Source organism: Hevea brasiliensis, chromosome 5 (genome assembly GCF_030052815.1).
Source record: "Hevea brasiliensis isolate MT/VB/25A 57/8 chromosome 5, ASM3005281v1, whole genome shotgun sequence".
In the NCBI taxonomy this organism is placed as follows: Eukaryota; Viridiplantae; Streptophyta; class Magnoliopsida; order Malpighiales; family Euphorbiaceae; genus Hevea; species Hevea brasiliensis.
Window position 1 is genome coordinate 13,501,855 of NC_079497.1, and position 137,805 is coordinate 13,639,659.

Sequence of the window (137,805 nt, forward strand, 5' to 3'; positions counted from 1 at the left end):
TTTAGTCAAGAAAAAAAATTAAATTATTTTTAAGGAAGATGAATTTTTTTTAAAGAAAAAATTATTTTTTAAATTTTATTAATTTTATTAAAAATATATATTATTAATTTAATATTATAATTAAATAATAAAAAAATATTTTAATGAAAAATATTTTTTAAAAATATATAAATATTTTTATATATAAATTATTTTTTATGAAATAAATTATCAAATTTTAACGTAAAATGAAGAAAATCACTATTGTGAAGAGACTCTTCAACGTACTTAGAGCAGTAATAAAAAGTTTAAAGTAACAATTATAAGAGTCATGATTGTGAGAAAATGAAATATCAATATGATAAATGAAATTATTTCAGCGGATGGTTTCATTTGAATAGTTATTCAAAGATGAATTATTTAGAACTCTTGAAATACATGCTTTTTTTTATAAAAAAATATTATGCATTGCATAATATATTTAATATTATAATTTTTAATATAATTTTAATTTTTTAATTAATTTTAAGATATAAAATTTTTAAATTTTTATCATAAAATAAAATTTACAAAAATTGAAGAAACATTAAAAAGTAGATTTATGAAAAAGTGTGCGTCCTTAACCAATTAAATAAAAATAATTGAATAATTATAAAAAATAGATAACAATATTATTAATAATAAAGATACTCATAATAAAATAAAAATTAGAATTAAATACTCAATATAAAAAGTAATTACTACTATAATTATAAAGTATAATAATCTTTATTTGATAAGTGTCAATGACACCAAGAAAAAATTATGTCCCCATGATAACACCATACAAAAATCTACCTCCTTCATATATATATATATATAGATTTTAATTTTTTAATTGTTTTTAAGATATATAATTCTTAAATTTCTATAATTAAATGAAATGTAAATAAATTTAAAAAAATTAAAAAGGAATTTTACAAAAATTTACAATTAAATAAATATAAAAATTAAGATAAAAATGACAATAATAAAGATATTTAACAAGAAAATGAAATGAGAATTAAATACTTAATATAAAATATCATAACTACTACAATTATAAAGCATATCAATCTCTGTATGGTAATTGTCGCGTGACAAAATAAAGAAAATTATTCCACATAGCAATGCCATAGAAAAATTTATTTATTTTGCATATATAGATAGGTGAGTCTCATTCTTCCATAAGGAGAAACTTAAATTTTGTATCAAAGAGAACAACATTTTTTTAATACTCCAAATATATGGTATATGTCACAACTCGACTATATGGGTCGGACCAACACTAGGACTTGGGCATGCATCAAGTCCCCCGAGGCTGGTAGTAAGTTTTACTATTCCCAAACCCATAATCAGGCCCAAATTCAAAGTGCAAAATACAAATAAAATATTATAAATCAATTTGGACCAACTCAACCCAATAACCATCAGAAATCACAACTAGGGGAGCCCAACTCAATACTGATATCAGCATGCATAAACCATTTAATTTTTAATACTTAATATAATAAATATATACATTGGTATCACAACGGAGTTCTAATAATAGAATAAATAGATAAATAAATAAATAAATAACCACAATAAAAACTACTAACTGAAAAAAAAAATACCATAACTTGCAGAAAAAAATACAAGTCACACTCGAAAATAATCTTACTCATCTTGCAATATGAAAAAAACAAATGAGCGTTCAACTCAGAAAGTTTAGATATTGATTATAGATGTAATTTTTATAACTACCTAAAATTAATCCAATTCTACCATTAAATACACATCTATCACATATAACAAATAATTTATCAAATAATCACATGAGAAAATAATTTGGAGCCACGCACACATTGTGTGTATTACATCAATTGTGACGCCCATTACCCGTCTACAGTGTAGCTGAGCGAGGTGTGCCACATTCGGTGCTTGAGTACCCTATATTGTCTTGTCATGTTCATTGTTAATTTTGAATATCATTTACTTATGTTATCCATGTGTTAATTTTTTTTTTCACAATTTATTTCTGTGGAGACCCAGCCAGAGCCTCCTCTGTTTTATCAACATCTGACAGGTTTCACCATTCACTTGTTAATGTAATTAATATTCATTTGCATCATGTCATTCACAATTGTTCAAGTAATTCCAAGAAAATAATATATTTCATTCATACATAAAAAGTCATACACAATAATTTATAATTTTATTTACAATCCAAAATATAATTATATTCTGTTTATGTACAATGAACCAAAAATATAAAATCTAATACATGGGCCCTACCAACTAATACAGACTGCGGAGGTAACTCTGGACTATGGCAGATCTGGTCAAAACTACGTCAGAATACTACTGTGGCGACTGCTGCTGCTATGGTTGTGACTGGTCTCCAGTACCTACGCGATGGAAAACCAACGCGCTAAGCAAATTACTTACTGGTGCATAAATTCAAAATAAAGATAACTAAATAATGAAAAATAATAATTCTATATAAAATTTCATAAAATGTAGGTCATTTATAAATTTACTGCACTTTGGGAATAATTAGAATTATCGGGATCTTTTCTGTTCATTTCTCTTATCTTCAGTCTAAATTAATTTATAACAGTGCCATCTTCAGTCTTAATTAATTTATAACAGCGTCCAAGTAACCTATAACAGACTATAAAGGCTAGATACACGGGAGTATACTGGTTAGACATCCATATGTCTATCCTGTATACAACTGTCATGTCAGGCACAAGGCCAGCGGGCAGGCATTAAAGCCAGAAATGAAATTAGGCACAATGGCCAACGAGCAGGCATAAAGTCTGTAGAACAATCATATCAGACATATTTTGTCAATCAATGATTATTCATGCGGGCAGTTCTGCTATCTGTAGTCCCTAATTGGTATACCAATCGATCCAAGCTATATACATAAGCCTAGGTATACTTTCGGCAATTAAGCATTATTAATTACTTATTAGAAATTTTCATATCAATTTGTAGTGGAAAGTAGGTCCCACATACCTCTTTCATGTAATTTAGTGTTTGACAACTTATTAGGGTTAAGTCCCTACCATACAATAAATTGTTTCATGAGCCTTTCTTTTGGTTCAGTTTTAGTATCTTAACTTTATCTTTCAATTTGATCAATATTTGGCCACTGTTTGGCCACACTTCCTTCATGGAAGTTGTTCCTCTATGTCTTGTCTTTGTTTTCCCTTTTGAATCATTTCATTTGGAGTTTTATAACTCAAGTTATGGCCAAATAACCACAACTAGTTCATTTCTCCATTCTAGTTCCATAACTAGGCAGATTTTGGAGTAACATTTTACCTAATTAATTGGACATATTGCAGCTACTTTTAGGCCTAGTGTTCTTCATAGAAGTTGTTACCCTATGTATTATGGTCGCTCAAAATTTTTAATTATAATTTTTCAAGTTTTTTAGAATTAATTATAGTTAATTAACTGGCCTGGACCCATGTACCCTATGCCAACAGGATTCCAGTTCAAGTCAGTGGCTTTGACTCCAATTTTAGGGTCCTTAAACTCACAATTTGAGGAAAGTTTCTAAACCAAAGTTGGATCCCTATTTCTTAGGTTTCCAGAACAGTATGGCTCATCCCAGTTGAAGTTTCCTAGTGGGAGATATGCTCTAAACACTCTTCTGGGGTCAAGTGGTCACTTAGGCAATTTCCAGAATTTACATGTTGACTTGACCTAGTCAATTGACCTAGTTCTCTTGGTTTCTGGGTTTTGGTCGAAACACCAATATTGTAGATTTATGTTTTATGAAAAATTTTCCAATGATTTCATTGCATTTGGATTTTTGTAAACCAAGTTATGGCCTTTAGCCAAAACTAGTCGAGTAGGCCTATGTCCAGCAAATTTTGGCCAGTTTGGTTCTAGATAGTTTTGTGACCTAACTTGTACTAGCAAATTAGTTAGGTTATAGGCATTTCTAGGATATGTGTTCTTCATGAGAGTTGTGCTCCTATGTTTTATCTTTCCAATGGTATAAAAAATCAGGTCATTCTGACCTTTCTAGAGGAAGTTATGGCCAAATAAATTCAATTGGTCATTTTTCTAGGTTTAGGGTATGAACAATTGGATTCAAATAGGATTTAGGTCAATTTATGGATAGAATTTGGGTATAGTTTCTTCATGAAAAATTGAGCATTTTGGCACTAGTTTCATCTCCAATTAGACTCATACTAATTGGAGCAACACAAATCAACTTATAGGTCAAAAACAACACTAGTCTCAAGGAGTCCCACAACCTGCATGAAGAGTACACTCCCAATTCAATTTCCTCCAGTCTCCCAAACTACACATGGCATTCGTAGCACTTTTAATAAACAATAATCAATCCCAACAAGGTCAATTTCAAGCAATATCACAAAAATCCCAATAATTAGGTCAAAATCCTAACTCAAAGTTTCAATCTCAAACATACTCAATGCACTTCAATTTCTAATACATTTAACTTCATCACTCAACATTACTAACTCAATTTATATCAATTAAAGTCATCAAAGTCCCCATTCTCATTAAGGCTGCCAAAATTCACTTCTTTATAAACTTATTAATTTCTTTTGTTTCCTTGCAATTTCTACTCATCTCAATACCAATTCAATGTTTAATAAAAGAAAGGGAGAGGAATTAGGCACTAACCTTTAATGGATACTTCTTCAAGTTACCAAAACTTCAATTCCTTCCCTTCTTGTTACTACTACTAACTTCTCCAAGGTGTGGAGATGATTTTTAATGAAGGGATTTATGGAAAATATGGTGAGAAATGGGAGGGAATCAAGCTCAAAAGCTTGAAAATGGAAGGGAGTTCTTTGGCTATGGTCGACGGCAAGGAGGGAGAAGATGAAGGAAAAATGCTATTAATTAATTGAAGTTTGTCATCTTATGTTATATATATCCTATTATTAATGTATTAAATTTTTATGATGTAATATTTACATCATGCTTAGGTTAGCATAAGGTGAGCATGAAATCATGCTTACATCATAATTCATTTCCTTTTTCGTTTCTTTTCTTTTCCCATTCCTATACATAATTTCACAATTTATTTAATTTTATGTGTTTTAATCTCTCTTATTTTAATTGACATTTAGGTCAAAACTCCACTCTGAGGGTGAAATGACCAAAATGCCATTTGTTATCCTTGTCGGGTTATTTTTATCTGTACCGATTAACAAATTTTCTTAAATTTTTTGTGACATTTTTAATGTCATTTATACCTCAGTAAGCCTTCAATTGAGTCCCAAAAATTATTTTCTAGGGTTCCTCGCGAGTCTGGGGGTTAACAACTGTCTTCACAGTCGCTTCTCGGTAGGGTCACCCATCACCGGAGTCTCAGCTCCTTTAACCTATTGCTTTTCATTTCTTATATTTTTCTTTAATTTTTCTTAGCCTTTATTCCATCATTTTATGTCTCCTCACCCTAGTTTAACTGTAGTTCCAGATATTCTGGTTGTCTGAACAAACATTAGTCCTCGGAACAGTAGAATACATAGACTACCTAAAGTGAGGGCGTTACATCAATACATACATATGGTAGTCGATCCCTTATACAGGTTTCTTAGTCTAAATCCTGTTAGTGAGCTCAACTCAAGTCGATCTTTTGCTTAAATCTATGTGCGGGGTCAACGAGATCAACTCAAAGTCGTGCCTCACTCCAACTTTCCATAGAATACTAACTCAATCCGTGGCTACCCATCAAATCCATATATATATATATATATATAACACAACTCCAAATTATACTAAGGGTAGTAAACACAAATAATGCAATAATAAGAATACTTCTAATTTATTTAACTAAGTATGTAATTATATTTATAAAATGCATGAGTATGCCAAAATATAAATAATATTAAAATTACAAAACAATAATCAATATCTAACTTATGGACTGTTTGACTCGACTGCAGTTGGTCCGACTAAAAGGAGAAGATGGCAGACTCGATCACCTACATAGATACACTAACCTCTATCAAAATATAGATAGAATTAACCAATTAATTTAATTTAGAGAAGCAAGAATAAAATCTAAGGTCTTATCAAAATTTCGATAGAGTTTTCTCTATAATTGAACCTAATTTCATGCAAGAAAACTTAGCAAAAAGTAATACACAGGGCCTCAGGCTCACAACAACAATATCACATGCTCATCCGGGGCTTACAAGAACCTAATCTAAGTCCAATTATTCAAACTCCAGCTCGAGTCTCTAACTCCTCTACAATCCAAATAATTATTTGTAACACTTCAAAAATTATAAAAATATTCTTGGAGGTCATATACCTCATTCTTGTATTAATTAAATTTAGTTTACTTAATTTTACTCAATCAAAAATATTTTACAGATTTAACCAGCTAGCTTAAAAAACTACACATATTGAGTTAGGGACTACCTTTGCAAATTTTACTACCTAAAAAGCGTCTGGAATGTTTGAAATGACTGTAAATGTGAGCACCTTCTAGGATAGCCCGTCAAGTGCTCGGACTGGCTCAAAAACTCTGTCTCGAGTGTCGGTGAGCTGTTGCCAATACGATCACACTTAAATGAAGTCAATAAATTGTTAATAATTATCATATAATTATTTTTAATTTACAAGAATCGAAAAGGTTCAGAAACTCACAGAGCAATCTGAACCGTCTGATGATCGCCTTTTTCAAATAATGTCCGATTGAAGCAAGGTTAGTCCATCTTGAAGGTTTCGCTGCGCTGCATTCAATAGTAGTCCCTGATCGTCGATCTGATGGTCAGATCATCCAGGATCTAACTAGAAAGCTTTGAATCTATCCTTTTTCTCTCTCCCTGGTTCTCACAATTTTGGCCACCAAACTCGCTACCACCGGTCAAAAAATGAAGCTAGGTGCATGGGGAGTCGAGGCGCTGCTTGGATCGTCGGCATTGGTCACAGGAATGGTTGGAAATTGACTTGGAAGTCGTGCACGAAATCTCTCTCTCCTCTCCTCTTTCCTTCTTGCCAACCAGCCATTTCTTGCCCATTTCTTGCCGCTGGTTTCGCTAATAGGTTGTTCACCAATGTCACTTGGAAATTGGGAAGGTGGTCAAAGGTCTAGCTAGCGGTGGTTGCTCCTTGCCTGAGGAAAAAGAACTCCTTGCCTGAGGGAAAAGAGAGAGAGAGAAAGGGTAGGCACTTGATCAATTTTTAGTTTTATTTTTATTAATTACATTAAATTCTCTAAACTTTTTAACTTATTTACCTAGGTCTTTTTTCCTTTTCAATTAGGTCCAAAATTACTCTTATTATATTCAAATTAAATAAGACTTTGATAATATTAATAATAATAATAATACAATAAAAAAATTTAATTATTTTTACATGTATTATAATTTAATCTTAAACCACTCTCATTGTATTTAATAATAATAATAATAATAATAATAATAATAATAATAATAATAATACGTATAAAATAATATTATTTTAAAAAATATGATTATGAAGAATATTAATTTAACACAATAAATAAAATAATAATAAAATAATAATTTAATAAAAAAAACAGGTTGTTACAGTATAATTTGTCCTACTCAATACTGTTATTTGCTTTTTATTGATGAAATAACATATAGTTTAAATTATTATTAATAAATTTTAATCTAGTAATATAATAATAATTGAAATTTTAATTGAATTCTAAGTCTTCTTCTTTTTTACTAAATATTTTTTAATTCTTGATGATAGAAACATGATTATATTATTTCACCATAATAAAAAGATAAAATTTTTATAATGTATTAAAAAATTATTTTAGACCGTTTTCAAAAATAACAACTTTAATGTTTGAATAATTCCTTAGAAAAGGTCTTTTAGTAATGATAATGACTAGTTTTAACAAGTGGAGCTTTCCCAAAGTGGAAAGATTCTTGTTTTTAGTATTTACAATTACTGATTAATTTAATGTAAGCATCCAAACTATATTAAAAAAAATTATTATTCTGTAGTGGTAGGGTTGGATATTAATTATTTAATTAAATATTATAAATATAAAAATAATTAAATATAGATTTAATAAGAAGAGTTTAAAAAAGAAAGGGAATGGTTCGTGAGAGGATAGGACAAATAACACGCACATCAAGGGAAGGACAGCAGGGACGCCCTCGTGGGGGTCCCCTACCAAGAAACTCCAGGTGTTGATTCCACGATTGCCTGCTGGATGCTTCACGGTTTCTGTGAATGCACGCGCTGCCCCTATTATTCCATTGTGCAGGCCCCCGCTTTGGGTCAGGAGGGAAAAAGGAAATAAAATTATAATTTAATTCATTAGCTTTGTCATTTATTATACTTAGTCCTTTAATTTTAAAAAATTAATTATTTAATTTTTAAATTTTACATTATATTACCTTAGTCTTTAAATTTTGAGAAATAAACTTTTTGAGTTATTTTAATTTTAATATATAAAATAATTTAATCCATATAATTTAATATTTACAGTAACAATTTCACTCATTAAAAAAATATTAAAATATTCTATATATTATATTATAAGGACTAAAATATGATATAATTCAAAATTTAAGAACTAAATGATTAATTTCTCAAAATTTTTTACTAAAGTATAATACAATATAAAATTTATAGATTAAATAATTAATTTTTTAAAATTAAGACAATAAAATATAATATAGAACAAAATTTATGGATTAAATTATAAATTTGCTTAAAAAATAATAATCATTATCCTATATAGAAAATTTTGAACAAGTCAAATTTAATTATACAATTAATTTAACATATATATCGTTTTTTTTTCATTGAAAAAAACTTATTTTCAGGTCTTTGCATTTTTTTTAGTTTTTACAATTATTCACTTCCAAATTATTGTTTTAATTAAGTTTCTAAATTATTATTTTTGAATACATTAAAAAAAATTTTAATAACTTGATTAAAAATTATTAAATTAACCAATGGCATAAATTTATTAATACAAATTCATTTTTAAGGTCCTCAGTGAATTATTGTTTTAAGTTTAACCTTTAAACTTTAAATTTTTAGTACATAAATTAACAGACTTAAATATAATAATAATAATAATAAATTCATTGATTGGTTTAATTTAAATAATATAAAATAATTAAATTTCTATAGTAAACATTAATATATTTTCAAAAAAAATAAAAAATAAACAGAAAGAAAAAAACTTATATATATATATATGAACTTAAAAAAAAAAAAAAAAAGAACAATGATGAGTTAAACCACAAACCCATTTTATTCATTGTATGTTTTATTAAAATTTATTTTGGTCCACCAAATATTTGCTAAAACTATTAAAAAAAAGTATTATTATGATTATAAAATATGCTTAAATTTTTTTTAGATAAAACTTATTTTCAGGTCTTTCAATTTTTTAAGTTATTACAATTATTCCCTTCAAAAAATATTATTTTCCATTAGGTTTCTCATAAATTTTAATTTTTGAATACATTAAAAAAATTTTAATTATTAGGTTAAAATTTATTAAATTAACTAATGGCTTAACTTTATTAATAAAAATTCATTTTTAAGGTCATCAGTAAATTGTTATTTTTAGTTTAACCCTTAAACTTTAAATTTTTATTACATAAAATCCTTTTTTTTAACAGACTTAAATGTAATAATGATAAATTCATCGATGGTCTTAATTTAAATAATATAAAAATAATTAAATTTTTATAATAAATATTAACATATTTTCACAAAAATAAAAAAAAATAAATAAAAAAAAACTTTAGGTTATATATATATATATATATATATATATATATATATATATATATATATATATATATATATATATATATTTAGTCATGGCCTGATTCTATAATTAGTATCAAATTCAAAGCCGTTCAAATCTCTGATAGGCATTGAGGAATTGTTAGCTATAGTAGAAATAACTCAGCGAGTCAATTTTCTTTTGAGTCATAATATTTAGATTGTCGCGTTATAAAGAGTTAGAATTGTATGTATATTAAAGAAAATGCACGTAATTTTATTAATTATTATGCATTTAGATAAAAAAAATTAAAAAAGTTCATGTCTTAATTTTTTTTTTTACAAAGAATAAATGAAATGGATAATCAAATTGGACATACATGTTGACCTTATGGATTGGGATGTTCTTAATATATATTTTTTTTTCTTTAAATGATTGGTAAAAAGTAACATCTATGATTTTGCCTGCTAGTCATGGAAATGGTACATGATTCCTATTCCATTTTGTTATTTTCACTGATGAAAAAGCAGGAAGTTAAAAGCAAAGTCTTTGGAATACGATTCTTTAAAAACGAGGGGAAATCTAATTGTCTAATTTGTACAAGATATTCGTATTCGGGACTTTTTCAAGTCAATGATTTTTATATTTGAAATTATGCATATTTCATTTTCCCCAATTTTATGGATAGTAAATTTTGATTTGGCCATCATTCAATTTAAAAAATGATTTATAATTTTTTTTAATTAGTATAAAATTTAAATGATAAATAAAATGTAAATTTTAATTTTGAGTTATTTTAATTGGAAATTAAATTAATAAAATTAATGTTAAAATTAGTATTTTAATTAAAATAATAGACAATTACATTTATAAATCAATTTCAAATATTTTTAATATAAGAAATTAAAATAATTCGACTTCAATAACAAGAATTGATGTCCGGCGAGAATTTAACGAGGTTGCTCGCCACTTGGCACTTCATGCTCAATTGGATGGTTAAAGATTATCCGATCCTGTTAGATTCTGTTCCTCTTGCTATTAATACTTAAATTTTTGTTTTTAAGGACTTGGAAGATTCTTCTTTATCAACAAAAATGCGTTATATATATGAAAGGAGAGTTTGACTTTTTAATAAGTTATTTTTATTATTATATTAATAATTTTTTATCATTTAATTTATATTTAAAATTAATATATATTATAATTTATATAATTAATTAATAAAATATAATTATTTTTATTGTAATATTGATTATTATTTAATTATTATTATATAAAATAAAAATAATTTAATTTAATATTATAATTTAATTAATTTAATTTAAATAGTTATAATTATTTTAGTGGTTTTGATTCTCAAAATTTATTTTATTTTATGTTGATTTCTAATTTTCTATAATTTTAGTATTTGTTGAATCTAAGAGAAAAATAGTAATTTCTGCCAGAATTATATTTAAGGGTAGGATCAACATATCTACAATTAATATTCTATTGTCAATAATATTATTATTTTCTAACACAATTTACATTTAATTATAATCTGCTAATTAATTTGTGACCTATTTAATAAAAAAATACCTTATTTAATTCTTTGCATATGTAAATTAATAAAAATTTATTTTCTTTACGCTTTATTTTTTCCTTAAATTATTTAAATTATATTTAAGATATCACTCTAGAATCACTCTATTTGGTTTTATAAAATTATTTCATTTGTCTAATACTCATACTCTTAAAATTAATACATATTTGTACCTTATATAATTAATTAATAAAACAATATAATTGTTTTTGTTATAATATTAATTGTCATTGCCACCGAGCAGGCTGGCTTAGTAATAAGTCTTGGGAATTGAAGGTCCGATCCTTGTTCGACTTCTCGCATTGGCATTGATGACTTAATATTGTCTCTGCTTACAACGAATGAGTGAATCAACCACGGAGAGTCTGCTCTTGCGACTCTTTAAGGACTCACTATAACTCAGTGGTAGGTATCCCTATGAGGGGGGTTGATTAGGGGCTAAATGAAATCATTTAACTGCAAACCCTCGCCTAGGGAGCAATGACTGTCATACTCGGAGAGCTATTTTTTATGATAAAAAAATATTAATTGTCATTCAATTATCATAATTATTATTCTATTTTCACCTTAAAGAGATGTGCTATAAAAATAGACCACTTTATGAAACTTTTTATTTGGATGAGAATCAAGAAAATTTAAAGTTATAAATATTGATAGATAATATATATATATATATATATATATATATATATATATATATGACACTGGGTGCATTTCCCCAAGGGTACTCTAAAGTTCCACCACCAAATTGTAGTACATAATCATCTTAAAAAATCTTGGTTAGAGTAGGCATATGCCAAACGTGGATACACTCATTTGAAATAAAAAATAATTTAGCTTAATATTATAATTATAGCTAAAACTTAAAAAAAAAAGTAACTATATATTTCCAATTAAATTTGAATATTTTCACGTTTATTTGTCGATTGATTAATATCATGATGCTTTTACATATATTTTGAATTTTTTTATTTGATTGTTTTTTAAGTGATGATATATTTAAATTATATATGTTAACTAATTTATTTGTTCTTAGAAAATAGACTTAAAAAGTGATGAAAATTTGAAAATTAAAATTAGATTAAAAATAAAATATTAAAGTTATAAATTTTAATAATTAAATTATATAAATAAATATTAAAAATAATTATAATAAAATATAATAATAAAATTTTAATTAAATATATAAAAAATTAATTTCCATTGAATTAATGTATAGCACAAACACTTACCTAGTATAACTTATGTAACACCCTCATGTTAAGTAGTTCCGTACATTATATTGTTTCGGTGACTAATATCTGTTCGGACAGTTAGAGTGTCTAGAACCATACATAAATCACATAGAAAAGTCATAAATAAAATTAACAAAGATCAAATGAGGTTGGAAGAAAATAAAAGAAATGAAGCATAAATAGGTTAAATGAGCTTAAAGTCCCGACGATAGTTGATCGATCCGGGAAGCGACTATAAGTTTAGTTGCTACCCTAGATTCGTGTGGGACCCTATAGAATCCTTAATCAAGGATTAAATAGAAATTATTGGAAATTTGAAAATTAAAAAAATGAAAAGAGAAGAAGTATAATTAAGTAAATCATAACCTAAGGATTCTTTCTTCTTCTTCTTGTATGGCCGACACTTCCTCTCTCTCCTTGCCCTCCATGAAAGCTCTACATCAAGCTTTTGATCTTTGATTTCCTCTCATAATTTCCATACATAAACCATAGAAAATCTTAAATTAACCCTAGATTGGAAGATTGCAAGCAAGAGAGAGAATTAATCTTAAAGAAATTAGAAGATTGGAACATCTCCATAAGAGGTAAGTGATCTTACAAGCTGAAATGATTATGTATTCCTTGAATTAAGTTGAATTAGATAGAAATTATATGAGAAATGATGAAAATCATGTTGGAAAGGGGGGAGTATGAATTTCGGTTGGACTAAGGGGTTAGAGTTTTGATGATTTGATGCAATTAAATGTGATTTCTAAGGTTGAATAATGATATATACATGAAATATGTAGTTGAATTTGATTGGAATTGTTGGAATTGGAAGATATGGAATTAGGGTTTTTGAGAATTAGGTTTTTTGTTATATGCTATTCAATTGATGTTTATAATGGTAAATTATGGTCATTTGAAGTGCCTTGAGTGTGAATTGATATTGTTTTGGTGAGGGAAGTGATGAATTGGATAGGGTGCATTAGGCCTGAAATCTGGACACTTGAGTCCAATGTGTTTAGAAACTTATAAATTGACCTACACAACTCCAATTGGTGTAAAACCAATTGAAAATGAAACCTAAGACATAATGCTCCAACTTTCATGAAGAGAGTTTGCCCAGAAAATGATCATAGGATACCTCAAATTAGGCTTGAATCTGGGTTACCAATTCTAGACCTGGAGAAAATAACCATATTAAAAATACGTATTCAATTAAGCATAGCTCACTCTAGGAAACTCCAAATTAGGTGATTCTTGAACCCATGGAATCCTGACACATAGGAGAACAGTTCTTACGAGGACTATGAAACCAAATTATGACTCTAACTTAATCAAATTGCTAGACAAACTTAATCCAGTAAATCTGCCCTGATTCTGGACTGAACCTAGGGGTGGCAATTCGGGTTGATGGGTCGTGTTCGTGTCATGTCAACACGCGACACGAATACGATTAAGGTCAACATAAACATGACACGATTAATAAATCGTATAAAAAATTTAAACACGAACACGACCCTTTTATTATATGGGTTACACGACACGACACGATTAATATTAAATTGTATTAGGTGTATTCAACACGACACGACCCATTTAACACGAAATAACTCATTTAACATCATTTCACACGACTTAATCCATTTAACCCGCCACATAAGTGGGTTCATGGATCATAGTGGGTCAAATGAGTTAGTGAATCATGGGTCAACACCTGACATGAATATTCAATCGTGTCATAAACGTGTCAAGTCGAGTTAGTGGGTTAACCCGTGACATGACACGATTATAACCGTTTCATAAATGGGTCGACACGAATTCGACATGAACACGAATAAGTCTAACCCAAATCCTATATTTTTGTGTCGTGTTCGCGTCGTGTTCGCGAGTCATGTCCAAAATTGCCACCCCTAACTGAACCTGGAAAATGTGAGAAATTAGGCATTCGACCAGTTTTGGCAAAATGACCATAACTGGAGCTATATAAATGCAAATTAGGTGATTCCAAAGCCAAAATACTCATAAGACATAGAACTACAAATGTCATGTTTGCACCTAAACCCATTTCTTAGGGCAAAGTAGAAGAATTGTTAGGATAAATCAGGAATGCCAAATCTGAAATTCCTGCACCTTAGTTAAATTACCCTGTGACCTTTGAATGGTTATTAGGCTATAACTTTCTCTACAAAACTCCAATTTAGATGATCAAAAATGATTTGGAAATCTAAGACAAAGGCCTAAATTATTTTTTTAAGGACTTAGTCCAAATTTTGAGCTTAAGATACCCGGAAATAGAATGCAAGTTTAAGGTACAAATCTGGAAAATCTAGAATTTTAGGATATGACACCAAGAATAGTGCTTAGTAATTTGGCCATTACTTGAGATCCAGAACTCCAAATTAAGTGATTCAAAAGGAAAAATAAAATTAAAACATAGAGGAACAATTTTCATTTAGATCATGTTCCCAAATTATGACTGAAACTATGTTAGAATTGGATTTTAAGGTCAGGTCTTGAATCTGCCCTGAACCCAGAAATCATTAAATTACATGGTAACTTAGGAAATTATTTGATTAGCTATTATTAAAGTTTAGAATGAGTATTAAGACTTTACAATTATGTAATTTCAGTGGAAATGAGCCTTCTAAGGAAGGGAATGACTAAACTAAGAAAAGAGAATTCAAGGAAGGTTTGTGCACAACTAAACTTTCCTTTTTGTTTTAACATTGTAAATGTATTAAATGAATTTTTTTATTATTCAAGTATGCTTTTCCTTATGCATTTAATAATTACTTACCTTGTTTTGAGGATTTTAAATTGTGAAATGAAATTATATTATGGAAAGGCGGATGTTGGCTATCAATTTTATTGTAGCAAGGAGGTGAGCCGAGTTTTGAATGTTTTTAGAAGTGTTTGAGTATTTGAGGTGTTGCCAACCCTATAAGGGGAATTTAATGAATGAAATGTGATTATTTGATTTACAATGTAATTCTTTGAATGGAAATTATTTGAATTTGTTTTGAAACAATAGTTGGCATGGCAATTTGATTTGTGTCCCTCATTATTTGAGGTGAATTTGATATTGTGTTCCTCCCTCTCTGGCTTGCTAGTTGAGGTTGAGTTCGAATGAGTACTTATATTGCTAGCTAACCACCTTCCTCATTAATTACGATTAGTGAGGTTGTAGATTGCTTTGTCGTGGTGTACATTACGGTATTGATTAGAAATTTTGTATCATGACCCTAACTATGTGATTGTTGGCAACATAATTGAGTTGTGAATGCTTTGATAAAATGTGATTGAAATAAATGATTTATATGATTGAAAATTGTAACATTGGTTTTAGGACTTATGAAAAATTTAGATATTTCAAAATCTTTGTTATACATTGACAAAGCATGTTTTATATTGAAATAAAAATAATAGTTGTGCACCACTGAGTTCAACGCTCAGCGATAGCTGTTTATGCTGTCACAGGTAAAGGAAAGGATAAAGCTGTAGAGTAAGAGGCAGCGAAGCGGTGTTTGGATTTGATTTCGGGTATATATTAGGTATACTTTTTTGTAATAATATTTTGGTTGTAACTATAGAGATTTGTAAATTGGAAATTAAATATTTCTTTTGGATTGTAATAAGATAATACTATTTCTTTATCTTTTGGATTTGTGAATGAAAGGAAGCAAAATTTTGAATGATGATTGATTGCATTATGTTATATAATTTGTCACATGTGATTTTAACAGGTTTAATAAAGTTGATTTATTGAAATTACAGTCGCCACCATGTAGATTTTTCGCAGAAATTTTCCTTTCTTTTTTTAAATACTTAAATTATTCCTTAACTAAAAATGTATTTGATTCGTTTAAAATCCCTTGTAGTATATTTAATAATTTATTGGTAGGTGAAGTTCGATATTTTATTAGGTATATTACGGGATCATATTATACCTTATATAGGGGTAAGGTGTGACAACTTATGAGCAATTGAATTAGTAGTTTAATTTTGGATTGCTTATCATTTAGCGGGGTAAATAGTTCAATTAGACAAAAGTTTGAATAAGCTCAATTTTATTTTCCCAGTGAATAATGATTGGACTTAATTTTTAAAATTTTTAAATAAATGAATTAAGTTCTAACTTATTAATATTCAACTAGTAAGGATTGTGAATTAACTCATTATTTTATAATTTCGTGAGTGAATTTATTGAATAATATCGTCAACTATTTCATTTAATAGAATTATAAGTGGACTCGTTGAATAAATTTATTAAATGACTCATTAAGCATGCTAGTGATCTAATTAGTTTATAATTTCATGATCTAACTCGCTAGCTTATAGCTCATTAGGTTGAAATTCTACTTATTTGCATTAATTATTATATTTTATAATATTAGACAATTATTAAATTTATTTATGATTATTTTATGAAATAATATATTAATATTATTTAAAATTATGACATAATTATTTCATAAGAAAAATAATAATAAAATTAATTAAAATATAACAATTTCTATATTTTATGATACTAATAAAGTCATATTTGTAATTTAAATTTAAATTTTTTTATTATTTTTATTAAAAACTAATTTTTATAAAGTTAAAATGGGGATCTTATTTTTAATATATGATGCATACATTTTGCATAGTCATTTAGGTCTAATTTCATAGCCATTTTATTCTATTATTAGTTATTTTTAGCTAATCTCATTAGTAAATTAGTTAGTTTTTCATAATTATCGATTTTGGATTAATTTGTAATTTTTACTTTGTTTTGTAGGAAAAATGGTGTTTTTGAAGGACTGAAGAGAAATTTTGCCATTGAGGAGTGACTTCTACAGCCAAAGATGTCAAAAACAAGTTTTCAAGCTGAAATATGCATTGACCAAATTGTGCATAACTTGCTGCATAAGCTATGCAGATCTGCATAAGGAGAAAAATCACTGTTCTAATATCTGCCGAAATGTGCATAAGGAAACTGCATAGCTTATGCACATTCACGCCTCCCTTATGCACTCTCACAGAATTGTGCATAACCTATGCACCAAGTCATGCAGTTTCGCATAAGTGAACCAGAACCAGCCGAAAACTGCATAAGGGACTGCATAACTTATGCAGTCCACTTATGCAGTCCCATAAAGAGTTCATTAATGAGCTGGCAGAAGATTCCCTCAGATAATTTCTCCTAGAATACACCACTTTAGGGCTCCATGTCAGAAAAATGCTATAAATAGTCTCACTTCCCATTTTTAGAGGGGGGGAGACAAGGAGCAGAAAAGGAAAGGAAGAGGAGAGGCAGAATTTGAAGAGACACTTTCACCTTCTACACCATTTTCAACCAAGATTTGCAGATTTCTTTCTTTCCTTATATTTTTCTACATTTCTAGTGTTTAATTTCTTATTTCTTAGCTTAGATTAAAGCTTTATTTCCTTATAAACTCATAATATCTTGTAAGCATTATGCATAGTGAGTAGTTTACTTTTGATTCTGGAGTAAGGGTTGTAATATTTGAGATATTTTGTGGATTTTGATTGGGTAATCCTTATTTTGTGGTCTTAATGAGTTTTATTCATTTCTTGTGTGCTTAATGACATGCTTAGTGTAGGATCCCATTAAGTGATGTTCTTAATCCATGGTTGAAGCACCGAAAGGAGAATGCCTTGTGATAGATAATCAAGAAATTGGACTTAATTAACTTAGACCTAGAAATAGGCTAAGGATTAAGAGGATTCACAGATTAATTAAAGAACTTAATGGGTCTTAATTAACTCTAAGTCCATGAAAGTAGGATTAGATTGATTAAGGCACTCTTTGTCTCACTCGAAAGGGAATTCAAAGGATTTAAGAATTAATCTCCTTAAAACCCATTAGTCTCACAAGATTGGATAACCAATTTAAAATCCCAAAATAGCTCGGATATGAAATCCCGAACTCCGGAATCGCCTTTTTACCATTGTTAATTTCTAATCGAATTTAATTACTTGCCATTTTGAATATTGCCATATTTGAACTTGCTTATTTCAATTTGATGCAATTTTAGTTTAATTAATACATTGTTGAATAGAATATTAATTTTGCACATATAGATTTCACATTCTCAATACCCATTAATTCATTACTTTAATTTCAAAAATATTTCAATTTACTCAACTTTTTATATAAAAAATTCAATCATTAACACAACTCCTCGTGGGAACGATATCTTTACTGTATTACTTGTACGACCCGTGCACTTGCGGTTGGGCCACATCAAGTTTTTGGCGCCGTTGCCGGGGAGTTGTTTGTTTAAGATTGAATTCTTGATTATTTTAGTTGTTTATAGTTTTATTTTTGTTATCTTTTCATTTTGTGTTTGTTTGTTCTTTTTCAGGTACTTTTAATCTTTTATGAGAAGAGCTAGAAGCACAAGTGATACATCCTTATGGTTCAATCCTGAAATTGAGAAATTTTGTAAGGCCAACAAGAAAGAAACCAGAAAAAGGAAAGAAGCTTTGAGAGAAATCGAAATTGAAGCAAACATGGCTGATGAAAGAATTAGAATTGGTGTTGGTAATGCTGGAAATGATCGAAATAATGAAAATGCAGCCCAAGGTGAAGAGGTTGTAAATGCTAATCTGCCTAGGGGAAGTATGATGGATCATGCTTTTCCTCGTTTTGATGACTTGAGAGAGAGCATAGCAAGACCAAGGATTGATGCAAATAGTTACAAGATGGATTTTGGAGTTCTTCAAATGATTCAAAATTCTCAATTTGGAGGTCATCCTTCAGAAAATCCTCATACACATCTGAAGAAGTTTGCTATGATCTGTGACATGCAAAAACAACCTGGAGTGTCTGATGATGCAGTAAGATTGAAGCTATTCCCGTTCTCTTTGAAAGATAGAGCATTGGATTGGCTTGATTCTTTACCTCACAACTCCATTACAAATTGGGAGCAACTCACTGATGCATTTCTTGCACAATATTTTCCACCTGGAAAAACTCAAGAACTGAGGAATCAAATGACAGCTTTCAGACCAAGAGAAGATGAAACTCTCTATGAGTCATGGATGAGATGGAAGGAATTAGAGAGACAATGCCCACATCATGCCATTCCGAAATGGATGATAAACCAGAATTTTTACACAAATGTCACTCCTGCAATTAGAGGGATTATTGATGCTCAAACAGGAGGAGAATTTATTATGAAGCATGAAGATGAAGCTTATGAGCTATTGGAGAAAATTGCAAAGAATACTCATCTTTGGAGTAGTCCAAGAGGACCAGCTCCAACTCAAAAAAGGCAAGCTGCTGGAATGTATGATCTTGATCCATTCAACATGATTAATGCAAAGTTTGATGCACTTACTAATGTTTTGGCTAAGAAGATGGAAGACTTGAGTATGTTGGTTAGTTCAACATCATCATCTGGAAGTTCACAACAAGTGGCTTATGCAGAGGAAACTACCAGCTGTGGAGTAGATTATGGAGAACAAGCAGTATATGTTGGTAATTATGGAAACAAACATATGGGGAATTCTTATTCTCAAACTTATAATCCAAATTGGAGGAATCATCCCAACTTTTCATGGGGAAATCAGCAAAGTCAAGTTCCAAATTAGAATTTTCAACCACAACAGCAACAAGGAGTTCCATATCAGCAAAATAGGCAACCATTGCCTAATTTTCAGCAGAAAAAAATGAATCCTCCACCAAAAGCAGAAGAACAAAATTCCACCATCAAGCTTTATTGCAGATTCTTGCTAACCAAAATAAGCATGATGAGGAGATGAGAGAGATGAAAACAAGGCTGGAGCAGATGCGGACACATATGAGAATCTTTGGAAAATCAGATTGCACAACAAGCATCTTCCTCATGTGCCAAGTCTTTTGGAAAGCTTCCAAGTCAACCAGAAAACCCAAGAGAGCAGTGTCAAGCTATTACTTTAAGAAGTGGGAAAGTTATAAATGATGAGAAGAGTGAAAACAGTGAGAAGAGAGAAAATGAGAAAGAAACTGATGAGAGTGAAAAACAAGAGAGTGCAGAAAAATGTAAAGAGAAAATTGAAGAGAGGGAAGAGAAGTATATACCTCCTGAGCCCTACAAGCCACAACTTCCCTTTCCACAAAGATTTCAAAAAGCCAAGCTTGATAAGCAATTTGGGAAGTTCTTAGAGGTTTTGAAGAAACTTTACATAAATGTGTCGTTTGTTGATGCTTTTTCACAAATGCCCTCTTATGCAAAATTCTTGAAAGAAATTCTCTCAAACAAGAGGAAACTTGAAGACCATGAGACTGTAGCCTTGACAGAAGAATGTAGTGCTATCCTTCAAAGGAAACTTCCCCCAAAGCTCAAGGATTCAGGGAGTTTTTCAATTCCATGCCACATTGGGGAATCATGTTCTACAAAAGCTTTATGTGATCTAGGGGCTAGTGTTAGCCTTATGCCCCTCTCCATTTATGAAAAGCTCAATATGGGAGATCTTAAACCAACCCACATTTCTCTTCAGTTAGCTGACAGATTAATTAAGTATCCTGAAGGGATTTTGGAGAATGTGCCTTTGAAGGTTGGAAAGTTCTATATACCTGTTGACTTTGTCATCTTGGACATGGAGGAAGATTCTAATATCCCAATCATCTTGGGAAGACCCTTTCTAGCTACAGCAGGAGCATTGATTGATGTTAAGGGAGAAAAGCTGACTCTTAGGGTTGGTGAAGAGCAATTGGTTTTCAATATTAATAACATTATGAAGAAGCATAATTCTGAAGCTGATACTTGCTTGAGAGTTGATATTATTGACGAGCTGGTTGAAGAACATTTCAGAAAGAAATATCCAGAAGATCCACTTGAAAATTGCTTGGTTCATGGAGGAGGCATAGACTATGACAACCCTCATGTGGCTGCATATGCTCAACACTTAGAGGGTAGTCCACCATTCATTTCTGCTCCAGTTTTTCAACTCACATAAAAGGAAATAGCAGAATCTAAGCAACCATCATTCAAGGAAGAAGATGCACCTAAGGTAGAACTTAAGCAACTTCCTTCTCAGCTCAGGTATGAATTTCTCGGCACTAATAACACTTATCCAGTAATTGTAAATGCAAACTTGAGTACCTTAGAGGCTGATAAGTTGTTAAGAGTGTTGAGACAATTTAGGAAAGTCTTAGGATACACCATAGATGACATTAAGGGAATAAGCCCACACTTTTGCATGCATAGAATCATTTTGGAAGAAAATTGTAAGCCATCTATTGAACATCAGAGGAGGTTGAACCCAAATATGAAAGAAGTTGTTAAAAAGGAAATTTTGAAGTTGCTTGATGCAGGGATCATATACCCTATCTCAGACAGTACTTGGGTGAGCCCAGTACATGTTGTTCCAAAAAAGGGTGGAATGACAGTGGTCAAAAATGAAAATAATGAATTAATTCCCACTAGAACGGTGACTAGTTGGCGAATGTGCATAGATTATAGAAAATTAAATGTTGCCACTAGAAAAGATCATTTTCCACTTCCCTTCATTGATCAAATGTTGGAAAGACTAGCTAGGCATTCTTACTTTTGCTATTTAGATGGATATTCAGGTTTTTTTCAAATCCCTATCCATCCAAATGATCAAGAGAAAACCACTTTACTTGTCCATATGGAACCTTTGCTTATAGGAGGATGCCATTTGGGTTGTGTAATGCACCAGCCACTTTTCAAAGGTGCATGATGGCAATCTTCTCAGATTTCATTGAAGACATAATGGAGGTTTTTATGGACGATTTTTCTGTTTATAGATCTTCATTTGACATATGCTTGGCTAACCTTTCTAAAGTTTTGCAGCGATGTGCAGATACTGACCTTGTGTTAAACTGGGAAAAGTGTCATTTCATGGTTCAGGAAGGGATAGTGCTTGGACATTTGGTGTCTAACAGAGGAATAGAGGTTGATAAAGCGAAGGTTGAAGTAATAGAGAAGATGGCTCCTCCTACCAATGTCAAGGGAATTCGAAGTTTCCTAGGACATGCCGAGTTCTACAAACGCTTTATCAAGGATTTTTCTAAAATAGCCAAACCTTTGTCTAATTTGTTAAGTAATGACACACCATTTGTATTTGACCAAGAGTGTTTGGATGCCTTTTGCAGATTGAAACAAGCTCTTATCACTGCACCAATCATGCAACCACCTGATTGGAGCCTACCTTTTGAAATTATGTGTGATGCTAGCAACTATGCAATTGGGGTTGTTCTTGGTCAAAGAAAGGACAAAAAGGCTTATGCTATTTATTATGCTAGTAGAACACTGGATGAGGCTCAAACAAATTATGTAACAACTGAAAAGGAATTTTTAGCAATTGTCTTTGCATTAGAAAAGTTCAGACCTTACATTATTGACTCAAAGGTGGTTATATTTTCAGATCATGCAGCCATCAGGTATTTGCTCCGTAAAAAGGAGGTTAAACCTAGGCTCATTAGGTGGATTCTGATGCTACAAGAGTTTGATTTGGAGATTAGAGATAAGAAGGGAGCTGAAAATGTAGTTGCTGATAATCTTAGTAGGTTGAAATTGGATGATGAAGAATTGGATGAAATCCCTATTGATGAGTTTTTCTTGGATGAACAACTTTTCTCTCTTATTGCTAAACTACCTTGGTATGCAGACTTTGTGAATTATCTATCTTGTGGAGTTTTACCTCTAGGTATGACATGGCAACAAAAGAAAAAGTTTTTGCATGAGGTGAAATTTTATAGATGGGATGATCCTTTACTCTTTAGGAGATGCTGTGATGGTTTAATAAGGAGATGTATTCCTGATGAAGAGACAGAGTATTATGCATCATTGCCATGCTTCTGATTATGGAGGACATTTTGGAATCTCTAAAACAGCTAGTAAAATTTTGCAAGCTGGTTTCTTTTGGCCAAATCTTTTTAAGAATGTGAGGAAATTTGTGTTGGAATGTGATAAATGTCAAAGGAGTGGAAATTTGTCAAAAAGAGATCAAATGCCCCTAAATAATATTCTTGAAGTGGAATTATTTGATGTTTGGGGAATAGATTTTATGGGGCCATTTCCTCCTTCATTTGGTAATAGATACATCCTAGTTGGAGTTGACTATGTGTCAAAGTGGGTGGAAGCTATTGCAACTCCAACTAATGATGCTAGAGTGGTAGTGAAATTCTTGAAGAAATTTGTCTTGAGCAGATTTGGAGCTCCTAAGGCTGTAATTAGTGATGGGGGTTCCCATTTTTGTAATAAGCAATTTGAGAGCTTAATGAGGAAGTATGGTGTAATGCACAAGATAGCTACCCCATACCACTCTCAAACTTCAGGACAAGTTGAAATCTCTAACAGAGAGCTCAAGCATATTTTGGAGAAAACAGTGAACAATTCTCGGAAAGATTGGTCTATCAAACTAGATGATGCTTTATGGGCATATAGGACTGCCTACAAAACCCCTATAGGAACTACTCCCTTTAGGTTGGTGTATGGTAAGTCTTGTCATTTACCTGTGGAGCTAGAACATAGAGCATATTGGGCCATTCAAACCTTGAATTTTGATCTTAAGCAAGCTGGTAAGAAAAGGTTATTACAACTTAATGAGCTTGAGGAATTGAGGATGGATGCTTATGAAAGTGCCCGTATTTACAAAGAAAGAACTAAAGTTTGGCATGATAAGCATCTTAGGAAAAAGGAATTCAAAGAAGGTGATTTAGTTTTGTTGTTCAACTCAAGATTAAAATTGTTCCCTGGAAAACTTAAGTCAAGGTGGACTGGTCCATATAGAGTTTCTAAGGTTTTCCCTTATGGAGCAATTGAAATTTGGAGTGAAAAATCTGGGAATTTTAAGGTCAATGGGCATAGATTGAAACATTACATAACTGGAGACCCAATAAAGGGAGCAAGCTGTTACAAGCTCTCCAATCCCTCACCTCTTTTCAGTGAAATTCATGAAGAGTCCAGCTAAGGACTATAAATTAGCCCTCTTGGGAGGCATCCCAAGTCCTTTTATTTTGCTTTTGCTGATTTACCTTTATTTTCATTGCTTTAGTTTTTATCTTAAATCTCCCCAAATTCAATTTTTGACATTGTTGAATCTTGTCCCTTGTAGATGTATTTCAATGAAGAAAGGCTGGTGAACTGTTGGGGAAGTGATTCTTAACTTGAAAATTTTGTCCTTCAAACTCTCCCAAAAACTGATAGGTTTTTGCTGCATAACCTGTGCAGGAGCTACAATCTGGTTTATGCAGAGGAAAAATGAAATCTGCAGCAAAAAGGGTATCTGCAGCAAATGGCTTGTGTTTTAGGTGAGGTTGGGTGTGTAACTTTTAAGTATATGTGCTTTTAATGTTAATATGGTGGTAAGTTGGTCATCTTTGTAGTTTTGAGATTATTTGGGTTGTGGAATTCAAGGTGGACAATATTGCATTCTCTTGGCATAACTTGGAGAGTTCATTTCATCATTTGTGGATAGATGCAACTTTATGCAGATTTTATTGAGTTTTAATGTGCTAAATTTTGCTGAATTTGAGTCAAAATGGCATGGGTCACAAATGCTTTTTAATGCAGGATTCATCTTCTACAAGCTTGTGTGATGCATTTTTGATGAACTTTGTATATATTGATGTGTTTTTGGTGAAAATTTCTCATGTTTTATGCTTCATAGAATTACATTTCTTCATTTTAGGGTATTTTTCACACTTGCAAATCATGTTCCATTGCAATCTTAATCTTGTTGAATTGTGCATAAGCAACCGCATAGCTTATGCAATCCTGCATAACCACAATTCTTGCCATTTTCATCCCTGTTGCAAAGTGCATGAGAAGAGTGCATAGCTTATGCAACTCTGCATAGCCTAATTTTTGTCAAATTTCATATCTTTAGAAACTTGCATAAGCAGAGTGCATGACCTATGCACATTTGCATAACTTCAAATTCCTCATTTTCTCTCTCTGCCGAGGGGTGCATAAGTAGAGTGCATGACTTATGCACTTCTGCTTGACCAAAAACTCTGAATCTCCAAACTTGCCGAGGGGTGCATAAGCAGAGTGCATGACTTATGCACTTCTGCATGACCAGAAACTCCAAAACTCAAAACCTGTCGAGGGGTGCATAAGCAGAGTGCATAACTTATGCACTACTGCATGAGCTATTTCTCTAAAGTTCAAAACCCACCGAGAGGTGCATAAGGAGAGTGCATGACCTATGCACTTCTGCATAACCACTTTCCACAAAAATCAGAACCCACCAAAACATGCATAAGCAGAGTGCATAGCTTATGCACACCTGCATGACCACCACCCCAAAAAATTCCAAAAGTTGCCGAGACATGCATAAGAAGAGTGCATAGCTTATGCACTTCTGCATAACCTCACATTCTGAAAATCAAAACCCACCGAGGAGTGCATAAGCAGAGTGCATAGCTTATGCACTTCTGCATGACCACTCTCCCTGAAGGTCAAAACTTGCCGAAAAGTGCATAAGGACAGTGCATGACTTATGCACTTGTGCATGAGCTATTTCTTTGAAGTCCAAAACAAGCCGAGACATGCATAAGTAGGGTGCATAAGTTATGCACACTCACTTTTCACTTATGCAGTCTTACACAACCCAATCCAAAACTCCCGTCAGCACCCATTTCTCCCGCCTCCCGTATTTTCTGTTCCCGACCGTCCATTCCCCTCCATTTCTCCCGACATTTTCCTCCTTCCCTTATTCTCCACACCTATTTTCGCCGCCTAAACCCTAATCTCTTCGTGCATATTTTCTTTTCCTCTCATCTCCTCCATCTTCTCCATCGGCAATGGAGTCGCCTCCCCATTCCCGTCCAGCTTCTCCTCTCGAGGTCTCGCCATTGTCAACGATACCTCCCAATCCCGATTCCCCTCCACAAGCGACACCCCCACCACCTCCCACAACCACCTATAAGCGGAAAATCCGGTCAAAATCTGTGTGACCCATGTCCTCTGCCCCTCCTCTATCCAAACGCAAAGAACCACCCACCCCATTTTCAGAACCACCACCCAAAAACCCCAAAACCTCGACCTCCACACAAGCCAAATCACCCTCTTCCAGCAAAAAGCAAATGTCAGCAGTCTCATTGGTTTCAAAACTCCCTTGGTCTCTTCCGGATGCAGTTTAAAAGGCAACCTTTAAGAGACTTAAGGAAAGAAAGGTGCAACCCACTAGGTATATTTCTATGGACTCTCTCCAGTCACTTGGTTTATTTGACAATGTGGTTGCTTACCTTGATGGTATGGGTTGGATGGAATTTGTGCACAAGCAAGAAATTGTTTACCCAGCCTTAGTATTGGAATTTATTTCCTCATTCTCTGCCAACCTGAAATTGCATGATGTAGATTTTAAGCCAACTATGAAATTTAGATGTTTGGGGCAAAATAGAGAGTTATCATTGGATCAATTTCATAGCATTCTTGGTTTTGCAATGGATGGGCTATTTAGAGTGCCATATACTGGGGTGGAAGTAGCAAATAAGGGTATTTGGAATGCTGCCCAATTTTGGAGAATTATCACAAACCAACCTCAGACTTTCTCTGCTGGAAGATCAAAAACCTCTCAAATACTTGACCCTGCACTTAGGTTCATTCATAGACTGATTGCTAGCACTATTTTGGGCAGAGGGACTAGTTCTGGTGCTGTGGGGAAATCTGAATTATTCATGTTATGGTGTGCTTTCCACAAGGTCAAAGTCTCTCCTGGTTATTTCTTTTGTGAGCATGTGTTGCATATTGCCACCAAATCCATAGGTGACATTGTCTTGGGTGGGCTCATAACTGTCATAGCCAAATATTTTGGTTTTAACCCTGAAGAGCACCCAATACCAGCACTTGTGGACACCTTATATTTTGATGCTGCACACCTATCTAAAACAGGGTTCAGTTTGCCACATTCTGACATTGCACAACCTGCAGCAGAAACTGAGCCCATTGCACAACCAGAAGCCCAACCTTTCCCATCAGTCCCACAGCACTCTACTGAACCTACCCCACCCCCTCAGTCTGCACAGGAGACCCCAATAACTTCTGCTCAGCCCACACCTCCTACAGCTGAACCTTCCTCATCCACAGCCCCTCCTGCATTCAACACTAAAGCCTTATTCACCTACCTTGATAGGCTTAGTGATGATATATACTTTGTGGATAGGAAGCTTGACACTGGTCTTGATACTCTCAAGGATCGTCATGATCACCTATTTGACCTTGTCATGGAAACCAGGGACAAGCAGAAAGAATTGAAGGAGATGGTGAAGCAACTCATGATCTTTCTGGGAATGCCACCTCCACCTCCTCCAGCACCATCATTTCGACAGCAACCAGCAGCTACCAGCCCCTTAGCAACATCCTTGGACAAGGGCAAAACAATAGAACTAGATTAGTTTTTGTTTTACTTTTGTTCCAACTTGTAGGACTTTTCCTTTGTAAATATGTTCAAACATTTATAGTTTGTTTTGAATTATGTTTGTTTGCTTTGAATTAGTTTGTTTTAAATTCTGTTTTTCTTGAAGTTTCATTGGATAGCTATTACATTAGTTTTCTTTGATTTTCATTGCACTTATTGCCCTTTTGTACATATTTGCCCATACTCTGTATATATTTCAATGCTTCTACTGCTGGTTGTACATTTCCCCTTGCTAATCATCATGCAGCAGCTTTTGTATACACTGCACAGGCTATGAATTTCCTCATGCAAATATTTTGCATAGCCTGTGCAACCCTTTCTGCTACTTATGCAGAACTGCACAGGTTGTATTCCCCTTATGCAAATGTCCTGCATAGCCTATGCAACCCATATTGCCACTCATGCAGAACCGCACGGCTTATGCACCCTACTTATGCACTTGATCTGGACAGCATTTTACTCTGCATAACCTATGCAGCTTCTTATGCATCCCTTTATATCTTGAATTCTCCTCTGCCCCATACCAGGTAACTCTTTCTTTTTGCTCTTAATTTTTACAATTCCTGGTCAATATTATTTGCTTTGAGTTTTGGTTATCTACTACTTGAGACATTGAGGACAATGTCCAATTTTGAGTTTGGGGGTGCATATTTTGATTTTTGGCTTTATTTTTCACATTTTGAGTATAGGAGCATCTCATCCCATTCCATTTACATATATTGTAAATATTTTACATATACATCCATACATACACACACATTACACATTTACATACACATTATACATCACATTGCACACAAATACACAAATAGACTTCCTCCATTTAGTTAATACATTACTCATTTTAGGAATCATGCACCATGCATTAAAATCTTTTGCCAAATCCCTTGAGTATTGAAAATGTGCCTATGAGAGTGATTTGACTCACCTTTTAGTTGGGGTTTGTGGATTGAAAGTTTCCTAAGAGGTGCAAGGTTTTGAAGTGTCTATCCCTTGCCTATATCTTCTTAGCCAAAAAGCCACCCAACTAGTCCTTTGGAGATTGGAATGCTTAGAGGGAGTTATTGGATATAAGGTAGTCAAATGATGTCTCACCAATCCTAGAACAAATTTTCTAAACCTTTCAAGGCGAAATACCAGCTTGCACTTGAAAAGAGAGATGATTAGGCATTCTTTGATTTAAACCTTCTTATTTTAAACCTTTGGCCCTTTTTCCTAATTAAATTTGACCATTGCAAACCCCTTTGAGCCTTTTTATTCCTGATTTTCCTTGAAACCCTTGTTGCTACCTAGCCAATGAACCAAATACTCCAACCCTTTTCATGAGAATAATTATTCATAATATTAGGTACATAAAAAAATAAAAAAAAGAGAAAAAAAATATACAATAAAAGGGAGAAGAAATGCTTGTCATCTTGTAAAAGTGCTAGTATATGTGCTTTTCATTATTGTCATTCAAATTGAAAGAAATCCACCCAAAGTATTAAAAGAAATGAGTTTGGGGGTGGTAAATTTTAGGGACAAGCATCAAAAGAAAATGCAAAATACAAGTTTAAAGTATCAAAATGTCCCTCCATTTTATATGTTTTGTAAAATATGCTAGCACTTGACAATCCTCATTGTATATTTCTCTCTCCTATATTAAAAAAAAAAAAAATATATATATATATATATATATATATATATATATATATATATATATATATATATATATATATAAAATAAAGTGTACCTTATGTTTCAAAATTGAAAATATTCTCATGCTTTGAAGCCTTTTTACCCTTTTTTTTTCTTCTTAGCCTCATTTTGAACCCCATGGCCTCATTACATCCCTAAAAAGACCTTTGATCTCTTGATAGTATTTGCTACATTAGTCGAGATAGGAGTAGGGAATTTGCCTATGGGATTGGAAAATTATCCATTCATTCATTAAATTCCATCATTCTATATAGAGACACTTTGGTTATCGATGGTCCTAGAATTCCTTTTGAGCATGACTCTCTCTTTTGATTGGTTGGTTTGGGGATTTTGAATGATAATTGACTTGATGGCTAAGCGGTGAAAGCTTGGATAAGCATTAAATTCTTTGCATTTTGAAGGATGGGTATATGGATTGCTGGTATGGCTAAAGGGGTGTTAAGTTACTTTAATAGGTGATTTTCATAGCTCTTTGGATAAGGCACCCCTAAAAAATTTTTTTTTTTGCATCACATTCTAAAGTTTGCTTGAGGACAAGCAAAAGCTTGAGTTTGGGGGTATTTGATGCATACATTTTGCATAGTCATTTAGGTCTAATTTCATAGCCATTTTATTCTATTATTAGTTATTTTTAGCTAATCTCATTAGTAAATTAGTTAGTTTTTCATAATTGTCGATTTTGGATTAATTTGTAATTTTTACTTTGTTTTGTAGGAAAAATGGTGTTTTTGAAGGACTGAAGAGAAATTTTGCCATTGAGGAGTGACTTCTACAGCCAAAGATGTCAAAAACAAGTTTTCAAGCTGAAATATGCATTGACCAAATTGTGCATAACTTGCCGCATAAGCTATGCAGATCTGCATAAGGAGAAAAATCACTGTTCTAATATCTGCCGAAATGTGCATAAGGAGACTGCATAGCTTATGCACATTCACGTCTCCCTTATGCACTCTCACGGAATTGTGCATAACCTATGCACCAAGTCATGCAGTTTCGCATAAGTGAACCAGAACCAGCCGAAAACTGCATAAGGGACTGCATAACTTATGCAGTCCACTTATGCAGTCCCATAAAGAGTTCATTAATGAGCTGGCAGAAGATTCCCTCAGATAATTCCTCCTAGAACACACCATTTTAGGGCTCCATGTCAGAAAAATGCTATAAATAGTCTCACTTCCCATTTTTAGAAGGGGGGGAGACAAGGAGCAGAAAAGGAAAGGAAGAGGAGAGGCAGAATTTGAAGAGACACTTTCACCTTCTACACCATTTTCAACCAAGATTTGCAGATTTCTTTCTTTCCTTATATTTTTCTACATTTCTAGTGTTTAATTTCTTATTTCTTAGCTTAGATTAAAGCTTTATTTCCTTATAAACTCATAATATCTTGTAAGCATTATGGATAGTGAGTAGTTTACTTTTGATTCTGGAGTAAGGGTTGTAATATTTGAGATATTTTGTGGATTTTGATTGGTAATCCTTATTTTGTGGTCTTAATGAGTTTTATTCATTTCTTGTGTGCTTAATGACATACTTAGTGTAGGATCCCATTAAGTGATGTTCTTAATCCATGGTTGAAGCACCGAAAGGAGAAGGCCTTGTGATAGATAATCAAGAAATTGGACTTAATTAACTTAGACCTAAAAATAGGCTAAGGATTAAGAGGATTCACAGATTAATTATAGAACTTAATGAGTTTTAATTAACTCTAAGTCCACGAAAGTAGGATTAGATTGATTAAGGCACTCTTTGTCTCACTCGAAAAGAAATTCAAAGGATTTAAGAATTAATCTCCTTAAAACCCATTAGTCTCACAAGATTGGATAACCAATTTAAAATCCCAAAATAGCTCGGATATGAAATCCCGAACTCCGGAATCGCCTTTTTACCATTGTTAATTTCTAATCGAATTTAATTATTTGTCATTTTGAATATTGCCATATTTGAACTTGCTTATTTCAATTTGATGCAATTTTAGTTTAATTAATACATTGTTGAATAGAATATTAATTTTGCACATATAGATTTCACATTCTCAATACCCATTAATTCATTACTTTAATTTCAAAAATATTTCAATTTACTCAACTTTTTATATCAAAAATTCAATCATTAACACAACTCCTCGTGGGAACGATATCTTTACTGTATTACTTGTACGACCCGTGCACTTGCGGTTGGGCCACATCAATATATATATATATATATATATATATATATATATATATATATATATATATATATATATATATATATATATATATATATATATATATATTAAATCACATTAAAAACTATCTAATTAAGTACTAGGCAGAAGATATATAATATATTTACAGTTAAAAATTATATATATATAATTAATTTCATTATAATTCATTATAATTATAACTTAGTGGTAGGTACCCCTATGAGGGGGGTTAATTAGGGGCTAAATGAAATCATTTAACTGCAAACCCTCGCCTAGGGGGCAATGACTATCATACTCGGAGAGCTCATTTTTTATGATAAAAAAAATATTAATTGTCATTCAATTATCATAATTATTGTTCTATTTTCACCTTAAAGAGACGTGCTATAAAAATAGACCACTTTATGAAACTTTTTATTTGGATTGGAATCAAGAAAATTCAAAGTTAGAAATATTGATAGATAAAAAAAATATATATATAACACTGGGTGCATTTCCCCAAGGGTGCCCTAAAGTTCCACTACCGAATTGTAGTACAGAATCATCTTAAAAAATCTTGGTTAGAGCAAGCATATGCCAAACATGAACACACTCATCTGCAATAAAAATAATTTAGCTTAATATTATAATTATAGCTAAAACTTAAAAAAAAGTAACTATATATTTCCAATTAAATTTGAATATTTTCACGTTTATTTATCGATTGATTAATATCATGATGCTTTTACATATATTTTTAATTTTTTTATTTGATTATTTTTTAAGTGATGATATATTTAAATTATATATGTTAACTAATTTATTTTTTCTTAGAAAATAGATTAAAAAAGTGATGAAAAATTGAAAATTAAAATTAGATTAAAAATAAAATATTAAAGTTATAAATTTTAATAATTAAATTTTATAAATAAATATTAAAAATAATTATAATAAAATATAATAATAAAATTTTAATTAAATATATAAAACATTAATTTCCATTGAATTAATGTATAGCACAAACACTTACCTAGTATAACTTATGTAACACCCTCATGTTAAGTAATTCTGTACATTCTACTGTTTCGGTGACTAATGTCTGTTCGGACAGTTAGAGTGTCTGGAACCATACATAAATCACATAGAAAAGTCATAAATAAAATTAATAAAGATCAAATGAGGTTGGAAGAAAATAAAAGAAATGGAGCATAAATAGGTTAAATGAGCCTAAAGTCCCGGCGATAGTTGATCGATCAGGGAAGCGACTATAAGTTCAGTTGCTACCTTAGATTCGTGTGGGACCCTATGGAATCCTTAATTAAGGATTAAATTAGAAATTATTGGAAATTTGAAAATCAAAGAAATGAAAAGAGAAGAAGTATAATCAAGTGAATCATAGCCTAAGGATTCATCGGGTATTATGGAAACAAATAGACTATAACCCGATGAGGGGCATTTTGATCAATTCACTTCAAAAGTTAACTTTTCACCTAAATATCCATTAAAATGAGTAATATTAAAGTATTGAAATGGGAATTAAATTAAAGGATATGTGTATTAAAATTAATTTAGGACATGGAAGGAATTAAGAAAATTGTATTAAAAATAATAATAATTTAAATTATTTAAATTTTGGGGATAATTATCTATATACGAGACAAAAATCAATTAAACATAAAACAAATTCTTTCTTCTTCTTCTTGTATGACCGACACTTCCTCTCTCTCCTTGCCCTCCATGAAAGCTCTACATCAAGCTTTTGATCTTTGATTTCCTCTCATAATTTCCATACATAAACCATAGAAAATCTTAAATTAACCCTAGATTGGAAGATTGCAAGCAAGAGAGAGAATTAATCTTGAAGAAATTAGAAGATTGGAACATCTCCATAAGAGGTAAGTGATCTTACAAGCTCAAATGATTATGTATTCCTTGAATTAAGTTGAATTAGGTAGAAATTATATGAGAAATGATGAAAATCATGTTGGAAAGGGGGGAGTATGAATTTTTGTTGGACTAAGGGGTTAGAGTTTTGATGATTTGATGCAATTAAATGTGATTTCTAAGGTTGAATAATGATATATACATGAAATATGTAGTTGAATTTGATTGGAATTGTTGGAATTGGAAGATATGGAATTAGGGTTTTTGTGGTATGCTATTCAATTGATATTTATAATGGTAAATTATGGTAATTTGAAGTGCCTTGAGTGTGAATTGATATTGTTTTGGTGAGGGAAGTGATGAATTGGATAGGGTGCATTAGGCTTGAAATCTAGACACTTGAGTCCAGTGTGTCTAGAAACTTATAAATTGAGCTACACAACTCCAATTGGTGTGAAACCAATTGGAAATGAAACCTAAGACATAATGCTCTAACTTTCATGAAGAGAGTTTACCCAGAAAATGACCATAGGATAGCTCAAATCAGGCTTGAATCTGAGTTACCAAATCTAGACTCGGAGAAAATGATCATATGAACAGTACTTATTCAATTAGGCATAGCTCACTCTAGGAAACTCCAAATTAGGTGATTCTTAAACCTATGGAATCCTAAGACATAGGAGAACAGTTCTTATGAGGACTATGAAACCAAATTATGACCCTAACTTGATCAAATTGCTAGATAAAATTAGTCCAGTAAATCTGCCTTGATTCTAGACTGAACCTAGGAGTGGCAATTCAGGTTGATGGGTCGTGTTCGTGTCGTGTCAACACGCAACACGAACACGATTAAGGTCAATATGAACATGACACGATTAATAAATCATGTCAAAAATTTAAACACGAACACTACCCTTTTATTATAGGAGTTACACGGCACGACACAATTATTATTAAATTGTATTAGGTGTATTCAACACGACATGACCCATTTAACATGAAATAACTCATTTGACATGGTTTCACATGACTTAACCTATTTAACACGCTACATAAGTGGGTTCATGGGTCATAGTGGGTCAAATGAGTTAGTGAATCATGGGTCAACAAGTGACACGAATATTAAATCGTATCATAAACGTGTCAAGTCGAGTTAGTGGGTTAACCCGTGACATGATACGATTATAACCGTTTCATAAATGGGTCGACACGAATTCGATATGAACACGAATAAGTCTAACTAAACCCTATATTTCGTGTCGTGTTCGTGTCGTGTTCGCGGGTCGTGTCCAAAATTGCCACCCCTAACTCAACCTGGAAAATGTGAGAAATTATGCATCCGACCAGTTTTGGCAAAATGACCATAACTGGAGCTATATAAATGAAAATTAGGTGATTCCAGAGCCAAAATACTCATAAGACATAGAACTACAAATGTCATGTTTGGACCTAAACCCAGTTCTTAGGACAATGTAGAGGAATTGTTAAGATAAATCAAGAATGCCAAATCTGAAATTCCTGCACCTTAGCCAAATTGCCCTGTGACCTTTGAATGGTTATCAGGCCATAACTTCCTCTACAAAACTCCAATTTAGATGATTAAAAATGATTTGGAAACCTAAGACAAAGGCCTAAAACATTTTTTTAAGGACCTAGTCCAAATTTTGAGCTTAAGATACCCGGATATAGAATGCAAGTTTAAGGTACAAATCTGGAAAATCTAGAATTTTAGGATATGACACCTGGAATAGTGTTTAGTAATTTGGCCATCACTTGAGATCTAGAACTCCAAATTGAGTGATTTAAAAAGAAAAATAAAATTAAGACATAGAGGAACAGTTTTCATTAAGATCATCTTCTCAAATTATGACTGAAACTATGCTAGAATTGGATTTTAAGGTCAGGTCTTGAATTGCCCTGTACCCATAAATCATTAAATTGCATGGTAACTTAGGAAATTATTTGATTAGCTATTAGTAAAGTTTAGAATAAGTATTAAGATTTTACAATTATGTAATTTCAGTGGAAAATGAGCCTTCTAAGTAAAGGAAGGACTAAACCAAAAAAAGAGAATTCAAAGAAGATTTATGCACAACTAAACTTTTCTTTTTGTTTTAACATTGTAAATGTATTAAATGAATTTTGTATTATTCAATTATGCTTTTCCTTATGCATTTAAGAATTACTTACCTTGTTTTGAGGATTTTAAATTGTGAAATGAAATTATATTATGGAAAGGCAGATGTTGGCTATCAATTTTATTGTAGCAATGGGGTGAGCCGAATTTTGAATGTTTTTAGAAGTGTTTGAGTACTTGAGGTGTTGCCAACCCTATAAGGGGAATTTAATGAATGAAATGTGATTATTTGATTTACAATGTGATTCTTTGAATGGAAATTATTTGAATTTGTTTTGAAACCACAGTTGGCATGGCAATTTGATTTGTGTCCCTCATTATTTGAGGTGAATTTGATATTTTGTTCCTCCCTCTCTGGCTTGCTAGTTGAGGTTGAGTTCATATGAGTACTTATATTGCTAGCTAGCCACCTCCTTCATTAATTACGATTAATGAGGTTGTAGATTGTTTTGTCGTGGTGTACAACACGATATTGATTGGAAATTTTGTGTCATGGCCCTAACTGTGTGATTGTTGGCAACATAATTGAGTTGTGAATGCTTTGATAAAATGTGATTAAAATAAATGATTTATATGATTGAAAATTATAACATTGGTTTTAGGACTTATGAAAAATTTAGATATTTCAAAATCTTTGTTATACATTGACAAAGCATGTTTTATATTGAAATAAAAATAATAGCTGTGCACCACTGAGTTCAACGCTCAGCGATAACTATTTATGCTGTCGCAGGTAAAGGAAAGGATAAAGCTGTAGAGTAAGAGGCAGCGAAGCGGTGTTTGGATTTGACTTCGGGTATATATTATGTATACCCTTTTGTAATTTCATTTTGGATGTATTTATAGCTATATGTATGTATGTAAGACAATGAGCAGTTTGTACATAAACTTTGTAATAATATTTTTGTTGTAACTATAGAGATTTGTAAATTTGTAATTAAATATTTCTTTTCGATTGTAATAAGATAATACTATTTCTTTATCTTTTGGATTTGTGAATGAAAGGAAGCAAAATTTTGAATGATGATTGATTACATTATGTTATATAATTTGTCACAGGTGATTTTAACAGGTTTAATAAAGTTGATTTGTTGAAATTACAGTCGCTACCATGTAGATTTTTTGCAAAAAATTTCTTTTTTTTTTAAATACTTTAATTATTCCTTAACTAAAAATGTATTTGATTTGTTTAAAATCCCTTATAGTATATTTAATAATTTATTGATAGATGAAATTCAGTATTTCATTAGGTATATTACGATATCATATTATACCTTGCATAGGGGTAAGGTGTGACAACTTATGAGCAATTGAATTAGTAGTTCAATTTTGGATTGCTTATCATTTAGCGGGGTAAATAGTTCAATTAGACAAAAGTTTGAATAAGCTCAATTTTATTTTCCCAGTGAATAATGATTGGACTTAATTTTTAAATTTTTTAAATAAATGAATTAAGTTCTAACTTATTAATATTCAACTAGTAAGGATTGCGAATTAACTCATTATTTTATAATTTTGTGAGTGAATTTATTGAATAATATCGTCAACTATTTCATTTAATAGAATTATAAGTGGACTCCTCGAATAAATTTATTAAATGACTCATTAAGCATGCTAGTGGTCTAATTAGTTTATAATTTCATGATCTAACTCGCTAGCTTATAGCTCATTAGGTTGAAATTCTACTTATTTACATTAATTATTATATTTTCTAATATTAGAAAATTATTAAATTTATTTATGATTATTTTATGAAATAATATATTAATATTATTTAAAATTATGACATAATTATTTCATAAGAAAAATAATAATAAAATTAATTAAAATATAACAATTTCTATATTTTATGATACTAATAAAGTCATATTTGTAATTTAAATTTAATTTTTTTTATTATTTTTATTAAAAACTAATTTTTACATTATAAATAAAGTTAAAATGGGGATCTTATTTTTAATATATATATATATATATATATATATATATATATATATATATATATTTAAATCACATTAAAAACTATCTAATTAAGTACTAGGCAGAAGATATATAATATATTTACAGTTAAAACTTATATATATATAATTAATTTCATTATAATTTATTAACTATGTAAAAAGATATTATATAAGGCACTAGGTATGTATATATATAAGAGCCAAATTATATATATATATATATATATATATATATATATATATATATATATATATATATATATATATATATATATATATTAAGTGATTTTAAAAAAATTATATACCATAATATTTAATAAAATAAATGAAAGTTATCAAATCAATCGCATAAAAAGCTAAAAGAAAAAAAAATAATTCATATAACATAATTTAAAATAATAATTTTAATAAAATCTATACTTTAATTTTGAAAATTTTAAATTAAATCAAAAAATTGTAAAAAGAAGTTGTCGATTTTTTTTTTTTTTATAAAAAGGAAGACTCTTTAGATATGATGATCATAATCTCTTTAGATATAATGATCATAATCTCTTTAAACTCAACCTAAAATCATCAATTAATATTTTTAATTTAATTCAATATTATAAGAAAAGACTTATCACTAAATCTGAAATGAAACGTAATGAGATAAATAATTAGAAATTAAACATATAACTTCTTCTTCTGATATAAATGTTACCTTCAAGTATTAATATTAATAAGTATTCTTGTTAAAAACTAAAATTAATTTTAAATAAAAATTTATTAAAGGTTTTTTTAGCCTACGTAGGTGGGTCCATTATGGGTTTTTTAATATTTAAAAATTTTGACCTAATTTTTTTTATAATAAATAAGTTTATAACGAATTAAGTTTAACTCATACTCAAGTTTAATATATTGTAAATTTGACTTTGATTTATTTTTATTATAAATGATTTTTATAATAAATTAAATTTAATTCAAACTCAAATTTAACATACTGCTATTATGACATTGATAATAATTACCCATTTAAGAATTTTTTAATTAAAAAAAATTAGGTATTCAAAATGTTAATTACTATCTCTTGTTTTTATTTATTAAACCAATCTCAGTCCATATAGCCTAATTACTATGGGCCTAAATGTCGTTGTCTTCCCTTTTCGGCTCATTAAGATTTCTAATGAAGAGGTTATCCATGACAATCACAAAGTGAGATTTTTTTTATTTAAATTTATTTCATTACAAATTTAAAAGATATTTATTTAAATTTATAAAAGGGTGAAACCGGTTTACAAACTCTAAAAATAAGCCGACTTATTTATTTAAAATAATTTTGAACTTATAAATTCAGATTATAAATTAAAAAAAAATTGAGGAGACTCAACTTTTTATATTAGTACTGATAAATTAGTTTAAATAAATATTTTATTATATTATTTTTATTTAATTTTTTAAATTTTATTATAAATTTCATTTAATATTATCTTTAGTCATTTTAATAATAATAAATATACTTATAAATTATTTTTTATAAATAAATTAATTACGTGTCAATTACTTATAATCATTTTAATTGGATATATAATTACTTAAAATTTTAAATATTTATAAATTTAAATTAACTTATATAAATTGATTTTCTTGGAAAGTTAAGTTAAACACCTTCTTGCAAATTTTATATATTTAATTTCGAATTTATGGTGGTTTGAATATGAATAAGAAAAATAATAAAAAAAAATGCAATAGAGCAAAGCTTGTTAATTTCATTGCTCTGCTGCTAAAGACCTCAAATTTAAAATTTTAATGTATAAAATTCAAGGGAAAAGAGAAAAAAGAATTGCACTTGTGTTTAAATAAGAAAAGAAAATGCTCTTCCAATTTTATTTATACTTGCTTGAGCAAAAATTTTCAATTTACTCAAGAAACAAATAGGATCTTTATAACTCTCATTCATTTCTTCGTTTTTCTTTTACTTTCTTCCGCACAACATACACTCTTCGTCTAAGTATGGAATCTTGGGTTAATTTTTAACATTTTGGAAGATCGCTTGGAGGTGGTAATAGTGACTCGTCAGGGCCTTTTCCATTGTCCACCAAGAACGCCATCTTCAGTCCCCATGTCGTGTGCACTTCCAGATGGCAATGCATGAACCAGACTCCTAAAAAAAGGAAAAATTAGGTATGGGTTAGAGTTAATTTACCAAGTTTTTGGATTTTAATTTTGAAAACAGTGTCATAGAAGGAAATGTACCTGGATTATCAGCTCGGAATCTGATGGCAGTCCATCCACCAGTTGGTACTCCAACTGTGTTCCTTTCTGGAGGATCAACGAGATTGAAATTCTGAGGATCTGTCTTTGGATTGTAATTTCCTAATCCTCTGCCAACTACAAAGAAGTTGAATCCATGCAAGTGGACGGGATGGTTCTCAGGTGCTATGGTTCCAGTGTCTTGCATAACGAGTTGAACAGTGGAATTGTACTTCAACCTGTAAACCTTAGTTCCATTAGTGGTCTGCAAATTTGCTGGTCCGCTTCCAGTGTAGTTGAAAACATGTCGCGGGTTAGCAGGGAAATCGGTGGTAAAAACGCCACTAATGTTAAAGAAATGAGCTTGAAGCAGAGCGGTAGTTGGCATAACAAACGTGACATTGTTGATGCTAGCGACAACCCTACTGCCATTGCCTGCCTTGCAAGTAGGACATGGGTTGACGCCAAGCCCAACGGTAAAGAAAAGGCTGTGATCAATCTTTGATGGGACATTGGCAGGGTATTTTTGAGAATTCAGGCTGCGTAGAGAATTGATAAATTTGTTGGCGACTGCAGTGGCGTTCTGGGGGGTTGGTTTGGTGAGGGTTGTGGCGGAGCTACCAAGCGTGCCAGAGTAGTGAAGAGTAGCGGTTGCAGTCCTGTTGTCAACTGCAATTGGGGCGTCCATGAAAGGGGAGGCTGCAACTAAGTACTGCCCGGTGTTCTTGTTGGCGGTGACAAGGACATTAGTAGTCTGGCCTGGGGCAATTAAGACTGTGTCGGTCTTGAATGGTTTTACGTAGGTGGCATCAACTTCCACAACTGTGAGTTGGTGTCCTGCAATCTTGAAGAAGAGCTCTTCATTGAGTGCAGCATTGATCAAGCGTAGCATGTAGGTCTTACCACTATCCACTGCTAATTTGAAGCGGCCTGCGAGAATTTGTATACACATTAGACAATTTTACTTGGTGTAGTTTAATTTGATGGCTATTAGCGTTAATACTACAACTAAATACCCTGTGAGGGACAATTTGAGACAGCCCCAGGTTGTCCATTAATAGTGTGAGCATCAGAGACATTTGGTGCTAATCCAGATTTTAGAGCTTCATTGATCACTGCTTCAGTATCTGATTTCCACCATTCAGCTGAAATTCACATCAACAAATTTTGTGAATTACTACTCAATTTTCCGGTGACAGGAAGAGAGTAAGTTTTTAATTTTTAGTTTTTAGTTCACCTAACACAACCACCACTTCCTTGTGGGGAGTAGGAAATGGGTAAGGAACACCCCGCTTAGGCAAGATAACAAAGCCACCATGAACAGTGGACCTGAGCCAGAGAATATGTGCATGCCATAGAAGTGTGCCTCTTTGTCCGGTGATAGTGAAATTGTAGACGTAGTTCTGCCCTGGCTGAATGGGGCATTGGGTAATGTATGCTGGCCCATCAGCCCACCCAGTTCTCAGTTGCCTTACACCATGCCTGCCAATTATAACAAAAATTAGAACAAAACACAAAATATAAGATAAACCTCGCAGTCTGTCTTTGAAATAACTCTGTTTTGTATATATCTTCTCTTACCAGTGGATGGAAACATTATATTTGACCTTGTTCACCACCCTTACAAGAACTGTATCACCTTCCCTTGCATAGAGAGTGGGCCCTGGGAACCTGCCGTTCACTGTAACAATCGGTTTGCTGGAGCATAGTCTGGTGGTATTTTTCATCACCACCTGCGTACGTTACCCATATGATTAGCTACATATCAAAAAACAATTAAGCTTATGGTTTTAGAATTTAAGAATAGTTCAATTACAAGGCTAGCTATAAATTATGCACGTACGTCACTTTTACACTCTAGTATATATGCCTGTGATTTCAGATTGTACCCTTTATGTCCTTTTAATCTTTTTCGTCTTCTTTTTCTTTTAATATTGTTGGTGTAGCTTTCTTAGTTGTAAGTTGGCAAGACTTTTAACTTTCTTTATCGAAATGATTTCTTTGAGTTTAGTTGCTTGCATGATAATATAGATTGTTGTACGAAACAAGTACTCGACCACATGTATGAATATTATTCGAATCATATAACTTTAATTTTGCTTATACCATGCAAAACATGTAGCTATTTTCAAGTGAAACCGTAAAAGAAAATGCATTTTAAAGGAAATATCCTAGGGATAATCTGCAGCTAGCATCATTTTAAAGGAAATATCCTGGGGATAATCTCTAGCTAGCATGCAGTTGCAGGCACATATGTAGCATTTATATTTTATACACTTACATCAAACTTGTAACGACGAACCCTGCACTCGACCAAAGCTGGGAGAAGAAAGCACACCACAAGAAGCAGAAAACGAAACTGAGACTCCATTAGTCCTTTGTTTCCTTTTCCTTTCAATCGGCGTCTTGTTATTTGACTTACTTCTTGCTTTCAGGCCTGTTGCCTTCATCTACGGCCGGTTAGCTCAAGTTTATAAAGGGCAAATGGGGTGATAGGCGAATTGCTACCATGTCGTTTTTCTTATGTTAGGTGGGTGAGTGGATTCTTGAAAAACAAGATTTTAAGGCCTGATCTCAGTGGATTTCTTACATGTTACATAAAGTCTTATTCCTTATGGACCAATGTAGATTTAGAAGTAAAATTATCAAGCCCTGCATTTCCATTTGCAACTAATTACAAACTTAATAAGGAATTTGGTTGGTTGGATGGGGTTTGTGGTGGTGCGGAAAGCTTAAATTTGGTACCCACTTTATTGGTATTAATATTGGAAACATTACCCTGTGCTATTATAATTCTGCTTGTTGAAACAATCCCATAATTAGTCGGAAAATATATATACATATGCAAGTATAATTTTAAAAATAGAAAAGAAAAACCTAATATAAACTGCCATGTCATTTATCCATGATTGAAAGAACTATTGAGATAATATACAACTCATTAGTTAATTATAATCACCACTTGAGCGAAGTAGATTTGCTGTAGTCATTGGCTTAATTTAACTTGAAGTAACAAATTGAGCAGAAAATTAAAGTACTGAGGATGTGCAGCTTCAAAAGTTAACTATAAAATATTCAGTTCTTAGATATGATGTTTCTGAGTGAGTTGTAAGCTTAGCATTCACTGGCTTGATCGAATAGAAGTCCGAGGATGAGTCTTACCACTAGCTACAGCTGCAAACCCATCAAATGCAAGTCTTAACTCTGGCAAGTACTAGTAGCTGCAGCCGTGTATAATATACGTGAAACCACATTTACGTTCTTATTATTATAAGTTAAAATTGTTTTATCCATAAATTTTAGTCATCTCTACCAATATGAGGTTAAATTAACCAACAGTCTTAAGTGACTTTGAAGTCCCTTGATATAAGGTGAATTGTGAGTACTTTAATTTGCATGAATGTGACAATTTTTTTTTTAATTTTTTGAATAAATTTATTTTCATATTCATTAGAAAAATGTAAAGCTTTAAAAATAATTCCTATACACTTCTTCACTAGACTAGCTCAAACATAATCACAATGGGTTAGATATTTTTGAATATTTAATTCGATCAAATTCTATTAAAATGGATTTAAATAGTATATAATAGAGTTTGAATAATATGAAATAATACTCAATTCATATTCGAGTTAAATTCATGTATTTAAATTTATTTATGTAAATAAATAGTTAAATATCAAATACATAATATAATATAATTTATAAATTTTATATTTTATATTTTTAAATAAATAAAATTTAAATTTTTTAAGATTGTTAAATTTTTAAACTATAAACTATTAGTAAAAGTATAAATCATTAAATAAATTTAAATAATATTCAAATAATAATAATAAAATTTAAAATTAATTTTAATTAAATTCAAAATAAATTAAAAATATTAATCAAATTTAAATCCAATTAAAATGATTTTCATAAATAGATTGAGCATTGTCTTTTCATGCGTAGTCTCCATCGTTTGGAGCAGTGGGGAGAGCCTCTCCCGGAGAGGTGTGAAACACCAACATACTACTAATGTATTTGCTTCAAAGAAAGGGTGTGAATGGGTCCATTATTCTACCTTGTTTTTATTTATTTTTTGGTAGGTCATCACTATTAGAACCGCATTAGGTAATTTAGGCCTGTAGACTTACTTTGTTTTGCAAAAAATAATTTTTATATAAGAAATATTTTTTATTAAACATAACTTTTTTAAAAAAATATTTTTTATTTTTTTATTATAATATTAAATTAATGATATGTATTTTATATTATGTATGTGTAAATTTTTTTATATTTTAATAAGATTATTAAAATTTTAAAAATAAAAATATTTTTTTTTATTTTTTTATTAAAAAAGTATTTTCTGTTAACTTATTTTTTTAAATGTTTTAAATGGTAAAAAATACAAATAATATGTTAATAAAATAATGAAGCATTTAAGTTTGTTTTTTTAAATGTGAATATTATTTGTTTATATTTCCCTTGTTTGCTTCTTTAGTTGGCTTTGCAAGAATGTCAAATTCAGGCATCATAAAGTCTATGTTCTTATATTTTTATTAAAATATATATTTTTATTAAAATATATATTTTAATTGAAATGGGTCCTGGCAAGCACTTGTTAACAGCTTTTTAAGATTTTTTAATATTAAAATTTTAAATCAATATTTACAAAAAAAAATAATTAAATTTTTTATTTTTTATTTTTTTTAAATTAAAAAATAAATATTTTTATTTCAAAAATTAAAATTAATTAAAAAAATCAATTAAATTAAATTTTTATAAAATTTTAATTTTTAAACAAAGAGAATATAAAATTGAGGGCCCAAAATTTCAATGGTTAAACCCCATATTTTAAAGGAAGAAGTGAATATCAACTAATTAATTATGCATCAATTTTGCAATCATGTTCCATTAAGAAAATTGCAATCTTGTTTTCAATATCATACTTATTAACAAATCAGTTTATCAATTTGTTGACTCAATTTATTCAATTTGATGCTTTAAATAATTACTTTATTTTTAGTTTATACTTTTAATTATTAAATAAAATTTTATTTCATTTATTTATGCTGATTATTAATAAAATAGTACTTATTTCATTAAAAATAAAGTGACACACCATTAAAAAAAACTCTAAATTATGAGTTTTAATTCAGTGGAATTAGAGCCGTTTTCAGAATTGTAAAATTTTGAATTTGAGACCCAATTGAAACCATTTTAAGTGGAATTTTGGAGTGAGGCTTATGGGTTCCCATGAGTTGCATACAGAATGGAATGCTTACAAACCAAGAGAATTAATGGTTGAGAAATGGCTTTCATGTAATGCATCAGACAGTAACCCAAGAGGACATTATAGTTTGTTTGAAAGCAAAGATTAAACAAACGGTGGGTAAGTAACAACTCACATCTCCATACATGATCTATTCATTTTTATCCATTTAATTGTTTTAATTGACTACTCATCAACCTCATTTTATCCTCTTTATACTCCTAATTATCTGTCTCCACACACTTCTAAATCAGATAATTTTTCACCTTTAAAGATAAAGATTGATTAGCAAATCATCCCTAACTAATTCTAAAATCAATCTAAATCACCTTATATACTTCTCCATATAACTGAAACTAAAATCACCTCATCAAAATCTTCCTCAGAGCTAAGTTTATAATGGGTTAGCTTTCAATTTTCAATTAAAGTCAACCAGCAGATAAAAGAAAATGAAGTTATGGGGAAAGATTTTTAGAATGATGTGAAGGTTTGAGGTTGATGTCATTCATATGTAATTACTGTACAATTAATTTGTATATGTTTTCCATTGAAAATGATAAGCAGTAATTATCAAGTCTAAATTAATGCTATTAAAGAATCTAATATCATCTTAATTAGTGTAATCATAAACTAGTGAGAATAACATATTGTTTTTTATTCAATCTGATGCTTGCATTCTCAAATAGAAAGGACATCAAGAAGTTAGAAGAGGAAATTAAAAAAAAAAAAAAAAAAAAAAAGGAAAACTTGTAGTTTTGTGCCTTTGTCAAATCAGGATAACTTTGTAATAAAAATAACCATGCAGTTTTTTACCGTTAGTATATTTAATTTAAAATAAATTTTAATTATAAATATCAGTCCTACTTAAAATAAAATTTAAAAAAATAATAAAAGAAAAGTGGGTTGGGCTCAGGTGTTGGAGCTTCCATAAACTAATAATGATGGCAATTTTTCTTGGGTTTATTATCCTCAGTCAAGCTCTCTCCCCTCCTATTTTCTCACCGTCATTGCTACTAATCTTACCTTGCTAATGGTTGCCTATTGTCGTTTAAAGGGCTGAGAAGTCACCGACTCTAGTGAGAGAAGGGTTGCCAAGTCTAATTTATTAAACAACCATAACAACTCAGAAGTTATACCATTAGAAAATCAGAAAAGATGAAAATATATTTTTTTTATTTTATATAAATATAAAAATATTTATTTTATGAATTTAAAATATAAATGTGTGAGTTTTATTATATATATTATTTTAAATTTATAATGAATTAAGAATTTTTTTTTATAAATTTTTTTTGTTTTTATAAATTCTAATTATTATATTTTATTATTCAATGGATAAATGCATATATATATATATATATATATATATATATATATATATATATATATATATATATATATTATTTAGTGCAAACGATATCACAATAATTTACATAATTATTTTGCATAACCTATATAATAACGTTTAAAAGTTTTATAATTTCTCTTACATATCAATTCACCTTTTTAATATATATATATATATATATATATAGAGAGAGAGAGAGAGAGAGAGAGAGAGAGAGAGAGAGAGAGAGAGAGAGAGCTTTGTCTTCAAACGGAAACAAACGGGGGTTGAGTTAAACTTTGTTAGGCTATTCTAAAAGTACATATTGAGACTAAATAATCTATATTTTATTGATTATAAAAACTTTTATTTGATGACATTTATTACAGTAATTAGTTGAAGATTATAAATTTACAATTTAAAAATATAATCGAAAATTCAAATAACATGATAAAGATTGTCGATAATATCTTTTCAATTTATTGAAGATAATTTTTTTCTTTTTTCAACTCTTTATTTATAGCAGATGAAGCATCTCTTACAATTTCAATTACGTTCTGTGGAACATACACTTAAAATTTTCAATTTTGTTTCATTGCACTCAACTTGCAGTTGTTTCTCCCTAATGAAAGAGTTCAAGGTTTGCCAAGAAGGCAAAGAAACCTTGAGACTGATAGAAATCTAAGAAGGATATAGGCATAATTTTATAATAATCTTTTTGCTTTTTAAATCCTTTTTTTTTCTTAATTATAAAAAATAAAGTTCTACGGATATGAAGGTCATAGCCTCTTTAGACCCAAGACCCGGATTCATCGATTGATGTCTTCAATTTAACCTAACCCCATAGGAAAGGATCTACTATTGAACCCGAGATGACACATAGTGAGACGATCCATTGGACAACCTGCTACTTCCTCCCATGGCACTTCTAAGTAAAAAAATAATATTTAGTCATTATACTAGTGTGAGGAGTCAAACTGGGAAGAAATAAGGTTATCTTACTAGGGACTACCTTGCTCAGTTGTCCTTGTTGCTAACCATATAGTATACTAGCAAGAGGTCTCCATGTATATAGGCATGATATTATTTGCTTATGCATATGATAAACCTTCACAAGGGAAATATGCACAGCATAGTTGACAAGTGCATTCATATACGTCTTATTTATTAGGATTTGGAGTTTTAAAGTCAAATCATAAATGAAATATTTTTTTAAACTCTTTATAATTTTTTCCTTTTAATTTTCAATGTGAATAATATTATTAATTATACTAAAAAACTAAATTTACAACCACATTGAAAAATAACTTCTAATATTTTACCATAAATGAACAATTAAAAAATAGTTAAAAATAGTGAAAAATAAAATAATCATAAAATAAGCCTTTAATATAATCTTCTTCTAAACAAATTAACTCTAATTTTTGTATATAGGGGTGTGTGGCTTCTATTTTGGTTCCGGTTTAGTTTCAGGTATGTAACACCCTAAATTTTTAAATTTATTATTTTGTGAGTAATATTAATATTTTTATTTTTATTTTTATTTAAATTTTAGGAAATTATTTGAAATGTTTCGGATTTTCGAAATCGGGTTTGATTTCTCGAAAATATAAAACTTTGATATTTTTAAAAATTAATTTAAAGACCACGTGACAAAACTAAAAGTATATTTGGAGTCTACGAATTTTTCTGAGTTTTCTAGAATTTTTTCGAAATTTTTGGGCCTCGTTTTCGGTCCCAAGGCAGAATAAAAATTCAAAATTTTATATCTTGAATCGGACAGGCCGAATCGAACCGGACCAGATCGGACCGATCAAATCAAACCGACGCTTTTCTTTTTCTTCTTCCTTCTCCCTCGCGTGCCTGACCTCTTCTCCTTCTCCTCCCGATTTCTCTCTCCTCCCTCACCCCCAGGCCGCGCCACCACCTCCCCACCTCGCCGGCGCACCGCCCCGACGCCTCCCCATCGCCAGCCGGCCTTCCAATAGGCAGGAAACGACGTGCGAAGACCACTCGATGCGCGCTCACCGTTTCGGCTTTCTGGCCAAAATCCGGCCGATCCAGCCACCAATTGGGCCGGGTTTGTCCAATTTTTGTCTAGGAAATTTTAGCCCATTTTGATTTTTGGGCTAGATTTCTCGCAAACCGTGAACCCCCACGAGAAAACCGAGAGTACCAGAGCGCTCCACTCGTCGAGAGCTTCGCGATAATATAAATTTCAAAATTTTTTAACACCGTTTTTCGATGGGTCCCACAGAACTTCGCAGTATTTTTCTGAGTATTAAATGAGCTTAGAAAATTCTGTAAAAATTTTATACTAACCCTCGTGTTGTGGGCTTTGTGTAGATACCTTCAATTCGCGAAAATTCGACAGTTGTCCGGGTCTGTGAATTTCCGGCTAGACAAACCGACTACCGAAAAAGTCTTGGAATTGGATCAGGATTTTGGCTACCCCACTATTGTTAGACACCTCGAGCGCGTTCCCGAGATCGGAATTGGCATAGGTGAACCCGAACCTTACTTTTTCGTAATTTTCTAGTGCTTAAATGGGATTAAAAATCCATAAATATTCGTGGTAGCTCAAAAAATTATGTTTCTTTTTGCATTAGCCTAGTAATATTGCTCAGGACTGCGGGACAAAGTTTTAGAATTTTTAGAGTTTATTTGGGTAGTTTTTGCAAAAGAGTCAATTATAAAGACTAAATTATAATTTTACATATTGTGATTGATGACTATTTGGATGGGCCTAGGAGGGGCTGTGTGATATGATTGAGTTGTGAGTGTATGGTTGGTGGATATAGAAGTGTGTTTTAACCCATTTGCAGGTTGGGTAGGTTCTAGGTATAGGGGAGACTCTGCCGAATTTTCGACACGACTTAGGACGTCTTTGGTCTTTTTCTTAGTTTGTATTGAGTCAAATTTATTAAATGATTGTAATAAAATTGTCAGGTGAGCTGGGACAGCCTTCTTCCTCTGCCCAGCCTCCACAGTGACTGCTGTCAAGTTTGTGAATAAAATAGTAATTTTAATTGTAATTTCGATATTATTATATGTTCAAGTATGCTCATGCATCACTTATATGTATATATCTATGTAGTTAAACTCTAGGCACGTTTTATGTTGCATTCACAACTGTTAAAGTGCCATAGATGTTGTTGTGGTAATTTGGAGCAGTGTGCGTGCGTGGGCGTGCGTGTGATGTGGTGTTGGCTATGGATAGGACGGATAGACACGGCTTGAGATCTTCACTGGGACCCGGTCCTTCGGGGTAGACACGGCTTGAGTTCTTCGCTGGGACCCCGATTTGGTTTATTAAGTGGAAGTCCGAGCTGAGTTCTTCGCTGGCATAGATTAGAATAAGAGAGCTGTATAGGGGATCAGCTCCCATATATGTATTGTTTGACATTATCGGGTGTGTGAGTGCTCCAAATTACCTTTTTGCTGTTATGATATGAAAATATTGCTGATGTTCTATTTTACTCTACAGGGTGCATTAGCTTTAGATTGTTATAGAGATTATGGTTAAAATTGATATTTTACTCTCTGAGTTGAACGTTCACTCTTGTTTAATATTTTTCCAGGCTATAGGACGATTATTATTGTGGTTAACCTGCTTTTCTCCCTCGCAGGTCGTCTATTCATGTTTGTGTAATTCTGTTAACTTCTAGAATTTTCACATGTATTAGAAATATTTATTTGATTTGGGTCTGTAATATAAATTGTCATGTTGGACTTATAAACTAATTATATACATGTTTGTTGGACTGGATGAGGGAGCTGAGCTCCCATTTATTTTTATGACATTTGAGTATGTGGAGGGTGAGCTGAGCTCCCCAATTGATTATATATTGTGTTTATAGGTCGGGTGAGTCAAAAACTCCCCGTTGAAAGGTCCACTTTATGGCCGGACTCTGTCCGGTTGAATTCTTGAAATTGGGCCCAAATGGGCCTTAGAGTTGGGTTGAGGAATAGTTAGGCTTACTACAGGCCTCGGGGGCTTTAGGCTGGCCCAGGTCCTAGTTTCGGTCTGGCCCATAGGTTGGGTCGTGACATATGTGGTATCAGAGCTCAGGCTCCAGATTCATAGGGAATAATTGTCTAAAGTGTTGGGAACAATCTACTAGGAGTCACATGCGAAAAATAGGGTCCACATTCGTCTTGCATTGTCATCTTTGCTTCTAGTTTCTGCTTCATATAATTATGTATAAATATGAGTCTATAGAGCTGTGTAACATGCTGTTTTGAATTTTGTGGGCTAATGCTGCTGAATTTCAGGAAAATGCGTAGAAGCAGGAGAGCTGCCACTGCACCAGAACCAGATGTGCCTGACGAGGCATCGGCACAGGATGAGGCACCTGCCCTGAGGAGGCGGGGTAGTAGGCCTAGAGCTGCTCAAGTAGAGGAGCAGCTACCACCAGTTCAGGAACAGTCTTTTATGGCGCGGGGTCCCATGGACCCAATGGCAGCTACTCTAGCTGGGTTACAGAGAACCATCGATATGATGGCACAGTATATGGTCCACCCTCCATAGCAGTAGCAGTCCCCCGCACCAAGAGGGGAACCTTACAAACAGATAATCAATTTCAAGAAGTTGGTGCCTGGTACTTATGATGCGTCAGACGATGCATATCGGTTTTTGAATTCCTGCAGACAGGCAGGAACAGAGTTGCAGTTGATTGATAGAAGACTTATAGAGTGTATGCAATATGTCATGGGGCCTATGCCTAGACAATGGATGAATGATTACATATTACCTCGGGTGGAAGGTTTGTTATGGACCAAGTTTGTGGAACTGTTTATCAACCGGTTTGTACCAGAAAGTTTCAGAGATCAAAAGAAGTGGGCCTTTGAGGCTTAAGGCAGAATGGCAGGTTTGTAGATGAATATGCTATAGAATTTCTGAAACTGAGCAGGTATGCCCCTACAGCAGTAGCTACAGAAACTATGAAGGTGAAGAGGTTCCTAAAAGGGCTTGACAGGAGGTATGCAAACCTGGCCATGATGTCTGATCAGTCTTTTGATGTGGTGGTTGATCGAGCTAGACAGATTGAGATTAGCTATGCTGTGGATGACAGCGGAAGGGAAAAGAAAAATAGAGCAGAGGGTTCTTCAGGTGTTCCCCACATGGGTGCTCCGGATAGCGGAGGCCAGAGTAATTACAGAGGAAGAAGTAGGAACAAGAAGAGTGGTTTTAGACACAAATCTCGAGGATTCAGACCAGGGTATGGATCCAGCAGTGGTCATAGTTTGGGATACAACAGTTCTAGGTCTGGTTCAGGATCCTCCTTGGCACTTTGTGCACATTATGGAAGAGGACATTCAGGACCTTTTCTGATGGGTTTAGGAGTATGTTTCAAGTGTGGCCAACCATGTCACTTTGCTAGGAAATGCCCCGTGTTCAGCGAGCCACAGATGGGGTCACAGGGTTCTGTTGCAAATGTTCCTCGTTAGATGTATCCTGGTGCTTCCAGCATGGCAGACAGTCAGTTCAGTGGCCAATAGGGCCGAGGACAAGGGGGATGTGGATTTGGAAGCAGATCAGGAGGTAGAAGTCAATATCAGGGTTCTGCCACTCAGGGTAGGGGTCAAGCTCGGGTTTTCACCCTGACTCACCAGGATGCTCAGGCTTCCAATGCAGTTGTGGCAGGTATTCTTCTAGTCTGTTCCTATAAGGCTCGTGTTTTAACAGATCCGGGTGCTACGCACTCATTTGTCTCCCCAGTGTTTGCCATGAGATTGGGTAGGAACCCTACAACTTTAGAATGCCGTTTGTCTGTAGCTACCCCACTTAGTGACAACATAGATGTAGACATAGTTTTTCTAGGTAGCCCAGTAGTAGTGGATGGAAAGATCCTCCCAGCAGACTTAATTCCTCTACCAATAATAGATTTCGATGTAATTTTGGGGATGGATTGGCTGGCAACTCATTATGCTACTTTAGACTGCAGGAACAAAAAGGTGTATTTCCACATACCTGGTGTGGAAGAGCTTAGCTTTAATGGTGACAGGAGCGTGGCTCCATATAATTTGGTGTCAGCAATTAGTGCTAAAAAAATGTTGAGCCGTAGATGTCAAGGGTATTTGGCATTGGTAAGAGATACATCTGTAGAAGGTGTCAACATGGAAAATGTTCCTGTTGTCAGAGAATTCATGGATGTCTTCCCTGAGGAGCTTCCAGGGTTGCCACCAGGAAGGGAAATAGAGTTCTGCATTGATGTTGTGCCAGGTACAAACCCTATATCAATGTCGCCTTACGGGATGGCACCAGCAGAATTGAAAGTGTTAAAGGAGCAACTACAGCAGCTTTTGGACAAGGGTTTCATACGTCCGAGCACTTCACCCTGGGGTGCTCCTGTTCTATTTGTGAGAAAGAAAGATGGGTCCTTGAGGTTGTGTATTGACTATAGACAACTGAACAAGGTGACTGTGAAGAACAAGTATCCACTTCCTCGGATCGATGATCTGTTTGATCAGCTCCAAGGGGCTAGATTTTTTTCCAAGATAGACCTGTGATCAGGCTACCATCAGTTGAGAATTAGGAATGAGGATGTGTCCAAAACAGTATTTAGGACAAGATATGGTCATTATGAGTTCTTGGTGCTGTCTTTTGGACTCACTAATGCACCAGCAGCCTTCATGGAATTAATGAACAGGGTGTTTAGGCTATTCCTGGACTATTTTGTCATCGTATTCATAGATGACATTTTGGTATACTCTCGGACCGAGGAAGAACACGTGCGGCATTTGAGGATGGTGTTGTAGACTTTGAGGGAGCACCAACTATATGCCAAATTTTCAAAATGTGAATTTTGGCTAGAAAGCATCTCATTCTTGGGACATGTGGTTTCTAGTGACGGCATTCAAGTTGATCCCAAAAAAACTGAAGCTGTAACTGATTGGCTTAGGCCTATAACAGTCACTGAGGTGCGAAGTTTTCTGGGTTTAGCTGGCTATTATAGGCATTTTGTGCAAGATTTTTCCAGGATAGTGGCTCCCCTAACTAAGTTAACTCGAAAGAATGTTCCATTCATTTGGACAGATGACTGTGAGGAGAGTTTCTAGAAGCTTAAGGAGTGTCTAACCACCGCCCCGGTGTTGACACTACCAATGAGTAGTGAAGGATATACCGTGTGCTGTGATGCCTCCAGAGTTGGCTTAGGGTGTATTTTGATGTAGAATAGAAAAGTAGTGGCTTATGCTTCAAGGCAGCTGAAGAGGCATGAACAGAATTATCCCACCCATGATTTGAAAATGGCAACTATAGTCTTTGCACTAAAAATCTGGAGACCCTACCTGTATGGTGAAGTGTGCGAGATATACACTGACCACAAGAGTTTGAAGTACATCTTCCAACAGAGGGATTTAAACTTGAGACAGAGGAGATGGATGGAGCTTTTGAAGGACTATGATTGCACCATCCAGTACCACCCTAGGAAGGCCAATGTAGTAGCAGATGCTTTGAGCAGAAAATCTTCTGGCAGTTTGGCGCATATATCAGTGGAGAAGAAACCGTTGATTTAGGAAGTACATGAGTTGATGGATGAAGGTCTAATCCTAAATCTTTCAGATGAGGGTTATTGTTGGCTCATTTTTCAGTGAGACCAGACCTACGAGATAGAGTTAGAGTTTCCTAGCACAGAGACCTACAATTGATGAATATCATAGAAAGAGTACAGCAGGGTGAAGGTGGTGAGTTTGGATTTGCCAATGATAGCGCCCTAGTGCAAGGTTCTAGGATATGTGTGCCCAATGTGGACAATCTCAGAAATGAAATCATGCAAGAGGCACACTATACACTGTATAATGTCCACCGAGGCTCCACCAAGATGTACCATAATGTGAAAGATAATTATTGGTGAAATGGCATGAAGAGAGACATAGCAGACTTTGTGTTTAAGTGTCTGACTTGTCAGAAGGTGAAATTTGAACACCAGAGGCCGTCAGGGAAACTGCAAGAGCTCCGTATCCCAGAATGGAAGTGGAAAATGATTACTATGGATTTTGTGATTGGGTTGCCTCATACCACGTGAGGATATGATTCGATATAGGTAATTGTAGACGTCTGACTAAATCAGCTCATTTCTTGCCTATGAAGACTACATATTCTGTGGCACAGTATGCTTGACTCTATATTCGAGAAATCATCAGATTGCATGGAGTTTCTGCTTCCATAATATCTGACAGAGGGCCCCAGTTTACTTCTTAGTTTTGGAGGAAGTTACAGGAGGCACTTGGCACACAGTTGAACTTTAGTACCTCTTTCCACCCTCAAACAGACGGACAGTCTGAAAGGACAATCCAAACACTGGAAGACATGCTTCGTATGAGTGTTTTGGATTTTGGAGGTCAATGGGATGATCAGCTACCTTTGGTACAGTTTGCCTACAACAACAGTTATCACTCCAGCATAGGGATGGCACCCTATGAGGCATTATATGGAAGAAAGTGTAGGTCTCCTCTGTGTTGGACTGAAATGGGAGAAGCAAAGGTGCAAGATGTAGACCTAGTGCAGTACACTTCGGAGATAGTTCCTTTAATTAGGAAACGATTGAAAACAGCTTTCAGTAGGCAGAAGAGTTATTCAGACCCCAAACAGAGGGATGTGGAGTTTGCAGTAGGCGACTACGTATTCCTGAAGGTTTCTCCGATGAAGGGAGTCATGAGATTTGAAAAGAAAGGCAAGTTGGCACCTCGGTATATTGGACCTTTTGAGGTTATTGATAGAGTTAGAGTAGTTGCCTACCGGTTGGAGCTACCACCCAACCTCTCTTATGTTCATCCTATATTTCACATCTCCATGCTCAAGAAATACATACCTAATCCTTCTCATGTGCTACAGCCGGATGTAGTAGAGTTGAAAGAAAACCTGACGTTTGAGGAGCAACCTGTAGCCATAGTGGACTACCAAGTGAGGCAGCTAAGATCAAAACAGATCCCTATGGTTAAGGTTTTGTGGAGGAGCCAGTCAGTGGAAGAGTGCACTTGGGAGTCAAAGCGGGACATGCGTAGCAAGTACCCTTATCTATTCAATGTATAATTCAGTACCTTATTCTGCCTTGTGTAAAAATTTGAGGATGAATTTTCTGTAAGGGGGTAAGAATGTAACACTCCAAATTTTTAAATTTATTATTTTGTGAGTAATATTAATATTTTTATTTTTATTTAAATTTTAGGAAATTATTTGAAATTTTTCAGATTTTCGAAATCGGGTTTGATTTCTCGAAAATATAAAAATTTGATGATTTTTAAAAATTAATTTAAAGACCACGTGGCAAAACTAAAAATATATTTGGAGTCTACGAATTTTTTTTAGTTTTCTAGAATTTTTTCAGAATTTTTGGGCCTTGTTTTCGATCCCAAGGCAGAGTAAAAATTCAAAATTTTGTATCTTGAATAGGACCGACCGAATCGAACCGGACCGAATCGGACCGATCGAATCGGACGGGCCCTTTTCTTTTTCTTCTTCCTTCTCCCTCGCACCCCAGACCTCTTCTCCTTCCCCTCCCGATTTCTCTCTCCTCCCTCACCACAAGGCCGCACCGCCGCCTCCCCAGCTTCCCCACCTCGCTGGCGCACCACCCCAACTCCTCCCCACCGCCGGCCGGCCTTCCAAGCGGCCGGAAACGACACACGAAGACCACCCGATGCGCGCGCACCATTTCGGCTTCCCGGCCAAAATCTGGCCGATCTGGCCACCAATTGGGCTGGGTCTTGTGTCAAACACCATCTACACCTCGAGAGCTTTCCATAGACACCAAGAACACTAAAATTCATTGAGCGGTTTGTCCAATTTTTGTCCGGGAAGTTTTAACCCATTTTGACTTTTGGGCTAGATTTCTCGCAAACCGTGAAGTCCACGAGAAAACCGAGAGTACTAGAGCGCTCCACTCATCGAGAGCTTCGCAGCAATATAAATTTCAAAATTTTATGACACCATTTTTTAGTGGATCCCACGAAACTTCGCAGTATTTTTTCGAGTATTAAATGAGCTTAGAAAATTTCGTAAAAATTTTATACTAACCCCCGTATTGTGAGCTTCGTGTAGGTACCTTCAGTTAGCGGAATTTCGACAGTTATTCAGGTCTGTGAATTTCTGACCAAACAGACAGGCTACTGAAAAAGTCTTGGAATTGGATCTAGATTTTGGCTACCCCACCGTTGTCAGATGCCCCGAGCGCGTTCCCGAGATCGGAATCGGCATAGGTAAATCCAAATCTTGCTTTTTCGTAATTTTCTAGTGCTTAAATGGGATTAAAAATCCATAAAATATTCGTGATAGCTCAGAAAATTATGATTCTTTTTGCATTAGCCTAGTAATATTGCTAAGGATCGCGGGGCAAAATTTTAGAATTTTTAGAGTTTATTTGGGCAGTTTTTGTAAAAGGATCAATTATAAGGACTAAACTGTAATTTTACATATTGTGATTGATGACTATTTGGATGGGCCCAGGAGGGGCTGTGTGATATGATTGAGTTGTGGGTGTATGGTTGGTGGATATAGAAGTGTGTTTTAAACCCATTTGCAAGTTGGGTAGGTCCTAGGTATAGGGGAGACTCTGCCGGATTTTTGGCACGACTTAGGACGTCTTTGGTCTTTTTCTTAGTTTGTATTGAGTCAAATTTATTAAATAATTATAATAAAATGTCAGGTAAGCTGGGACAGCCTTCTTCCTCCGCCCAGCCACCACAGTGACTACTGCCAAGTCTGTGAGTAAAATATTAATTTTAATTATAATTTCGATATTATTATATGTTCAAGCATGCCCATGTATTACTTATATGTATATATCTATGTAGTTAAACTCTAGGCAAGTTTTATGTTGCATTCACAACTGTTAAAGTGCTATGGATGTTGTTGTGGTAATTTGGAGTAGTGTGCGTGCGTGGGTGTGCGTGTGATGTGGTGTTGGCTATGGATAGGACGGGTAGACACGGCTTGAGATCTTCACTGGAACCCGGTCCTTTGGGGTAGACACTGCTTGAGTTCTTCGCTGGGACCCCAATTTGGTTTATTAAGTGGAAGTCCGAGCTGAGTTCTTCGCTGGCACAGGTTGGAATAAGAGAGCTATATAGGGGATCAGCTCCCATATATGTATTGTTTGACATTATCGGGTATGTGAGTGCTCCAAATTATCTTTTTGCTGTTATGATGTGAAAATATTGCTAATGTTACATTCACTCTACAGGGTGCATTAGCTTTAGATAGTTATAGAGATTATGGTTAAAATTGATATTTTACTCTCTGAGTCGAACGCTCACTTCTGTTCAATATTTTTCCAGGCTACAGGAGGATTATTATTGTAGTTAACCTGCTTTTCTCCCTCGCAGGTCATCTATTCATGTTTGTGTAATTCTGTTAACTTCTAGAATTTCCGCATGTGTTAGAAATATTTATTTGATTTGGGTCAGTAATATAAATTGTCATGTTGGACCTGTAAACTAATTATATCTATGTTTGTTGGACTGGATGAGGGAGCTGAGCTCCCATTTATTTTTATGACATTTTAGTATGTGGAGGGTGAGCTAAGCTCCCCAATTGATTATATATTGTGTTTATAGGTCGGGTGAGTCAAAAACTTCCCGTTGAATGGTCCACTTTATGGCCGGACTCTATCCAGTTGAATTCTTGAAATTGGGCTCAAATGGGCCTTAGAGTTGGGTTGAGGAATAGTTAGGCTTACTACGGGCCTCGGGGGCTTTAGGCTGGCCCAGGTCCTAGTACCGGTCCGACTCATAAGTTAGGTCGTGACAAGGTAAAAACTAGAACTAGAACCAAATTTTGATTCTTTTATTTTTTTGAACCGGAATCATAACTGAATTTCAGTTCAGTTCCCCTTCAATTCTAAGTATTTTCAGTTTCTGTTCGATTCTAATTTCGATTCTGATTTTAGTTTTGTTTTCGATCTAATTCTTGATTCATACACTCAAAATTATAACACCATTGTATTCCTTTTGAAAAAATAAAAATAATTATATATTTCTAACATCAAAATATCAATAAAAGTAATAATACTAATATTAAAATAACAATATTAATATCAAAATAAAATATCAATAAATTAACAATTCTCATATAAAAATGCAAAATAATGCCAAATATCTATAATGAGCCACAATATATTTTCATATTCCCAATTATTAAAAAAAAAAAAAAACAAATCACTTCACAACAAATTTTGCAGATTTTGATTAAAACTTTTTAAAATTAAAAATAAATAGCTAATATAATTTTAAGTCATTTCATAACTTGTCATTTAATAACTATATTCTACCATCTTATACATATTTTTCAATTACATAATTTTTAACTTATAAGTATACTATATGACTAAAAAGTGAATTTATCATGTAATAAATGACTACAAAGTGATTTAATGTATTTATGATTAAAAGAAATAAAGTTAATATTAAGTTGCATATATACATTTATAATTAAGGACAAATTAGGTTGTATATATAATTAAGAACAAATTGGGTTATATATATATATATATATATATAATCTTAATTGCATATAAAAATATATAATTTTGTTTAAATTGTATAATATATTTAAAAAATCATAAAAAAAATATAATTTCAATTCTTTAATTTAGTTCTGGTTTCAATTCATACAGTAATGATTTTTTTTTTCAAATTTGATTTAATTTAGTATAATTTTTTAATTCGGTTCAAGACTCAAGTACCCTATATAACCTTAATTATAACCAATGTCCTGTTCAAATGGCTCTTGCAAATGGATCTCCAAGGAATATATCTTTCTTTTTAATTATTTTTATACAATATTTCTACTAAAATTTAAATTTGAAATTTCATAATTTTAAAAATATTTCAATACCATTAAATTAAAATTTAATAACTTTTTTTTATTATTTTTCTTTTCCAAATAAGGATATATATCACATTGGACGATTAATTATGTATTTTAAAGATTTTTTTAATCCCAATTCTAATAATACATTACGAATTTGAAAATTCACCTGACCACTTGAGCATCCTTCAAACTCCAATACCCAATTAATTTATTTTATTTCCTTCTTTTATTATTAGTTGTAGATAGTATCACATTCGTAAATAAATTTTTATATTGCATTAAATTCAAATTTTTTAATTTCATTAAATATAGATTATCTATTTCAAAATTAAAAAATTTAAAACAAACTCAATGTATTTATACAGAAGAAAAATACAAATCATATGATGATTTGACTTCAAAATTTGAACTAATAAGAGTCCTAGAATATTTTTAGGTATTTGCCTTGAAGACAAAATGAGTGGATTGACCGACCCTACCAAAAGTGAACATATGGGGTTTCATTATTATAAATTTTTTCCCAATGCAATCATATTGATGAAATGGTGATCTAAGCAAACTCTAAAGACAATTAGCCCCTTCTCTTTCTCATTTGGTCAGAGATTGCATCTCTTCTGTGTCAACCCATCCACACACACAAATATATATTACTGGAATATTTGTAGTCCCATTTCATGGTTTAAGTAACAATGATTGGTTGCTTTGAGATTTAATAAAAAATTATAAAAAATAAATAATGATGCCTCATGTTCTTCAAACCTCACATTACACACTCAAACACAAACTTCTGCAATTTGAAAATAAAAGACAAGAAGCCCAAAAACTAAGGTACTTAAAACACAGAATTCACTCAAATGTTGGAATATCAAGGTAACTTGTACTGTTACACTGAACAAGGCTGGTTCCCTCTTGACTACTTCAAAGGGATTAAGTTCAGAAAATGAGACCATAATCAACTTCTACTTCTGGTACATTATACAAGGACTATGAATCATATAAAGTGACTCAGGCACTCACTGGATCATTCACATCAGTCTCTGGAACTTCAGAGAGAATTTGCATGCTCTACTCAAAACAAGAAACTATAAAGAGAGCTTATCAAAAAATGAAAAAAAAAAAAAAAAAAAGGCGTTTATATAGAGGGACATAGACGGGCGTGTGAGGGGGGCGCCCAACTTCGATTGCCATTACAGCGACAATGATGGGATGAGCCTTGAATTCCTCGCGTTTGAATTCTGGAGTGGGTGCAAGAGCAGCTGGAGAACTTGCGGCGAGCTTCCATGGGTCAATCTGGACCGATGCTCTGCGTCTATTCAATGTTGCTAGACGATTTGTTTGTGAATTTCAATTCAATTTTGGTTTTTGTGGATTTGTTAAATTAGTTTTTAAATTTTGTCCATTTAATTATTAATTATGTCATTGTGATTCTGGGGAAAGAGAGGTGTGGATTGTCATTTTCAATGGAAAGGAGGAGGGAGAGATGGTTCACAGAGAAGGAGAGGCTATTTTTATCATTTTCTATCTACTAAAGGCAAATTAAATGAAAATTGGGTAGAATAACTTCGTTATTAACAGATTCAAGGATTAACTTATTTTTAAAATTAAAATTATAGGATTAAATTGTAATTTTCAATAAATTTAAAAAATTTAACTTATAATTTACACCTAAAAGAAAATTTGTATTAGCAAAGAGCTCACCTTTTGAAAAGGACCACAGTAAGTTCTCGCAACGGATAATGTCCACCAAATGAAATGTCCAAAATAGCCACTGGTCCAAGAGAGATGATCGCCCTCAAAGCCATTAACGTCCCCTCTCTTTCACTCTCCTGTGGACAGAAGAAGATTATCACCCTCAAAGCCATTAATGCCTCCTTCCTGCCTCCAAAGCAAGCCCTTTTCCTGACTGGGAGATCAACCAACCTAAAGGATTCAACCTTCTGCCTTTGCAAGTCCGATGATCCTGATTCTAAGGCCTCCCCATCTGAAGGTGATACTCATAAGCAAGAGCTACTCGCCAGAATAGCTATGCTTGAAGCTCAAAAAGTTCGTGTCACTGATTATTTTGATGAGAGATCTGCTTATCTAACTCATTTGCCGAAGAAGCCAATGCTGAATTCGATAGAATTGGAGAAGATGCTCTCAAAGGACTCGACGAAGCTGGTGCCAGGGTCTGTTGAATTCCTTTATTGTCTATGACAATCATACAATGCATAGAGAAGCAATTCTCTTGATAATCCACTCATTATTCATTCTTTTTTATTAGCAGATAATGGAGAATATGGAAAGCCATGCAAGCTTTTGAAGAATCTGCAGAATTAAACAGAATAGAAATAGAGGAAAACGAAAATAAGTTAGCAGATATTGAAGGTCAAATGGTTAAAGACTGGAATGAAGGAATGTTCTTTAAGAACCTAGGCCAAAAAGCACCTATTGATAAAGCCAAAGCTACGGTGGAAACAGAGAGGATTAAAGATCTTACTAAAGCAAAAACTGGGTCCAATGCCAAAAAGAACATATACCTTGCTCTAATGGCAGTGCCGGTCATGGCTATTGCTGATTCTTTCATTTACTCTTCCCCTGATTGGTGGAAAGTTGCAGTTCTTGGAGCAATTTTAGTGGGTTGATCACTTGGTTCAGCTACAAGCAGAAATTGTCATCAGAGATGGAAAGTACCAAGAAAACAGACAAGGAAAAGAAATGAAGATCTTTCCCTCTCTAGTTAATGAAATTATGCTATTACATAACCCTCATTGAATATAGCATGATACAATAGCCCCAAGTGAAACTTGCAACTTGGGTTTGATACATCAAGCTATTTTCTTTTGCATCATCCACTTTGATCTTGGCGATATTACTGCATCACCAAGAACCATATAACTGAGTTATCGTGCTTGATGCTTTAGGAACCATTCCCTGCCACTGTACTCATGGAAACAAAAAAGCTGTAGCCATTATGTCAGCGTGGCTAGTTTTAGACATTTAGCAACATCGCATCATTTCTAGAATGCTTCTGTTTCATTGCTTGCATTGTTGATATTCATATCAAAGATGCAGGTCAGTTGCTGTATTTCATACAACCAAAATAAACTGGACGGTTTAAAATGATGAAAATATACTTCCGGATTTTCAGAGCCAAACTTTGCATTTTTAAACGAAGAATCTATTGGTTTGTATGGAATAAAACAATAACCAATCTAATTTGGGAGGTTTATACATGTAATTGGTTGCATACTAATTCACTGGTTTTCTATGAAGTATTCAAAAAAAGAAAAAATAAAAAGTACACTTAGGCACCCTATGGTTTACGCGTTTTATTAAAAGGAACTTGAGGTTTTCTTTTTTACGCATAAGGGCCTATGGTTTAACACCGTTAGCACTTAAAGGACAAAGTAACTAACGGTGTTAGATTTTTTACTGATGTGGCAGGTATGCCCTGACATGGCAACGATGTGGCAAAACATGGCACTGACGTGACATGCCATCAACGCCACATCAATGACAAGTCAATGCCACGTCAGCAATTTTATTTTATTATTATTATTATTATTATTATTATTATTTATTTATTTATTTTGGGACATAAGTGAAAACTGTTAAAAGCATATGTCCCTTAAGTGTCAAGAGATAAAAGCACATGTCCCTTAAGTGCCAAAAAAAAGGAAAACTTGAGCCTTGAATGTTAAAAGTTTGAAAGTATATGATACTTAAATATATTTTACCTTTGATTTACAAATAAGTATTTAAATTTTGACAAATAAGTCCATAAGTATTATAATTATTATAATCCATTTGCTCTTTTCTCTCCCTCTCACTCTGTTTCTCTTTGTCCATGTATTTCGCCATTTCTCTTACTATTTAGGTCTCTCTCCCTCTATCCATCTCTCTTACTAAAAGGTCTCTCTCCCTCTTTTTCTATTTGGGTCTCTCACCATCCCTATCTCCCTCCCTCCATTTTTGTCTCCCTCTATCTATCTTTTTCACCCTTTCTCTCTTCCTATTTTGGTTTCTCTCCATCTCCGTCTTCCTTACTCCATCTCCGTCTTCCTTACTCCATCTCTAAAAGGGAGAGAAGGGAAAGATAGAGGCAAAGGGATTAGAAATAATTATAATATTTAAAGACTGATTTGTAAATCAAAGCGTAAAATACACTCAAGTATCATATAATTTTAAACTTTTAACATTCAGGGCCCGAGCTTTCCTTTTTTTTGGTACTTAAATGATATGTGGTTTTAGCTTTTGATACTTAAGAGACATGTGCCTTTAAGCTTTTGCACTTATGTCCCAAAATAAATAACAATAATAAAATTATTGACGTACCGCTGACGTGGCATTGATAGCATGCCATGTCAGTGCCACATTTTGCCACATCATCGCTATATCTGCGCATATTCAGCACATCAGTAAAAATCTAATACCGGTAGTCACTTTGTCCCTTAAGTGCTAACAAAGTGACTAACGGTATTAAACCATAGGCCCTTATGTACAAAAAAGAAAACCTCAAGCCCCTTTTAATAAAATGCGTAAACCACAAGGTACTTAAGTGTACTTTTCCCAAAAAAATATATCTATATTCCAAACATGCACCTACTTTTCTGCATCTCAGACAAAGTTTTGGAATAAGATTTTGGTGCTCTGCATACTCACCGGTCACCATCTGCCAAAGTAAGTTCAAGGTGGTATACAAGGTGTGAACATCTGCAAATATTGCCACAACATTAGAAAATAATGTTTGCAGTTAGAGGGTTCCTTCAAAAAAAAAAAAGTATAGCAGCAAATAACCTTCTGGAAAACTCACTCAAAATTAGTTTGAAAGAATTGCATGTTTTTTTATCACCCATCACACTTCCATCAGGACTAGTTTCAGCATAAAGTTGCACAATCCTAAATACCCAACAGAAACCAAAAAGTGCACCATAAGAAATTAGCTTCTTTTCTCAAACTAATCTTTAGAAGCGAAAAAAGATTCAGCAAAGAATATACTTACTTCGAAGATAAATGAAACCCTAAAATATCTGGATTTAGGAGGTCCCAAAATTAACTACGGCTCTAACAAGGATGTCCCATGTAACAGCAGTTGGAAGTATTCCTCGATTCAAAGCATCATTCAAAAACCCAACGGCATCTGATATTCTACTGCAAGAACAAAGTCCCTTAATGGTAATATTATAGGAGATAATATCTGGCTGTAGCCCATCTTCCAAAATGCTATCCCAAATCTCTGATGCTTTCTCACAGTTCCTGACTTTATAAAGCCCCTCCATGAGGGTATTGTGCGTCACAAGATTGGGAACACAGTTTAATAATTTCATATCTGAATAAAGCTGCATAGCCTCTTCAATTTTGCCAACGGAGCAAAGCCCATGCATCAAAATGTTGTGCATAGTTACATCAGGCTTAAAACCTCTGTCAAGAGCCTGGTGCCACAAGCTGATGGCCTTTTCAATCTTCCTTCCTTGACAAAGGCCATTCATCAGCAAGCTATATGTGATCATGTCTGGCTTCCATTCTTTCTCTAGCATCTCCTCAACAAAAAAATATGCCTCACTGAATCTTTCTGCTTTGCATAAACCATTTATAAGCGTGTTATAGGAGACAATAGTAGGAGAAAAACCCTTACACTCAATTGCCCTAAAAAAGAATATTGCCTCCTGAAGTTTGGAAGCTTGAATAAGCCCATTAATCAAGGGATTACAAACATGAGGATCCAGCTTATAGGCATATTTATCCATCTGAATGACTATGTTGGTTGCTTCCTCTATTCTCCCTTCTTTGCACAACCCATCAACCATTGAAGAATATGCAAAAGCATCCAGCTCAGCTCGTCCATCTTCAGCCTCCTTTAATATCTTTAAAGCCTTATTCAAACGTCCATTCTTGCAGAGACCATGAATTACAATACCATAAGCCGTGGAATTGGACCCACAACCCTTCTTACGCAAGAGTTCCCAAACAGAAATTGCTTCTTCTACCTTTCCATTCTCAAACAACCCTTTGATGAAAATGTTATAACTAACAACATTCCGACAATTCTCTTTTCCCATTACCACCCACAACTCAAAACCCTCCTTAATCTTCCCTGCTCGACAAAATCCATTAAGCATTGCATTATAAGTAACAACATCAACCACCACACCACTTTCAATCATCTCTCTATAAACTTTCAAAGCTCCATCAATATTCCCTGCTTCACATAAACCATGTATCAAACTGCTATATGTAAACACATCATTTTCACGCTCATTCTTCTTCATCCTATCCCATATCTGCAAACTCTCATCAAACCTCCCACACTTGCACAACCCATTAATCATGATATTATAAGTAACCACATTTGGAAAAACCGAAGACCCCTTCACTAACCTCTGCCAAATATCCATAGCATTATCATAATCCCCTTTCTTCAGAAAACCATCAATCATTATATTGTAACACGTCACATCAGGAATCACACCTCCTGTGAACATTTCATCAAACACCTCCAATGCCCCTGATAGATCGCCCCCTTTCACCATCCCATTGATAACGGTGCCATAACTATATACATCGGGCGTTAAATCCTTATTCCACATACAATCCAACAACCCTCTTGCCTTTTTAAATTGCTTAGTCTTACACGATATCTTGAGCAAAATATTATAAGTCTGCAAATTTGGCGATACACCAATAGTTGTAAAGTAAGCAAAAAAAGACTCAGCCCTCTCCCACTGATTGATCTCAATAAAAGCATTAAGCAAAGAATTATACGATTTTATGCCAGGCTTGCAACCAAAAATCTCCTCCATTCGTTGAAACGTATCTAAAGCTTCGTTTACCATTTTGCTCTTTGCATATGCTTTGATCACTGTTAAAGCAACATCTTCTGTGCATTGGCATTTCTGGGTTTCAATGAGTTCGACGATCCGAGATACATGGACAACAAGTCTTGAATCGGCGAGTCGACGAAGAATGTGGTGGAATACATGAGGAGAGTGGGTGTAACCCGGTTGGCGTGTAGCCGAGTCGAACAGGGACAGTGCGGATAGAGTATTCTTCTCGGCTTTGAGTAGCTTGAGAAGTCGCTTCGGAAAGAGGGAACTGGGGAGCTCGGCCATGGCAGCGGCAGGAAAGGAAATTTTCAGCATTTCTGTGTCATATTTTTTCAAGGCATACTGCCCTCACTCTGTCGGAGCACTTTTTTGGTGGTTATAATTAACGGCGATGGTTGGATTCTGGACCCATCCACTTGAGCCCATAAATTAACTGGACTCTGTACTGACCTGAATGGGCCCACACCAGGCCCGAATCTTTTTGGTTTGATTTTCTTATATTTTGAATTATCTATAATTTATAATATATAAGTGGGACGGATGGAGAATAATGGGATTCTAAAAAAAATATGATTACAATAAATAATTAAATTTAATTAATTATTAAAAAATTAATATATTTTTTAAATAAAAAAAATAAGAAATTATTAATTTTAAAATTTTTGTTGCATACAATTTTAAATGCACTATATTTTTATAAATATTATATATCAATTTTTTATTTTAATATTATAAATTAAAAAATATAATTTTTAACGTTACTATCTTTAAGTGGGTTATTAAAAGACGCATATTTTTTTAAATAAAAAATTATCCGAATAGGCAAGTGGCATGAGTTATCTTAAATATAATTAAAAGTTTAAAACTATTATTAAGGGTTTGTTTGGTTTAACCGTTAGATATAAAGGTGTATATTATTTTGTTATAATCGAATAATCGAACTAAATAGAATAAATTTGATTATTTTGATAAGAGTAAATTTGATTCGGTTCGATTCAATTTTCGATTAGTAATAATAAAATTTTTTATTTTCAGCTATCGGTTCGGTTACCTTTGATTTGGTAACTGAACTAACTGAAATAACCGAACTTCAATTAATTAACATATTAATTATAAATTTATTAATATTATATTATTTATAATTATTATTATTTTTATTTTATAATAATATTTAACTTATAATTATTATCTTATTAATATTAAATTATATTTATTATTTTTTATAAATAAAAAAGAATATAAATATATTTTTATTAATATTTTATTAAATAATTAATATATATATATATATAAAATATCTTTGGTTTTGGTTAATTTCGATTTTCTCTCAATTTCGATTTGGTTTGATTAATATTTTTAGAGTTGGTTAATAATTCGGTTAGTTAAAAATTTAGTTCGATTTGGTTCGGTTAACCGAATACTCACTCTCAATTAGATATAACTGATAACTAATAGCCAATAGTTGATTGCAGTTAATTTATATTAAATGTTTAGTAAATTATATATAATAATTGTTATTGATATGTAAAATAACTGATAAAGGGATAAATAAATATATAATTATTATTATATTATATTATATTATATTATTTATTTTATTATTGAAATAGATAAATAAAAAATTTTAAAAATGTAATTTAATAATTTAAGAAAAAAAATATGTTAAAAAAAGGAAATTAGAGTGATAAATTAAAAATAAAAAGAACATATTCTAATAATATTAAATAAATGATTTCAACTTTTACTATATATATATATATATATAGTAAAAGTTGAAATCATTTATTTAATATTATTAGAATATGTTCTTTTTATTTTTAATTTATCACTCTAATTTCCTTTTTTTAACATATTATATATATATATATATATATATATATATATATATATATATATATATATATATATATATATATATGAGTTATTTAGAGAGCGTGATTGTCAACATTTTCATTGGTGTACATTCAGTAGAAATTGAACCTAGAATTCACCGATTTTTTTTTATGAGAGACGAAAAAGAGATAATTTATGTTTATAGATATTTTTATCAAAATAACAAAAAAAAGTATTTCAATTTATGAATAATTAATATTGTAGATTTGAAAATTAATAAAAAAAATTAATTGAATTGAATTATTGTAAATTTTTAGTGCCAAATAGAAGGATAAAACTCAAATTAAATTTTTGGTGGCAATGAATTTGATGCTTCAAATATGTCGTCGCAGTGACTAATACTATTGTATTATTATTTTGCTTCGGTGCCAATTAATCTCCCGAAGTAAATTTGGGACTTTAAGAGAAAGAAAAAAAAAATCTCCTTTTGTTTTATTAATTAAAATTTCAAAATACAATTTTATTAGTTGTTTTTATATTATGATAAAATGATATTATAAATCAATTACTGTGTATCTAATTAAATATAAATCATTCATAATTAGATTAAGAAATTTAAATTCTAATCAATAAATTACAGAGTAATTTTTCTAAAAAAAATTAAATTATGAATACATAAAATAAGTGCAAATAACATAATGTGCAATGCATGTTATGAAAAATATTTATAATAATTTAATATTATAATAATAAAGGATTAAATTTAATCAGTTATGTAATTTAGTACTAAAATAATAAAAATAAATTTAATCTGCTATTATTAATTTATTCACAATATTACAAATTCTAATGCGATAAAAATACAACTAAGTAAAAAAAGTATAAAAGAAAATATGTTAACAAAAACAATCTTTTTCCAATATAATTTTTTTTATTTGATAAATAATATAAATATAAAAAAATTCATAATTTTATAAATAATTTTAATATTAAAAATTAAGATTCAATAATTAAATTTTGTTAAAAATATCCCAAGCGAGATATTAGAGCTTTTGGGTGTCTAGTGAAGAGAGTTGTGGTATACGGGTGGCTATACAGTGATTGGAGCATTGGAGTTGGCTAGACATTTGATTCCGATGACTTTATATTATTATTATTTTAGAAAAATTAGACATTTGGTAAGGAGACATCGAAATGTCTAAAAATAATTCATGTACCTTATGGTTATGAAAATTTTGAGAAAATGAAATGAAAAGTTGTAGTTCAATGAAATTTTTCAGGCAGTAAATCCCACACTCAAGTTATGGAAATCGAAGAAATATCATACTTTAGCCATAGGAAGAAGAACTAAGAGAAAAGAAAAGAGGCATAATATTTCACAACTAGGCAGCGGTTGTCAGCGTGCACCTTGCCTTTGAAATGAAAGAGGCGATCACTCGACTTGTTGAATGAGTAAGAGGTGCACAGGCAGGGTGTGGAATGCTCTTTTTCCGCTTTTAACCACCAATTAGCTTTTGAGAATTCATAAGAGAGACGAATAGTCTACATTTTGAGTTTGTTTAAAGGAGACTCTTTCATCGTTTAAAGGAGCCTCCCTTTCATGGGGAGAAAAATCCATTTTTCTGCTGGGAGAAATTCCAAAAGCGAAGCCCATTGTTCCATTTGGTCCAAATCTCACTAAGCAGGCACAATATGGGCTGGAGATAAAAAAAAAAAAAAAAAAAAAGATTGAGTTGCAATTACGGCATTGACATTCCAAGGAAATTTTGTCCACGCTAGGAGTAGCATCATGCCCAACAAACAATAACATATGAACAAAAATTTTTTCCACATTATTGTAAGATTTATTTACAGAAGTATCCTGCTGCTTCCAAAGAGAAAAAAAATTAAGGAAGCAACAGAATTACATAGGTCATTGTTTTGAAGGTTGGTATTTACAAGGTATTTCTTTGCACATTGCTTGTTAAGAAAACGAGCAAGTCAATCCTTACTGAGGTTATTCTTTACCATCTCCACGACTCTCTGTGATAAATTCTCAGCAAACGTTTCTAACAGAGGTTCCAATCCTGAAACTTCAACCTTACTTCTCCTGCATGAAGATCTGTTTCTACATCGCACCATTTGTGCAACTGCATCAAGTTTTTCCACGATTGACGGAAGTAGCTTGCCTGCCTCATCATATAACTTAGCTCCAGCTCCATCTGAAATATCTTCTTGACTGATCAGACTTCCTAATTCTGTGAATAGATTTAAAACATTCTCAGCAGCAGCATCCAAGTTGAGCAATGCTTCCCTGCACGCAGTTTTTCTTCGCTGCAAACTACTTGCTTCAGGTATATCTTCCCTTTGATGGATGGCTTCTTTGACTTTTACAGAACCTTCTGCAGGGGAAAATTCTGTTGATTCGCCTTGTGATAGTGTGTGACTTGAGATCTGTGTAGAGTTCTTCACCTCCTGCATGGAGCATTCATATCCAAAACATTTTAGCATAGTGATCTTTACCTATGATTATCTTTTTGTTATAAATAAGATATGACTTGTGAAAACTCCTCTAATATTATTATTCACTCGCTTTCCATAAATTTAAGTGCTTGATCATGGCATTTCATCATGGTTTGCATAAAAATCTAATGGTGCAGATCCTTTAATTGAAATACATACACACACACACATATAGATATAGAAAATAAGGTTTTATATTATGAATTTCATTCAAAATCCCATGCATAATTAACAGTTGAATAAGACCTTTTACCGTTTACCTTCTATTTTTTAATCTTTAAAGGCTTTCAGTAAATTTAAGCAGAACAAAGAACATGAATCATTACAAATTTGTGCAACATTGAAAGACAAACCTGTTTACAAGAATTCATCTCTTGCACTTCTTCCGGATTCTGGATCACTGGATTCTCTAAGGTGGTATGTAATTTAGTTTCTACCCCATATTTTAAGGTTATACCACCTTCATTGGCTGGTGTGTCAAACAATCTCTTGCAATCTCCATGATAGTCCCGCCTCACAACATATCGTGCAGAATACCTTCTTCTCACTGATGATGTACTTCTCTCCACCTGCATGCAATATACTAGAAATCATTGTCATATTTGATAAAGCCTCATATCACAATTAGTTCTGTTAATGAAATAAGGTTGCGTTTGGATGGCTGAATTTCAAATTTAACATTTAAAATTCATCATTTGAAATTTTACTATTTCATTAGGCGTGAGGATTTGAAATCAAAAATTCTTTGCATTTGAAATTTTACTCCCAAACCCTTGAAGTGTGGAAAGGTTTGGAGATATGGAAGTGGCATGGTTAACTAAATTATTTAATAAGATTCTAAATTCAAAGAAAATGCTTGATAAATGGAGGAGGAATATTTTAGTACCTATTTTTAAAAATAAGAGACACATACAGAGTTGCTCGAACTATAGGAGAATTAAACTCATGAGTCATACTATGAAATTGTGGGAGAGAGGAGCATCGACTAGGTCATGATACTTCTATCTCTCTCAATCAATTTGGCTTCATGCCCGGTCGTTCAACTATAGAAATGATCTTTCTCATTAGAAGCTTGATGGAGAAATATAGAGATGTGAAGAAAGATCTACACATGATTTTTATTGATAGTGTTCTAAGATATGTCTTATGGAGTGTGTTAGAACAAAAGAGAGTATCTATTAGATACATACAAGTGTTGAAAGATATGTATCAAGGAGCAACTACTATTGTGCGCACAGTGGGAAGGGGCACAAGAGATTTTTTGATCTCAATTGGATTACACCAAGGATTAGCTATAAGCCCTTACCTTTTTATATTAGTTTTAGATGAATTGACGAAACATATACAAGAGAGTATTTCTTGGTGCATGATGTTTGCGGATGATATTGTTCTGATAGATGAGACACGAGAATGAGTCAATAGAAAGCTAGAGCTTTGGAGAAGTACTCTAGAGTCAAAGGGCTTTAAGTTAAGTAGAATGAATACAGAATGCATGCATTGCAAGTTCAGTGAAGGCCAAACTAGTGATAGGGAAGGAATTAGTTTGGATGGAGTGGTACTGTCCCAAAATAATCACTTTAAATATCTTGGCTCAGTCCTTCAAGTAGATGGGGGATGTGAGGAGGATGTTAGTCATAGAATTAAAGCCGGATGGTTGAAGTGGAGACGTGCCACGGGAGTTTTATGTGATCGCAAGATTTCCAATAAGTTGAAAGGAAAATTTTACTGTACAGCCATACGATCGGCTATGTTATATGGTAGTGAGTGTTGGACACTGAAGGAGTCGTATACGTCTAAGATAAGAGTTGCAGAGATGAGAATGTTAAGGTGGATGATTGGCCATACTAAACTAGATAAAGTCCGTAATGAGAATATTAGAGAAAAGGCAGGAGTGGTGCCAATTGAGGATAAGTTGAGAGAAGGGAGATTGAGGTGATTTGGTCATGTGAAGCGTAGACATACGGAGGGTCCAGTTAGACAAGTAGAGCACATTAGGTTAGAGGATGGAAAGAAAAAGAGGGCTAGACTTAAATTGAGTTGAAGGAGAGTAGTACAACATGACCTAGAAGTATTACAAATTTCTGAGAATTTAGCCCAAAATCGTTTAGAATGGAAAAAGCGAATCCATATAGCCGACCCCAAATTTTTTGGATAAAGGCTTAGTTGAGTTGAGTTGAGTTGAAATTTTACTATTTAAAATCTATCATTTTTTTTTTAAATAAAATGATATAGATTACTTTGGGATCATATTTTTGGTACTCCAAGAGAATGAGTGAATTTGCAACCGAAACCGAACTGATCAAATTCAAGATCTAGAACTTATCAATAATTCATGGCTTTGAATTAGATTGTAACCGTAATATTTTTTGTCCAAACTCAGGCCTTCTCTCCCAAGCCTAGCCATGAGTCAAGTTGGACTCAAAATTAGATGGGGATCAGCCCAGCCAAACCCAACCAATCAATTGCATGTGTTTTTAAATTTTTCCTCACTTTCAAAATTCCACAACAAAATGTAATTTATTTGATTCATTTTTTCTATGCAAACTGAAAATTGAAACTAGAATCGGGTTGAATCAAAAACTATGTTGAGTGCCAACAGGAATTGGAATAAAAAATAGAAACAGAACCAGGTTGAAACACAACAAAAATTGAAAATAAAATCGGAATCAAAACCAAATTGATGGGAACTGTGTTGAACCGAAACTGAAAACTGAAACTAGAGCTGATTTGAATTGAAACCAAAACTGGATTGAACTAGAATAAAAAAAATTTTTAAAAAAAAGAAGCTAAAACCAAAACTAGAACCAAGATTGAAATAAGTTTAACCGAAACCAGTAAAAACCAGTCTAGTCCTGGTTCCAGCATATCTCTAACCCGAAATTCAACCTGTGGCCAAGGCTATTTGAAGTGCCTCCTTTGCTGCTGTAGCATCCTCAAATGACATCCTTTAGCTTGTCATTTGAAACTCATCTTTCTTAAACTTTAAATCTATATGTGAACTTTAGCCAAATCCAAATCTATTTATTTTAATCCACCAAACATTTAATTTGCATTTTAAATTCCAAATCTAAATTCCTTGGCCCCAAATACACCTATCCAAACAGACCTTAATATTATTTTAGTTATGTATTATATTTTTGTATGCTATTCAGCTCTATTTAAATGGTATATTCTATGGTTGCTTGGTTTAAACAAAGTAAATATTACTTTGTTATGGAAAATAAGGTGATTTAATGAAATTTTACAATTCATCTCATTAATTTTTTGTAAAACGATACTTTTTCCATAAAGTTGTCAATTACGAAAAACTTTATTAACTTAACAAGAAAAAAATAAAATTTCTTCAAAATATTAAATTATCATATTTTTCACAATATCTTAAATTTTAATTAAAATAATATATGTTAAATGTGAAATGCTAAATAAATATATCTTATTTAATTTTATTTATAATATTTTTTAACATTATTAAAAAATATTATATATGTTCTTTAATGTGAAGAAATTTTTTTTGTTAAGTTAATAAATTGTTTGTAATTGACTATTTTACGAAAAAAAAAAAGCATCATTTTACAAAAATTAAATGAGATTAATCGTAAAATTTTATTAAATCACCTTATTTTCCATAATAAAGTAATATTTACTTTATCTTAAACCAATAACAATAGAATACACCTATTTAAATATTTCCTACCAATTTTTTCATTTTTCCCACTTTGATTCTTCAAAAATCTGGTAGAAAAACTATTGGATAAATTACTTTTACGTCCACATATTGTGCCACAATTAACATTTGAGTCCCAATATTTTGAAAAATGGATGAAAACTTCCCAAAATTTTGATTATGTCACATATTTTCATTCCTCTATTCGTTTTTCTCAATTTTTGCTATAATGAAAAGAGTAAATACCTTAATACCCCATGATAAATTATTATTTGATCTCCGAACTTTACCATTATGAACATTGTCGTCTCTGAATTTTTATCATTATTAACACTTTAATCTCTCATTGACCACTTTTTAGTCCCTTGACTAACGACTAAATAGATAGAGGGACGAAAGTGCATGACGGAACCAAAACTTAGAGATGTTTTTAACTATTGTTCAAAATATAGGGACTTAAATGTTAAATATGACATAACACAGGGATAGAAAAGTAATTTAACCAAAATTATTCATTCTGCACCATGGCTATACCAATTTTCATTTCTTGCCTTCAAAAATATGGTCTTGAAACCTTTTTCTTTTCATGTAGGGAAAAAAAATTCTTATCATTTATTCTGCCCCAAGAAACTCCTCCCCCAACCCTCTCATGAATCCAGCCCCCAAAATGAGTCAAACTTTCGTCATAAAGGATACTAACCTTGCAACTTGCTGATAAACTGCAAAAATGCTGCCTGAAAAGATCATTGTCTTCAGGTTTCATATGGTAGTAATCATCTTCCATAGCCTTTTGCATTTGGCTTCCAAATTTACGCAAACTCAGCTGGTCCACCATGTGACCAGAAACTGGCTTATAACATGTACTTGTCTTATGCCCAGGAGGGCTTTGTGCTGCAGGAAACCACATAACCATGATAAGAAAAGAATTTCACTAAATGACATAATCTTTATTAATACACATCTTTTAATTGCAATAAGCCATGAACTATTCAGCCTCAAATAGATGCTAGGCAGTGCATTCTGAGTATTGTCATGACTTGCGTATTAGGTGGCACATATCAAACCTAAAATAAAAGGATACTCTCAACATGCAAAGAACTGGGGTAGAAAAAAGCAAAATTAAGAGACATGAACTTCCAAGTAGACCACTCTCAATTGGATGACTGCTGTATACCAGACGAAGTCCCAACAAGCAGCAATATCAAGCAACCTGACCAAAGTAAATCTTCAAGCATAGTGGAGATGCTGAAACAGCCACTTATGCGAACAATTCGATTGCAGACAATCATGTTGCTTAAGATCTATCTAAGTGGGTGCCACCACACCACAGATTTCAATGTTCTCAGCCAAAATGAGGAAATAAGACTGCCTCCACATATATTGTGTGATGCTGAAGTGTTTCATAACCTAATATCTGCATTCTGCAGGTTATATAATATTGTGGCCTCATAAAATAGACTATGCTAATAGATTGTGAATTATGTTTGCTGCAGTTTGCCAATCACCAGATAGGATACTAAGGGCATATTAGACACAGCCCATGAAGCATGCAAAAATCATGCATGAAGCAAGCAAATATCTTAAAAGTGCACTCCTGATTATCTGTATTTCCTTTTGTCATCTGAATATTTTCCATAGAAGAAGTTAGAAGAAATTGACTTGAAAGAGTTTTTATCATTTTGATCTCACACTATCTTCATTTGATGAATAACTCGGCATAACTTTGCTATGTGGAAATAAAGATCCGCCTTACACAAATTGGATGACAAGACCGGCATCTTCAGATCCGTAAAAAGCTGCACCTCTGGAGAATTGAGTAGATCAAGACATACAGTATAAACGTTAAGCCAGTTATTGTTCCTGGCAAAATAGCTGATGCACATAAGCGAAGCAATGAGTAGGGAGAAAACAAAGTGACTACTATTTAACAAGACATAATTATTACATAACACCATTGAACACTCACTTGAGAGTTTCTTGAGACATTGTTGAAGTTCGGCTGCTATTAGTATCAGGAGAAGTTTTGGACAAGCTACTGAGGCATGATTCATTGCCTTGCACATCAGGGCTCAATTGAGTTTGAGCTTCATGGCAGATATTACCTTGCCCACCATCACTAACTAAGGGAGAGGGGCTTTTTTCTTCTACTTGTTGTGGCTAGTGTAAACAGCAGGAAGTATCAATGAGTATATAGAAATCAGAATAAGAGAAACGCATAACATCTATAAATTCTAAAACTTGTTTTTAAAGTTTTGGAAACATGAGACCGTAAAACAAAATAATTTTTAAGTGCATTGCATGGAAAAATGTATTCTTGAAAAAATAATTCCATGCAGAAGATCAAGAGGTTTGGTTTTGTCAACAGCATTTGATGGATCACCAACATCCAAGAAAGTAAATATTACACCAACCCAAGTAATTACATAAAGTGAGTTACTAACTAATATCATCCGAACAATATCAGTGAAGGCCAAACTGGTGATAGGGAAGGAGTTAGTTTGAATGGAGTGGTACTGTTCCAAAGTAATCACTTTAAATATCTAGGCTCAGTCCTTCAAGTAGATGGGGGATGTGAGGAGGATGTTAGCCATAGGATTAAAGCCGGATGCTTGAAGTGGAGACGTGCTACGGAAGTTTTATGTGATCGTAAGATTCCCAATAAATTAAAAGGAAAATTTTACCGTACAGACATACGACCGGCTATGTTATATGGTAGTGAGTGTTGGGCACTGAAAGAGTCGTATGCATCTAAGTTAAGAGTTGCAGAGATGAGAATGTTAAGGTGGATGAGTGGCCATACTAGACTAGATAAAGTCCGTAATGAAAGTATTAGAGAAAAGGTAGGAGTGGTGCCAATTGAAGATAAGTTGAGAGAAAGGAGATTAAGGTGGTTTGGTCATGTGAAGCGTAGACATACGGAGGCTCCAGTTAGACAAGTAGAGCACATTAGGTTAGAGGATAGAAAGAAAAAAAGGGGTAGACCTAAATTGACTTGGAGGAGAGTAGTACAACATGACTTAGAAGTATTACACATTTCTGAGGATTTAACCCAAAATCGTTCAGAGTGGAAAAAGCGAATCCATATAGCCGACCCCAAATTTTTGGGATAAAGGCTTAGTTGAGTTGAGTTGAGTTGAGTTACTAACTAATACTATTAATGGCTTTTTTTTCATTATTGTCCAATATGCTATTTAGCTGAACACCTTATAGAAGTTCATTATCTTCTGCATCACTAGACACTAAATTGGAAAATTGATTGACTTTAAATTTAAAGAAGTTGAGATCTTTCCTTAAATTAATATGTACAGTGAAAACATGATAGGAAAAACTTTTAAATAAAATATTATCTTCTGTGTGAATAAGACATAAAGAATTCTCTATTTTGGCTTTTACCAATAATTCAAAATCTTGGCAATTCTGCAAATTCAGAACATGTAGTAAAGTACCTGAGATGAGGTTATATCAGGATTCACTAGAAGACCAGAATGTGCAACTTTAGTTTGTGCCCACATGGGAAGTCTTGAAATGCTAAACCTAAATGTTGATGTTCTTCGAGTCCCCGCTCCTTGGTCAAGCACCTTTTGTGCAACTTGGGCGGAATTTGGCAAAAGTACATCTTTAGAATTAATTATGCACTGCTGGTCTTCCTGTTCAGAAAATATGATTTGACTAATAGCAGCAGAAGGGACTGAGTTATTGAAAGTCAATGGACCAGCATTTCCCTTCATTCTCTGCAGTATCCTGGAAGAAATATGAGCAGGCAGTTTCCACACAAATATGCAACCATCACCCCCCACCTGAGCATATAAACAAAGTTAGAAGTGCATAAGTGATATAGGAAAGAGAAGTCTGAAAAAAATACCATTTGAATTTTGAACCATCACATATTTCCCAATCAAAACCACTGTGATCTTAAAGGCGAAATTGTCCAGTGAAATCATAAAGCTCTTAGGCGGTCAGGTCAAGTGTGCAAGATTCAGTCTCAAGATTGGGAAGTGCAGGATGCACTAATTTCCCTATGTTCATATATCCTACCATATGCAAGCCCTGGTGAAACTTCTGTCTCACATCAACTGCTCTTGAGATTCTTCATGAGGAATGAATATTATTTGGCCCTATGCTTTTGATATTCAGTATTTCATTGTCTGGGAGTAAACAGCTCAATAACTGGGTGATAAACCAAAATTCTTAGCATGGCATGACAATCTATTATAACCTGTATGCTTACAGAATCAGATAAACAGTTACAGTGAATCAGAAAGTTGATTATGACTCTCACAATCTGTGATGACAAAACTGGAGTAATATGCATATGTAGGGCATGATCAATGGAAGTCTACAATATAGAAGACTGCATAGACACAATAAATTTATCAAAAATGACTATTAAGCATGACAAACACTCACAGACACCACATGCTTGCAGTCAGGTAAAAAGATGACACCAGTTACAACTTCACCATGTCCCATGACTTGCACAACCATTTCTCCACTGATAGAGTCATACATGCACATAGACTTGTTAGAGTAGGAGACAACCAGATAACTGCAGCTTGGGTCCATTGTAACCTGGAAAATCATAATTAGATTTCAGCATAAGGTCATCAAAAAATTATATTGCCTTGCTGGCCATTAACATTAACTCACCTTAATTGGATCTCCAAAATCTTTATCCTGCTTGAATGATCTAATAAGCTTCCCAGAAGCAATGTTGAATGCATTGATCTTCTTATCCTACGAGTAGATTAACTAAAGCATCAGCAGTCCAAGATCTGGAATCCAAAACTTTGAGGAATCTGCTACTTGTATCGCAAAACCAGTTATCGACAGATGTTTTGTTTCCACGTCTTTACGGGGGCGCTTTTTGATTGAATGCTCTTAAAGTGGATGTTGCATTGCCACATTTCAACAATAAAATAATTTACTTATATCCATTAATTTCTGAGAAGTAATTTACCTGTCCAACTGTGACAACAAACTCCATTGTTGGATCTACAGCCATGTCATAGACAGTTCCATGAGATGCTAGTTGATGATGACGACGCAAAATCTGATGACCACTATCTGTTGCAGAAACATCCCGGAACACCAGAGACCTGTACGAAATAAATAATCAGGTTAACTATAAAAAGAAGGTACTTAAAAAAAATGCAATACCAATTGGTTGTTATGTCTTAAAAGCGATTAAGTTCGAGCAGAAATGTAGGACATTTAAACTACCAAACAACATATATTTTTCCAAACACAATTCACTAGTAATAGGAATAAATCATTTACTTCATTATGTTATAGAAGCAATCTTGCTTTGAGAACAGTTTCTAAAGGTTCATAATGCAAATTGAGAGTGAACTTGCAGCAGTATACCTATCAGCACTACAACTGAGAATCTTACAGCCATGGCAAGTAAGCTTTACAGAGGTCACAGCAGCTGAGTGGTCATCAATACTTTCAATGAGATCAAAATTCCTGAGAAGAAAGGGAAACCTAATTAACACACAAGATGAGTTGACTAAGAAAACCATGAACTAGTAAGTTTAAGTTTAAACCTTTTGCCATCATAAAGATGGATGATTCTGTCTCGTCCCCCTGATGCAAGGAGGTAATTTCCATCCACAACATCTTCAGAAATATCACCTTTGTTGCTTGACAAGCCAAAGCTCAGTGAAAGGATCTCTGCTACATGGACACCCTGCAAGAACAGCCCATATGCTACTTATGAAATTCAACAAGGATCTGAACTTCTGTCATATGAAAACATAATTTATGCGCTTGTATTGCTTTGTTTCAGCAAGCAAAGATTTCAAATTAAAATAATAAGCTGCCTAGTTTTACCTCAAAACAAGTATAATCAGATGTAAGTAGGTTATAGATGTGAAGGTTCCCTTCACAATCACCAGCTGCCAAATAATTTCCATCTGAGCTAGCAGCCATTGACCGAAACCCTTGGGTATTAGTGCTTGCCTCCATGGTATCTCGCTCGAAAATCCCAGCACTTACTGGAGTGACAAACAGGAAGAGAATATCACCAGTTGAGGCACAAATACTCGAATTCCAAGAAAAAATTATTATGTTATTTGATACAAGAACTTAAAGACACATATATTTCTGTGTCTATATTTGAAAGGACTATGAAGATTCTCAAAATCATGGAAGTTACCTAAATTTGCAGTGGCCACTGATTCAGTATTCAAAAAATGATGGTCAGCATCATCATCTACCAAGTCAGGTTGCAATGCAAGGTCCCATAACCTAATAGTACCATCAGCTGAGCATGTTGCAAAAGAAACTCCACCAGGACAACCTCTAGCAACACATGCAAGTGACGGATCATGCATGTTTTCACAACAAAGATTTTTGACATCCCATATGCATGCAGAGTGCGAAACTAACATGCAACGCCTGGTGGCCTGGAAGTATAAGAAATGTTAGGTTGCAATAAGCTTTGATCTTGTAGGCTTCAATAAACTGACTTGGGGAATGGATTTTGAGCACCAAGAAAACCAAGTCCACTGAAAATGAAAAGTAATATGAATGAAATGAACAAAAAAGGCAAAATAAACTTTAAACAAAGCAATCACCTTGCTCATATCATGGATATCCCATATGTAGAGAGTATGATCTCCATAAACAACCACTGCAAAACAAATGTTGAGTATTTTAACTTGCAAATAAAGAAGGACTCCCATTAATAACACACTCATTAACTACTTACCCAAATTTTCTGAGGTAGAGAATTGACAAGCTACTGCATCAGGAAGAGCAGGCACAGGTTGAAAATCCTTTCCAGCAGCACTGGGATGGTAAACATCAGTTCCCACCAGGGAACTTTTGGCTTTGGAGTATAGCAAACTTCCAACGTAATCGAGAGTCCCACTCATAAAGAGTAGTACGATGCCATTAGAACATGCACAAGCAACGAGCTTATCAGATGCAGAAAGAGCAAAGCCTTTTTCAACCTGAAAATTCAGATAGGAAACTTGCACATAAAGGAGGCCATAAATCAACAAAATGATATTATTGCAATTTGTGCAGTTTATAATCACAAGATACAAAATCCAAGCACTGACACTCCTATCATTGTTATTTATGACCTACTGGACATGATTTCTCCATCTCAGCATCCTACTATGCACTGTACAACAGAGAACATTACATATCCCAACTCAACAGTTCAGAAAATCTTACATCATTACATAAACAATCAGCATGCTATGAGGAATTCACAATGCTGTCACATTGTGCATCTAGATCAGCAATATAATCATCTAGACCTACTGGACATGATTTCTCCATCTCAGCATCCTACTATGCACTGTACAACAGAGAACATTACATATCCCAACTCAACAGTTCAGAAAATCTTACATCATTACATAAACAATCAGCATGCTATGAGGAATTCACAATGCTGTCACATTGTGCATCTAGATCAGCAATATAATCATCCCATTGCACCTCAATTATAATTTCAATTTTTGCTAACATACAAGACTTTGTGAAATGCATAATGAACTATATAGATAATTAAGTATATGTACCTTTAAGTCCACTGAATTTCTTACTGACAACCCATAATCCACTAGGCATAGAACACCTGTAAATAAAAGAAGCAGAATGGAAATGCACTCTCTGTCAGAGAACATTCTTCAAAATTTCTAATGCATTTGAACTTCTCAGATTATTTGTAGGAGAAGTCCAACCTTCATCAGTTAATGCATAAATACCAAATGGATCACCAACTTGTTTATTATTAACAACACAACTACTGGTCAGGATTGCAGATGTCACGGAAGTAAATGAGCTTCCTTTCTGAGGACCAAGATTAACAGGTTTTCCATGCATTGTCAGTGACAATGTTCCTTTGTTTAAGCGGGTCCCTGGAGATGATCCAATTGTCCAGATTTTCAAGTGCTTCTTTCCAGCAGTAATAACAAATTTAGCATCTGCTGAGAAGCTTACAGATGTAACAGCAGAACAAGATGAGCTCGCTTTTATCTTTGTAACCAGCATTCCACTCCGCCAATTCCAAAGATAAATATATCCTCCAACAGACACAAGATGTTCCCCTTGAATAGAACAAATTAAGGGGGAAAAAAAGAAATTAATAAAAATTGAGAATATCTAAACAAAAAGCAGCAAGCACTACTGTAAAACAAAAGCATTCAATTGATTGATTGTAACTCACCATCAGGTGAGAAAGCAATGCACTCAACACCATATAAATGATCCTTCAGTTCAGATACAAATGCCAGAGTTGAACAGTCCCAAACTAATACTGCAGGTTGATTTCCTGACTGCAAAACCATATTAAATGCATACAGGTAATAAAGGACATTTCAAGTCATCTGTGCTTCAAAAACAATTTCTCCAAGCATACTAACATATGATTAGAACATAAATTTACCATTTAAATCTATGAAATATCAAGTTTGTTTTTATGAAAACCCTGTAACAATGTTTAGGCTATGTTTGATAGAATATAATGCAATGTAATGTAATCAATTATACAATGAAATGAATGACGTAATGCAAAATAACTTAATTGTCATTCCATTTCCATGTTTGGTCACAAAATAAAAATGTAAGTTATGTAACATAATGATACTTGTTGTTTCAATATTAGTTTATTTGTGGTGCTAATATGACAATGGCTGCAGTGACTAGTGGCCATATAGTGGCAGTACCATAGTGGTGGTAGTGGTAATGATAGTGGCTAGGTGGTGGTGGTGGTGGTGATGGTGGTTGATGTGATGGCGATGGTTCCGTGGTAGTGTTGATGGTCATCCAGGTGACAATAGTAATCATTGAAAGAAATAAGTTAAAATAATTTCATGATTAGATGCATTTTTGTATGTAATTATCATTCTATTAATCAAAGTGTAGTTAATTACAGGATGTAATTATAATTTCATTGCTTTAAATTTTTATTGTATAACCAAACAAAATAATTAAACATGCAATGTAATCACGATTCTTTTACACCTTTGATTATGTTCTACCATATTAGTATTTAAGGTTTTGTAGTTGTAATTTTCCCCATAAATTCAATGGTTTATAAGAGCTTCAAAATTTCTTTACTAGTCCTATTAGGCAAAGCAAGCACTACTGAACTTGTCAAAATTTTCAATTATTAAACTTATTGAAGAGATCATGAAAATAACTCCTAATCTTATCAAATTAAATGTGATCCTATCAATCTGTGAAATCAGCTTGACATTTTGCCTAACAGTGAATAATCCACACGTTAGACAAACACTAGGAAATACAAGAAACCAACAATTTCCTCCTGTTGTGTCAAAACAGAAGCTGCCAATACACTATGACCATGCACTTCCATATAAGAGGAGCTTAAATTATACCACCGCACTCTACTCAGACTGAAACTCACTCACAACCACACACACAGAGATAAATAAATAAATAAAGCAATCAAACATAAAAGATTTAAATCAATTAGTACCTCGCCGGCAGCGATAAAACGCCCATCCCGTGACACCGCAACACAGCTCAAGGGTTTCGGGGTTCTATGAGACACCATGAGATGCGATTGTTTGCCGGAATCCACACTGTAAACCACCACCACGCATCCTGCCACGTAAGCACAGCTTGAGGTGGAAATATTGGAAGCCAATCCATTGGCATTCTTTGTCGTCAATCCAATAATCTCTTCCAATATTAGCTGCAATTTTCACACAAAATCAGCCCCGACTAGTGGTTTTTCCAGAGGACCAAACGGAGATTTAGGGTTAAGGATTAGGGGAATTGGAATATGGAGACGTGTTGATACGCACCTTGGAAGACGTATCTTGCTTCTTGGACCTGCGATTTGTTTTCATTTTGAATTGAAAGAGGAAAATCCGAGACGAGTAAGTGGCTTTCTGCCTTCTTGAAGAGGGTAGCCGTTAGGTTTTGAAGAGAGATGAGGCGGGAAATGGATGTGAAGCAAACCCGAAAAGCTTTTGAAACATGGGTTACGGATTTTTCTGAGAAGTGGGGCCTTTGTGATCTTCTGATCCTTCGGAACGAGGAGAAATCGTACGATAGCGGTTCATTCCAGATAAGATAAGTTTTAACAAAATATTTACATTTAAATTCAATTTGATGTATTCAATATATATATTTTAATTAAATTTATATATATATTAATAGTAATATTTAATTTAATAATTATTAAGTTAGATATATCCATATTAAATTTTAACTTATCTAAAAAATAATTATTATTTTTTTAAATTATAATATTTGATATGTCTATATAGAATTCGAATTCATATAAGGATAAATTTATCCGTTATCATATTATATATATATTTTAATTAATTTTGTATATATCTTAATATAGGTATTTATACATATTTTGATATAAATATTTAATTTAATGATAATTAAACTTATTTTTATACGAATTTAAACTTATATTAAATACATCCTATCTTATGATATTTATATTAATTTATTTTAATCATTTATTATTTCATGCCTAACTTTTACATGGAATTACAGTTTTACGTTATAATTCTCTTTGTTTTGAGACGTCAGTGTTGAGATTGGAAATTAAAGAATCGTTATTTGAAAAATTATTACTTTAGATGTTAATTAAAATTTTTTTATTACAATTTTAATATATCATAGAAGGAGACCAATTAGGAAGGAGCAGGATAGGAGAAGAATCAGGGTTGGTACTTGGAATGTTGGATCACTTACAGGAAAATTAATGGAGCTTGTGGATACCTTGGAAAGGATAAGGGTGAATATTGCTTGCATTTAGGAGACTAAATGGGTATGAGAGAAAAATAAGAAAGTGGGTAATTCATTGTACAAACAGTGGTTTACCGGAAAATGAGAGAAACAAGAACGGAGTGGGCATAATCATAGACAGGACATTGAAAGACGCAGTAATAGCTGTGAAAAGAGTAAGAGACAGAATTATACTAGTAAAGCTAGTACTAGAATGACAAACAATAAATATAGTTAGTGCTCATGCCCCACAAATAGGACTAGACAGTGAGAGTAAACGAAGGTTTTAGGAATATATGGATGATTTAATGCAAAGCATACCAAATGAAGAGAATATTTTAATTGGTGGAGATTTGAATGGACATGTTGAAAGTGATAGACAAGGTTATGAGAATGTTCATGGAGGTTTTGGTTTTGGCAGTCGAAATGAGGAGGGAAAAACATCCTAGATATTACTATCGCATACGGACTAATACTAGCAAATAACTACTTTATAAAAAGAGAGTCACATTTAGTGACTTTCAAAAGTGGGCAACATAGAAGTCAAATCGACTTCCTCTTAACCAGGAAGACAAATAGAGCTCTATACAAGGATGGCAAGGTCATTCCAGGAGAGGCTTTAACAAGTCAACATCGATTGGTGGTCTTGGATGTCAAATTTAGGAACAATTCAAGTAAAGTCATAAGAAATAGTGTAGCTCGAACAAAGTGGTGGGAGTTTAAAGGAGTAAAGCAAGTGAAGTTCAAAAATGAGCTTCTCGAGTCCAAAGTATGGAAGCTGGATATGGAGGCCAATGATATGTGGATACAGATGGCATCAAAGATTAGAGAAGTAGTTAGAAAAGTACTTGAAGAGTCTAAAGGACATGGACCACCCTCAAAAGAGAGATGGTGGTGGAATGAGGAAGTACAAAAGGCAGTGAAGAGAAAAAGGGAATAGTATAAGAAATTACTTAAATGTGATAATAATGAGGCATATGAATAGTACAAGTTAGCAAAGAAAGAGGCAAAAAAGGCAGTTAGTCAATCAAGAGCATAGGCCTTTGAAAAGTTATATGAGAAACTTGAAACTAAAGAAGAAGAGAAAGATATTTATAGATTAGCAAGGAGGAGAGAAAGGAAATGTCAAGATCTCAATCAAGTTAGGTGCATTAAGGATAAAGAAGGAAAAATATTGGTGAAAGAAGATGACATTAAAGAAAGATGGAGAAATTATTTTAATGATCTCTTTAATAATAGTCAAAATCGTAATAGCATGAATATAGATTATAGAACAATAGAAAAGAATGTGAATTATACTAGAAGGATTAGATCTTTAGAAGTAAAGGAAGCACTTAAGAGAATGAAAGTGTCACGACCCAACCTATGGGCCGGACCGACACTAGGACCTGGGCCAGCCTAAAGCCCCCGAGGCTCGTAGTAAGCCTAACTATTCACTAACCCAACTCTAAGGCCCATTTGGGCCCAATTTCAAGAAATCAACCGGACAGAGTCCGGCCATAAAATGGACCTTCCAACGGGGAGTTTTTTACTCACCCGACCTGTAAACACAATAAATAATCAATTGGGGAGCTCAGCTCACCCTCCACATACTCATATCAACATAAAAATAAATGGGAGCTCAGCTCCCTTATCCAGTCCATTAAACATGCATGTGATAAAAATTTTACAGGTCCAAAATAATAATTTATATTACAGACCCAAATCAATTAAATATTTCTAACACATGTGGAAATTCTAGAAGTTTATAAAATTATACAAACATGAATAAACGACCTACGAGGGAGAAAAGCAAGTCAACCTTAAAAATATCCTCCTGTGGCCTGGAAAAATATTGAACAGGAGTGAGCATTCGACTCAGAGAGTAAAATATCAATTTTAACCATAATCTCTATAACTATCTAAGCTAATGCACCCTGCAGAGTGAAATGCAACATCAGCAATAATTTCACATCATAACAGCAAAAAGGTAATTTGAAGCACTCACACACCCAGTAATATCAATCATAATATATAGGAGCTGATCCCCTATACAGCTCTCTTAAATCCAACCTGTGCCAGCGAAGAACTCAAGCCGGACTTTCGCTTAATAAACCAAATCGGGGTCCCAGTGAAGAACTCAAGCCGTGTCTAACCCGAAAGACCGGGTCCCAGCGAAGATCTCAAGCCATGTCTACCCGTCCTATCCATAGTCAACACCACATCACATGCACGCCAATGCACACACACTGCTCCAAATTACCACAACAACATCCATGGCACTTTAACAGTTATGAACGCAACATAAAACGTGCCTAGAGTTTAACTATATAGATATATACATATAAGTGATGCATGGACATGCTTGAACATATAATAATAGAGAAATTATAATTAAAATTAATATTTTACTCACAGACTTGACGGCAATCATTGTGGCGGCTAGGCGGAGGAAGAAGGCTATCCCGGCTCACCTGACAATTTTGTTACAATCATTTAATAAATTTGACTCAATACAAACTAAGAAAAGACTAAATACGTTCTAAGTCGTGCCGAAAATCCGGCAGAATCTCCCTTATACCTAGGACCTACCGGACCTGCAAAAGGGCTCAAAATACACTTCTATATTCACAATCCATATATCCACAGCTCAATCACATCACACAACCCCTCCTGGGCCCATCCAAACAGTCATCCATCATAATATGTAAAATTTCAATTTAATCCTTATAATTGACTCTTTTTGCAAAAACTACCAAATGAACTCTAAAAATTCTAAGACTTTGCCCCGCGGTCTTTAGCAATATTACTAGGCTATTGCAAAAAGAATCATAATTTTCTGAGCTACCACGAATATTTTACGGATTTTTAATCTCATTTAAGCACTAGAAAATTATGAAAAAGTAAGGTTCGGGTTTACCTATGCCGATTCTGACTTCGGGATGCGCTCGGGATGTCTGACAATGGTGGGGTAGCCAAAACTTCGTTCCAATTCGAAGACTTTTCCGGTAGTCGGTCTATCTAGCCGGAAATTCACAGACCCGGACAACTATTGAATTTTCTCGAATTGAAGATACCTACACGAAACCCACAACACGGGGGTTAGTACATAAATTTTACGGAATTTTCTAAGCTCAATTAATGCTAGGAAAAACACTACGAAGTTTCGTGGGACCCATCGAAAAAACGGTGTCGAAAAAATTTGAAATTTATATCGCCGCGAAGCTCTCGACGAGTGGAGTGCCCTGGTACTCTCGGTTTTCTCGTGGGGTTCACGGTTTGCGAGAAATATAGCCCAAAAGTCAAAATGGGCTAAAACTTCCTGGGCAAAAAATTGGACAAACTGCTAGATGGATTTTGGTGTTTTTGATGTCTATGGAAAGCTCTCGATGAGTAGATGGATTTAGACACAAGACCCGGTCCGATTGGTGGCCGGATCGGCTGGATTTCGGCCGGGAAGTCAAAGAGTCGCGCGTGCACGTCGCGTCGCTTTGTGCAACGTTTGCAGGCGCTCAAAGCGGTGGCCGTGAGGCGGTGGGGGTTCGCCGGAGGTTGGGGTGGCGGGGAGGTGGTGGCCGAAGCCGGTGAGCGGGAGAGAGAAAACGTGTAACACCCCGTTTGCATAGCCTGGTAGATTTCATTGTTCCGGTGATCGGTGTCGGTCCGGACAATTAAGGGGATTAGAACCACACTTAAGACAACTAGATAAGCCATAAACACAAATAATTAATAATGTTTAATTAGTTAAGTATAAATAAGAAAAAGCGAGTAAGAAGTTAAGCAGAGGGAGTTACAATGATGGGTGACCTTCTCGAACGCATGCGAAGTCATTTTAAACTCAAATTTGAACCGTAAAAAGTGACGCTGCGGTCCTTAGGACCCTTATGAACACAAAGTGGAAAGAGAAAATCATGAAAAAAAGCTGTTAAGTCAAATAATTAGGTCGAGCCTAAGAAATATGGAATTATTTGCAAACCGGATGAACAGGTGAGGGCAATTTGGTCAATTGACCCAGAGTGACTCTGACCTAATCACAAATAAAATCGGAGAAAAGAAAACTTTGGGATCGAGAATTAAATTAAAGAACTAATAGAAAAAAAAAAGAGAAAATGAAAAAGTTAAAAAGGTGTAGGAAGATGACATCATGCATGATATCATGCATGATGCCATAAGTCATATAATTAATAAATTAATTAAATGGATTTTTGGTCTTCCTAAAGAGATAAAAGACAAAAGAAAAGAAAAGAAAAAAAAAATAAAACACAAGTCTTCTTCAAAAAAACGTCACTCTCTCTCTCCCACACCAAAACCTCCATTAAAGCTCAATTTTGAGCTTGCATATTATAAGATTTCATCATACAAAAGTAAGCCACCATAGTTAAAGCTTGTCTAGGCAACTTGAGAAGAAGATTGGTCATCAAAGAAAGAAGAAAAGAAGAAAGAAAATTAGAGAAAAGGGGAGTTAGAAGTTGCTACACAAAGGTTAGTGATTTAAGGTACAAGATTAGTTTACTTGTTGTATTTTTAGCTTGAATTAGCTTGTAATATGCTTAAAATGAAAAAAAATATGTATGAGGGACTAAACTGAAATTCGTCTAGCATTGAGGGGAGAGTGATTTGCATGAGTTTGAGTGAGTTAACATGTTAAAATGCTTGAATGAGTTGAAAGATTGTGTTTATATGCTTTGAATTAGTTAATTACAATAAATTAGTGTGATTAGGGTTAGGAGGCCTAGGGTTTTGAGGAAAATTTTGGAGAAATGCATAAATGATGACTTTGACCAATTGTGAAGAGAAAAATGGTCAATAATGACCAAAGGAGATGTGTGGGAATTGTTAGAATGGAAGTCAAATTCGTAGGGTAAATGCAGCATGACCAAGCCAACTTTGAAGGACCAAAACGGAAATTTTACAAGTACAATTGATATGCCACCAATTGGGGATGAAAATAGACATAAAATGACACAATTTTCATTGAGGAACCATGCCCAAAAACTGACCAAAACCTAGTGAACCAATTGACCAAAATTGGTTAAGAGCAGTCTGCCACTGCACAAACTGACCAAATGAATAGTAATTGTTCATTTGGTCATAACTCGAGCTAGGAAGGTCAAAATGACCTGAAATTTTACCAGTAATTAGATAAGATATAGATATAAAACTTTCATGAAGAATACCAACCCAAATTATGCCATTAACCTAACCAAATGATTGAGCAAAGTTAAGTTACTGAACCTGCAAAACTGCAGATTTCCATTTGAACAGTAAAGTTCCAATGGCTATAACTCTCTCTAGAAAACTCCGATTTAGGTGATTCTTGAACCGATGGAAACCTAAGATATAGTAGAACATTTTGTATGAAGGAAATTAGACCAAATTATGGACTTAACTTGATCAAATTATTGAATGAATTTGGATCAAAAATCTGCCAGAACCTAAATTGCAACATGAACAGTGCACGTGAACAGTAATTGTATTTTGGCTATAACTTGAGCTACAAAACTCTAATTGGGGTGATCCAAAAATGAGAATACACTTAAGACAATAAGGAACATTTTCTATGAAGGAAGTTTTGCCAAATTCCAACAGTAAAAGAGCCAATGGAACAGTGCAACTTGGAGCACCAAAACTGAAAATTTGACAATTTGGCCAAAAGGATTTAAGTTTTGAGAAAATGACCAAAACCAACAAATTTAATGACCAAAATGTGGTATGTGGGTGAAGTTGGAGTTCCCATACCTATTAAGCCTTAGAAAGTCAACTATTTGACTTGAATAGTGTAGTAAATAGTAACCCGAAACACAAAAATTTCGAGAACGTCGAATTTAACACGTTTGAAATAGGTAAAAGTGAAGCTAAATTTATTTTGGATTTGTGTTAAGTTCTATTACTGAAACATTGTAAAATTGTGTGTTTTAATTGAAAAGAATATCGGGAAGGAACCCGAGGAACCGAGTCGAGGCTAAGGGACGACTCGCTTGAGGTTTGTGCACAACATCTCCATACTTTAAAATTCATTGATAAAGTGAACGAAATATGTATTTTACTTGTGCTTTGGAATTGTTGAAAGTTTATTTGTGACATTATTTATGATGTTTTGATTTAAAATGTGAAAGTTATTGTGTATATTTGAAATAGCAATGTTTAACAAATTGTTAAGATAAGTTTTGAAACCACAGTGTCATGACCATATATTTGAACACCTCACTAGCACGACTAGTGGGGGTAATTAGTTTCGAATTTTGATTCCTTCTCTGGAGAAGTGTTGAGGTGTGCCAGTAGAAGAGGATGTGAATGGATATCCATATATTTGAGCTAGCTAGCCTTGTGATGTGATTTCTCTTTAGCCTTTGGCTATTGAGATTCTATTTGTTTCGAATGGCATGATTTAACTGTGGGTTTTATGAAATGTGTTTTGATACTTTGAAATGAACGTGGTTTGCATTAAAATCTCATAATTCATGTTTTGTGTTTAATGCTCATTTTTAGTCAAATTTTTGAATAAATGTGATTTTATTTTTGCATAAAGATTATTTTAGTATGTTGTGCACCACTGAGTCCTAGTACTCAGCGATGGCTTCTATTACTGTTGCAGATATAGAGACTAGAGGAGCAGCAGACTGAGCTGCTGAGGTGTGAAGAGCTATCAGCTTAAAGTCATCGGGTATAATTTATACCCTAATTATAAATATTTCTTTTCATGTATGTATTATATATAAATGTATGGACGTGCAAATGGGTCTTAAGCAGCTTGTACAAAAATTTGTATAAAGTTTGTAATAAAGTTTAGTTTGTATTTCTTTTGATGTAAATTTTTGTAAGAATGTACATAAATTGTGTTGTCTCTAATGAAATATGAGTACAACTATTTTATTTAATTTAAATGAAATGTATTGGTAGTATTTTGATGATCATTGGATAGTGGATTTGAAATTTGAAAGTTGATAAATGTGTTGAGAAATTGATTGAGATTGAGTATGAAATTGAAGCAGTTATTGAGAAAAATTTTTAGAAGTGCTTTTTACAGGTATTTGAAGAACTGGTTTCTCAAAATACAGAGGGAACTCTGTCAAAATTTTTATAAAATTTGCGTAAAAATAAAATGGACCAAATATATTAACTAGTTTTAATTTTAACTAAATGTTTTAAGTACTTATTAGAAAATGCTCACCACTTGTCAAAAGTAAGAAAATTGTTTAAAATCCCTTGTGGAGTACTTAATGAGTTATCGGTAGATGAAGTTCGGTAGTTCATTAGGTATTCTACGGGATCATGTTATGCCTTACAGAGGGGTAAGGTGTGACAAAACGGGAGAGAGAGAGAGAGAAAGGAGGAAACGCGCACGGGAGAAAAAGAGAAGAAGAAGAAGAAGGAGCCGGTCCGATTCGATTCGGCCGGTTCGATTAGGAATATAAAATTTTGAATTTTTACTCTGCCTTGGGACCAAAAACGAGGCCCAAAAATTTCAAAAAAATTTTAGAAAACTCAGAAAAATGCGTAGACTACAAATATATTTTTAGTTTTGCCACGTGGTCTTTAAATTAATTTTTAAAAATATCAAAGCTTATATTTTGGAAAAATCGAACCCGATTTCTAAAATCAGAAAAATTTCAAATAATTTCCTAAAATTCAAATAAAATAAAATATCAATATTTACCTAAAAATAATAAAATTTAAAAATCAGGGGTGTTACATTCTTCCCCCCTTACAGAAAATTCGTCCTCGAATTTTACACAAGGCAGAATAAAGTACAAGATTAAACATTGAACAGATGAGGGTACTGGCTACGCATGTCCCATTCTAACTCCCAGGTGCACTCCTCCACTGACTGGCTCCTCCACAAAACCTTAACCATAGTGATCTATTTTGATCTTAGCTATCTCACTTGGCAGTCCACTATGGCTACAGGTTGCTCCTCAAACGTCAAGTTTTCTTTTAGCTCTATTACATCCAGCTGTAGTACATGAGAAGGATCAGGAATGTATTTCCTGAGCATGGAGATGTGAAACACAGGATGAACATGAGAAAGGTTGGGTGGTAGCTCCAACCGATAGACAACTGCTTCAACTCTATCAATAACCTCAAAAGGTCCAATATACCGAGGTGCCAACTTGCCCTTCTTTCCAAATCTCATGACTCCCTTCATCGGAGAAACCTTCAGGAATACGTAGTGGGGTCTGCATAACTCTTCTGCCTACTGAAAGTTGTTTTCAATCGTTCCCTAATTAAAGGAACTATCTCTGAAGTGTACTGCACTAGATCTACATTATGCACCTTCGCTTTTCCCATTTTCGTCCAACACAGAGGAGACCTACACTTTCTTCCATATAGTGCCTCATAGGGTGCCATCCCTATACTGGAATGGTAACTGTTGTTGTAGGCAAACTCCACCAAAGCTAGCTGATCATCCCATTGACCTCTAAAATCCAAAACACTCATGCGAAGCATGTCTTCCAGTGTTTGGATTGTCCTTTCGGACTGTCCGTCTGTCTGAGGGTGGAAAGCAGTACTAAAGTTTAACTGCGTGCCAAGTGCTTCCTGTAACTTCCTCCAAAACCGAGAAGTGAACTGGGGCCCTCTGTCAGATATTATGGAAGCAAGAACTCCATATAATCTGACTATTTCTTAAATGTAGAGCCAGGCGTACTGTGCAACAAAATATGTAGTCTTTACAGGCAAGAAGTGAGCTGATTTAGTTAGGCGGTCTACAATTACCCATATCGAATCATATCCTCGCGTGGTACGAGGCAACCCAGTCACAAAATCCATAGTAGTCATTTCCCACTTCCATTCTGGGATAGGGAGCTCTTACAGCTTTCCTGACGGTCTCTAGTGTTCAAATTTCACCTTCGGACAAGTCAAGCACTTGGACACAAAGTCTGCTATATCTCTCTTCATGCCATTCCACCAATAGCTATCTTTCACATCATGGTACATCTTGGTGGAGCCTGGGTAGACATTGTACAGTGTATAGTGTGCCTCTCGCATGATTTCATTCCTGAGATTATCCACATCGAGCACACATATCCTAGAACCTTGCACTAAGGCACCGTCATTGGCAAATCCAAACTCACCACCTTCACCTTGCTGTACTCTTTCTATGATCTTCATCAATTGTTGGTCTCTGTGTTGGGAAACTCTGACCCTATCTTGCAAGTCTAGCCTCACAGAAAAATGAGCCAACAATACCCCCTCATCTGAAAGATATAGGATTAAACCTTGATCCATCAACTCATGTACTTCCTGAATCAACGGTCTTTTCTCTACTGAAATGTGTGCCAAAGCGCGGAAGATTTTTACGCTCAAAGCATCTGCTACTACATTGGCCTTCCCAGGGTGGTATTGGATAGTGCAATCATAGTCTTTCAGAAGCTCCATCCATCTCCTCTATCTCAAGTTTAAATCCCTCTGTTGGAAGATGTACTTCAAACTCTTATGGTCGGTGTATATCTCGCACACTTCACCATACAGGTAGTGTCTCCAGATTTTTAGTGCAAAGATTACAGCCGACATTTCCAAATCATGAGTGGGGTAGTTCTGTTCATGCCTCTTCAGTTGCCTTCAAGCATAAGCCACTACTTTTCCATTCTGCATCAAAACACACCCTAAGCCAACTCTGGAGGCGTCACAATACACGGTATATCCTTCACCACTCATAGGTAGTGTCAACATAGGGGCGGTGGTTAGACACTCCTTAAGCTTCTGGAAACTCTTCTCACAGTCATCTGTCCAAATGAATGGAACATTTTTCTGAGTCAACTTAGTTAGGGGAGCTGCTATCCTGGAAAAGTCCTGCACAAAACGCCTATAGTAGCCAGCTAGGCCCAGAAAACTTCGCACCTCAGTGACTGTTGTCGGCCTAAGCCAATCAATTACAGCTTCAATTTTCTTAGGATCCACTTGAATTCCTTCACTAGAAATCACGTGTCCCAAGAATGAGATGCTTTCTAGCCAGAATTCATATTTTGAAATTTTGGCATACAGCTGGTGCTCCCTCAAAGTCTGCAACACCATTCTCAAGTGCCACACGTGTTCCTCCCCGGTCCGAGAGTGTACCAAAATTTCATCTATGAATACGATGACAAAACGGTCCAAAAATGGCTTGAACACCCGGTTCATCAAGTCCATGAAGGCTGCTGGTGCATTAGTGAGTCTAAAGGACATCACCAAGAACTCATAATGACCATATCTTGTCCTGAATGCTGTTTTGGATACGTCTTCATTCCTGATTCTCAACTGATGGTAGCCTGATCGCAGGTCTATCTTGGAAAAAAATCTAGCCCCTTGGAGCTGATCAAATAGATCATCGATCCGAGAAAGTGGATACTTGTTCTTCACAGTCACCTTGTTCAGCTGTCTATAGTCAATACACAACCTCAATGACCCATCTTTCTTTCTTACAAATAGAACAGGAGCACCGCAAGGTGAAGTGCTCGGATGTATGAAACCCTTGTCCAGAAGCTCCTGTAGTTGCTCCTTTAACTCTTTTAATTCTGCTGGTGCCATCCTGTAAGGCGGCATTGATATGGGGTTCGTACCCGGCACAACATCAATGCAAAACTCTATTCCCTTCCTGGTGGCAACCCTGGAAGCTCCTCAGGGAAGACATCCATGAATTCTTTGACAACAGGAACATTTTCCATGTTGACACCTTCTACAGATATATCTCTCACCAATGCCAAATACCCTTGGCATCCACGCCTCAACATTTTTCTAGCACTAATTGCTGACACCAAATTATATGGAGCCACGCTCCTGTCACCATCAAAACTAAACTCTTCCACACCAGGTATGTGAAAATACACCTTTTTGTTCCTGCAGTCTAAAGTAGCATAATGAGTTGCCAACCAATCCATTCCCAAGATTACATCGAAATCAATTACTAGTAGAGGCACCAAGTATGCTGGGAGGATCTTTCCGTCCACTACTACTGGGCTACCTGGAAAAACCATATCTACATCTATGTTGTCACTAAGTGGGGTAGCTAGAGACAAAGGGTATTCTAAAGTGGTAGGGTTTCTACCCAATCTCATGGCAAACACAGGGGAGACACATGAGTGCGTAGCACCCGGATCTATTAAAACACGAGCCTTATAGGAACAAACCAGAAGAATACCTGCCACAACTGCATTGGAAGCCTGAGCATCCTGGTGGGTCAGGGTGAAAACCCGAGCTTGACCCCTACCCTGAGTGGCAGAACCCTGATACTGACTTCTACCTCCTGATCTGCCTACAAATCCACATCCCCCTTGTCCTCGGCCACTGTGAATCGATTGCTGCCATGCTGGAAGCACCAGGACACAACTGACAAGGAACATTTGCAACAGAACCTTGTGACCCCATCTGTGGCTCGCTGAACATGGGGCATTCCCTAGCAAAGTGACCTGGTTGCCACATCTGAAGCATACTCCTGAACCCATCATACAAGGTTCTGAATGTCCTCTTTCACACTGTGCACAAGGTGCCAAGGAAGATCCTAACCCAGACCCAGAACTGCTGTACCCCGAACTGTGACCACTACTGGATCCGTACCCTGGTCTGAACCCTCAGGATTTGTGTCTAAAACCACTCTTCTTGTTCCTACTTCTTCCTCTGTAATTACTCTGGCCACCAGTATCCGGAGCACCCATATGGGGAACACTTGAAGAACCCTCTGCTCTGTTTTTCTTTGCCCTTCCGCTGTCATCCACAACATAGCTAATCTCAATCTGTCTAGCTCGATCAACCACCACATCAAAAGACTGATTCGACATCATGGCCAGGTTTGCATACCTCCTGTCAAGCCCCTTTAGGAATCTCTTCACCTTCATAGTTTCTGTAGCTACTGCTGTAGGGGCATACCTGCTCAATTCCAGAAATTTTGTAGCATATTCATCCATAGACTTGTCATTCTGTCTTAAGGCTTCAAAGGCCCACTGCTTTTGATCTCTGAAACTTTCTGGCACAAACCGATTGATGAACAGTGAGTCCACAACAAACCCTCCATCCGAGGTAATACATAGTCATTCATCCATTATCTTGGCATAGGCCCCATGACATGCTGTATACACTCTATAAGCCTTCTATCAATCAATTGCAACTCTGTTCCTGCCTGTCTGCAGGAATCCAAAAATCGATATGCATCGTCTGACACATCATAAGTACCAGGCACCAACTTCTTAAAATTGATTATCTGTTTGTAAGGTTCTCCTCTTGGTGCAGTGGACTGCTGCTGCTGTGGAGGGTGGACCATATACTGTGCCATCATATTGATGGTTCTCTGCAACCCAGCTAGAGTAGCTGCCATTGGGTCCATGGGACCCTGTGCCATAAACGATCGATCTGAGCGGTGGCAGGTGCTCCTCTTGAGCGACTCTAGGCCTCCTACCGCCTCCTCGGGCGGTGCCTCATCTGTCGACACCTCGTCAGGCACATCTAGTTCTGGTGCAGTGGCAGCTCTCCTGCTTCTTCGCATTTTCCTGAAATTCAGCAGCATTAGCCCACAAAATTCAAAACTGCACATTACACAGCTCTATAGACTCATATTTACACACAATATATGAAGCAGATACTAGAAGCAAAGACGACAATGCAAGACGAATGTGGACCCTATTTTCCGAATGTGACTCCTAGTAGACTCTTCCCAATGAATCTGGAGCCTAAGCTCTGATACCACATTTGTCACGACCCAACCTATGGGCCGGACCGGCACTAGGACCTGGGCCAGCCTAAAGCCCCCGAGGCCCGTAGTAAGCCTAACTATTCACTAACCCAACTCTAAGGCCCATTTGGGCCCAATTTCAAGAAATCAACCGGACAGAGTCCGGCCATAAAATGGACCTTTCACCGGGGAGTTTTTGACTCACCCGACCTGTAAACACAATAAATAATCAATTAGGGAGCTCAGCTCACCCTCCACATACTCATATCAACATAAAAATAAATGGGAGCTCAGCTCCCTCATCCAGTCCATTAAACATGCATGTGATAAAAATTTTACAGGTCCAAAATAATAATTTATATTACAGACCCAAATCAATTAAATATTTCTAACACATGCGGAAATTCTAGAAGTTTATAAAATTACACAAACATGAATAAACGACCTGCGAGGGAGAAAAGCAGGTTAACCTCAAAAATATCCTCCTGTGGCCTGGAAAAATATTGAACAGGAGTGAGCGTTCGACTCAGAGAGCAAAATATCAATTTTAACCATAATCTCTATAACTATCTAAGATAATGCACCCTGTAGAGTGAAATGCAACATCAGCAATAATTTCACATCATAACAGCAAAAAGGTAATTTGGAGCACTCACACACCCAGTAATATCAATCATAATATATGGGAGCTGATCCCCTATACAGCTCTCTTAAATCCAACCTGTGCCAGCGAAGAACTCAAGCCGGACTTTTGCTTAATAAACCAAATTGGGGTCCCAGCGAAGAACTCAAGCTGAGTCTACCCCGAAGGACCGGGTCCTAGCGAAGATCTCAAGCCGTGTCTACCCGTCCTATCCATAGTCAACACCACATCACACGTACGCCAACGCACGCACACTGCTCCAAATTACCACAACAACATCCATGGCACTTTAACAGTTATGAATGCAACATAAACGTGCCTAGAGTTTAACTACATAGATACATACATATAAGTGATGCATGGGCATGCTTGAACATATAATAATAGTGAAATTACAATTAAAATTAATATTTTACTCACAGACTTGACGACAATCACTGTGGCGGCTGGGCGGAGGAAGAAGGCTATCCCGGCTCACCTGACAATTTTATTACAATCATTTAATAAATTTGACTCAATACAAACTAAGAAAAGACCAAATACGTCCTAAGTCATGCCGAAAATCCGGCAGAATATCCCCTATACCCAGGACCTACCCGACCTGCAAAAGGGCTCAAAATACACTTCTATATTCACAATCCATATATCCACAGCTCAATCACATCACACAGCCCCTCATGGGCCCATTCAAATAGTCATCCATCATAATATGTAAAATTTTAATATAGTCCTTATAGTTGACTCTTTTTGCAAAAACTACCCAAATGAACTCTAAAAATTCTAAAACTTTGCCCCGTGGTCCTTAGCAATATTACTAGGCTATTGCAAAAAGAATCATAATTTTCTGAGCTACCACGAATATTTTACGGATTTTTAATCTCATTTAAGCACTAGAAAATTACAAAAAAGTAAGGTTCGGGTTTACCTATGTCGATTCTGACTTTGGGGACGCGCTCGGGACGTCTGACAATAATGGGGTAGCCAAAACTTCGTTCCAATTCGGAGACTTTTCCGGTAGTCGGTCTGTCTGGCTGAAAATTCACAGACCCGGACAACTGTCGAATTTCTGCTAATTGAAGATACCCACACGAAGCCCACAACACGGGGGTTAGTATATAAATTTTACGAAATTTTATAAGCTCAATTAATGCTCGGAAAAACACTATGAAATTTCGTGGGACCCACCAAAAAAAAGATGTCGGAAAAATTTGAAATTTATATCGCTGCAAAGCTCTCGATGAGTGGAGCGCCCTGGTACTCTCGGTTTTCTCGTGGGGTTCACGATTTGCGAGAAATCTAGCCCAAAAGTCAAAATGGGCTAAAACTTCCCGGATAAAAAATTAGACAAATCGCTAAATGTATTTCAGTGTTCTTGGTGTCTATGGAAAGCCCTCGACGAGTAGATGGATTTAGATATAAGACCCGATCCGATTGGTGGCCGGATCGGCCGGATTTCGGCCGGGAAGTCGAAGAGTCGCGCGGGGGAGGTGGCGGGGGAGGTGTCGGGGGAGGTGTCGGCTTCGTGCGACATTTGTCTTTGGCGCGCTAGCCAGTGCGTAGTCAAGGCGTGGGGTTGCCTGTGGTGGGGTGGGAGGAGAGAGAAAATGAGAGAGAGAGAGAGAGAGGAAGGAGGAAACGCGCGCGGGAGAAAAAGAGAAGAAGAAGAAGAAGGAGCCGGTCCGATCCGGTCTGGTTTGATTCAGCCGGTTCGATTCGAAATAGAAAATTTTGAATTTTTACTCTGCCTTGGGACCGAAAACAAGGCCCAAAAATTTCAAAAAAATTCTAAAAAACTCAAAAAAATGCGTAAACTATAAATATATTTTTAGTTTTGCCACGTGGTCTTTAAATTAATTTTTAAAAATCATCAAAGTTTATATTTTCGAAAAATCGAACCTGATTTCTAAAATCCAAAAAATTTCAAATAATTTCCTAAAATTCAAATAAAATAAAATATCAATATTTATCCAAAAATAATAAATTTTAAAAATCAGGGGTGTTACAGAAAAAGTGGGTAAAGCCTGTGGACCCGATGAAATACCAATTGAAGTGTGAAAGTATTTGGGAGATATGGGAGTGGCATGGTTAACTAAATTATTTAATAAGATTCTAAACTCAAAGAAAATGCCTGATGAATGGAGGAGGAGTATCTTAGTACCTATTTTTAAAAATAAGGGAGACATACAGAGTTGCTCAAACTATAGGGGAATTAAACTCATGAGCCATACTATGAAGTTGTGAGAAAGAGTTGTGGAGCATCGACTACGTCATGATACTTTTATCTCTCTCAATCAATTTGGTTTCATACCCGGTCGTTCAACTATGGAAGCGATCTTTCTCATTAAAAGCTTGATGGAGAAATATAGAGATGGGAAGAAAGATCTACACATGGTTTTTATCGATTTGGAGAAGGCTTAGGATAGTGTTCCAAGAGATGTCTTATGGAATGTGTTAGAACAAAAGATGGTATCTATTAGGTACATACAAGTGTTGAAAGATATGTATGAAGGAGCAACTACTATTGTGCGCACAGTGGGAGGGGACACAAGAGATTTCTCGATCTCAATTGGATTACACCAAGGATCAGCCATAAGCCTTTACCTTTTTACATTAGTTTTAGATGAATTGACAAAACATATACAAGAGAGTATTCCTTGGTGCATGATGTTTGCGGATGATATTGTTCTGATAGATGAGACATAAAAAAGAGTCAATAGAAAGCTAGAGCTTTGGAGAAGTACTCTAGAGTCAAAGGGTTTTAAGTTAAGTAGAACGAATACAGAATACATGCATTGCAAGTTCAGTGAAGGCCAAACTGGTGATAGGAAATGAGTTAGTTTGAATGGAGTAGTACTGTCCCAAAGTAATTACTTTAAATATCTAGGCTCAGTCCTTCAAGTAGATGGGGGATGTGAGGAGGATGTTAGTCGTAGGATTAAAGCCGGATGGTTGAAGTGGATACGTGCCGCGGGAGTTTTATGTGATCGTAAGATTCCCAATAAGTTGAAAGGAAAATTTTACCGTATAGCCATACGACTGGCTATGTTATAAGGTAGTGAGTGTTGGGCACTGAAAGAGTCATATGCATCTAAGATAAGAGTTGCAGATATGAGAATGTTAAGGTGGATGAGTGGCCATACTAGACTAGATAAAGTCCGTAATGAGAGTATTAGAGAAAAGATAGGAGTGGTGCCAATTGAAGATAAGTAGAGAGAAGGGAGATTGAGGTGGTTTGGTCATGTGAAGCGTAGACATACGGAGGCTCCAGTTAGACAAGTAGAGCACATTAGGTTAGAGGATAAAAAGAAAAAAAGGGTAGACTTAAATTGACTTGGAGGAAAGTAGTACAATATGACCTAGAAGCATTACACATTTCTGAGGATTTAACCCAAAATCGTTTAGAGCGGAGAAAACGAATCCATATAGCCGACTCCAAATTTTTTGGAATAAAGGCTTAGTTGAGTTTATTTAATGAATATGAAATTATTTCAAATATCTATATATTATACTTCATTTATTAAATTATAATATTAATTATTATAAAAATTTAAATATTTTAAATTAAATAAGTAATTATTAGATATAAATAAAATTATTACGTGTTAAAGTATTTTGTAATGGTCACTCCAATAGCAATATATACATCTTTATACTAAATCAAAGTAACAAAAAGATTTTTTCTTTTCAAATAAATAAATTTGGTTACACACATAACTAATTAACATGATGACATGAGAAGTTGTTTTTTTATTCCTGATTCCCACCATAAAATTATTAAAAATTTTCATGGTACAGATTAATATATTTTCATTTTATATCTCCTTGCATGGGCCTTCCCCTCGCATGGATAATTGCTTCATTAAAAATATATCAAAAATTATAAGTTAATTTTTTTTTTACTATAACACCACTAATTTTAAAATTTATTATTTTGTAGAAAAATATTAATATTTTATTTTATTTAAATTTTAGAAAATTATTTGAAATTTTTTCGGATTTTAGAAATCGGGTTCAATTTTCCAAAATTATAAAACTTTGATGATTTTTAAAAATTAATTTAAAGACCACGTGATAAAACTAAAAATATATTTGGACTCTATGAATTTTTCTGAGTTTTTTAGAATTTTTTCAGAATTTTTGGGTTTTGTTTTCGGTCCCAAGGCAAAGTAAAAATTTAAAATTTTGTATCTTGAATCGGACCGACAGAATTGAACCGGACCAGATCGGTCGGTCGAATCAGACCGGCCTTTCCTTTTTCTTCTTCTTTCTCTCTCACGACTTAGGACAACTTTGGTCTTTTCTCAGTTTGTATTGAGTAAAATGTATTAAATAATTATAATAAAATTGTCAGGTGAGCCAGGACAGCCTTCCTCCTCCACCCAGCCACCACAGTGACTGCGGTTAAGTTTGTGAGTAAAATATTAATTTTAATTGTAATTTCGATATTATTATATATTCAAGCATGCCCATGCATTACTTGTATGTATATATCTATGTAGTTAAACTCCAGGCACGTTTTATGTTGCATTCACAACTGTTAAAGTGCCATGGATGTTGTTTGTTGTAATTTGGAGCAGTGTGTGTGCATTGGCGTGTGTGTGGTATAGTGTTGGATATGGACAGGACGGGTAGACACGGCTTGAGATCTTCGCTGGGACCCGGTCCTTCGGGGTAGACACGGCTTGAGTTCTTCGCTGGGACCCCGTATTTGGTTTATTAAGCGAAAGTCCGGCTTGAGATCTTCGCTGGCAGAGGTTGGATTAAGAGGGCTGTATAGGGGATCAGCTCCCATATATGTATTGTTTGACAGTGTTGGGTGTGTGAGTGCTCCAAATTGCCTTTTGATGTGATTTGTGTGAAATTTATGACGATATTGCATTTCACTTCACAGGGTGCATTAGTTTTAGATAGTTATAGAGATTATGGGTAAAATTGATATTTTACTCTCTGAGTCGAACGCTCACTCCTGTTCATCTATTTTTTCAGGCTATAGAAGATTTCTTGTTGAGTTCTAACCTGCCTCTCTCACTCGCAAGTCGTCTATTAATGTCTGTAATGTTTGTATAATTCTTTTAACTCCTAGAATTTCGCATGTGTTAGAAATATTTATTTGATTTGAGTCTGTAATATAATTATCATGTTGGACCTGTAAACTTATTAAAAGCATGTATGTTGGACTGGATGAGGGAGCAAAGCTCCCATTTATTTTTATTGACATTTGATTATGATAAGGGTGAGCTGAGCTCCCCAATTTATTATATATTGTGTTTACAGGTCGGGCGAGTAAAAAATTCCTCGTTAAATGGTCCATTTTATGGCCGGATTCTGTCTGGTTGAATTTTTGAAATTGGGCCCAAATGGGCCTTAGAGTTGGGTTGAGGAATAGTTAGGCTTACTATGGGCTTCGGGGGCTTTAGGCTAGCCCAGGTCCTAGTGCCGGTCTGGCCCATAGGTTGGGTCGTGATAAATATGGTATCAGAGCTTAGGCTCCAGATTCATGGTAGAAAAATTGTCTAAAGTGTTGGGAAGAGTCTAATAGGAGTCACGTGCGGAAAATAGGGTCCACATTCGTCTTGCATTGTTATCTTTGCTTCTAGTTTCTGCTTTATATAATTGTGTGTAAATATGAGTCTATAGAGTTGTGTAACATGCCATTTTGAAAATTTGTGGGCTAATGCTGCTGAATTTCAGGAAAATACATAGAAACAGGAGAGCTGCCACTGCACCAAAACTAGATGTACCTGACGAGGTGTCGGCACAGGATGAGGTACCTGACCCAAGGAGGCGAGTAGGAGGCCTAGAGCTGCTCAAGTAGAGGAGCAGCCACCACCAATTCAGGAACAGTCTTTTGTGGCCTCGGGTCCCATGGACCCAATGGCAGCTACTCTAGCTAGTTTGTAGAGAACCATTAATATGATGGCACAGTATATGGTCCACCCTCCCCAACAGCAACAGTCCACCGCACCAAGAGGAGAACCTTACAAACAAATAATTAATTTCAAGAAGTTGGTGCCGGGTACTTATGATGTGTCAGATGATGCTTATCGATTTTTAGATTCCTGCAGACAGGCAGGGACGGAGTTACAGTTGACTGATAGGAGACTTATAGAGTGTGTGCAGCATGTCATGGGGCCTATGCCTGGACAATGGATGAATGACTACATATTACCTCAGATGGAAAGTTTGCTATGGACCCAGTTTGTGGAACTGTTTATCAACAAGTTTGTGCCAGAAAGTTTCAAAGATCAAAAATAGTGGGCCTTTGAGGCCTTAAAGCAGAATGACAGGTCCGTAGATGAATATGCTACAGAATTTCTAGAACTGAGCAGATATGCCCCTATAGCAGTGGCTACATAAAGTATGAAGGTGAAAAGGTTTCTAAAGGAGGCAGATCAGGAGGTAGAAGTCAGTATTAGGGCTCTGCAACATAGATGTAGATATGGTTTTTCTTGATAGCCCAGTAGTAGTGGATGGAAGAATCCTCCCAGCAGACTTAGTTCCTCTACCAGTAATGGATTTCGATGTAATTTTGGGAATGGATTGGTTGGCAACTCATTATGCTATATTAGACTGCAGGAACAAAAAGGTGTATTTTCACATACCTGGTGTGGAAGAGTTTAGCTTTGATGGTGACTGGAGTGTGGCTCCATATAATTTGGTGTCAGCAATTAGTGCTAGAAAAATGTTGAGGCATGGATGTCAAGAGTATTTGGTATTGGTGAGAGATACCTCCGTAGAAGGTGTCAACATGGAAAATGTTCATGTTGTCAGAGAATTCATGGATGTCTTCCCTGAGGAGCTTCCAGGGTTGTCACCAGGAAGGAAAATAGAGTTCTGCATTGATGTTGTGCAGGGTACAAACCCCATATCAATGCTGCCTTATAGGATGGCACCAGCAATATTAAAAGAGTTAATGGAGCAACTACAGGAGCCTTTGGAAAAGGGTTTCATACGTCCGAGCACTTCACCCTGGGGCACTCCTGTTCTATTTGTGAGAAATAAAGATGGGTCATTGAGGTTGTGTATTGATTATAGACAGCTGAACAAGGTGACTGTGAAGAACAAGTATCCACTTCCTCGGATCGATGATCTATTTGATCAGCTCCAAAGGGCTAGATTCTTTTCTAAAATAGACCTACGATCAGGCTACCATCAGTTGAGAATCAGGAATGAGGATGTGTCCAAAACAACATTCAGGACAAGATATGGTCATTATGAGTTCTTGGTGATGTCTTTTAGACTCATTAATGCACCAGCGGCCTTCATGGAGTTGATGAACACCTTCAGGCCATTCCTAGACCATTTTATCATCGTATTCATAGATGACATTTTGGTATACTCTCAGACAGAGGAATAACATGTGTGACACTTGAGGATGGTTTTGCAGACTTTGAAGGAGCACTAGCTATATGCCAAATTTTCAAAATGTAAATTTTGGCTAGAAAGCATCTCATTCTTGGGACACATGGTTTTTAGTGAAGGCATTCAAGTGGATCCCAAGAAAATTGAGGCTGTAACTGATTGGCTTAGGCCTACAACAGTCACTGAGGTGCGAAGTTTTCTGAGCCTAGCTGGTTACTATTAGGCATTTTGTGCAGGATTTTTCCAGGATATCAGCTCCCCTAACTAAGTTAACTTAGAAAGAATGTTCCATTCATTTGGACAGATGATTGTGAGGAGAGTTTTCAGAAGCTTAAAGAGTGTCTAACCACCGCCCCTGTGTTGACATTATCGATGATTGGTAAAGGATATACCGTGTACTGTGATGCCTCCAAAGTTGGCATAGGGTGTGTTTTGATGCAGAATGAAAAAGTAGTGGCTTATGCTTCAAGGCAATTAAAGAGACATGAGCAGAACTATCCCACCCATGATTTGAAAATGGCGACTATAGTCTTTGAACTAAAATTTTGGAGACACTACCTGTATGGTGAAGTGTGCGAGATATACACCGACCACAAGAGTTTAAAGTACATCTTCCAACAGAGGGATTTAAATTTGAGACAGAGGAGATGGATGGAGCTTCTGAAGGACTATGATTATACCATCCAGTACCACCCCGGGAAGGTCAATGTAGTAGCAGATGCTTTGAGCAGAAAATCTTCTAGCAGCTTGGCGCACATATCAGCAGAGAAGAGACTGTTAATTCAGGAAGTACATGAGTTGATGGATCAAGGTCTGATCTTAGATCTTTCAGATGATGGGGTATTGTTAGCCCATTTTTCAGTGAGACTAGACCTGCAAGATAGAGTCAGAGTTTCCCAGCACAGAGACCAATAATTGATGAAGATCATAGAAAGAGTACAGCAGGGTGAAGGTGGTGAGTTTGGATTTGCCAATGATGGTGCCCTTATGCAAGGTTCTAGGATATGTGTGCCTAACGTGGACAATCTCAGAAATGAAATCATGCGAGAGGCACACTATACACTGTACAATGTCCACCCAGGCTCCACCAAGATGTACCATGATATGAAAGATAGTTACTGGTGGAATGGTATGAAGAGAGACAAAGCAGATTTTGTGTCCAAGTGCTTGACTTGTCAGAAGGTGAAGTTTGAACACCAGAGGCCGTCAAGGAAGCTGCAAGAGCTCCTTATCCTAGAATGGAAGTGGGAAATGATTACTATGAATTTTGTGACTGGGTTGCCTCATACCACGCGGGGATATGATTCGATATAGGTAATTGTAGACCGTCTGACTAAATCAGCTCATTTCTTGCCTGTGAAGACCACATATTCTGTTGCACAGTACACTCAGCTCTATATTCGAGAAATAGTCAGATTGCATGGAGTTCTTGCTTCCATAATATCTGACAGAGGGCCCCAGTTCACTTCTCGATTTTGGAGAAAGTTACAGGAGGCACTTGGCATACAGTTAAACTTTAGTACCACTTTCCACCCTCAGACAGACTGACAGTCTGAAAGGATAATCCAAACACTGGAAGACATGCTTCACATGTGTGTTTTGGATTTTGGAGGTCAATGGGATGATTAGCTACCCTTGGTGGAGTTTGCCTACAACAACAATTATCATTCCAGCATAGGGATGGCTCACTATGAGGCATTATATGGCAAAAAGTGTAGGTCTCCTCTGTGTTGGACGGAAATGGGAGAAGCGAGGGTGCATGATATAGACCTAGTGCTGTACACTTCAGAGATAGTCCCTTTAATCAGGGAACGATTGAAAACAGCTTTCAGTAGGTAGAAGAGTTATGCAGATCCTAGACGGAGGGATGTAGAGTTTACAGTAGGCGATTACGTATTCCTGAAGTTTTCTCCAATGAAAGGAGTCATGAGATTTGGGAAGAAGGGCAAGTTGATATCTCGGTATATTGGACTTTTTGAGGTTACTGATAGAATTGGAGCAGTTGCTACCAGTTGGAGTTACCACCCAATCTTTCTCATGTTCATCCTGTATTTCACATCTCCATGCTCAGGAAATATATACCTGATCCTTCTCATGTGCTACAGCTGAATGTAGTAGAGCTGAAAGAAAACCTGAAGTTTGAGAAGCAACCTGTAGCCATAGTGGACTACCAAGTGAGGCAGCTAAGATCAAAACAGATCCCTATGGTTAAGGTTTTCTGGAGGAGCCAGTCAGTGGAAGAGTGCACCTGGGAATCAGAGTGGGACATGCATAGTAAGTACCCTTATCTATTCAATGTGTAATTCTGCATTTTATTCTGCTTTGTGTAAAATTCGAGGACGAATTTTCTGTAAGGGGGGAAGAATGTAATACCCCTAATTTTTAAATTTATTATTTTATGGGAAAATATTAATATTTTATTTTATTTAAATTGTAGGAAATTATTTGAAATTTTTCAGATTTTAGAAATTGGATTCAATTTTTCGAAATTATAAAACTTTGATGATTTTTAAAAATTAATTTAAAGACCACGTGGTAAAACTAAAAATATATTTAGACTCTACAAATTTTTCTGAGTTTTTTAGAATTTATTCGAAATTTTTGGGCCTTATTTTCGATCCCAAGGTAAAGTAAAAATTTAAAATTTTGTATATTGAATCGGACCGACAGAATCGAACCGGACTGAATCGGACGGGTCGAATCGGATCGGCCTTTTCTTTTTCTTCTTCTTTCTCTCTCGCACGCGCCCGACGTCCCTCCTTCCCCTCTCGTTTTCTCTCTCCTCTCACCACCCCTCGCCAACCAGCCTCCACCCTAGCCTCCCCACCTCGCAGGCGCGTCGCCCCAACCCTTCCTCGCCGTCGACCGACACTCCAGGTGGCCGGAAACGACGCGCGAAGCTCCCCCTGCGCGTGGGCGCCATTTTGGCTTCCCAGCCAAAATCCAGCCGATCCGGCCACTGTTTGGGCCAGGTCTTGTATCTAAACTCATCTACACCTCGAGGGCTTTCCATAGACACCAAGAACACCAAAATCCATCAAGCGATTTGCCCAATTTTTGTCTGGGAAGTTTTAGCCCATTTTGATTTTTGGGCTAGATTTCTCGCAAGCCGTGAACCCCAAGAGAAAACCGAGAGTACCAAAGCGCTCCACTCGTCGAGAGCTTCGTGTCAATATAAATTTCAAAATTTTTCGACACTATTTTTGGGTGGGTCTCACGAAACTTCGTAATGTTTTTTCGAGCAATAAATGAGCTTAAAAAATTTCGTAAAAATTTTGTACTAACCCCCGTATTGTGGGCTTTGTATAGGTATCTTCGATTCGAGGAAATTCAACGGTTGCCTAGGTCTGCAAATTTCCGGCTAGACAGACAGGCTACCGAAAAAGTCTTAGAATTGGGTCAAGATTTTAGCTACCCCACCATTGTCAGACGTCCCGAGCGCGTCCCCCGGGTTAGAATCGGCATAGGTAAACCCGAACCTTACTTTTCTTAATTATCTAGTGCTTGAATGGGATTAAAAATCCATAAAATATTCGTGGTAGCTTAGAAAATTATAATTCCTTTTGTATTAATTTAGTAATATTGCTAAGGAACGCGGGGCAAAGTTTTAGAATTTTTAGAGCTTATTTGGATAATTTTTGTAAAAGGATCAATTATAAGGACTAAACTATAATTTTACATATTATGATTGATGACTGTTTGGATGGGCCCAGGAGGGGTTGTGATGTGATTGAGTTGTGGATGTATGGTTTGTGGATATAGAAGTGCGTTTTAAGCTCTTTTGCAGGTTGGGTAGGTTTTAGGTATAGGGGAGACTCTGTCGGATTTTCGGCATGACTTAGGATAATTTTGATCTTTTCTTAGTTTGTATTGAGTAAAATGTATTAAATAATTGTAATAAAATTATCAGGTGAGCCAGGACAGCCTTCCTCCTCCGCCCAGCCGCCACAGTGACTACGATTAAGTCTGTGAGTAAAATATTAATTTTAATTGTAATTTCGATATTATTATATGTTCAAGCATGCCCATACATTACTTATATGTATATATCTATGTAGTTAAACTCTAGGCACATTTTATGTTGTATTCACAACTGTTAAAGTGCCATGGATATTGTTTGTGGTAATTTGGAGCAGTGTGCGTGCGTTGGTGTGCGTGTGGTATAGTGCTGGATATGGACAGGACAGGTAGACACGGCTTGAGATATTCGTTGGGACCCAGTCCTTCGGGGTAGACACGGCTTGAGTTCTTCGCTAGGACCCCGTATTTGGTTTATTAAGCGAAAGTCCGGCTTGAGATCTTCGTTGGCAGAGGTTGGATTAATTAAGAGGGCTGTATAGGGGATCAGCTCCCATATATGTATTGTTTGATAGTGTTGGGTGTGTGAGTGCTCCAAATTGCCTTTTGATGTGATTTGTATGAAATTTATAACGGTGTTGCATTTCACTTCACAAGGTGCATTAGTTTTAGATAGCTATAGATATTATGGTTAAAATTGATATTTTACTCTATGAGTCGAACGCTCACTCCTGTTCATCTATTTTTCCAGGCTATAGGAGATTTCTTGATGAGTTCTAACCTGCCTCTCTCCCTCGCAGGTCGTCTATTAATGTCTGTAATGTTTGTATAATTCTGTTAACTCCTAGAATTCCGTATGTATTAGAAATATTTATTTGATTTGAGTTTGTAATATAATTGCCATGTTGAACCTGTAAACTTATTAAAAGCATGTATGTTGGACTGGATGAGGGAGCCGAGCTCCCATTTATTTTTATTGACATTTGATTATGAGAAGGGTGAGCTGAGCTTCCCAATTTATTATATATTGTGTTTACAGGTCGGACGAGTCAAAAACTCCCCGTTAAATGGTCCATTTTATGGCCGGACTCTGTTCGGTTGATATTTTGAAATTGGACCCAAATGGGCCTTAGAGTTGGGTTGAGGAATAGTTAGGCTTACTACGGGTCTCGGGGGCTTTAGGCTGGCCCAGGTCCTAGTGCCGGTCCGGCTCATAGGTTGGGTCGTGACATTTACTAACAATTTAGTCCTTAAAACTTATTCCTTTAATAAATTATTAGTCCTTGTGGTCCAAATAAATTGTTAACTCTATTAATTCCTTTAGCTTCCTTTTTAATTTAAAATAATTTAACTTTTGAAATTTTGTTTATTAACACAATAATCTTTATGTTCAAATTTTATTTTAAATAATTATATATTTTATAAAATAATTAATATTTTTTATATTATAATTGTTTAAACATAAAATATTAAAAATAGTTAAATAATAATAATAATAATAAAAATAATAATAACAGCAATATGTTATTTCAAATAGTAAAAAATAGTTAATAACAAATAATATGTTTTTACTAAATTCTTAAATTTTTATAATATTGATCTATAATTTTGTGAAAAATAATATAGTTTCTTTATAATATTTATAAATTCTAAATATGATTATGTATTGTTAAAATAAATTATATTAGATTATATAATAATTTTTTAATTATTTTTTCTTGAAAGTCATTTTAAAAGAATTTTTAATAGAAGTATTAAAGCGATATGGTTTCAATAGAAATTTTAAAATACTCTAAAAAAGTAGCGATAATATATTGTTTGATTTTCAATTATATTTAATAGAAATTTATAATTAATAATTTAATAATTAAATATTTATGTGTAAGATTAAGAATTTAAATTTTTTGAGTATCCCTTTAAATAGTATTTGGTATAAATAAATTTCACTAAATTTTATGGAATTCATTTATAAATCTAAAATTTTAATATTTAATTTAAATGAAAATTCATTTAAAATTTTCAATAATCAATTCCATGAAATTAATTATAATGAAACTAAATTTCATAAAAATTGATAGAATTTATAAATAAATTTTAAACTTAAAATCATATATATTTCAAATGATAAAATTATTCTCTTATTATATATTATTTTATTTATTTCAAATATAAAATTCATTTCATTTGAAATAAATTTCATATTTAATATAAAATATATCAAATAAAAAAATTCATTTGTAAATGAATTATATAATAAAATTCATTTACAAATTAAATGAATTTTATTATAAAATTGAACTAAATAAGGGATTATCTAACGATTTTACTTTTTAGAAGGATGAATTATAATCTTTGAAAAACTTGAAACCCTATTTAGTATTTGACATTGTCTATTAAATAATTTATCATAACCTAGATATATGTGATTCTTGTTAGATTAAGAAATTGATTTTATATCATTAATAATTTTATAATTTTAATAATATTAAGAGTAGAAGTTGTATATAGCTAGAGATACATTTACAACCCATTTTGAAACAAATGAATTATAATTTTATATTGGATAATGGAAATAATTAACATAATCATGCACTAACAAAAGTTCAACGATTCTAATTACTAGTTAAAGTGATAATGATGCTTTGAATATTGTTTTTTTTTTAACTATAATTTTCATTTTCAATTTTATTTTTTTATTGTAACTAAAACATTTTTTTTTAATTTATATTATAATCAAATTTTAGTTAGTTATCACAATTATGATTAAAGATACTAAATTAAATTTAAAAAAATAATGATAAATTATAATATGGTCTCTCAACTTTTATTATTAACAAAATAATATATTGATTTAAATTTTATATTTAAATATTTTTAATTTATAATATAAAATATATTTATAATATAAAATATATTTTACCTTATTTTTTATAGAAAATTTATATTAAGAATTATTTTTATTGATTAAAATATATTTTAATATAATAAACAATTTTAAAATTGTATAATAATAAAGTAATCATAAAATAATTACATTATAATTTTTTTTCCAGTTCTCAATTATGTAAAATAATTATATTATAATAAAATAATAATTTTACAAAATAAAAAAGTTTTAACTAGAGAGACTAAAAACTTAACGGAATTAAATTATATAAACTAACTAATGTATTTTTTAAGATACAGGAGTTAACTAATTAATTTCACTAAAATAGATTTTATTGACTCTGTTGACTAACAGAAAAATTAATAAAGAATATAAATAATTTAACGAATTAAAAATAGAAAGATTAAATAATATATTTTTTAAAATAAATAATTATGTAATTAATTTTGTTAAATAACAGGATTAAATAATAATTTTTTTTTTTTAACTTTTCTCAACGTTTATCAATAATAACAAATATTTTCAACTCTCCCTGTATATAATTCAAATATTGAATTTTAAATAAAATTTTACAATAAAATATTCTCATTCATAAAAAAAAATCAATAAGTTTTAATTTAATAATATTAAAATCATTTACAAAATTATAAAATTTGTTCAAAATTAGAAAATAAAATTTCGTGTTCATATATGTCAATTTTTTACTGTTGCTTTTCTCACTTCAAATTCTTTAAACTTAATACTACAAAATCTATTAAATTATATTTTTGCCCTCTTTTTTATTAAATTATACTTTTTAAAAACTCTGTAATTTTTCTCAAATTTTCAATTAAGTAAAATAAATTGCATTTAATCAAGCCCTTTAAGTTTTTAAATGAACCTAATAGATTTACAGTTTTTATTTTATTTTATTTTTAAATTTAAAATTTATTTGACTGCTAAAATAGATTCTGTAACACCCCCGTTGCATAGCCTGGTAGATTTCACTGTTCCGGTGATCGGTGTCGGTCCGGACAATTATTGGGATTAGAGCCACACTTAAGACAATTTGAGAAGCCATAAACACAAATAATTAGTAATGTTTAATTAGTTAACTATAAATAAGAAAAACAGAACATAAGAGGTTAAACGAAATGAGAGTCACAAAGATGAGTGACCTCCTGAACGATCACAAGTCGTTTAAACTCAAATTTCAACCGTAAAGTGACGCTGCGGTCCTTAGGACCCTTATGAACACAGTGGAAAAGAGAAAATCACGAAAAAGAACTGTTAAGTCAGTCAAATAATTAGGTCAGGGAGCCGGAAGAAATATTGGATTATTTGCAAACTGGGATGAACCGGCGAGGGGCAATTTGGTCAATTGACCCCGAGAGCTGACTCCTGACATAACTGTCAAATAAAATCAAAGAAAAGAAAATTTCGGAATCGACAATAGAATTAAAGAACTAATAGAAAAATAAATAGAAAAAAAAAAAAGAAAAGGAAAGAAGATGGAAAAGTCAAAGTTGATGACATCATGAATGATGTCATAAACAAATTAATTTAGTGAATTATTAAATTGGGATTTGTGGTCTTCCATAAGATAAAGAAAAGAAAAGGAAAAAAAAAAAATAAAACACAAATCTTCTTCTCCCAAAACGTCACTCTCTCTCCCTCACCCTCTCCCTCTCCACAAACTCCATTAAAGCTCAATTTTGAGCTTGAAAATCATAAGATTTCACAATAGAAAAATTAGCCACCATAGTTAAAGCTTATCTAGGCAACTTGAGAAGAGGATTGAGCAAGAAAGAAAGAAGGAAAACTTGAAGGAAAGGAGGAAGAAAATTGCTATACAAAGGTTAGTATGCTAAACTCTTCATTTATCCATTCAAATGTACATGTGATGGTTGAAAGTGAGCTTAGAACTTGATTAAATGAAACAAACATGGGAGAATGACCATTGCTGAAATTTGGGCAGCTTGATAGGAGTATGAATTACATGAAATTGATGCATTAGAAGGAGTTTAAAAGCTTTGATTAGTTGAATGGTTAATGTTAAGTGCACTAGTTATGGTTAAATGCAAGAGTTAGTGAGTTTAGGGTTTCAATGCAAGGGTTTATGAACCAAAAATTGGGAAATGCATAAATGGCATATTTGACCTATTGTGAAATGAAATAATGATCAATTAGGATCAAATAAAGTGTATGGGAATGGTGGAAAATTTAGCTAAATTCGTAGGTCAATGGTTATGCTGCTGGCAGCATGACCAAACCCACTTTGAAGGACCAAAACTCAAATTTTACAAGTCCAATTGATATGCCACCAATTGGAGATGAAAATAGACATAAAAGAGCACAATTTTCATTAAGGAACTATAGCCAAAAACTGACCAAAACTTGGTGAAACAATTGACCAAAGTGAGTTGATAGCAGGCTGCCACTGCACCAAACTGACCAAATGAACAGTAACTGTTCATTTGGTCATAACTCGAGCTAGGTAGGTCAAATTGACCTGAAATTTTACCAGAAATTAGATATGATATAGACCTAAAACTTTCATGAAGAACACCAACCCAAATTAGGCCATTAACTCATTCAAATCATTGAGCAAAGTTAAATTTACTGTACTGAGATTCTGCAGAATTTTCATTGAGCAGCAATGTTTGGATGGCTATAACTCTCTCTAGAAAACTCGGATTTAGGCGATTCTTGAACCGATGGAAACCTAAGACATAGTACAACATTTCATATGAAGAAAGTGAGACCAAATTATGAACTTAACTTGATCAAATTATTAACCAAAGTTGGACCAAAAATCTGCCAGCACCAAAATCTCAGTATGAACAGTACACGTGAACAGTAAACTTATTTTGGCCATAACTTGAGCTACAAAACTCCGATTGAGGTGATCCAAAAATGAGAATACACTTAAGACAATAAGGAACATTTTCTATGAAGGAAGTTTTGTCAAATTCCAACAGTAGATCGACCAATGGAATAGTGCAACTTCGGAGAACCAAAACCGAAAATTGGCAATTTTGCCAAAATGACCTAAGCTTTAAACAAATGACCAAAACCAACAAGTTTGGTGACCAAAATGTGGTATGTGGGTGAAGTTGGAGTTCCCATACCCATTAAGCCTTAGAAAGTCAATAATTTGACTTGAATAGTGCAGTGAATAGTAACCCGAAACACAAAATTTCGAGAACGTCGAATTTAACACGTTAGAAATAGGTAAATGCGAAGTTAAAATTTATTTTGGGATTTATGTTAAGTTCTAGTACTGAAACATTGTAAAATTTTGTGTTTCAGTTGAAAAGAATATCGGGAAGGAACCCGAGGAAACGAGTCGAGGCTAAGGGACGACTCGCTTGAGGTTTGTGCACAATAAACCCTATTTAAGCATTTTATCCTTAAAAAATTGATTTATTACGCATTATGAATTTATGAACTTTTGTGTTGCCACCTTGTGATCAAATTGTAACTTTGGAAATGGATTGATTTTTGTATGCAATATTTGAATGAAATGTTTGAAACGAATTTTTGATTCACACTTAGCATGACAGTTACTTATTATTCCTTCTCCATTTATGGGGTTGAGATCGTTTATTTTCCTCCCTCTCTGGCTTGCCAGTTGAGGTTGTAGATCGGATGAGTACTCATTAGCTAGCTAGCCACCTCCCTCATTGGTTTCGATTAATGGGGTTGAGATTGCTTTGTCGTGGTGTACAACACGGCATTGATCGGAAATTTTGTGTCATGGCTTAAGTTGTGTACGACTTTGGCAACACTGTGTTTATGCAATTGTTTGACTAAACTGTTGTTTAATATATTATTTGACAAAATGAGTTGTTATGAGCTTTGATATTTGCGAAATGTGATTGTGAAGTATTCAAATTATGTTTCATCAATAAATGATTTATGTATCGCATTTTTAATCTTTATTGTGCACCACTGAGTATGTTTATACTCAGCGATAGTTTAATTTACTGTCGCAGATAAAAGCAAGGAGAAAGCAGCAGAGTGAGCTGCGGGATTGACAAGATCTTTTTGATCCCTTTTTGTACGGGTATTGTTTTATACCCTTATGGTTATTTTGATGTAAATACTGTAATGTCATAAGTATCAATGTAAATTGAGCAGTTGTAAATAAACTATAATAATATTATTTTGGATTTTCTTCTGTAAATTTGATATTGTACATATGGATTTTCTGCCTTATGTTTTGTGAATGGAATTATTGAACCTACTGAGTTGACAAATTTGACTTGGATTGTGAAACTGTTTTGAAATGGATTGACTTGAGTTGAATTGTGAATTATTGGAGGTTGGGAGTTGTAAAATAGTTTTGGAAGTGCTTTTTACAGGTATTTGAAGAACTGGTTTCTCAAAATACAGAGGGAACTCTGTCAAAATTTTTATAAAATTTGCGACAAAATTTGAATGAACAAAATTTTTTACTAGTATTTAAACTTTGAATAAATGGTTTTTAATTCTTACCAAAATGCTCACCACTTCCAAAATGTAAGAAAATTGTTTTAAAATCCCTTATAGGGTACTTAATGAGTTATCGGTAGGTGAAGTTCGGTAGTTCATTAAGTATTCTACGGGAGCATGCTATGCCTTACGGAGGGGTAAGGTGTGACAGATTCAAAGTTAACCAATATTATAATTAGTTAACTTGTATTAAGTAGGGCTCATTATCCAGAACATAATCCCCAAAATTGAAAGAGAAATCCCAAATTGCAAGCTTTCTCCCACTCTCGTGATGCACAACCCCCCTTAAGGCCTTCCTTTCTCTGATCTCCATGGCAACCTTGTATCCTCGCAGCCATGTCAAAAAAGGAGACTGGAAAGCCAAAGGAAGAAAATGTGACACTTTAAGGGTGAGCACGTTTTTGGTGCGTCCCACATCTTTGCGTCATTCAATGACGTACACTTTCATTCATGTGACAGAGATGAGTCTTCACCATATGCTAGCATGCTTGCAGCATAGGATGTCTTACAGAGATGAAGAAACTTGATATTACTGCTCTCCATATTAAGCTCTGACTCTGTGCAACTGGTGGGAACAAAACAAAAACACTGAGTCCAGGTGGATAATCTCCCCTACATTTCTGGAGTGAAAATTGGCAGCGTAGAGGACGTGACTCCATTTCTCACTGATAGCACTCCCACAGAGGGGGAGAAGGCTGTGAGCTTGAGTGTTTTGAACTATTGTGGCTCGTGTTTTTGTTTTGGGTTATTCCCAATTGGACACTATATTGATCTCAACTGAAGCAAGTAGCAGCTGTTCATCATCACCATCATCATCCTCTTACCAGTCAGTCCCAAAAATGGTTTTGGATCAAGATTCTTGGACGTATGAGATCCTGTAATTTTAAAAAAGAAAAGACAAAAAAAAAAGAAAAAGAAAAAGAAAACCTCTCTCGTGAGCTCTGTTCTCTTTTAACAATGGTGCTGTGATTCAATTTTGTTCTAATTGGCCTTAATTTTGACAATTTCAGTCTATGTTAATTTTAAAAATTTAAAGACATGATCGACGGCTAATATCTTTTTAGAGGCTTAATTGACTATCTAAGAAAAGTTGAAGGGTTATTTAAAGATTTAGTCTTAATTACTTATATACATGTGCGTATTTCAAATTTGTGATCCATGATGGATCGGTTAGCATTTTCTTTGCAAGAAATTCATTAATTTATTTTTTTTAAATAAATTCTTACAGTAATTTATAATAATTTTAAAACAAATTTTATTAAGAATATAGTGAATTATTTATGAGAATAAATTTAATAATTATTAAATTTTTATATTTGATTTTATATATTTATTATATATATATTTTTTAATTAATTTTATATGAATTTTAATATAAAAATTATTAAATTCATTATTCATATAAAATATAGCTTATATTAATCACTAGATACACATTTTATTAAAGTATTAATTCAAACTTGGTGGGATTATTTCTATGGGATCCCCAACAGTTGCGGAAAAAATATAAAATTTAATATATTTTGTTACCTCTTTTCAAATAGTTACAAAAAAATATTTAGCTAGGTTTATTTCCAATTTTGTTTAGATTAAGGGCTATTTAGTAATATTAATTTTTAATAATTGTTAATAATTAATTATTTGTATAATAAATTAAAATAAAAATATTTGATAAAAATAATTATTTAATTAATTATAAAAATAATTGTATCATTTTATTGATCTAATTAAAATATTGTCTCAACCTTTAAAAATTAAAAAGATAATTTTTTATGAATTACACCTCAATTTCTGAATATTAAAATAAATAATACGCTATTATATAATATAAATATGAAAAGAATGTTATTCTAAAAGTTATTATTAAATTAATTTAAGAAAATATAATTAATATAATTAAAGTAATAAATTTTATTTTTTATTTCATATTAAATAAGATATATTATTAAGTTAAATAAAATATTATTTTAAAGAGGAAATACAATTTGGGATTGATGAAAAAAAAATTATAAGATTAATTTTTAAAAAATTATTATATTGGAGCATTAAAAAATATATATTTTTTTATTTTAAAGAATTGAGAGCCATATATTTGGAAAATGAATTTACGTATACGAATAATCTCTCTTAATTTTGAGCACCGGGGCAATCAATCGGCAACCAAGGGGATTGTTGGCTAGCAAGCCTAGCATAGATCGAGCCATTGAGGGCGGCAGGTAGGTGATCGATGGTGTGTCCACACGTGTTGCCACGTAGGAGTCTTGAAGCGCTACTACTTCTCAACTCGGAACATAAATGCATAAGAAAAATTTATTATTTGATTTTTAAATTTTAAACAATATTGTAATTTATTTTTACATTTTGAAAAATTAAATAATAATTTTTTATTTATATTTAATGAAAAAAATATATATATTATTTAATTAAGAAAAATTTTATGTTTAATTTATAAATTTAACTGATATTATAATTTAATTTATATATTTTAAAAGTTAAATAATTTAATATCACTTCTATTTTTTAATTAAAATTAATTATTATCAAATAAATTAATTTTTTATAATTTATAAAAAAATTTTAAAAGAAATTTTAATAAAAATAAAATTAATAATTTAATAAATATTAAATATAAAATTAAAACATTTAATTAATATATAAATCAAATTATAATATTAATAAAAATTTAAGAACCAATTAAATTTTCTTTAATTGAATAAGACCTTAAACTAAAACTAATATGGATTGAAAGGATCTTTGATTTCATGAAAGTATAAGTAAGATATTAAATTATTTAATTTTTAAAATATGAAACCAAATCTTAATATTGATTGCGATAGGACCAAATAATAAATTACCCAATACATAATAACCCCTCAGTACCCAAAATACCCTTTAGTTGGCAGACCAATTCTGCGGCCTGCCCTTTCTCACCAACCCCAAAACAGCAACTACTCCCTGCTTTCGTTTCTTCTTATTAAACCAAACTCCCTTCTCCTCTTCCGTCCCCAAGGGTTCCTTTTTTTTTCCATCCTCACAAACTTCCCACATTATAACGTATCATTCAAAGAGCCATGCTGTAGCTTTCTCTCCATTTTTAATGTCCATAAATCCATCTCTCTGATACTACTGCTCTCTTCTCTTTATTTTTCTCTATCTTCTCTCTCATGGAGGCTAATTCTCTGCTACATTCTTCCTCACCAAGCTCTGCTCTTTTCTTGAGCTTTCAATCAAATTTGATCAATTTTGGGAGAACCCAGTTGAGATTTAAGCCTGGAATCCTGAAACAGAGCATTAAATGGGACAGTGATTGGATAAGCAGAGGAGTGTTTTTGAAGGAAGAGAGGCGGAGAGGAGGGTGCGTTGTGAAGTGTACGGCAGAAAGTGTAGAGAGAGGAATGTTGATGGGAGGGAGAGAGGGTGAAGTTAGTATCGTATCGGAGAGATACAAGGTGGTGGCTTTAACGGCGTGCGTTATGTGCCTTTGTAATGCTGATCGCGTTGTCATGTCTGTTGCTGTTGTTCCCCTTGCTGCCAAATACGGTTGGTCCAGTTCCTTTCTGGGCATCGTCCAGGTAAATCCAAATCTGCATTATTAATAAATTAGAATTAATAAAAGGTTTTGCTATAAATCACCCAAACACCATTTTAAGTCTCAAGTATTCGGTGTCGTTTTATTAATATTCGAGAAAGGGAGGACTACGGTGGCTCGCCGCCTCGCGAAATTGAAGGAGACGTGGTCTACGCCAAATCGCTAAATTAGATTTGCACGAAACTAAAGGGCATAGCAAAGATAGACGCTTGATATTTGCGATTTATATGGTTACCATATAAAGTCCTTGGTTATTTTCCTGTTATTTATCTATTTTTAATTTTAATTTTTGAATTTAAAGGAGGAAAATAGGTGGAATTTAGATGAAATATTAAACTCTAAATAGCCATAATCATTAGATGTAAATTTAAATTTTAGATGAAATTAAACACATGAAAAGTTGTATAAATTAACGTTCATGAGGAGAAAAATATTTTTAAGAAATTGTTTTATATATATATATATATATATTCTCTTATCAATTGAAATTGCTTGTACTGTTTTCATGTTTGTTTTTATAAAGCCCTGTATTATTAGCGAATTAATATTAGTAATGAATTTTTATCATGAAGAGATTTTGAGTTTACTTAAAAATTAATTATATAAATATTATATTCTAAAAGGATGAGATTTTAATTTTAATTTTTTTTATTTTTTAAACTTAAAAATAAAATTAAGATGTTGATTATCTAGACTATTCTAGTCGGTTAAAATGGAATAGACAACATAAATGTGATTCTATGTAAGTATCATGTCTATATATATATATAAAGATACTAAATTCATAAAAAATAATTATTTAAAAAAGGAAGTAATTATAATTTTGTAGGATTATTTTAGGTAAAATATTTAATTTAGTCCTACACTTATCAGAGAAATTTAATTTAACTCATTTTTATTTTTTTTTAAATTAATTCAGAGGCTTTAATTTAAACTTAATTTAATTAAAAAATTAAAATAATTAATTAAATTTATTTGATTCAAATAGAAAATTAAGGAGTTTAATTTTTTAATTTTAGAACTAAATTTTCTAATTTAATAAATTCAATTTCTTAGTTTTTATAATTTTTAGGTTAAATTAAAATTAAATTAAAATTTTTATTAAATTAGATAAAAAAAATTAAAAATAAAATAAATTAAAATTTTTCAATAAATATGATTATAAAAAAATTAAAAAAAAAAATTGTGTGTGGCGGCCTAATTCCACGTAGTCCCAATAGAGTAAGCCCAAAAATGAGTGGTGGTAGATCGATGGGTAACCTAAATAAAGGGACCAGGCCTTTATAGCCTCTGTGCCCCCATGGGTATGCAGACTGTACTGCGCTTTTATGACACCAAGCAGAAAATTCTTGTTTACATCACATTAATGATGGATCAAGTTTCCAATAGACTCTCCAAGGATCATATAGAAATTAGTCTGACCATTCATACTCATAAAATAATATGTAAATTTTAATTATTTGGTAAGACTGAATCGATAGTCCTATTCCAATAAAATTTACTGATGGTTTGTTTAATTATTTGTTGAAGTCATCGTTTCTATGGGGATACATATTCTCATCAGTAATAGGTGGAGCCTTGGTGGACAAGTATGGAGGAAAAAGAGTGTTGGCATGGGGCGTGGGGCTGTGGTCTTTGGCCACTCTTCTCACTCCATGGGCTGCTAATCACTCCACCGCCAGCCTCTTGGCCGTTCGTGCCTTCTTTGGACTTGCTGAGGGTGTAGCTTTGCCTTCCATGAGCACCCTCTTATCAAGGTAATATATTAATTCCATTTCATTCCTTACAAAATACTAGTCCACAAGCAGATGTAAACTATTGTATCTCCTTGTGCCATTGCTAAGTTTAGCCAAGCATCAGCATTCATTAGCTATAATATTTATAATAGTTCTTGAACCGTCAAGGATTTGTTGGCAAGCTAGCCTAACCATGCTAGTCTCCTTGTCAATTGAACTTGCCTTGCTTCTTAAGTTGAAAAAAGAGCTGGAGTTAACCTTTATTCACTGGATTAGCGTAAATTAAAAAAGAAGTTAATGTTTCATGTAACTAGAACTATTTTTGGTTATCTTTGAACAGGTGGTTTCCAAGCCATGAACGAGCAAGTGCTGTTGGAATTTCTATGGCTGGATTTCATCTTGGAAATGTTATAGGCTTGCTTTTAACTCCAGTTATGTTATCAACTATTGGAATTTCTGGTCCTTTTATTCTATTCTCTTCCCTTGGTCTCCTATGGTTAACAACATGGGCAAGTGGAGTTACCAGTGATCCACGAAATAGCCCTTTTATCAGTAAATCAGAGTTGCGATTAATTGAAGCTGGTAAAACTGATTCTTCAACAAACAAAGGCAAGCTTCCACCACTACGCCTCCTATTCTCGAAACTACCAACATGGGCAATTATTTTTGCTAATGTAACTAACAATTGGGTGAGTTATGCTACTTTCAGAACCATGAAAATGACTTCTTTGCTTCGGAAGAAATGCTCTTGAGTTTGCATTTAATCCTCTTTAAATTGCTCTAAATTACAGGGTTACTTTGTTCTTCTCTCATGGATGCCTGTCTATTTCAAGACAGTAAGTTATTATTTCCTCAATGTTGTAGAATGACAAGTTTTATGAGACTCGGACGTTATTAATGCACCACATAATATGTTTTAAGACTGAATAGTTTTTCATTTATTTATTACATAATTTTCGCCGAATGCAGGTATTTAATGTGAACTTGAAGCAAGCAGCTTGGTTTAGTGCTGTTCCATGGGCAACAATGGCAATTTCTGGTTACATTGCAGGAGCAGCATCAGATTCCTTAATCAAGGCAGGCTATTCTCTCACATTAGTCCGAAAGATCATGCAGGTAATTCCTCTGTAGCAACCCTTTGCCACTAAGAGGACCCTCTATATTTATTAAATGACTGGAGGTCTGTTCATCTCCAAGATTTTTATCAATTGAGCTAACCTGTAATTATTATGCGCATTACAGTCTATTGGTTTCATTGGACCTGGGGTGTCTTTGCTCTGCTTAAATTTTGCCAAGACACCAGCGACTGCTGCTATGTTCATCACAGCAGCTCTGAGTTTGAGTTCTTTCAGCCAAGCTGGCTTTCTTCTTAATATGCAAGTACGTTCTTGACCCATTCCTTAAAAACACAATAATGATAGCTCTGCATTAGGATCACATTCAAATTGATCAATTTCCCATTTTTTTTTTCTTACCAGGATATAGCTCCTCAGTATGCAGGATTCCTCCATGGTAAGTTCTTGATTTCTTGCCCGTCCATACAACCAAATAATGGAAGAATATTAATTATCAATTGATCTTCTCCAATTACAGGTATTGCAAATTCAGCTGGAACATTCGCAGCAATACTGAGTACAATTGGAACAGGTTATTTTGTTCAATGGCTGGGGTCTTTTCAGGCATTCCTGACTGTGACAGCAGGGCTCTATTTTGTTACAACCATCTTTTGGAATGTGTTTGCGACAGGCGAGCGAGTTTTCTAGAGTAATAATTATATTCTCTTATATTTAATCATGAAGAGCTCTTAGAAACAGGATGAACATAAGTTTGATTAAAAATTTTGAGCCCAATAGGCATTGAAAGTATATAGAGTAGAGAAAGTGCCGATGTCTAATTCATTCTTTGTTTTTACTCCTGCCAAAAGGAGTATCATATCAAGTGCAATATATGCCTTCTTTTAATCCCTTCTGTTCCTAGAGTCAACGTGCAAAAGAATTAAACTATACTTATGTGATAAATATTATATGAAATTCAGTACCATTATTTCTCTGCTCATCACGAAGTTGTCTAATTTGCTGGTAAAAATGGTCTTTTTAGTAAAAAAAAAAAAAAATACAACAGACAAAAGTAATTAACTTAAATTTAAAATAATATTGATATGATATTGATTGATTTCTATCTAAAATAGTAGAAAGTTAAAAAAAAAAATAGTAAGTATTATGTATTTTTTGTAACAGTAATTTCATTAGATGAAATGAAGGATACAAAGGCTAAGCCCATAAAAGTTTACTACAAGATTTCTCTCAAGTCTAAGCCCCAAAAGCTAGAAACCCTAGGGACAGGTCTAGGTCACCTGAACCCATCTTCATCAGCAGCTGATCACCTTTTATCACAATGTACTTCCATTGGCCACTAAGAGGACACTGCTGGTCAATATCAACAAGCAAAAGGAGAACAACAACATTATTACTATCACAGGCATTCTTAAGCACCCACTTAAACCAAGATCTCCCTTGCTTAATGCCAGTAGAGCCAAATGAAAACGAATAAGTAATTGCAACTAAAGAATGCTAGAAAACCGGGACTTGGACCCTTGCCGAACGAACCGGGAACAAGACTTGGCAAATGGCCCATTCATGTTTGCCCTGGAAGACAGGTGACTTATCTCTGCACCACTCCAACTACCAGTTGATCTGCTTCTTGAAACTTCTACATGCAATTAGTCCCACTAAAAACTCTAAAACATCAAGCAAAATCTCCTTGACAGAGAGGGAAACTACAACTCCATTTATGGAGACTAACAGAAAACTAGAAAACTAAAGGACCAGCTAAGAAACTACTTAAAAAAAAAAATAACCTAAAGACAAGGAAGGAGAGGTTTGGCGGCCAACCGGAAAAACCCTCCACGCCACCCGTCCCCCCAAGACTAACAACAGAGCGACAATCTTTTTAGAGAGAAGGGAGAGTATTTTGAGTTAGACAGAGTAGTATTGTGTAAAATCCGCAAGTGAACGGATTGTAAGGTAGTATAAAAAATATCGTTCCCTCAAGTATTGAGATGAAAATTAAAATATTAATCACTAAGATAATTTAGATATTTGATAATTGAAATTGGAGATTTTAAGAAAAAATTGAATCTAATAAGTGAATGTATCAAAGTTTAAGTTCTAAATTAAAGCAATAGAATATCAATTAATTATAATGCAGAATTAATTTAATGAAAAGAATCTAATTCAAATTACTAACAGGATGAAAATGATTTCAGAGTTGGATTTCCATAAATGAACCAATTAGGATTTAAATGGCTATGTGTGAAATTGGCCAAAAGAGAGACTATCCTTAATTCCTTTAATTACTTTCTTAACCTAATTAAAGAGTTTTTCAAGTAGACGATTCTTATTCTTGTGCTAATCAAATCTAACTAATACCCTTTAAGAGCAATGATTAATTTTGAATTATCCCTTTAAAACTGTAACACCCCTGATTTTTTATATATTATTATTGGACTTCGTGTAGGTATCCTCAATTCGCGGAAATTCGACAGTTGTCCGGATCTGTGAATTTCCGGCCAGACCACTCACGGAAAAGTCTCGAATTGGATCGAGGTTTTGGCTACCCCACCATTGTCGGACATCGGCGCGTTCCCGAAGTCGGAATCGGCAAAGGTAAACCCGAACCTTGCTTTTTCGTAATTTTCTAGTGCTTAAATAGGATTAAAAATCCATAAAATATTCGTGGTAGCTTAGAAAATTACGATTCTTTTTGCAATAGCTTAGTAATATATCTAAGGACCGCGGGGCATAGTTTTATAATTTTTAGAGCTTATTTGAGCAGTTTTTGCAAAAATGATCAATTATAAAGACTAAATTGAAATTTTACATATTGTGATGAATGATTGATTTGATGGGCCCAGGAGGGGCTGTGTGATGTGATTGAGTTGTGGATATATGGATTGTGGATATAGAAGTGTGTTTTGAGCCCTTTTGCAGGTTGGGTAGGTCCTAGGTATAGGGGAGACTCTGCCGGATTTTCGGCACGACTTAGGACGTATTGGGTCTTTTCTTGATTTGTATTGAGTCATTTGTATTAAATAATTGTAATATAATTGTCAGGTGAGCCGGGACAGCCTTCTTCCTTCGCCCAGTCGCCATAGTGATTGCCGTCAAGTCTGTGAGTAAAATATTAATTTTAATTGTAATTTCGATATTATTATATGTCAGCATGCCCATGCATCACTTATATGCATATAATTATGTAGTTAAACTCTTGGCACGATTTATGTTGTATTAATAACTGTTAAAGTGCCATGAATGTTGTTGCGGTAATTTGGAGCAGTGTGCGTGCGTTGGCGTGCGTGTGATGCGGTGTGGACTATGGATAGGACGGGTAGTCACAGCTTGAGTTCTTCGCTGGGACCCGATCCTTCGAGGGGTAGTCACGGCTTGAGTTCTTCGCTGGGACCCTCGATTTGGTTATTAAGTGGAAGTCCGAGCTGAGTTCTTCGCTGGCATCAGGTTGGATTTAAGAGAGCTGTATAGGGGATCAGCTCCCATATATTATGATTGATGTTACAGGGTGCGTGAGTGCTCCAAATTTACCTTTTTGATGTTATGATGTGAAAATGTTGTTAATGTTGCATTTCACTCTACATGGTGCATTAGTTTTAGATAGTTATAGAGATTATGGTTAAAATTGATATTTTACTCTCTGAGTCGAACGCTCACTCCTGTTCAAAAATTTTTACAGGCCACAGGAGGATATTTTATTCTGGGTTAACCTGCTTTTCTACTTCGCAGGTTGTTTATCAATATTTGTGTAATTTTATTTACTCCTAGAATTTCAGCATGTGTTAGAAGTATTTATTGATTATGGTCTGTAATATTATTATCATGTTGGACCTGTAAACGTACAATGATATGCATGTTTGATGGATTGGATGAGGGAGCTGAGGTCCCATTTATTATTATGAGGATATGAGTATGTGGAGGGTGAGCTGAGCTCCCCAATTGAGTATTTATTGTGTTTACAGGTCGGGTGAGTTAAAAACTCCCCGTTGGAAAGTCCATTTTATGGCCGGACTCTGTTCGTTTGTTTTCTTGATACTGGGCCCAAATGGGCCTTAGAGTTGGGTTAATGAACAGTTAGGCTTACTACGGGCCTCGGGGGCTTTAGGCTGGCCCAGGTCCTAGTGCCGGTCCGGCCCATAGGTTAGGTCGTGACAAAAACCCTAGCCTATCTCTAGGCTTAAAGTTAAAAATTTGAAATCTTGAGTTATTCACCACTAATTTTCACTTTTCGATTCATCAATCAGTGATTAAAATCAATATTTAGTGCAATTCTACACTAAACATGCATTAAGTTCATAAAAAATCAAATCAAGGCAACAATAGCCATAAATATAACATGAATTAACTTATATCCATAAATTGATTCAAATATTTACAAACTCAATTTTGAAATTTGAATTAACTACTCACTCATATTTTCATTAAATGCTGCTCCAGCAACGAGCCATCCAAACAGGCCGAAGAAAAACACCCTTTATTTTTATTTTTATTTTTTTGAAAAAAAAACCCTTTATTATTATTATTATTATTATTATTATTATTATTATTATTATTATTATTATTATTATGATGATGATGTGAGAACCAATTAAAAAAATAATTTTAATGTGCCAAGTAAGCTTTCCAAAGCTCAATTGCCAACTCGCATTACCATAAGATATCAAAATGTTACAAATAAAACTCAAGCTCAAGTAATAAAGTGCGAAACTATATGTACTTATTCTGCATTACAAGATAATAATTAATTACATTAAATTATTAGTTTAATAATTTTTTAATTTTAAATTTTTAAATAAAACTTGCATCCTCATAATTGATGGCCAATCCATACAAATTCTGTACTAAAATTGATTCAACTTTTGTAAGATTGCTTAGCAAAAAATACTTAAATTATTCTAAATTATAGTTGTGTGGATTAAATTGTTGTTCATAATCTTATTTTTACTCATTTCATTATTTAAATTTATAATTAAATAAATATTCCAGCACATTAAAATAAAAAAACCATTAAAATAACAAATAATAATTGCTAAAATGCTCATTATATACCCTTAAAAACCTTATCAAGACTTAAGTTACATTTTTTAAAATTGATAATTTCATTTATAAAGGATTTTATTGATCTTTGATATTTAGTATAGATGAATGGAGATTTTGGTGAACATTTTTATTAAATTTTAATGACTTATATCTTATTTGTACAATTAGATGATGTGTAAATTATGAATTTATAAATTTTTTTATAAAAATTATTACTTTTATAATAAAGTGTATGGTTGAATTATCAATTAATAAAATTAAGAAATTAATAATAATATTAAAAAAAATTATTGATACTGATTTTATTATGAAATAATTTTTTAAAATTTAGAAATTATTATTTTAATTTCAATTGGAAGTGACCCCAATTTTAAGAAGAGGCAACAAAAATTTTAAAAATATTAGCCCATAAAGTTAATTTCTGCCACTAGTGTTTTTTTAATTTTCCTAAAAGATGTAAATTAATGGAGATGGGGAGAACACAATTTAACTAAAATTTTTTTTTTTAAAGGAAAAAATATATATGTTGCTGAAAAACTATTTTTAAAGGTAAAAATTCCTTTTAAGCCCTAACAAATATTTTTAGAGTTAACTAAATTTTTGTCAATTTAGTTGATCCTTTAAGCCCTTAATGATTACTCTTAGAGTTAAATAAATTTTTATCAATTTAGTTTATCCTTTACAGCATATGACAATTGCTCTTAAAGTTAAATAAATTATTGTCAATTTAATTGATTTTTTTAAGCTTCATATAACAAGTTTTCACTTGACGTTGTGTGTGCTCCATTAAACGTGAGTCTAGCGTGCCTAATGCCACTAAGTCATGCAACGCTTGAAGGTCCTCTTATGTATCCAACACGAGACACGCTGAAAAGTACTAATTCAGTATTAGATATGTTGAATAGGAGTAACAATACACAACACCCATATTTTTAATCATTTGTCTTCTATTGATTGAATTAAGTCATAAAGAGAGAGAGTGAGAGAACAATAAAGAATTTAACTCTTAAGTTATGTAAAAAAATTAAACTTTAACTAAATATTCGGATAAATTTTAAAAACTGCCCTTGAACTTATCTAGTTATAACATAAAGGTCCCTTAATTTGAAAATGTAACATAAAACCCCATCAACTTTCATATTTTGCACAGCAAAATCCCTCTAACCTCTAATTACTAGTTTTTCAGTTAGACGCTGACCTGGACAGCTCCAGCATGAGGCTTAGTTAGTATTTCTCTTTTTTCTCTCAAGCCTTGTGTAAATTGACTCATTCCCCTTTTTATAGACAGAATAAATTTTCACTTGTAGAGAAAATATTTTTACACTTTGCATAAGAGAGGAGAGAGAAATGTTGATAAAACACCATGTGGGAGTTGTTCACATCAATTTATGACTAAAAAATTAATAATTAAAAGTCAGGGAGATTTTACTGTGTAAAATTTAAAAGTTTAGGGAGTTTTATGCTACATTTTAAAGTTGAAAAACTGTAGTGTTACAACTACATAAATTGAGGGACAATTGTTAAAATTTATCTCTAAATTTCCATCCATATTGTGTAAGTCAGATAACAAAAATTAAGCTTATTTTTATATAAATTTTCGATGTTTGATTCAAATTTAAATAAATCAACTAATTGATAATAATTTATTTAACTCTAATAGTAATTGTCAAATACTTAAATAGATCAACTAAATTAACAAAAACTTATTTAACTATAAAATTAATTGTCAAAAGTAATTATAGTAATTGTTAGGATTTAAAAAATCATTTTGCTATAATCATTCTTCGTTCCCTTCCTAAAAATTGAAATTTCGGGTGTAAAAGTTCAAATTGCTAGAGATAAAAGCTAATTTGACCATCTTACCCTTTTTTTTTTCTTTTTTTTTTTCTATTCATTTAGCTCTTAATGAAACTCAAGACCATTAACTTATATATTGTAACATCCCTAATTTGTAAATTATTATTATTATTATTATTATTATTATTATATATATATATATATTTTAACCCTGATATTGTGGACTTCGCGTATGTACTTTCATTTCGTGGAAATTCGATCGTCGCCCGAATCTGAAATTTCGGGTTGAGCAGATAAGCTGCTGGAACCATTTCAGAACAAGGTCAAGATTATAGGCTACCCCACCGTTTTCAGACGTTCTGGACGTGTTCCAGTTGTCAGATTTGGCATAGGTAAACTCGAACTCTACATTACTCAATTTTTGCCTTGTACTGGGTTAGAATAAAATTTATAAAATATTCGTGGATAATAAGAAAATTACGATTTCCTATTGCAATAGCCTTATAATATTGTTAAGGACCGCGGGGCAGGTTTATAGAATTTTTAAAGTTAGTTTGGATAGTTTTTGAAAAATATTAATTTTGAAGTCTTATAATTGAGTTTTCTGATGTTGTGATTATTGCTTGGTTTGGAGGGCCCAGGAGGGGCCATATAATAATGATGAGATATGGATTGAGTTTAGAAGTGTTATTTGAACCATTTTGTAGGTTGGGTAGGTCATAGGTATAGGGGAGAGTCTGTCGGATTTTCAGCACAACTTAGGGTGTCTTTAGTTTTTTCTAAACTTATATTGAGTCAAATATATTAAATAATTGCAATGAAATTGTCAGGTGAGCTGGGACAGCCTTCCTCCTCCGCCTAGCTGCCGCAGTAACCTCGGTTCAAGTTTGTGAGTAAAATATTAATTTTAATTGTAATTTCGATATTATTATATGTTCAAGCATACCCATGCATCACTTATAAATATGTATCTATGTAGTTAAACACTAGGCACGTTTTATATTACATTCATAATTGTTGAAGTGCCATGGATGTTGTTTGTGGTAATTTGGAGCAGTGTGTGTGCGTGGCGTGCGTGTGGCATGGTATTGGATATGGACAGGATGGGTAGGCACGGCTTGAGAGACACTCATTGTCAGAGGTTGGGTGAAGAGGACTGTATAGGGGATCAGCTCCCATATATGTATTGCTTAATAGTGTTGAGTGTGTGAGTGTTCCAAATTGCCTTTTTGCTATTATGATATGAAAATTATGACGATGTTGCATTTCACTCCACATGGTGCATTAGTTTTAAATAGTTATAGAGATTATGATTAAAATTGGCATTTTATTCTCTGAGTTGAATGCTCATTCCTGTTCATCTATTTTTCTAAACTACAGGAGGATTATTTGTTGTGGCTAACCTGCTCTTCTTCTTCGCAGATCCATTAATAGTATTTAATGTATTTTGTACAATTGAGTTAAATTTTAGACTCCGCATGTGTTAGAAGCACTTATTTTTATTTTGGGCTTGTATTATAAAAGTTATGTTGGACTTGTAAAATTATTAACTGTATGCATAATGAGATTGGATGAGGGAGCTGAGCTCCTATTTGAGTTATGACATTTTTATTATGTGGAGGGTGAGCTGAGCTCCCCAATTTATTATATATTGTGTTTATAGGTTGGGTGAGTCAAAAACTATTCATTGAATGGTCTATTTTGTGGTCGGACTCTGTCTGGTTGAATTCTTGAAATTGGGCCCAAATGGGCCTTAGAGTTGGGTTGAGGAATAGTTAGGCTTACTACGGCCCTCAACGGCTTTAGGCTGGCCCAGGTCCTAGTGCCGGTCTGACCCATAGGTTGGGTCGTGACAAAAGTGGTATCAGAGCTTAGGCTTTAGATTCATGGGAAAGTGTGCACCTAGAGTAGTCACATGCGGAGTATAGGATTCTATTTCGTCTTTTTTCTTTAATTCTTCATTTCTAGATTTTGCTTTATTCCTCGGTTAATATAAGAGTACTTCAGTTTAGCACCTCAGTTTTATGAAGTGTATAAAAGTGTGAAATAGAGTTAGCAGACATGTTGAGGTCTGCCATGAAATACCTTCTCCAAGAAACACTATATTTCTATCAGTATGGGTCTAAGTGTTGTGCCTATCTGGTGCTAGGCACGAGTACATAAAGTTGAGTTTTGATAGTATAATTGCACTAGATAAGGTTGAGGATACCACTACTGGCAGTCGTCAGTGGATGACCCAGTCAGAGTAAGTTTATGATAATAGTAAATTCAAGAGAGATAAGAGATTAGGAGACCTAGTCTGTCAGGACGTATCGTAGTAACTATACAATGTTCTCGATGTTTGCTCTGTAAGCTGCAGATTACAGTACCGACATGAGATTATTGTGTAGAGCTGCGTGCATCCCCGTGGTGCTCCATAATGAGGGTGTTTGCAAATGGCCTCTGTTTTGGTACAATTATGCCAGAACAGAGTTCTATATCTGCAGAGGAGTTGGGAACTCCTTGTTAGGGATCTAGAGTTAGAATATCAAAAGGTCATAGTGGGGTGGTAACTAGAGTCAGTAACTCGGTTACCCTAGCATGAGCTCGAGTTACATCAACAGTTATCATCAGACCAGAGGTTGCGGATTAGTTGCAAAGTAAAGGGAGTGAGACCATCTGGTCTTCGGTATGGAGTTTTGGATGGTTTTTGCAGTACGACAGATGTTTTGCCTAGAGCTTAGTGAGAATAGTATATCTTGTGTGCATAAAAAAGGTGTAAAGTACAACCCTACTACCTAGGGAAGGTCGAAACTATGAATTGATGATTTACAGAGCTATGATATGATAAGAGAGTCATTAATTTGACATGGTTTTGCCAAGGTGGTAAATGTAGTGCCTTTGTTGCAGTAAGTTAGGGTATAGTCCTATCTTTTCAGAAGGGATCGAAGGTTATTACTGATAATGATGACTTATGGAGTAGTGTCCCAGATGGGATTGTAGCGTGAGATAGAGAGTTGTTAGCTTAGGTATTCTAGAGAGGGTACAAGTTCCATGTAGGAATTATAAGATGTAAGATCAAGATGTATGTAAGCCTTTAAATTGAATGACGGGTTTGGATACCTACTATTTTAAGTTTCAGCTAATTAAATAGATATGAAAAATTAGAGTTGCTACAAATCCCCTCCCTAAGGTAGTAGCGGGTAGTATGTAGTCTAAAAGGGTAAGAATAGAGGTCACGCAGGAGAAGTATGACTGCTATTCCCTAAGTTTATCCTTAACTTCTTAATGCTTAAGACTAAAGTATACTCCAAATAAAGTAAAAGAAAAAGGACAAAAGTTAGCATCGATAAATCATAGAATATGTATATATATATATATATATATATATATATATATATATATATATATATATATATATATAGATATATAGATGGAGTGCGGTTCAAATGCAGTAGGAGAGATAGTCTGAATGCCAGTAGAAGTCTAGCTAGCGTAGTTAGAGGATCAATTCTGAGTAACATTGAAGTATAGATGGCGTGGTAGGGATAGTGGAAAGGTATAAGTTTCTGATATGATAATCAGGTTCAAAAAGAAAATAGAGCTAAAGGATGGAAGAGTGAAAGCTCAGATTTGGGTAAGATAAAAAGAATTGGCTAAAGAATAAACTGGAAAAATAGATTAGGATAAGATTAGGAAGAATAGAGCCAAAATACCGAGGAGGTGAATGTGGTTCTAGAAAGGGTAAACGAGATAAAAAAAAAAAAAAAAAAAAAAAGATAGAGAGCGTAGAAAAGGATGGCATTAGGAAGAACATTGTTAAATTATGGAACCCAGAAGTACAAGACTTAGAGCAGGTTATAATTGATATAGTGTTAGGAGCCTGAGCCTAGAGCTTAGGGTTACAGGATCTGGATTAGATCTTATCTGTTTTCTACCCCCAAGGTAGGATAATGGGGCAATGACATAAGAACTCTTTTGGTTGTTGACAGTATAATGGAAATTAGGTGAGGTGTGCGACCAAAGTAGGTAGTAACTGTTGAGCGTGCTGTGTTAACTAGAATTATATTGTCAGATAAAGAAGCAAGATCAGTAGGAGTAAGTTGGATAAAAGTCAACATAAGGGATCTAAATATGCAAGATGAGGGATAATGTCATAGAGGCTTGATATTAAAATTTAGAGTGGAGAAGCCTAGAGTCAAAAATTGGAGTTAGACATATATTTTCAGTGTGATCGATAGAATAATTATGTGAAAAAAATAATAATAATAAATAAATAATAGTATGATAATATGTAGCAGAACGCTAATAACGGTCAGAATAGGACAAGATAGGTATAGGTGTAATTATAAGATATTGAGAAGTACATGGATTAGAGGAGTGATTATTGGTAAGATTTGATTAGATCTGAAATAATTTGTGAGTGCTTTTATCTTCTAGAATATAACTAAGTATAAGGAGCATTGGACAAATAATTATAAGTATGGAAGATAAATGGAGAGTAAAAAGGAAATATTAAATTCTAAGATGATATGTCAGGCAGGACAAAAGTATAACAAATGGTAAATACAACTGATATCTTGTAATAACGCACAATAATTACAAAGAAATAATAAAAGTAAAAAGGGAGACTAAGGGGTATGAGTTAAATCTTGTTTATCAAACAATGGTATATCATAAATGGTGGGAGAACATTTCTCCTTGTTTTCAAATTGGCTCGTGTTTCGATTCTAGGAGATTATGTTAAGAAGAGAGGTCATGTGAAAGTGACCCAATTAATTGAAAATTTGATAGGCGTTAGTACATATCGAATTTTTTAAGGCGAAAATGACGATAATGGTGTACCTAATGTTAAGTATGAAAGAATGATCAGAGGTAACAGGAGTTAAATCGAGCTAGTTACTAGGGCTTACAACCCTTTTGAACTATAAGCTGGAGGAAGTGCTATTTGCTAATGAGTTATAGCAAATGAAATTGTTTCTAATGGGAAAAGTTGAGGCTGAAGTTTGGAAAGCTATGGGCAGTATATGTGATTATATTAAGGAGAATGAAAACGTGAAGTATCTTGTTCATAATTAAGGCATGGCACATATTTTCCACAGCCGTGTTAGTTCAGATAGAACTTATAATTTCTGGGGCTCCTATCCATCCAGGATGAGCAATTTCCTACTAAGGCTGACAGGGAATGATAATGTTCTGATAGGTAAGTTGGGAAAGGGGATACAAAAAGATTTTTCTATGGTTAATTATAGGTATTACGTAATGTGAAGAACGTGCTGGTAGGAGTCAATCGTAAAATTAGAATTCTCGAAGTAATGGAAATAGTAATCAAGATAAGACTAAGAAATAAAAAAAATAAAAAAAGAAAGTTAAAGTTGATGATGGGATGGACATCCTTGAAGGAAAAGGTGTAAGGGTGAGATAGGACTAAGATTACTATCCATCCAGGATGAGCAATTTCCTACTAAGGCTGACAGGGAATGATAATGTTCTGATAGGTAAGTTGGGAAAGGGGATACAAAAAGATTTTTCTATAGTTAGTTACAAGTATTACGTAATGTGAAGAATGTGCTGGTAGGAGTCAATCATAAAGTTAGAATTCTCGAAGTAATGGAAATAGTAATCAAGATAAGACTAAGAAATAAAAAAAAAAAAAGAAAGTTAAAGTTGATGATGGGATGGACATCCTTGAAGGAAAAGGTGTAAGGGTGAGATAGGACTAAGATTAAGGAATAAGTACAGCATGTTGAAAAGATATCAACGATAGCAGAAATAAGAAAAGAAAGTGGATAAGATCCAAAGGACAGGAACAAAGCTCAGTAGAGCTAGTTATAATGATGAGGATAATAAGGAATAGGTATGTTAGGAACACACTAAGAGATATTTGAAACAAGTTATTATGAGATGATAAATTAAAGGAGTAGTAGAGCCTCGATCTGAGTGCCACTGTGTCACAAGTAGGCCACATACTAAGAAGCTTTAGGAAGAAGTCTAGATATTTCCATTCCAGAGAAGGAGTGGGAAACGATAAAGTTGCATTAACTGGGTTGTCAGGGAATACAAATACATTTGTCTTATAAGAGAAGAAACCCAGTTCACTTTTCAATATTGAGAAGTGGTGTAGGGTACGCTTGACACTTGGATGGAGCTCTACATAACTAGTTACATTAGATGGACAAGAGCTGGTCTAAGGACCTTAGTAATGACACAAAAGAGATTGAAAATTTGAAGTATTATGGGAGTGAGAAGATTTATAGGTATTGACCATTGAGGTCATAGGACAAGTAAAGGTTTTGAACGAGATGTATATGATAGGTGCTACAGGAAAGCATTTCATAGGATACAATAGGGTAAGGAACATAAGTCATGTTTTAGGGAAACAGAGATTATTGAAACAAAGAAATGAGGACTGAAGTCACCAAGAGACACGTTAGGGTGTAATAAAAGTGAGGTAAGCGCCAAAGTTGATTAAAGTTATCAGATATTAAGTCAAGAGTAGTGGAGTTATAATGAGTACTAGAGATGACAAAAAAAAAAAAAAAGAGGGGTAAACGAGTAGTTAGATGTGATGGTTTAGACTCAGAAGGAGGATGGTAGCTGACATACTACGACAGGGGCAGATAGACATAAAAAATTTTAACCATCCATGCAGATTCAAGGCGAAAAGATGTAAAATTTGTAATGGGTGACCGTGTTCTTGAAGGTTTCTCCTATGAAAAAGGTTATGAGATTTGGAAAGAAAAGGCAAATTCGCACTCCGTTATATAGGACCTTTTAAGATAATAGATAGAGTGGGAGCAGTTACCTATCAGTTAGAGTTGCCACCAAACCTTTCTCATGTCCACCCAGTATTCCGTATTTTCATGCTTAGAAAGTATGTTCCCGATCCTTCTCATGTGCTGCGACCAGACACAGTGGAGTTAAATGAAAATTTGATCTTTGAGGAGCAACTAGTAGCCATAGTAGACTATCAGATGAGACAACTTTGGTCAAGGCAAATCCCTGTGGTTAGTCCTGTAGAGGAGTTAATCTATGGAGGAATGCACTTGGAAGTTAGAGCGAGATATGTGCAGCAAGTACTCATAAGTTTGATATGCAACTATGTGTCATTGTTCTGCCTTGTGTAAAATTCGAGGACGAATTTTCTATAAGGGGGGAAGAATGTAACATCTCTAATTTTTAAATAATTAATATATATATATATATATATATATATATATATATATATATATATATATATATATTTTATTCTAACCCTGGTATTGTGGACTTCGCGTATGTACTTTCATTTCGTGAAAATTCGATCGTCGCCCGGATCTGCAATTTCGGGCCAAGCAGATAAGCTGTTGGAACTATTTCAGAACCGGGTCGAGATTATAGGCTAGCCCACCGTTTTCAGACGTTCTGGATGCATTCCATTTGTCAAATTTGACATAGGTAAACTCGAACTGTACATTACTCAATTTTTGTCTTGTACTGGGTTAGAATAAAATTTATAAAATATTTGTGGATGATAAGAAAATTACGATTTCTATTGCAGTAGCCTTATAATATTATTAAGGACCGCAGGACAGGTTTATAGAATTTTTAAAGTTAGTTTAGATAGTTTTTGAAAAAAATTAGTTTTAAAGTCTTATAATTGAGTTGTCTGATGTTGTGATTATTGCTTGGTTTGGAGGGCCCAGAAGGAGCCATATAATGATGATGAGATATGGGTTGAGTTTAGAAGTGTTATTTGAACCATTTTACAGGTTGAGTAGGTCATGGGTATAGGGGAGACTCTGCTAGATTTTTAACACAACTTATGGTGTCTTTAGTTTTTTCTAAAGTTGTATTGAGTCAAATATATTAAATAATTACAATAAAATTGTCAGGTGAGCTGGGACAACCTT

The 137,805-nt window shown here is 33.7% G+C and overlaps 5 protein-coding genes, 1 non-coding gene and 2 pseudogenes across 16 annotated transcripts; 4 read left to right on the forward strand and 4 right to left on the reverse strand.

Annotated features, from left to right (window-relative positions):
* Positions 1-19,510: 19,510 nt before the first annotated feature.
* Positions 19,511-19,617, reverse strand: LOC131180348 (small nucleolar RNA R71). Its single transcript, XR_009149124.1, has one exon. It is a non-coding gene; the product is annotated as a small nucleolar RNA R71 (small nucleolar RNA).
* A 19,973-nt stretch (positions 19,618-39,590) lies between these two features.
* LOC110639762 (laccase-4) lies at positions 39,591-42,510 on the reverse strand. Its single transcript, XM_021790868.2, has 6 exons — positions 42,265-42,510; positions 41,565-41,716; positions 41,221-41,465; positions 41,000-41,128; positions 39,987-40,913; positions 39,591-39,894 (listed from the first exon to the last, which is right to left on the reverse strand). Exons 1-6 carry the CDS (start codon positions 42,352-42,354, stop codon positions 39,764-39,766), a joined length of 1,674 nt encoding a protein of 557 aa, XP_021646560.2. The 5' UTR covers positions 42,355-42,510; the 3' UTR covers positions 39,591-39,763.
* Positions 42,511-60,202: 17,692 nt separating this feature from the next.
* LOC110639841 (pentatricopeptide repeat-containing protein At3g09060) lies at positions 60,203-66,548 on the reverse strand. 11 transcript variants are annotated; one of them, XM_058147041.1, is made up of 5 exons: positions 64,363-66,548; positions 64,174-64,259; positions 64,023-64,073; positions 61,898-62,015; positions 60,203-61,685 (listed from the first exon to the last, which is right to left on the reverse strand). In XM_058147041.1, the coding sequence occupies exon 1, from the start codon at positions 66,497-66,499 to the stop codon at positions 64,397-64,399; it is 2,103 nt and encodes a 700-aa protein (XP_058003024.1). In that variant the 5' UTR covers positions 66,500-66,548; the 3' UTR covers positions 60,203-61,685; positions 61,898-62,015; positions 64,023-64,073; positions 64,174-64,259; positions 64,363-64,396. The 11 variants fall into 11 exon arrangements, with proteins under 11 accessions (XP_058003024.1, XP_058003023.1, XP_058003028.1 ...); XM_058147040.1 differs by having other exon boundaries at positions 61,898-62,320; XM_058147045.1 differs by having other exon boundaries at positions 63,967-64,073.
* LOC110640135 (uncharacterized) lies at positions 61,131-61,574 on the forward strand. The gene has a single exon (XM_058147051.1). The coding sequence runs from the start codon at positions 61,131-61,133 to the stop codon at positions 61,572-61,574; it is 444 nt and encodes a 147-aa protein (XP_058003034.1).
* On the forward strand, positions 61,649-62,079 carry LOC131169042 (uncharacterized; annotated as a pseudogene).
* A 3,280-nt stretch (positions 66,549-69,828) lies between the features above and the next one.
* LOC110640211 (uncharacterized) lies at positions 69,829-84,127 on the reverse strand. The gene is made up of 20 exons (XM_021791464.2): positions 83,975-84,127; positions 83,644-83,862; positions 82,369-82,477; positions 81,884-82,249; positions 81,722-81,777; positions 80,896-81,139; positions 80,762-80,817; positions 80,341-80,590; positions 80,016-80,179; positions 79,730-79,872; positions 79,548-79,649; positions 79,141-79,279; positions 78,831-78,917; positions 78,591-78,752; positions 77,630-77,980; positions 76,150-76,340; positions 75,937-76,055; positions 74,884-75,074; positions 70,873-71,088; positions 69,829-70,471 (listed from the first exon to the last, which is right to left on the reverse strand). Exons 1-20 carry the CDS (start codon positions 84,017-84,019, stop codon positions 69,998-70,000), a joined length of 3,684 nt encoding a protein of 1,227 aa, XP_021647156.2. The 5' UTR covers positions 84,020-84,127; the 3' UTR covers positions 69,829-69,997.
* A 32,914-nt stretch (positions 84,128-117,041) lies between these two features.
* LOC131180078 (40S ribosomal protein S14-like) lies at positions 117,042-117,486 on the forward strand (annotated as a pseudogene).
* A 2,141-nt stretch (positions 117,487-119,627) lies between these two features.
* Positions 119,628-123,991, forward strand: LOC110667960 (probable anion transporter 3, chloroplastic). Its single transcript, XM_021828968.2, has 8 exons — positions 119,628-120,277; positions 121,825-122,051; positions 122,371-122,719; positions 122,822-122,866; positions 123,000-123,146; positions 123,273-123,410; positions 123,509-123,542; positions 123,624-123,991. Exons 1-8 carry the CDS (start codon positions 119,870-119,872, stop codon positions 123,791-123,793), a joined length of 1,518 nt encoding a protein of 505 aa, XP_021684660.2. The 5' UTR covers positions 119,628-119,869; the 3' UTR covers positions 123,794-123,991.
* The last annotated feature ends 13,814 nt before the right edge of the window (positions 123,992-137,805 follow it).

Bases quoted from the DNA above. Each gene is read 5' to 3' on its own strand.
- LOC110639762 (XM_021790868.2), bottom strand. From the start codon at position 42,354: ATGGAGTCTCAGTTTCGTTTTCTGCTTCTTGTGGTGTGCTTTCTTCTC. The intron at 41,129-41,220 runs GTGAACTAAAAA...TGTGAATTTCAG, and splicing joins GGAAGTGGTGGTTGTGTTAG to CTGAATGGTGGAAATCAGAT. The intron at 39,895-39,986 runs GTACATTTCCTT...TCCTTTTTTTAG, and splicing joins ATTCCGAGCTGATAATCCAG to GAGTCTGGTTCATGCATTGC.
- LOC110640135 (XM_058147051.1), top strand. From the start codon at position 61,131: ATGTCCAAAATAGCCACTGGTCCAAGAGAGATGATCGCCCTCAAAGCC.
- LOC110639841 (XM_058147050.1), bottom strand. From the start codon at position 66,499: ATGCTGAAAATTTCCTTTCCTGCCGCTGCCATGGCCGAGCTCCCCAGT.
- LOC110640211 (XM_021791464.2), bottom strand. From the start codon at position 84,019: ATGAAAACAAATCGCAGGTCCAAGAAGCAAGATACGTCTTCCAAG. The intron at 80,591-80,761 runs GTGATTGCTTTG...TTATACTTCCAG, and splicing joins ATATCCATGATATGAGCAAG to GCCACCAGGCGTTGCATGTT. The intron at 78,918-79,140 runs GTAAATTACTTC...ATCTACTCGTAG, and splicing joins TTGTTGTCACAGTTGGACAG to GATAAGAAGATCAATGCATT.
- LOC110667960 (XM_021828968.2), top strand. From the start codon at position 119,870: ATGGAGGCTAATTCTCTGCTACATTCTTCCTCACCAAGCTCTGCTCTT. The intron at 120,278-121,824 runs GTAAATCCAAAT...TATTTGTTGAAG, and splicing joins CCTTTCTGGGCATCGTCCAG to TCATCGTTTCTATGGGGATA. The intron at 122,052-122,370 runs GTAATATATTAA...ATCTTTGAACAG, and splicing joins ATGAGCACCCTCTTATCAAG to GTGGTTTCCAAGCCATGAAC.